Genomic DNA, 144,179 nt, shown 5'->3' on the forward strand with positions numbered 1-144,179 from the left:
TACACACGTGTGTGTGTGTGTGTGTGTGTGTGTGTGTGTGTATTTTCTTAATCCAACACACATACATACACACACAAGAGTATCTTCTTTCTAAAAGAATCATTTTTTAATTTTCTTCCAAGTGTCTGGATGTTGAATCTTATCTAGGGCAGATGGGTAACTGGTGTCTTCCTTTGATTAGTATAAAGCAGAGGTCCGCAAACTATAGATTGTGGGCCAAATCTGGACCACTGACTGTCTTTGTAAAAAAATGTTTTCTTGGAACACAGCCACTTCTACTTATTATGCGTTGCCGATGGCACTTTCCCACTACAACAGCAGAGTTGAGTAGTTATAACAGAGACCATATGGACTGCCTAAAATATTAACTATCTGTTTATAGTGAAAGTTTGCTGACCCCTGGTATAAAGCCCTACTTTAGGCTGTTCTCTTGTCTGGTACAGTTATGAACCATCCTCAGACAGCAACGAACCCTTTGTTCTGACGGTCAGAGATAAGCAACAAAACAAAGTTCTCTTATTCCAATTACCTTCCCCATTAAACTGATGGTTTTGCCACAATTCTGAAAACTCTATGTTGAGATGAAGATAAGCTTCCAGAAAGCATCTAATAAAACAGCCAGTATATCACCAGGTTGTACATATTTGATTAATATGATTCCACTAAACTAATTAATTAAGTGCTCTTAGTGAAATGCAGGCCTGAAGAAACAGAATACAGAAAAGGAAGTTGGTGTTGGAGGTTCAGGATTGTGAGCTAGTCAGTTCAAACTTCAACCAGTTCAGTCTGGGTTGGACGGACTTACCTGGGCCCTTAAAAAAAGAGATGGACACTGTTCCTGGTGGCTAACTTATGAGAAGGGTAAATGAAACGCAAGCACAATTTCTCCATGTCATAATGTTGCTAAGGACCAGACTTGATACTGCTTTCTCTCTTAGGTTGGGTCAGCTACAAAAATAAGTCCAGAAAGGCTCAGAATGATAAAAGAACACTTAAATCAGAGCAGTTAAATCAGGATGTCGGCACCTAGTTTATAGCTGTATGCCCATGTATTTTGATAGGTGAAACCTGACTCCATCAAGTTCATGCTGTAATTGAGGTTCCAGCTCTTTGGTGAGTCTGGCTAGCTCAGACAAGAAGTCAGTGGCCCCTAATTTTTTGCTTTCCTAATGAATCTTTGCCACTGGCATCTCCCTGGCCTTCTCCTTCTCATCTGTTATTGTGTATGCAGCATGGTTCTCTATTTAGATGCCTAAGTTCTTTCTGTAAATGGAAACCTTATTAATAAGACACAGGTGAAATCTCAGGAGTGTTTCCTCCTGGGAGGTGACTTTCAACTCAGTATGAAGCTAACAACATGGTAAATAAAGGTTATTTTTCAAGGTCTCAAGGGCTGGAAAACAGGCAAAAATGAGAGAAAGAAAAAAGTCTTGAGTTAACTCTTGCAGGGGCTGTTCAATGTGGATGTATAATTTATTAAATTCTCAAAGTCACCTTATGAGCAAGAATGGCTGTTCATGCTGTTTTATCTGTGGAGCTCAGTGAGTGTATTTTGAGGTTGTAATAATGATGCTGTCCGCCCATGCTTTCCAAATCAGCCAGAATTCTTTGACCTTAATCCTTGTTCTTCTTGTCAATGTCTTATTTCAAATGCTGTGATTCCCAGTTTTAGAAACAAAAGCACTGTAGAAAAATTCCCAAAGCATATGAGAGAATCTGCATAACCTATACCAGTGGAAACTTGTGGTTTCCAAGGAAATGAAATGCCAGGAAGTCACTAAACTTTCACGAATGCAACACTTAATCCAAATAATCCAAAAGCAATCTACTTGGCAATCTAATTATATTTCCTTAGGAAGAAACTGCAATAGTGTTTGTTTGCATTTAATTGCCTCCCTTTAATATGTTTGCATTGTACTAATTTCTGACTTCGTTCTCAATTTAATGGTCCCTTGTAATATTTGACTTAGCTTTCCAGACTAACCCGGAGGATTACACTTGGATTCATACAAAACAGGGCAAGCAAGCTCTTATTTTGAGTATATCAGAGCTGATGTTAGTTTCTCAAAACAATCACTTTCATTGGACAGGTAGACGGGGGAACTCTAGCTTTAAATGGACTCATCTGTTTTGTTCTACTTACGTATTGAAGCATTGGCAGCACGGAGAGAGAAAATTTTATGCCTCGCTTTCTCCTATTATGTGTTTAATGGTGAGGATGAAGGATACTAAGAAAATGACTCATCTTCAGCCATATGCAACAGAGCAATACCTGTTTAATGGTTAAAGTCTAATGTGAGTCCCATTACCTGATAGCAATGACGGTGCTGTTTATACTTCATTGAAAGCACCACATTTGCATATTATTCCTGATTTTTTTTTTCAGAAACCTCAGGAGAGTTCAGTAAAGGTTGAGGCCAAAAGTGACTTCTGACTTTTGGGGAAATCACACAGCAGTCTTGAATTCAAATAGTCTTGTTGACATGGAGAAATACAGACATTGCTTCCAATCCCAGGCAAGTATTTCTCTTCTATCGTGTGCTCCAGCTACGTGGAATTTCAGTCCTTATTCCACCTATTTTATCTTTGCAAATGATCTTCTTTGGCCTGGAATGTCCTCCCCAGGACAACTTCTTTTCTCCTCTTTTGTCTACTACAGTGATGCCCCTACCCTCAGCAAGAGAGAAGGCAGACTTCCCTTATTGCTAAAATCTTACTTGATAAAATCTTGGTTGGTATCATCTCTCTGAAGTTGATTTCAGTAACACTCCTGACTCTGGAACTATGACTTTTACAAAATTCTATTAAATTTGTTGGAGTGACATTGGTTAATACAATTATATAGGGGTTAAATGTACAATTCTATAATACATATCTGTATATTACGTTGTGTGTTCATTACCCAAAGTCAAATAACACCTCTGATAATGGGCTAATATCCAAAATATATAAATAACTCATATAACTCAACAACAACCAAAACAAACAATCCAATTTAAAAATGGGCAGAGGACCCGAACAGATACTTCTCCCAAGAAGACAAACAGACAACAGATATATGAAAATATGCTCAACTTCACGAGCTGTTAGGGAAATGCAAATCAGGACCATGACATTTTGACATCAACTAGTTTTAGTATGATATAATAAATGATACAGAACAATGGCCCTCGTCATACTGTGGGCTCTTCGTGAGCAGGGTCATACTTCTCTTTGTTTCTCCAGTTTCTAACAATATTGAACACACTATAAGTGCTCAATATTTGTTGAAAGAATGAATGAACATATGAATGAATGAATACCAATATTCTGATACGTAATGAAGAAACATATTGTGTCACACTCACTAAAGGAGAACATTGTACAAAGTGTATTCATTTTTAAAAAAAATTCCATGGCTCAGAAAAACAAAAGGCTATATAACAAAGGTTTCTCTTTGTTATACTCAACTAGGCATATTGATAAAATCTAGAGCTCCTGATAGCAATTAGGGTGCTTTGGGTGCCACCAAGCCAAATGAATCTTTTTTGTAAGAAGAAGACTCATTTGGGTTGAAGTTATCTGTTATCTTTAAAAGTTTTCCCTCTGGTGAATCCAACTCCAGCAAAAAGTAAATAAGAAAATAAGTACATAAACAAATGAATGAATAAATAAATAAAACAAAGAGAGCACTAATGAACATGCATAAAGCTAAAATGGTAGTGGCTAAAGTGTATAAGGCAATAATAAGAAATGCCAGTCCTTGCAAGGACAATTGAAGTTCAGCTTTGCACTGTGTCCTTGGGGTGCCAAATGAGCCTCTGCCAAAAGGAACACCAATAATTCTGGGAAAAGGGGCCTCTGTTTTCCTCTCCTTAGCCTCTGCCCCTGGTAAAATTCTTGGCCTCCAGGTTTGGCTAATTTGAAAGCCATGACTTGGTTAGATCAGATATGAATATGATAATTCTTAAAGGAGCTATTTTGAATTTAGAAAAGAATTTTTTCTCTTAGAGGAACACGGATCAATATATCAAACCAAAAGAATTATTTGATAGCAATTATCCTTCAGTATCCAGTTGAGATAGAAGATATATACATAATCACACCACTTAGTAGATATTCCAGCAGGGGAACAATGGTTGAGAGAGCAAAGATTTTGAATTAGAGTATGTTTTTCAAGATATGCTTTTATAATTTTTATGCATATATTCATTTATTTATTCATTCATTTACTCAACAAATGTTTATTGAACATCTATTAAATATTCTAGGAGTGGGATAAAACAGTTTCTGCTCTTATAGAACGTACGTTCTAATGGTCAGGGATGAATGGGCAATAAACAAACGAATTAGTTTATAATATGTCAGATGGTAAGAAGTGCTATGAAGCTATAAAACAAAGGGTGGGGATATGGACTGTTGGGAAGATCAATTTTAAATTGGTTGATCAGGGAACATCCCACTGACAAGGTGACTAAAATCCCCTGCTTAGTGGTATAGAAAGAAATTAGGTATCTTAATGCTCCATTCTTGACATTCCAACATTTGGAGATCATGAAGATAGGCCCTATGAAAATGAGAAATGGATGGCCAGTCAAGGAGGATGCTGAACTAACATGACTACGTACTTGGGTAAGACTGATTTGTACTGGCTCAATGACTGGGTTTGCCATGGGACCACTCCAACAGGATGTCTATGCCTAGCAGGGCTGTCAGGGGTCAGACTGTCATGGCCTGTATCTTCTGGGCACTGGAATCATGACAGCTATGTCAGTTTGGACTCAAAATTTTCCAGGTTCTTCTTCGCCATACCTGACTAGGCTCTTTCAATTTGGCACTCAAAACAGATAACAGAAATGATTCATAATGTCAGAATTTGAAGCATAGAATAAACTGTGTGACTTTAAAAAACAGTAAAATAAAAATGAAGTGTCTTCTGGGGTTACCATGTTTCCCCAAAAATAAGACCTAACAGGACAATCAGCTCTAATGTGGCTATTGGAGCAAAAATTAATATAAGACCTGGTCTTATTTTACTATAAGACCAGGCATAATATCATATCATCTCATATCTCATCTCATCTCATCTCATCTCATCTCATCTCATCTCATCTCATCTCATCTCATCTCAATTAATATAATAAATACCTGGTCTTAATTTTTGCTCCAAAAGACGCATTAGAGCTGATGGTCCAGCTAGGTCTTATTTTTGGGGAAACATGGTAACTACTAGCCTTCTTCTGTCATCCAAGAAGGTGAGGGTAGGGAAATTGTTCTATCGTGACTCTTTCTGTTTGGTCATCTTCCTCCTGCCTACATTGCTACTCTTTTTGTGTATCCTCCATTGTTTCATTTTCCCACAATGGCCTCTCCCAACTTACCGGGACCCAACATGCCACTGATGGGGAGGCATCTAGCTGGCACTGGCCCTGTTGCTCCTGTAGGTATCCCTTCAAGGAAACTGCCAGAGGAAGCTCTACAAACAGCTGGTCAAGAACTACAATTCCCTGGAGAGATCTGTGGCCAACGACTTGAGTTGACTCACCACCTACTTCTCCTTGAACCCCCTGCAAATCTTGGACTTTCTGCCTCTCTTGGAATGGTCCTTGTGCTGACTGGACGGAGTGCGATTCTTTTGATCCACTGTGACAATCTCTGTCTCTTAATAGACCATTGGCATTCAAAGTGATACCGATATAGTTGGATCTGCAATATTCATTACTCTTTTCTATTTGTTGCACTTGTTCTTTGTTCCTATTTTTGTTTTCCACTTGTTTTCTGCCTTTTGTGGTTTTAACTGAGCATTTTGTATGATTCCATTTTTTCTTCTTTCTTAGTATATCAGTTATGCTTCCTTTTTTTTTTTTTTACCTTTCAAGTGGTTGCCCTAGTGTTTGCATTATACACTTACAACTAATAGAAGTCCACTGTCAAATAACATTAGACCACTTCATGGATAGTGTGAGTACCATATAATAAAATAATCCTATTTTTCCTCTGTCCCTTGTATCATTATTGTCATTCATACATAAACATACATAGTTATATACACATATATGTGAATATATACAACCATCTATATTTATAGATATACATAAGATATATACTTTATTGCTATTATTATTTGGAACTGTTATGTTAGCTCAATTAAGAATCAGAAAAATGAAAGTTTTTATTTCACCTCCATTTATTCCTTCTTCAATGCTCCTCTTTCTGTGTGTGTAAATTTGAGTTTCCGATCGATATTATTTTCTTTCTGAGAACTTTTATTTTTTTAAACATTTCTTGCAAGGAAGGTTTACTGGCAACAAATTCCCTCAAATTTTGTTTTTCTAAGAAACTTTTTATTTCTACCTCACTTTTGAAGAATAATTTTGCAGAATACAAAATTTTAGGTTGGTGGTATTTCCCTCTCAGCACTTTAAATATTTGATTCCACTCTCTTCTTGCTTGCATTGCTTCTAAGGAGTAGTTGAATGTAATTATTTTCTTTGTTACTCTATAGGTAAGGGTTTTTTGTTTTGTTTTGTTTTTGTCCCTCTGGCTTCAATTAGGATTTTTTTCTTTAGATTTGATTTTCTGTAATTTGAAAACAATATGCTTTGGTATGGTATTTTTGACATTTATCCTGCTTAGTGTTCCCTGGGCTTCCTGGATCTGTGGTTTTGCATCTGACATTAATTTGGGGAAATTATCAAGAAATATTGTTTCAAATATTTCTTCTGTCCCTTTGTCTCTTTCTTCTCCACCTTGTAATCCCATTATACATATGTTACACCATTTATAATACAACTGTTGTCCCACGGTTCTTGGATATTATACTCTGTTTTTATCAATTTTTGCTCACTTTGCTTTTAGGTTTTGGAGGATATTATTGACATACCCTCTAGCTTAAAGATTCTTTTGTCAGTCATCTTCAGTTTAATAATAAGCCCATCAAAGCATTCTTTATTTCTTCTACAGATATGTATATATCTGTTTCCCCAAAAATAACACCTAGCTGGACAATCAGCCCTAATGTGTCTTTTGGAGCAAAAATTAACATAAGATCCAGTATTATATTATATTATATTATATTATATTATATTATATTATATTATATTATATTATATTATAATTATATACCTGTTCTTATATTATAGTAAAATAACACCAGGTCTTACATTAATTTTTGCTTCAAAAGATGCATTAGAGCTGATTGTCGGGCTAGGTCTCATTTTCGGGGAAACGGCGTGTATATATATAATTTCTTTTTAGTATTCTTTCTTAGGATTTCCAGCTCTCTGCTTACATTGTCCATCTGTTGTTTTATGCTGCCTATTGTATCCATTAGAGCTTTCAGCATGTTTACCATAATTGTTTTAAATTCCTAGTCTGATAATTTCAGCATTCCTGCCATGCCTGGTTCTCATGCTTGTTCTGTGTCTTTAAATTGTGGTTTTGCCTTTTGGTACGCCTTGTAATTTTTCTTGATTGCTGGACATAATATGCCATGTAAAAAGAACTGTTGTAAATGGACATTTAGTAATGTGGTGGTGACATGGCAGGGAGAGGGAGCATGCTCTAATCCTAGGATTAGGTCTCACTTTTTTAGTGAGCCTATGCATGTGAATGTCACACATGTTTCTCAGGTTGTTTTTTTTTTCCTCCCTTTAGATGGGACAGGAGAGCTAGAGTAAACTGGAGTTGGGTATTTCTCTTCTCCTGCATGGAAGGCTACTGCAGGCTGGCTTTGGGTATTTCCCTTCCCCAGATCAGTTAGGCTCTGATAATACCCCAGTAAGTCTGGCTCTGGTTAGCTAATTTCCTTGAGTGAAGGCCTTTTTAAGAAGAATACACTAAAACAGAACCATTTTGAAACATGTCAATAGTACTCTGACATGTTTCAAAATGGTTTCTTTTCTCCTCCCCCTGCCAGAAGCATGATGGGATTTTTCTCTTGTATTTACTGTGGGATTCTGGTTGAGCTCCTAAAGATATATCTTATAATATTGTGGGGACACCCCTTTATGACTGGGTCCCTCTGGAATTTTTAATTCCCACAGGTTCCACAATGAGGCTCCAGCAATTTGTCAATTACAGTTTAGGGTTTCCTACCATGGCGTTGGTTCCTGCTCCGTTTTCTGCTGGTGAATCTCTGTTTCAGTAAGATACAACTCCCTGTGTTTGCTTGTCTAGCTCTCTAATCTTGGGGGCAGTGGTTTGCCCTCTGTTCTTTCTTTCTTGTGGATCCAAGAGGAGTTGTGAATTTTTCAATATGTTCAGCTTTTTACTTTTTAGGACAGAGTGGTGACTTCCAAGCTCCTTACATTTGGAACCAGAAACCAGAAGTATTTTTATTCCTTTTTGAAGTATCATTTTCTTAGTAATGTAAAGAAATACTTTTAAAATTTGGAGTTGAGTTCTTCTACTCTGCTCTGTGTGGAATGTGTAACCACTCAGCAGGGAGACTGTAGGTGTCTGAAGCCTAGAACAACTGGGTCAATGCTACAGTCCACTTGCTCCCACGACTGGCATTCTACACTGCTGTGCTACCCTGAAAACTGAGGAGCCTTGACTCCTACAGTACTGCTCAGATGTTCAGCATGAATTACATAGAAGGTAGGCACTGAGAGACAAAGAAGCTTTTGATTTCCTCCATGTGAACGGCTGGATTTGTCAACTTAGATCTTTCTCATTGAAGGTTATAAAATAAATTCCAGGTGATGATTTTCTGTGTTAAAGATTTACATCTGTTTGTGTGGGGAATCTACCTCACACACAGGCTTTCTTTCCTATTTTGTCTGAATATCTGTACAGTAGTGATCGTGTTGGGAAGTCCTGACCACTTGAGCAAACATCAAGCTGTCAGAGTCATGGAAGCTCTAGAGAGCTTATCTGCAATTGCTTGATGGAGGTAGTGTTGAAAGAATTACGTGAGGACAGTGGGTCTGGGAAATTGCTCAACCCTCTGGCATTATCTTTATGCTTTTCAAAAGAGCTGGTGAACTCACCTAGCATTTGCTCATCTGATCTGTGTTGTCCAAAAATCACCATTTTCTCCACTTAGAGACAAAAGGTGTCTCCTTTTATAGCCCTTTTTGACAATTTCCTGTCAGACATTTGCAAAGCTAGTCAGACATGCAGACAGGAGCCACTGACAGAACAAGGGTGACATTTCAAAGAAAGAATGATGATAGCACGCCTAACAGTACACTCCAGAAATAAGCACCTTTGAAAGGTACAGTGAAAATTTCAGAGCATCAGCCTGGTATTTCACCATGTAGTGCTATCCACTGAGCCCTTTCATATAGCTCAACATGAATTAAATTATGTAGAAGCTGCAAATGCCAAATCACGGAAAGGTGAACTTAAAATTCTTATTTTACAGCTCCGAATTAGTGCGGACACCTCCCATCAAGAAGAACATTTGTTTCACTTGGATTCTTGGCACAAATATTGCTCTTTTATGAACAAATTGCAGCTGGAAAAAATGATGTTCCCCATAGGTAGAAGGAAGGTATGCTTTTACATTCTCAATAGCCAAATGAATATGTATTTTTGATAGCTTGCTTTAGAAATGTCTTCTTTGCAGTGTTAGAAACTATAGTTGCCATGATTTGAAACTGGGTCTTAAGTACCAAGAAATAGCTTGCCATTTCTATAACACAGAATTGATTAGGAAAGTAAGATACTGTTAGTGGCTTGATTGCCAGTTTGGGAGATATGCAATAGTGTGATTGAACTTGAGGGAAGAGCCAACCCTTTTGGATGTTTTCCTCACAACTAGAGTATAATTCTCAGAGAGGGGCTACCACATGATGTTAGCATATCCATTCTGAAAGGTCTTGGTTGCAGGAGCATTGTTAAACCTATCGCCTGCCTGCATTGATTTCACAAACAGCAGCGAACTGATGTCTCCTTGTTCGTTTCCTCTTCAATGAGGGCTTGGAAGTTTTGGTTTCAAACAGATTAAATCAAACACATACTCTGTGGAAATTTCTCATCTTTCCTGAGACTCACCTCTTTAACCAGCAAAATGGGGAAAAGTGATTTAATCTGCATGTCCCGTCATGTACCTCCCCTACTTCTATAACTGCCCTACTCAGAGCTAAAGGTAAAGGTAAGATAACTGCCCATAAAGCTCTCCAGGAGCAGGTCCCATGCTGTGCCTATTGTGCATATCTCCTACCACACTCTAACTCACTTCTTTTGCTGCAAACACATGTACTTTTCTGCTGTGCTTCAAATATGCCTGGCACATTCTCACCACAAGAATTTTGTTTTTGCTGTCCTCCCCTTTCTTGGCAGGCTCTTGTCCCAACTGTCCTTTTGCTCAGTTTTCAGCCTTTTCACCCTATTTAAAATTGCATCTCCCTTTCCTGAACTCTCCCTCTGCATTCCTTGCTTTATTTTCTCCATAGTACTTACACATCTGACATACTATGCACTGTATATTTTGCTATTTATCTACACACACACACACACACACACACACACACACACACCAGTATAAAAAAAATCACAGGCACAAATAGTTTTAATTTTATTATTCACTACTGTATCTCAGGGCCAATAGTGCTTGGCACACAATAGATGCTTCATAAATAGTTTTGAATAAATATATAGTCAAAATTTTCATGGGTTTTAGAGGTTCCTTACTCAATTATTACTCAACAAGGAGATCATTTTAATCCCCATTTTATAGGAAATGAAAATGAAGTTTAAAAGTGTTCAAATGTATATGACCTAAGACCCTACAACTGATGTGTGATCGGCTAGGACATAACCTCAGCCTCTTTTGAATCCAGATTTATTTTATTTTTGTTACATTATTCGGCCTCTTTCTACCTCAAGAGGCTGCTGTGAGAATTCAATTTAAAATTATTTGAAGCCTTTAAAAACTGTAATGCCCCATTTTTGTGCAAGGCATACTAAACATTATTTTTGTGGTTTTTTTTTTTTAATAAGAACAAGAGCCAGGCTGTTCATTAGAAGCAATTTATTTTTCCTTCATGTGGATTTCTGCAAGCATCAGCTCAAATATATCCCCCATGTCTACTAACTCTGAGAAGTAACAAACCCAAAATGTTATGAGAGAAGGGGAAGATTATGATGGATGGAAAGAGAAGGAAAGGAACCACATGACAATAACAGTGATGATTTCTTTTCTTAGTTTTTCTTCTTTAAGAAGTACCAGTTGTCATCCTCAGTACCTACTGGCACCTTAGTTGCATCAGCCTCTGGGTTTGTTGTTTATTTCTGCCTGAGTATCAATGACAGTAAGCATATACCATGATGCCCAACATTATCTGTGTTGAGAATCAGGTCTACTTTCTCTTAGGTTCAGTGTCTGAGTTGACCGCTTATGTTAGCTTGTGTCCTGCCTCACAATTCTGTCTCATGTCAGCACCAGCTATAACTCTGTGCACATGCCTTGATATTTCTCGGGTGGGAAAGAGAAATATTCAACAATCAATTCCTTGTTCTGTCAGTAGAGTACTGATTAATTATCTATGGGATGAGGGTGAGGGCCAAATATCATGCCAAACACTGGAGTGGCAAATAAAAGAGCACACCGTACCAGTAAGGAGCAGAATCTATTTGGGGGTATAGCTCAAAGTCAGAAACTCAGTCTGTGTCTAGCCCATGAGCAACTCAGACAAAAACTTGGTACCTCTTTGGTTTTCTCCAAAGAAATTCACTCGAACATCTGAGTAAGAAATGCTGACTCGGGGATTTCATAGAGGAAGTGGAGGAAGGGTTTACATTTCACAGCTTTTAGCAGACAATGTGAAGACCCACCATAGGCAATGTTGTTTGCCATAGTCTCTTTCTGATCCTACCACTACTGGAAGGGAGGCGAGGTTCTCTCTCCTGTACCCAACTCCGACACCTGACTGACTCCAGGTCTAGTGTACAGTAGATGCTTCATAATGTTTACCAATTGGCTGAATTATTTTTTGTAGTAAAATACACATAATATAAAATTACTATCTTAACCATTTTTAGGTGTACAGTTCAGTGGTGTTAAGTTCATTCATATTGTTATGCAACCATCACTACCATCCATTTCCAAAACTCTTTTTGTCTTGCAAACTGAACTCTGTACCCATTAAACAATAACTTCCCTCCCCCCAGCTCCTAGCAACCACCATCCTTTCTTTTCTCCCCCTCTTTTCCTCCACACCTCAGCTACTGTCACTGTTCTATTCTTTGTTACTACGAATTCAGCTTTTTCAAATTCCACATATAAGTGAGGTCATCCAACATATATCTTTCTGTCTCTGGTTTATTTCACTTAACATAATGTCCTCTAGGTTCATCCATGTTGTCACAAAGAGCAAAATTTCCTTTTTGTAGGGCTGAATAATATTCCATTTATTTATTTATTCATTCATATGTTGATGGATACGTAGGCTGTTTCCATGTCTTGGTTATTGTGAATTATGATGCAATGAACAGGAGAGTGCAGATATCTCTTCAATATAGTGATTTCATTTCCTATTTTTTATTTCTTTATACCCAGAAATTGGATTGTTGAATCATATAATAGTTCTATTTTTACTTTTTTGAGGAACCTACAAACTGTTTTCCATAATGGCTATACCAATTTGCAAATAAATAATTAAATGAGTAAATGAATAAATCAGCGATTTAAATATGAAAGTAATGTTTTAAGCAAATCAATTTTTCTAAATTTCTGAAACTCTATGAGTCATTGAAAAGATTTTTCTATATGCAAAATCTGAGTCCTTAAAAAGCTATGTAAGTAAAGCATTTTTAAATGACTGAAGGAATCCTATAATAAATTATTGAAAATTGAAAAACTAAGAATACTTTTGTAAATAAATCAATAAGTAATTAACACAGTTGGGGCACCTTAATCAGCTTTTGTAAACTTGGATTTCCTTATATTGGATTTATTCAAAGTTAATATGCATATGATTCAAGGTCTCACATCTCTTTTTCTTAATCTGGAAGTTCAGATTTACAAAGCAAGACTATATTTCCCTGTAAAAACCCAGGAAGTGAAAGCTGCCAATATCTAACTGAAATATTCAAGGGGGAAAACAGCCAAAATGTCACATGGGTGAGGAACAACTCTCAATGTCCTATCAAAGGAGCACTTCAAGTTATGTATTGATCCCAACACAAGGAAAATATGCCTAGAAATTTAATTTGACATTTACAGTCAATAGCACTCAGATGTCAGTGAAGCAGAGGGTGGAAAAAAAAGATGACTTTAAAATTACAGTCATGAATTCATAATTACAATAATGAATAGAAGTAATTTATTGAATTAATGTTTCTGGAGTTTAAAGTAAATCAGCCTGCCATAGCCTGCTGCTGAAGGAATGCAGAGGCAGGACCTTGGTTTTCCTAGACTAGCCTTCATGAAGTCATCTATGCCTACCTCTTTATCCTATTATTTGGGCCTTTGTGCTTCACTTTCTAAGGCATGTTCATTTTTGCCTACAAACTAATTATCGTACAATAAACTAATGCCAAGATCAAGCTATTAAGGAACACAACTATGATGAAAACGTAACTTTGCCTCTGTTCTTTATCTCATCGCTGTCCAAAAGTTTTAGAGAAAATACATTGTTTTGATGGCAGAATGCTTTGGTGGGAGAATACAGAACACTGCACATAGCAGACAGATACTTAAGGATCTGTACTGAATCAGCCAGGAGTCACTGGCATTAGTAGTGTCTATATAAAAGGGCATTCCATATAGTCTTAGGACACACAAACTGGAGGTAACAAATATGTTCTTAAAGCAGAGAGACTGTGATTGCACAGTTAATACTGCAATCGTATATACTTTGAGGTTTCTTCTTCAACATGTGAGTTCCTTTTTTTCTCCCTGGCACACGTCTCTGCTTTTTCTACACCATTTCCTTGGTGACTTATCTGGTCTCAGACCTTAAAATCCTGTACCCTTGTTGATGTACAGTGACATCTTTGGCCATAAACTGTACCTCGGACTTCAAATGCTTCTTTTCCTCCTCGCTATCGAACACATATATTTTTATGTTTAATAGGCTCCTCACACTTGACATGCCTTAAATCAAAGTTTGTGATTTCCACTTCTCCAAAGATGTTTCTTTCCCAGTCTTCTTTATCTCGCTAATGGCAATCCCATCCGTAAGACAGAACCATCCTGACTCCCCTCTTTTATTACAAGTCGCATGTAACCTACAACAAATCCTTAACATCAGAATATATACCTTATATAGAATCTGGCTATTTCTTACAATTTCCTGCCTAGTGCCCTGCCTCAAATCATCATCTTTCACTGGGATTATTGTAATAACTTCTTTACTGGTCTCCTTGATTCTGTCCTTCCCAATATGCTACTCTTACCCAGTCTATCTTGACACAGTAGGCAGAGTTGTCCTTTCAAAACACAGGCAAGGAGCATGTCCTTTATTTACTCTTGAATAGCTTCTGTGGTGTCCCCCCACCTCACTCAGAGTAAAAGCCAAACTTGTACAATGGCCTGTATGGGTCGAAGTGAGCTGACTCGCCTGCAACCTCACTTATCTAACCTCCTTCAATTCTCCCCCCTTTTCATTCTATTCTGGCCACACTACTCTCCTTAATGTTTCTTGAAAATGCTAAGCATATTCTCACCTGTGGATGTTTGACTGTACTATCTGTCTGCCAATAATTCTCCCCCTACAGATAATAATTCGACTTCATTGCTCAGTTCCTTCAATTTCTTGCTCCCGTGTCATTAAATCACTAATGCCTGACCTGACAAGTCTCCAGAAAATGGTAAAGGGTAATTGCAACCCTCCTTCCTCCTGTCACCTCTGCACTCCTTATACTTATTCTTTGCTTTTATTCATAGCTTTGAAAACCATCTGGTATAATCTTTATTGGCTGGTTTTATTTATTGCTTATATCTTCCCACTGGAATGTAAGTTCCACGAGGACAGAAACATTTTTGCTATTTGTCTTTGCAGCTCTATTCCCAGTGTGTAAGACAAGGCTTCAATAAATATTTTGGGTGAATTAAATTAATTATAGCTATCATGCATTACATAGCATTCCAAAGCAAACCTATATTTGCCATATGTGGGACCCTAATTCTCTGGATTACACATCACTGTCTTACAGATCATTTTGAACTGCAGGACAATTATGCTCTGGATTTTACCTTTGGATTTTCATTAACTATATGTTATCAAATAATTCAACATTTATTCATAGTTTCTGTAGAATATGCCATTAAATGATTATTAAGTGAGATAACACATGTTTGTACATGGATGATTTGGCACTTCACATTCTCAGAGGTAGATGCTATATTGGTTTAAGTTTGGTAAAACACCACTGTAGATATTAGATACTCTAGACAATATGCCCCCATTTGAAAAAGTGATTTTATGAAAGGCCTGTGACACTGTTGGTAAAGTTTCAGTGATAACTGGTAGCTATAGTTAGTATCTGCTTCCAGGAAAGCAGAAAGAAAGTTTAAAAATCTATGATGTCCTCTTCAGCTCAGTACTACATCCAGAACCATACCAACAATTTTACTGATGGATAGGTTCAAATGAGGGGATAACTGTCCCTTCTGGTCATAAGCCACTTTGGTTCTGCTCCATCCAGGATGGTAAAGGCACTGTGGACAATATTATATAAAGTCTTCCCCAATGATGAATGAAAACACACACACACACACACACACACACACACACACACACACACACATATATATGAGGAAGACAACTGTTTATGTGTACAGAATAAATTTCAGGGCATATTTCAACTCCTCAACCCCCTAAGAAGAAATCATTTAAGCATGGAAATATTTTTTTAGTTCCAAAACAGATATTTCTTAAGTTCCAGACCAAAGGCATATTCTCTGGAAAAGATCAGGATAGAACATGAATCAGATTCTTTTGAAAGAACACTGAATTAGAATCATAGAGTCTTGTCCCTTACTTGGGTGGCTTTACAGTTGGATTTCTCTTCCTATGTTTATATAAATAAAAAACAAACAAACAAAAAACAACCTTATTAGAAAAAACACAAATATGTGGAGACTAAACAACTTGCTACTAAACAACCAACTGATCAAAGAGGAAATCAAACAAGAAATCAAAAACTATCTTAAAACAAATGAAAATACACTTTTCAAAATTTATGGGATGCAGCAAAAACAGCTTTAAGAGGAAACTTCATAGGAACAAAGGCTCTACCTCAAGAAACAAGAAAGAAAAACCTCAAATAAATAATCTAACTCTACACCTAAAGGAATTAGAAGAAGAAAAACAAACCAAACCTAAAGCAAACAGAAAAAAAATAAAGTTAAGATCAGAGTGGAAAAAAATGAAATAGAAATTGAAAAAAAAAAAGAAAAAGAAAACATCAGTAAAACTAAGAGCTGATTCTTTCAAAAGATAAATAAAATAGATAAACCTTCAGCCAAACTCATCAAGAAGGGAGCCCAGATATAAAAAAATCATAAATGAAAGAGAAGTTATAACTGACACCACAGAAATACAAAGAATCATTAAATTATATTATGAACAATTATATGCTAACAAATACAACAATGTGAAAGAAAGGGATAAATTTGTAGAAGTAATAACCTTCTAAGACTGAACCGAGAAGACATGTAAAATCTAAACAGACCAATTACTAGCAATAAGTTGAAGCCATAATAATAATTAAAAAAACTCCCAATAAATAAAAGTCAAGGAGTAGATGGCTTCACAGGTGGATTCTGCCAAACATTCAAAAAATTAATGCCTATCCTTCTTAACCTATTTCAGAAAAAACTGAAGAGGAAGGAATGATTCCAAAATTATTTTATGAAGCCACCATTACCCTGATACCAAAGCCAGATACATAAATTCCAAAAAAAGAAATTACAAGCTAATATTCTTTATGAACATAGCTGTAAAAGTTCTCAATGAAATATTAACATACAAGATTCAACAATACAGTAAAAGGGATTATACACCATGACTAAGTGACATTCAGCCCAGGGGTGAAAGGATGGTTCAAATCCATAAATCAAACAATGCAATACATCACATTATCAAAATAAAGGATAAAAACCTTATGATCATCTTAGATGCAGAAAAAGCATTTGACAAAATTCAATATCCTTTTATGATAAAAACGCTCAATAAAGTGGTTATAAAAGGAACTTACCTCAACATAATAAAAGCCATATGTGACAAACTCAAAGCTAATATACTCAGTGGTGAAAAGCTGAAAGCCTTTCCTCTAAGACAGGAACAAGACAAAGATACCCACTATCACCACTTCTATTAAACATAGTATTGGAAGTCCTGGCCACAGCAATCAGACAAAACAAAGAAATAAAAGGCATCCCTATTGGAAAGGAAGAAATAAACTCTCATTATTTGCAGATGACATGATGCTATACATAAAAAATACCTAAAGATTCCACCAAAAATCTATTAGAACTAATAAATGACTTTAGTAAAGTTGCAAAATACAGAATCAATATATAGAAATCTGTTGCACTTCTATACACCAATAATGAACAATCAGAAGAAGAAATTAAGAAAATAATCTCATTTGCAATTGCATGAAAAACTATAAAATATCTAGGAATAAATTTAACCAGAGGTGAAACATCTGGATTCTGAAAACTATAAGATATTGAAGAAGGAAATTGAACAAAACATTAGCAAATGGAAACATATACCATACTCATAGATTGGAAGAATTAATATTGTTAAAATGTCTTTGCTAACTAAAGTAACATACAGATTTAATGCAATCCCTATCAAATTACTGAAGGCATTTTTCTCAGAATTAGAACAACTAATTTTAAAATTTATATGGAAACACAAAAGACCCAGAAGAGCCAAAGAAATCTTGAGAAAGAATGTTGGAGGTCTCAGGCTTCTGATATCAAACTATACTATAAAGATTCAATAATCAAAACAGTATGGTACTGGCATATATATATATATATATATATATATATATATATATATATATATATATATACTAGAACAGAATGCCCAGAAATAAATTCACACTTATATGGTCAATTAATCTATAAGGAAGGAAGAAAGGCTATACAGGGTAAAGACAATCTATTCAATAAATGGTGCTGGTAAAACTGGACAGATAGATGCATAATTGAAACTGGACCACTTTTTTATACCATATAAAAAATAAACTCAAAATGAATTAAAGACATAAGTGTTAGACTTGAAACCATAAAACCCCTAGAAGAAAACATAGGTAGTAAACTCTCTGACTTTTATTCTTCATAGTGATATTTTTTTCTGATATATCTCCTTGGGAAGGGAAATAAAAGAAAAAAAAAACATAAACAAATGAGACTACATTAAAAAAAAATGCACATTAAAAGATACCATCAACAAAGCAAAAAGACATCCTACTGAATGGGAGAAGATATTTGCCAATGATACATCTGATAAAGGGTTAATATCTAATACATATTTATAAAGAATTCATACAACTAAACACCAAAAAAAAAAAATCAAATTACAAAATGGGAGGACTTGAATAGACATTTCTCCCAAGAGGACATAACAGATGGCCCACAGACATCTGATAAGATGCTCAACATAACTAATCATAGGGGAAATACAAATCAAAACCACAATGACAATGGAGTATTACTCTGCCATAAAAAAGAATAAAATCTTACCATTTGCAACAACACATTACATATTTTGCAACAAAATATTATATATAGTATACATATAGTATATATATGTATATACATATAATATATACTATATAATATAATATATATACTATATACTATATTTTATATATATATATATATATATATATATATATATATATATATATATTAATGCAGCCACTATGGTTAACAGTCATGGGAATATAGTCAATGGTATAGGGATAGCTGTGTATAGATAGTAGACTTATTGGGGTTATCGTTTTATGAGGGGTGTAAATGTCTAATCATTATGTTGCTTTGTACACCTGAAAGTAAAAAACAGAAAACAAAAAACGATACCCCACAATGAGATATCACCTTACAGCTGTCAGAATGGCTATCATCAGTAAATCAACAAATAACAAGTGCTGGTGAGGATGTGTAGAAAAGGGAACCCTTGTACACGGTTGGTGGAGTTATAAATCAGTGCAGCCACTGTGGAAAACAGTGTGGAGATTTCTCAAAACATTAAAAATAGAGCTGCCATGAGATCCAGCAATCCCACTTCTGGGATTTATTAGCAATTAATTCATTTGGAAAGATACATACACCCCTATGTTCATTGCAACATTACTAATAATAGCCAAGATATGGAAGCAACCTAAATCTCCACCAATAGATGACTGGTTAAAGAAGAAGTGGCACATATATGTAGTGGAGTATTACTCAGCCATAAAAAAGAATGTAATCTTGCCATTTGCAATAACATGGATGAACCTAGAGGGTATTGTGCTACGTTAAATAAGTCAGACAAAGACAAATACCTTATGACCTCACTTATATGTAGAATTTAAAAAACAACAACAACAACAAAAAAAACAAAGACAAACTGAATAAAACAAAACAAACAAACAAACAAACCAAAAACCTCATTAGTCTCTGCTCCAGCTATAATGGACCAGGAAAATCTAACCGGTCTACACCTTCCTGTCTGTGACTTCATTGCTGGTTTCTTATAGTCTCTTTACCCAAAATGCCCTTTTTATACAACTCCAAATGCTAAAGTATTTTCATATATTTAAATATAACTCAAATACTCTCTTTACCATAAAGCTTTCCCTATTACCCTAAAAGGAAAATTAAATTAGTCTTTTGGTCCCCTAGACTCCCATAACACAGGTATTATATATTATTAATATATATGGTTATTTAGATATAGAGAGATAGAGATAGATAGATATAATTTCACATACATAAATTCATATCTGGATTTGCAAGACTGTGGACATTAGGGACCATTCACTCTTTCAACTTCCCACTCAGTGGGCAAGTCCATTCCTGGTGTCCCTGAACAACGAGTCTGGGCTTTAATCACCCTTATCACAGTGGTGCTACTGCCTCCCAAGGCAGCCTGCTCTTTGTCACAGGTTTGACTCATTACTGACAGCCTGACCAGGCAAAATGTTTTTTTCTACAGTAACTGAGCTTTAACAGGGCTTTTGTTTAGGTTGATTTGTTTAAAAAAAAAAAAAAAAAAAGAAAAAGAAAAGAAAATCCTAGTCTAACAATAGAACAGTGATGGCCTACAAAAGGATTTTTCATTGACAATTGAGGGAGAAAATGCTATAATTACTAGCAGCTCCAGGGAAGGATTAGATGGTTGAGATGGTATTTCAGGCAATTAAGGGGTTTTTAAAAATCATCTTTTCTTTTTCAGGATTTGGAACAGCTTAACTGCAGTAAGCAGGTTTTCTGTAGTAGTTTCTTGGCAAATGGCTATTGGGGCTTAGATCCCAAATGCTATTTTTTAGGTGAATGTCCCTGCTCTGCAGTGTTCCCATTGACCTGGGATACACTTTCTCCTAACACTTACCCTACTTTGCTGTAATTACTTGTCCCTACATGTATTTACAATGCCAGACTGTGAACCTGGAGAGATCTAGCAATCAAGGTTTTCTAGTCAATCACTCTATTCCCAGAGCCAGCAATTACATGCAGAATGGATAAATGGCTGTGTGGTGACAGTATGAAGTGGGTTAGCTGAAACTTTGGGAATTGTTTGTGTTCATTTAAAAATGGCTGCTCACCAAGATACATGGTTCTGGAGTAAAATTTTTATCAAAATTAGTCTCCCTCCTCCTCTACAAAATGGACATTTAAAATGCTATAACCTAAAAACTTGTTTTATGACTTCCATGGGTATTGGAATGGACAAAATAATTTACCTAAAATAATGTCCAAAATTGAAATCATAGCGAATGGAAGCTAGGACATAGGATGTAGTGAGCAGTGTGAATGGGGGAAATTATATAAACACTTAACTAGACATTAATTAATTATTATTAGCACTCTCCCAAAAACTATGAGTGTATACTATGTACACATATATAAAATACTGATATGAGTCACATGCTTGGAAAACTCAATAATGTAGTAAATTACTGACTGATAGAGTGAATTGCTTGGAATAACAGCAAACAGGTAAATACTGATGAAGTAAATATGTGGGAATATTGCTTGCAATGGTGTGAATTGACTAAGCAAATATTGATTGAGTGCTTATTTGGTTGACCATAATAATAAATTCTTTACATTAATTAATTGATTTGATTGTCTCAGACATCTCATTAAGTGTTTTTATTTTCATTTTACAGGTGAAGAAATTAAAGGTCAGTTATGTTGGGTAATTTGTGAGAGATTAGATAGCCAGTGATTGGCAGACCTGGAGTTTGAACTGAGTTATGATTTATCCAAAACCTAAGTGGTTTTTATCATACTACAATCAAAAGGGAAGAGAGAAGAGCCAGTACATGTGTAGAGACCTATGTGTAGAGGCCTATGTGAGGAATAGAAAGGTATTTGATGTAGTAAATACTGATGTGAGAGGGTGGTCATGGTTGCTGAGGTTAGTAAAGGAAGTTTGAAGCCATATCTGAAAGCTTCTATATGGGATGTATTGCATTATAAATTGAGAAGGGAGGTTCTTTGCATTGCTTTGTACACAGGTGACTCTGGCTGCAGTGTGGAGACCAGGAGACTGGGAAGAAGTCTTGGGCAGTGCTGGATAAGCCCCTCAAAATCACCTTATCTAGATGGAGACAGACAGAATACACTACTGACTTGAAGAATTCCCCTGGAAGAATCATGGGTCTTGATAAACTATGTGTAATTTTATTATCTTCCTCAATTCAAAGATTATGACTTGAGAGAGAGAGAGAGAGAGGGAGAGGGAGCGAGAGAGAGACTAGAATAAGGGGAATTGTATAACTTTGCATATAAATCAGCTTGAAAAGTGAGTAATCATTTTTCAAACAATAATTAATATATTAATAGATATATTCTTGGCAAGGAAAAGAATCCTTTCAAAATTACCCAATTAATATAAGAATACAGTTTTTGTTGTACAAAGTATACAGGACAAATTAAAATGTCCCTTACTGCCTCCCTAGAGATAAAGAGGATCAATGGCTTTTGTTTTTCATCTTCTAGTTCCCTTTCTTAGCAATTCTATGCATATGTATATATATGAAATATATTTTTAATAATTGCAAAGCATCCCATAGAAAACCTGTATTATAATTCAATTAACCTTTTCTTTTTTGAAGGATGAGGTTACTTCTATTTTGTTGCTATTATGAATAGTGCTGCAATAAATATCATTGTGCCCCCATCTATGTATTCACATATTGATATATGTATACACCAACATTTTTTTGATGAATTCCCACATGTGTATTTCTTGAGTAAAAAGGTATGTTCACTTTAAATTTTGACAGATAGAGACCCCTTGCCTTCCAAATTGGCTTCAACTATACATACTATTAACTACAGTATATAAAATGACTCTATCCTCCTTCCTTTCCATATACTTTTTTGTTATCTTTTAAAATATAAACATGCCAAATAATTTAATAATTAAAACATTTTTCATACGAAACATAGCATCAATTGTGTGCTTTTTCCCTGGTCTACCTTCCTGCTTTCTTTAACAAAAGTGATGAAACACTAAATTTTGTGTTTATTAGTCCCTTGCCTTCCAATCTCCTGGTCTTTTTAACCTAGTAAAGGGTTCTGCCTGTTTTTAAATACCATGTCTCCCCAAAAATAAGACCTAGCTGGACCATCAGCTCTAAAGCATCTTTTGGAACAAAAATTAATATAAGACCCAGTATTATATTATATTATATTATATTATATTATATTATATTATATTATATTAATTATTATTATATTAAAGACTTGGTCTTATAGTAAAATAAGACCGGGTCTTATATTAATTTTTGCTCCAAAAGACACATTAGAGCTGATTGTCTGGCTAGGTTTTATTTTCAGGGAAACATAGTATATGAAGAGACTCATACTATGTAGCCTTCTGAGGGACTTTTTATTTTTTTAATTCAATTTTGTTTCTAAGGTTTATCCACATAGATGGTTACATCATTTTCACTACCTTATAACACTCCACTGTGTAAATATAACAGAATTTACCTATCTCTCCATGGACTACTGAGTTGTTGCTGGTTTTCTGTTCTTTGGATAGTATTTCTATTGGCGTTCTCAACATGTCTCCGGGCCTGTGACATCTTGGTTGTAGATCTCAGAAAGGAATTGCCAGATTCAATGCATACAAATGTGCAATGTTAGAAGATAATGACACTTTTCTCCAAAGTGATTGGCCAATTTATGGTCCTGCCAGGCAAGTTTTTGGAAGGATTTTTGCTCTTTTGTGCTGTGTATCTGAAACACTACTCCTCCAGATATATGAGTGGTTCAATCCTTCATCTCCATATGTCTTGGCTCAAATGTCCCCTTTTACTAAGGCTTCTCAGACCAGCTGATACATAATTGTAAACCTACTCCCACCCTTGCATTCTGCACATAGAAGGCAATCAACAAATATAAGTTGAAAGAATTATTGGATAATTAAATGAAAAGATTCAGATACAATCCAAGGAAAATATACATGTGCATATGTGTGTATAAAATGTACTGGATTCCATGAACCTCAAGACAGAAAAATATTAGTAAACATTGGGTGGAGAAGAAAGATGTGTGTGTATGTGTGTGTGTGTGTGTGTGTGTGTGTGTGTGTGTGTGTGTGTTTGTGTGTGTGTGTGTGTGTGTGTGTGTGAAATTATATGAATAGGAAAAGTCAGAGAGAGGAAATATACATTTTCTTAATATGTATCAGAAAACTATCTTTGGCAGGTTGTCAATAGGACTGATGAATGTAACTATCTGGACATCCACTTGACATATTCTTTGGGTTTATTCATTAAACAAAGATTTACAACTATATGAAAGACTTACAAAGAGGTATTGCCCTGAAGGAGAATCATGAAACATGTAATTTATTAAAAAAAAAAAAATTGTCTACAAATTATGTTTTTTATGATAGAAGAGATAGGCTCATAGAGATTTATAGACTATATTTCGATCTGGAACTACACTCGGTAAATACTGAAACTAAAAGAATATGGAGGAAATTAGCCACATAATCTTAGATTCTATTATAATAAGGACACAGAAATATATATGAAATTATTTATAATAGTGTTTACAAAGACACATTTTGAGAACAAACACAAGAGTATAATCAAATATTTATCTTGTAAGAGGCAAGATATAAATATTGATACATTTTGCTTGCTTGGGGTAGATTAGAAAGATAGTAGATCTTAAGGAAAAGTCTAATATCATAACATACAATCTTTAAAAGAAAATGATATATCCAATGAAAGCAAATGACAATGTGAAACTTTGGAAATATTAAAGAAAATTAAGAAATATTTAGAATGAATGACAATAAATGCATTAAAATTCAAATGTGTGGGACAGAGCTAAAGCCATACTTAAAGGGGAATATAGAGCTATCAATCCACTTATTATGTAAAAGAAAGATGGAAGATTAGTGAAGTTAGCACTCAATTCAGGAGGTTAGGGAGAAAAAAAATTAAACCCAAAAAGACAAGAAGTAAGAAAAAAAATAGAGATAAGAGAATATTCAATGAAATTTAGACAATAAAAGAACAACACAGAAGATTAACACATGGAAAACTGATTTTTCCAAAAGATTATTAAAATAAACTTCTGTCATGACTAACCAAGAAAAAAGAGGGAGACAATGCAAATAAACAAAATGATGATTGAGAAAATGGAAGTAGCTACCAAATAGAAATTAAAAAGGAGGAAATAACTACACAGATTTTTAAATGTATTATTGTCATAAGTAATAACTATGAAATTTATAAATTTCTTTAAAAATACACATAAGATTTTTTAAAAATAACTAAGAAAAAGTAGGTTGTATTTGTTCTCTGGAAAAGTGTGAGAGAGTGAATGAGCCTTTGTATTTTCCTATTGCAACAGAGATTCTAATTAGTTTGTTGACTAAGGTAAGGTGAACGACTGATGCTCAGATGGCCTCCTGTGACGCTGAAACACAGTGGCTATTGTGGAGGACTGCTTTGATGTTGAAAATGTGTCGGAAGGCACTCAAGATGGCTGAGATTGGGATGGACTAGAAAAGGGGATGGGAACATGCTAGGAGGATTGATGTGGGGAGTAGGGATGACAAATGGCTCCAAGATTTAAGAACTTTTTAAAAATAGACTTTGAGAAGAGGAAAGTGTTCATGCAAACAAAATTTTTCCCTTTTTGTGAACTGTTTTGATTTGGGGATAACCAAAGCAGGCTTTTTTCTTTTGCCTTTTCAGGTACTGCAACCTAAAGCCGATTTTCATGATCCTAAAAGAACAGAATTACTGAGAGCAAGGCAGGTTCTTCTGGGTAACATTGAAAAGCCTGAGGGAAATCTGAATAAATGAAAAATGGGAGATAAGTAAGGCTATTTTTTTTTCTTCCCATTGCTGAATGGCAATTGGATCTGTATGTGCACGTGAGCTTGGAAAAAGAAAGACACTGTTGTGGCAATGTATTTCGGGAACATGTTTAATAGGTTTAATATAATAAATTTCAGATCAAATGAAAAGAAAACAGGTTAGTGGCATGGTAATGGTGTTAATAAGGACATTTTCCATCAGTGCCATTTCAAGCAGCTTGACTCAAGTCAGGAAACGTGGCATACCCACTAGGCATGGGTCCCTATGTCTGTGCCTGTTCCTGGGGTGCACAGCTGGCTTAGAGCACTGAGAAGCCGCACATGTGCCAAAGAGCATAATTTTTGTAAGGAAAATAGAGATTCTCCTCATCCCAGATGTTTGGGTTTTGTAGACTTTCCTTTGGTTGTTAGTGTATTTATGCAATAAACCAGGAAAAGAGAGACCAAAATGGGTCTAAGGTTGGGTTGACTCCTTGCTCCCGCTGTTTCGTTGCTAACTTTGTCTCCACAGCTGTCTCTCTTTTCTCTCCCATAACCAAAATGCTCTTCAAAGGGATATTTTTTTTAATTCCCTGGCTTCACAGGAGTCTTGGAATTCAATTCTGTTCTCTTTAGCATCTCTGCCCTTTCCCCCCGACTTCTCTCTAGACATGAGATTTTAAAATATCTGTTTGGATTTCCTTAATATTTATGGCTTCAGAGGAGAGATATGTGAGGTTAAAGGCTATAGGTTGGAAAAGAAAGGATTTAAGATATCAAAGATGGTCTAATCCTTAATTCACAAAAGATAAACTGCTGCTTTACACTCTGCATCTGGTCTCTCAGCCATGACTGACCTTGTTTTTCTAGGAAAATTAACACACTCAGTCTGGGCAGCTTTCTTTACTGAGTGTTACTTCCTCTTGATCCTGTAAAATCCTGAGCCATTTACACTCCACTTGAACTCTATTCAGGCAAATCCTTAGTTCACTTTGCTTTAGTTTTCACAACTGGGCCAAATTTGACCACATTCTATTCCTGGAGGAAGGTATTTTTCTACCTTACCTTAGAATTAGATTTATTCTTTTGCCTTTACAGCCTCTAATATTGTTGACATTAGGTTAAACATGCTTTCTAAAATCTGCAGCTATGATAAGTATTTAAAGCAAACATAATAAACAGTTACATACTTAATATATAAAAACTACACACAAATTGATGAGACAATCACTAAGACCAAAAGGAGAAATTATAATATACAAGGGGTATGAAATACAAAAGAGATAATGCAAATATCTGAAATATTTATTGCTCTCTAGTAATCATAGAAATGCAACTGAAAACATTGAGATTAACTTCCTGCTTATAAGTGAACAAAGAATAAAATAAATGTTGTTAATGTTGGAGGGTGCTATGAAATCATTACTCTTATAGACTATGTGAATATAAATCACATAAAAATATTAGAAAGCTATTTAGTAGTAAGTCTTGGTATCATTAAAAACATTTATCCCTTTTAAAGTAGCTTTTCCCCTTCTAAGAGTTCGTACTAAGGAAATAGTCACAAATGTTGAAAAATACTAATATATAAGCATATTTATTTATAGAAGAAAAAATAATTTAAAAAAATAAATGTTAACGAGCAATAAAATGGTTAAATTAATTATGATCCCTCCATAGAAAAGGGAATATTATTCAACAATTGAATATATATTTACAAAGACTTTTTAATGATGTGAAAAAGTACTTGTAATAATAAGTGAAAAGGCAGAAGAGAATGATATCTACAGTAAAGTCTCAAATGTATCTGTTCTATGTCTCTGTGGCTTCTATCTATCTTGTATTTCCTCTGTGGAGCTCATTCATTATCTCTGCCTCTGCTTAAATCTGGAGACTTAATTTGTTCCTCTATTAAAAACACAAGTTTAGTTTAATCCCTCTTCCTAATTTCTGAAGTATGAACACAAGGTCTCAGTGGTACAGGTTTTTAATAGCAGGGCTTCAATATCAGCCCGTCATCATTCAGGTACTCAACAAATGTTTACTGATCACAAGCAATGTGTGTCAAATTCAAATATTATTTAGGTGCCAGTGATTCAGCAGTGAAGAGACAGAAGGAGAAAGAGAGGGATTGGGGAAATCCTGCTTGAAGGAATTTATGGAGGTATCTGTACTACGTGTGTGATGAAGGGGGCAGGGAGACAATATAAATAAGAGAATGTTGAGAACCAAGCAGTCATGTGCAGCAGATAGAATACAACAATAACACTGAGGCAGAGGTGGGAGTGGGCGAGTGACTCTTTTAGCTAAGTTGACTGGGAAAGGCCTCTTTGAGCAAGTGACATTAAATTTGAAATCTGAATAATCAGCAAAAGAAAGAACAAATGCAAAGTCCTTGGAATGGCATATTAGACAGACAGAAAGAAGGTTACTATGGTTAACTAACTAGTGAAGGGTTAGTGAAGACAGGATTGGAGAACTGGACAAGGGCAAGTTCATATACCTTAATAAATAGGGTGTTTTTTTTTTGTGTGTGTGTGTGTGTGTGTTTTGTTTTTTTTTTTGTATAACTGGAGGTTATTTAAGGGTTAATAGCAGTGGAGAGATATGGCCTGACTAATCTTTTGATTACCCAAAGTGCTAAGTGATTCTTAAGAGAAGTCTGAAGATAGTATGGGAAATGGACTGCAGACGGCAAGAACAGAGACAGGAAGACCTCATAGGAGACTGTAGCAGTTCACGCTAGAGATAACAGGTATTTGAATTAAAACCATGACACTGGAGATAGTGAAATGAAGTCAGATTCAGAATGTATTCTGAAGTCCACCATATGGGACTTGGGCCTCAATGATGAATTAGATGTAGAGGATGATGAAAAGAAAGGAATCCAGACTTCTTGCCTGAGAAACTAAGTAGGTTATTACTGCACTGCATAGATGTAGTTGAGACAGATTTAGGAATTTTGGTAGAATCCAATAAAGAGGGAGAAATTGATTGAGGAGGGAAGGGGGTGATTCCAGAAGTGAAGTCGATTGTCTAAACTATTAATAAGTACACCTTTTCATTGAAAGAGTTTCCCATGGAAATGGTTAAGTACTAGAATAAGTGAGTTGAAAGGATAGGACGTGATTGACTTTTAAACTAAGATTTTAGTGGGATGAAGTCATTGATGATTGCTATAGGGGTAGGTATCATAGATGATGGTAGTATACAATTTAACATTAATAAGGTTAAGAACCAATAGATCATCTAGATTTATTTTAAAGTCACTGAGAATTAATATTGAAAGTGTGGCTGATAGGGAGACAGTGAACAAGATACTGAAATTATAAATTAAGGAGAGGGTGTGACTCAGATATCTGTCAATGAAAGTAAAAAGAATGGTAAGAGATGGTAAAATTTGATGACACATACAGGATTGAGTTTTGAAGGAGAAAGTAGGAAGGCAGTTTGAAAGTGTCTATGTGAAGCAAGGGGGACTCCTACCCCAATCCTAGGTCTCGAGCTATGTGAATCGTGGAAGGAAAAAAAAAATCTACACCTGGGATGCTGCAGGTAAAATGGTGTTGGATCAAGTCAGTTTCAGTCAGAACAAGAAGGTAAAAGGGACATTTAGAGGATGTGTTTTGATAATGCATGTGGAGTTGCGGGGGCTTGAAAAAAAATTCTGAGTCACAGAGGGTGCAGTTTAAGAGCTTGGGAAGACAAGGAAGGATGAAAGGTTGGGCGTAGTACAGAGAAGAATGAGGATGTGCACATGTGGGATCACATGAGAGTCTTGAATTCCACTGGTGCCTGAGGTAAATAGGAGATAAGGATGATCCAATTGGTCCTACGTGCCAGGGTGCTCAGCAACTGAAGATCAGCCTGTACGATTATAGCACATACGAGATATGACAATTAAGTTTGTGAACTCATTGCAATGATGTTGATATCATTCTTTTGATATCAGAGGGATTATTCATTATGAATTTGTACCAAGTGGACAAATAGTTAACCAAGTTTACTATTTGGAAGTGCTGAAAAGGCTGCATGAAAAAGTTAGACGACCTGAACTTTTCACCAACTATTCATGGCTCTTGCATCACGACAATGCACCAGCTCACACGGCGCTGCCTGTGAGGGAGTTTTTAGCCAGTCAACCGATAACTGTATTGGGACACCCTCCTTACTCACCTGATCTGGCCCCCAATGACTTCTTTCTTTACCCAAAGAGAAAGGAATTTTTTTTTCAAAGATTTTGTTGGGGAAGGGGTACAGGACTTTATTGGGGAACAGTGTGTACTTCCAAGCCTTTTTTCCAACTCAAGTCATTTCCTTTCAATCTTAGTTGTGGAGGGTGACGTTCAGCTTCAAGTTGTTGTCCTTTCAGTCTTAGTTGTGGAGGGTGCAGCTCAGCTCCAGGTCCAGTTGCCGTTGCTAGTTACAGGGGGCACAGCCCACCATCCCTTGCGGGAATCGAACTGGCAACCTTGTGGTTGAGAGGACATGCTCCAACCAACTGAGCCATCCATGAACTCAGCGGCAGTTCAGCTCAAGGTGCCTGTTCAATCTTAGTTGCAGGGGGCGGAGCCCACCATCCCTTGCGGGACTTGAGGAATCGAACTGGCAACCTTGTGGTTGAATGCCCACTGGCCCATGTGGGAATTGAACCAGCAGCCTTTGGAGTTAGGAACACAGAGCTCTAACTGCCTGAGCCACCAGGCCGGCCCCGAGAAAGAAAATTTTGAAAGGAAGACATTTTGATGACATTCAGGACATCAACGGTAATATGATGACAGCTCTGATGGCCGTTCCAGAAAAAGAGTTCCAAAACTGCTTTGAAGGGTGGACTAGGTGCTGGCATCAGAGCACAGCTTCCCAAGGGAATTACTTCCAAGGTGACCGTAGTGATATTCCGCAATGAGGTATGCAGCACTTTTTCTAGGATGAGTTCATGAACTTAATTGTTTGAACTCATAGTACTTTCAATACGTACAGGTTTAAATCAAAATAACTGTCCTCAGGATGTTCTTTTCCTACAACATTACTTGCTTTTCTACTGGCATGGTGAGAGGGAGTCAGTGGAACCTGGCCAGGGCATCAGGAATGCCGAGGCAAGTCATCACGAACGAAGAAAACGACAGTCAGAGTAGGGTTATTACATTGGGATCTGAAAGTATCAACATCGACAAGGTTTAAACAGCAAACAAGGAGCACAAGCAGGAAAACCAAAGTGAGGTCCCTAATAATAATAATAGCTAATATTTATTGGGAAGTTAGTATGGACAGTATTTTATTTGTGTTAATTCTTTTACTCTTCACACAAGCTTCTAAGGTAGATATATTTAACAACATTTCAAGATTGGAAAACTGAAGCACAGAATGGTGAAAATTGGTAAAAGGCACCAGCTAGGAAGTACCAAAGTCAGGAAGTACACACAGAGCCTGGCTCCAGAGCCCAGCGCCTGTACCATCCCTCTGAGCTACAACTCAAGCTGTGCCCAAGTATATGTTGCCCAAGCCAGGACCTGGACAATTATCCCAAATTGCAAGTTTTTCCCCACTGAATTAGTCGCCAATTGGTGCAATGGGTTCTGACTTCTAAATAGCTCTTACTCTAGTCAGCTTTTCCATCCACACTGCTACTACCCTGCTTCAAGCCCCTTTCAGCAGGATTACAGCAATTACTTCCTAAAAGGTCTCCTTCTGTCTTGCCTTGGCCTCTCCAAGCTAAGCTCCTTAGTGGGGTTAGAGAGATCATTCAAAAGCACAACTTTATTATATCACTTTTCTGCTTAAAACTTTCCTATTGCTTCCCCTTGCCCTTGGGATACAATCAACTGCACAATGTACTTTGAGAGGTTCTTCAAGATTTCATCCCTGCTGTCTTCTCCAGCTTTCTTTCTTTCCCCTCTCTACTGCACAATATGTACTTTACCCATACGACACTTGTTTCAGTTCTTCAAAACGTGTATTTTCTCACAATCCTGGCTTTTTCACAAATGTGTCTTCTGCCTGTAACAGGTTATTATGCCCTTCTCTCCCTCCCACGTGCTAAAATGTTTTCAGTTTTCAGTAACTGGAAATCCAGCTGACAATGTCTACAAGTATGAGATATGTGTAGTATCCCAATACAAATCCCTAAACTAGATGTTTCTAGGATTCAAAGAACTAGCCTCTTTATAGTTTCTATTCTGACATTTTCAAAGTGTTGGCTGTTACATTAAGTTTATCACTTCAGCGTCCAAAGTATAGGTGGATTATGAAGGATACTGTGATAAACCACCCAAATCCCCTTTGATGAGAGAACCTGATGACCCAGTTTTGGGGAGTGCTGTTAGATAACTGTTAGCTGCAAGTTCCTTCAGGAATTGCTTCAGCTGCAGAGAGGCAAACTCTACAAGTTACAGGCCTTCCTGGGGTGGCCTGTATACAGTATAGTGTATGGTGTACAAAAGCCTGGCCATCTAGTCCCAATGTGAATGATTCTCAAGAGCCTTTCTAGTGTCAGAGTTGGCTAAGGCAGTACAGTCAACTTCTTACTCTATTAAATCCAGCTTCTTCTTCCTTTCTTTTACAGGTGTGATCCCAAGGGCATTCCCAAACATCTTGCATGCTAAACTCTGTCTAATATACTTCTAAATGGCAATAGTTGATACCCAGGTTGTCAGGAACAGCAAACAATCAGATGGCATTTTTGAGCTGGGTCACTTGCTGCCAGGCTAGCAAGGGGGGTCCCATTAGTGGTGGGAAGTGAATCGTAAATAGTCTCTACAAAAACTGGTGATCCAAATGCTGAACTTTGACCAACGGTGAATTGGGTTGGTATATTAATGGAAAAGAACGCACTAGCTTGTGAAATTTATGAGGGTTTGAGAAATATGAAATAGTAACTATAAGTACAATGGAACTAGGTAGCTAAATTGAGCTCTGGAAAAAGTGAATAAAAAGTTGAGGACAGTTTATAGCCATTTGAAAACTAGGGGTGAAAGCCAGAGGATTTTGTTGGTCACATGCAAAGAATATTGCATCTCCTCCAAAGGTAGGGCAGAGAAAGCTGGGACCAGGCTCAGGATCTAATCTTCAGAGTAACAGGGCTACAAAACACTTAAACCTGAAACGAAAGCAGGTCTCTTTAAGACTTCTCAAATTGATAGGACTCAAATTCTAAACTTTGTATCTCTTGCATTGGGCAGTAGCTGAAATATTTTGCAAAGATTTTTCAGCTGAAAATCTGTTGCTTTTTAGTGGGCATCTTGTAATCTTCCCAGAAAATGTGCAGTTGAAGGGTCAGCCTAGTTTTTGAGATCTTATAAACAGGTTTGGGGCAGCCTCCCTGGAGATCACAGGACTAAATGAAGGATACCCCCCATTTGATTCCCTACCACCTCTAACATAAGACCGAGGTCTTCTGCTTGGGATCTAACTTTCCAGCACCATGTGCTCTCAGGACAATATCTGTAAAATCACAGACCTCACCCAGTGAGGTTTCCCTCTTTCAGGAGTGAATCTTCTCAAGTTTTTTTCTGCCTTTGTCTTCTCCTAGTGACTTCAAAAACTGCTTTTTATATGTTGTCCCTAGCTTGAAACTGCTTTCTGTGGGAGGCTGTTTTTCATAAAGCTAGTCCGGAATTACTAAAATAAGAATCCTTAATATGAGGTCTTTTGAATAACAGAGAAGTAGAAGACGACTGCCATGCTATCTGCCCACGCTCAGATAACAACACTTTGCTTTATTAACTCCTTCTACATTTTTAGATTTTAGCTTAAACATCTCCATCTACAAATGATCTGTCTTCCTTAGCCTTTTGGAGGAGGTTAGGTATACTCATCTCTAATGTCTATTCCCATAGCACCGTATTTCCCCACTATCGTAACATTCATCACAGTTTATTGAAATGACATGGTTAATGTCTACTTCTCTAAATAAGCTATAAATTCTTTGAGGACAACAATCGTGCATCTCATATTAATTACTATATTCCAGGGCCTATCACATGGTAAAAAAATGAAAAATATAAATGAATAAAAGACTGAATAACTTCAGATGGGTAGGAAAAATTACATACGACAGTTGAGGATTGCAACATGAACAGAAAAGTTTCTGAAAATCACAAATTCTAATTGATGCTGCTTCCATCAAATGAATGCAGCGCAGTGGTCAATTCTTGAGTCTCTGTCCCCTCTTTTTACCCACAAGATCCTCACAGGATCCTGTGACAAAGCCCACCCAGGTTGAAACCAGGGTTAAGAAAGTGCAGGTGCAAGTGTCACTGAGAATGGTTCTGTATTTTCTTAGAGGAATCTAGACCTTCTAATTTGCAAGAGAGAAACCAGACATCTTGAGAAGAGACTGTCCACAGGCCTTCGATGCTAGGTTGCTTTATCAATTATCCTCCTGTGCTGGTAGGCAAGTCAACGCAATCAGCCTGCCATAACCTGAAGCTCTAAACAGATACTGGATTTGTTATGCTGTGAATACTCTGGCGCACGCATTTTGTGTTTCACTTGTCATTCAGAGTTGGGGGTTGTTAAATATGTATGTTTTGCATTACATTTTAAAACATTAAAAAACTCAGTATTGAGAAACACAAAAATTAAAAAAAAAACCACTTCAGTCAGCATCTATAATCTTTTAAGGCAATTAATCAAACACATACTTCGTCAACTTCCACTTGTTCTGTTATGTTTTATGACTATATTATTATTTCATCAACACAATAAAAGGAATTAATCTTCATTGCATGGAAAATGTTTGGGACACAGAGAAAAGGGACTTAGCTGCCAGTGTCTACCCTGTGGTTCAAATCAATCATCCAGACAGACTCAATTATTTTTAACTGTGATGCATTCATTAGGCTTTATTGAAAACATTTTAATGCATTTTAGGTTTCCCTAGTGTATCAGAATACAGATTGTCCCTTGGAATGAACTTGTTCCATAACTCAGTTGCCCCTGCATTAGCTACCTTCTCAAATTGAATATGAAAAAATTCAGAAATCGATAGTAGAATAGCAGTTACATCTTCACACACAAACTTTTAAGTGCCTTGAGATTAAAAGGCACAAATGTAAACACAGAAGTTTTAAATCTGCAAATAATTCATTAATACTAGAGAGGATGTCAGTGTGGATGAAAAAGCAGTCACACACTAAACCTGACAAGCTCAGGGGAGGCATGCATGGCGGGGCCTATGAACTCAGAGACTGACAGTAACAACATAGGACGGTCTGAACATAAGAATTCCTAACTAAAAGCAGGTCATGGTGGAAAGTCACATCCTTGGCCTGTAGCTTCCTTGACAAAGGTCAATCTTTACCTTAAGTGAGCCTGCGTATTGTCTTTTTGCATCTAATGTAACATACCCTTGGAATGTCAGAATAATCCCTTCTTCTGGACCACTCAGGGGACAAACCTACCACACGAGAGCAGGTGACTACAGAATGATTCATTGTATCTTGTTCCCTGAGTACCATCTCTATGTGCTGTTAATGTTAATGATTAACTATCATTACCCACCATGTAAAAGAAGTATGTGTCTCTCCATTTTACTTTTTATCCAATCCCACAGATTTCCCCGCTTTGCTTTCTCCCACCCCCTTAATCTACCACCAATGATTTCATGTAACCCTCCTTAGATCTCCTCCTTTGAATTTAATGTGTAAAATAAACTGCAAAACTGCCATTCTCTGGAGCATTTTCTCAATCTGTTGAGATTTTGCTTTCCAGCAATTGTCATCAGTTTGGCTGAAATAAACTCATTAAAGTTCTCTTTAGGTTTGGACATTTTTACATTGACACAAGGTTTCCCCGGAAACCTTTGTACATAAATGGGTTCATTTGTTTCTCGAACTGAAGGCTCCCCAGATAAGTGGGTTATTTTTCTATATCCAGTGTAATTCAGGGTCAGAAGCAGAATAGTCATAAACACTCATGAAAATAAGCACTCCTTAGTGGATGAACGTGTACGTATGGCACATGTATCACGGCACAAATAATAAATTAGGGACTGTGGGGTTAGAAGAATTAAAATGTGTTGTCCCTATTGATGATGTTCTTTAGTTGGGGAGATTCTTACAGAAATAAAGTGTAAGTTAATTGTTTAAGGCAGTATATGAAAAAGTTCAGCAGAATGGTGTGAACATATGTGTCATTTATCAAGTGCAGAAGGGGACAAGTTGAAATACAATGTGGGCTTGAGGGATCCTACAGATCCAGCAGGCAGGTTAAATGTGTCACATGTGCCTAGGAGTTAAGAGGAAAACCAATGCAGTCTTAATGAGAATCTTAACAGAAATGTTTACAAGTGGCATCACACATTTTCTTCTCTCTAATATGATTAAGTGTCAAACTTGAAAATTCTGCCAGGATAAACCTACTTGAAAATTTTATCGTGAAAACACGTGCTACTTCCTTTAAATTTCCTCTTCAAAATGACTCTATTTTGTGCTGGGAAAAGCCCTGAACCATCCACTAGGTCCCTGCATAACTGTGGTCCAATTATTTTACCTCTCTGAGCCTCAGTTTTCTCATCTGAATAAGAAAGCACAGAGCTAGATAATCTTTATGATCCCTTGTTATTTGTGTATAGTTTTATGAAGAGTTCTTTCATTTTCTTTGGGTAGAAAACAGGAATCATAAAACACAGCTGACTTCCTCCTCGCTCTGATTTGTTGATTCACCTCTGCCTTTCCAGTCTGTGCCCTTGCCCAATTTAGCTTTGCACTGGCAATTCCTCCATGCCGCTGAGGGAGGGTAAGGAAGTGAAGGGACATAGCCTGTTCCATTCTAGTTAGTTATTCAATTGTAAATTATTAATGCCGTTCCTGTTCTCCTATCACCTTGAAGTTGTTGGATGCCATGGGGTATTAATAAAGGATAAGTTTCATGAGGTCAATAGGAAAGACTGCAAAACATAGCCCATGGTCAGCCAAGCAGACGGTTGGGAGAGAAGGCGTTAGGAGAAATGAAGGCGTGACAGGAAATACATGTTTCATCTAATCTCAGAATTCTCAAGTATGTAAGGAAAGATATTATAATTGAGAATTCTCCACACAGAATTAAGCCGATGATAAATTAATATCTTTGAGGAACAATCAATAACAACAAGGTCTGCATTGAGCTGAAAAGCTCATTATAAAATAGAAACATTTGAGCTTGTTTGTTTTGTTTCCCTTAAAATTAATCCTGTGCAGAAAAGAGCAATTTGAAAGAGGCAGAAAGCACAAATCACATCTAATGAGGAGCCTCTTCTATAAATTACCTCTAGAAAGTCCAGAGCCGACGTCTATGATCCAAAATATGAAAATGCACTGATGACCCATGGTAGAGCAAGCAATTTTCAAAATTAAGAGCATGCAGCATCTCCCCAAGAATGCAGTCTGTGAAGGGCTCATTGACACAATTGAGTCTAGCTATCTGATACATGTTCTAGATCAGGAGAGAATGCCACTAAACACATACAGTCAGACCAACGGAGGCTGGTAGTGTGTCTACAAGATGCCAAACAAATAAACAAACAAAATTTTAAAGGTCATCCTTAGCAAATTGTTTATGTATTTCTAAATGAAACTGATTACCAACTATGCTGAATTTCACCAAAGTCAATGTTTCTTGGAATGTGATATGTATGCAAAGTAGTGTCTGTAAACACCTTTGAGTCTCTGGAAATGGAATATTCTTTCACTCCAGAAGTTGTAAATGATATCTATAGATCAATAGAGGCAAATTTCTAACATTAATCAAACACTAATTACATGTCAGACACTGTGTTAAGTACTTTACATATATTATTATATTAATAATAAATCCTTACAACCTCATGATATTGTTACAATTATTATCTTCATTTCAGAATGAGAAATTTAAGACTCAGAAAAGCTAAGTTACCTTGCTCAAGGTCGGATACTTAATAGGACAGTAGAACCCATCTCTGCCTGATCACAGGCCCTAACCTCTTAAACACCATCATATATTGCTACACTGTGTATGTTAATAACAATAATGGTTAACAATGAAGTTTCACATATATTACTTCAATTAACCCTCACAAATGTTTGAGACATATGTTGTTACTCTTTCTAATTCACTGAGCCTTTAAACGTTGAGGAGACAAAGTCACATGCCAGTGCAAGTGAGACAGGACAGGCCCCTGGACTCATGTCCTTCCCAGCAAGCTCCATACTTCAGAAGGCAGTTCATTTGTTTACATTCTCTAGCAAGGAAATGAGACACCGAGTGTTGGCATAGAGATGTTTGACAGTGCGATACTGAAGTATGAATAAACAAATTGACCAGAGAATAGATTGTCAGTACATGTGGAAGTACATGTCAGTACATGTGGAAATTTGGTATATGACAAATGTAGCATCTCCAATTACTGGGAAAACAACAGACATTTTCATAAATAGTTCTGAGATGACTGGGCAACCATTTGTAAGCTCAAAAAAGCAAATAAAATAGTTGTGAATTTAATAAAGTACAGCACTTGTGTGCAGAAAACTATGAATTGCTGAGGAAAGAAATAAAAGATCTAAATATGTAAACATCCTGTGTTTATAAATTGGAAGACTCAACATAGTAAAGATGTCAATTCTACTCAGATTGATATACAAATTTACCATAACTCTTAATCAAAACACTAGCAAGGTATTTAGTAGATATAAACAAGATTATTCTAAAATTTATAAGGAACATCAAAGGAACTAAAAATGGATAAAATTAATTTGAAAAAGAAAAAACAGGAAGGATTCAGTCTACAGAGTATAGAGCTATAGTCATCATGACTATGGATGTTGGTGAAGGAAGAGACACATAGAATAATGGAATAAAATGGAGAACTCAGAAATGGTAAAAATGCTTAGGTTATTTTTGAAAAAGCTGCAAAAGCAATTCAATGGAGGCAAAATAGCTTTTTCTCCAAATGGTACTTGAGCAAGTGGGCATTCCTAGACAAAAAAAAGAAAAAGACTCATCTAGGTCTTACATCTTAGACAAAAATTAACCCAATAGATTATGGACTTAAATAAACAACATAAAACTCTAAAACTTTTGGAAAAATATATGAGAAAATCTTTAGGATCTAAGGCTAAGCAAAGAATTCTTAGTTTTAATGCAAAAAGCATGATCCATAAAAGGAAGAACTGATAAATTGGGCTTCAAAAAAAAACAAACAAAAAACTTTTGCTCTGTAAAAGACCCTGTTCAGAGGATGAAAAGACAAGTTACAATCTGGGATAACATATTTGTACACCGCATATCAACAATGGACTATCTAGGATATGTAAATAATCTAGAATATGTAAAGTAGAATATGTGTTTAGAATATGTAAAGAACTCTCAAAACATAACAGAAAAACAAACACATAATCTTATTAGAACATGGGCAAAATACATGAACAGACATTTCACCAAAGAGGATCTGTTCAGGGCAAATAAGCATAAGAAAAGATGTTAAACATTATTAGCCGTGAGTGAAATACAAAGTGAATCACAGTAAGATACCACTACACACTTATCAACATGAATAAAATAAAAATTGTGACAATACCAAATGCTGGTGAAGTTGCAGAAAAACTAGATCACTCATAAATTGTGGATGAGCATATAAAATGGTACAGCAAATTTGGGAAGTGGTTTGGCAGTTCCTTAAAAAGTTTAATATGCATCTACCATACAACCCAGCAATTGCACTGTGAGGTATTCAGATTAGAAAACTTGTTTGTATGAAGATCTGTCCAGAAATGTTTATGACAGTTTAATAATAACCCCAAACTAAATGTCCGTCATTTAAAGAAACCTAAATGTCCATCAAGGAGTGAACAGTTAGACTGTGATACGAGTACATCCATACTATGAAATACTACTCAACAATAAAAAGAAACAAACTACTGACATACACAACAACCTGGATGACTCTGCAGAGAATTATGCTGAATGGAAAAAAGCCAGGCCCAAAAGGTTACATAATGTGTGATTCCATTTATAAACCATTCTTGAAATGACAAAGTTATAAAAATGGAGAATATAATAATGATTGCCAAGGTTAAGAAGAGGAGGGAAGTGTGTGTGGCTATAAAAGGGCAAAATAAGGGATCTTTGTGTTGATGGAAACATTCTGTATCGTGACTATCAATGTCAATATCCTGGGCAGGATATTGCGTTCTGATTTTGGAAGCTGTTGACATTGGAGTAAAGTAGGTAAATGAAAGTTATTTGTATGATTTTCTTCAACTGCATGTAAATTTCCAATTATCTCAAAATAAAAACTTAATTGAAAAAAACACACACAACTTCACCAGTACTGTCAGATACCTCCTGATAAGATATGGTACAAAAGACATAGTTTTATTTCTATGGTATTTTGGCCTCCCCCAAATGCATGATCTGAATTTAATATTGAGGAACATTTCAAGGAAACACAAATTGAGACATTTTACAAACAATCAGACATTAGTTTTCAAAAGCACCAGAACGTTAAAGGCCAAAAAAAAGAAAAAAAAAAAGAAAAGGTAAGATTGTCCCAGACAAGGTAGACTAAGGACAACTTCATACAATGTGGGATCCTGGATTTGATCTTGGACTGGAAAAATATATATCTTCATGGAAATACTGGTGAAATTTGCAGTTTTGTAGATTACATAATACTATTGTTTCAATGTTAACTTCCTGATTTTGATAATTGCACTGTGATTTGGGGGGATCTGGGTGAAGGTTATATAAATATTTTTATATAATTTTTTTTCAATTTTATTGTAAATTTCGAATTATTCAAAAAACAAAAGCATAAAAAGTTTTAAATATCTTTAAATTATAAATTGATGTTGGATAAATAGATGAGAAAAAAAGACATGGCATTTGTGTAGTACATTCTAATTCCTAAAACATCTCAAATATTCACCCTCCCCCTCCCCCTCCCCCAGTGTGGCAACCAAATATCTCTCACCAGCCCAGACAGGGTGAGTCACCATGGAGGGTTCAACTGGTGCATTGCAGGATGCGCATTTCAAAATAGGGACTGGCGTATTATTTTTTTCCATGACAAAGAATCATATGCTTTAGAAGAACTGAGTTATTCTGGCTTAGAAAATAAATTTTTAAGGCTGAGAATGATTCTAATTTGTATCTTATCAGACCTATTTAAGTTTTTTTCTTTTCTTTCAAAGGAAAACTTCCAGCTCTGAGTGGGCTGCTGTTGTGACATGAGCAGGCAATGGCTGTTTAATACTTCTTAGCCTGACAGTGGGAGAAACAGGTCCCCTCATCCTGTCATCTCCATCCTTTGGTTTCATTTATTTCCCACTCTGCCTCTCTGTTCTCAGGTAATTGCAGCAAAGGCATGCAGTCTCTGGCAGCAGTCAAAGCAGCATAAATATTAGTGATAATTGTATGGTACAGTAATTGCAAATAGCGGTGATTAATTCTTACAATAATAGCCGTCCTGAGAATAATTGATTTCCCTTCCAGTCATGCCCAACTTTCCCAAGAGAAAGCTTTAAGATGGTTATTATTAGTAGTTTAAGCTTTGGGGAGAGACAAGAAGATGAAAAGAATGGGAATTACTTTGGATCTGTCAGCACTGATTCTTCATTAGTGTGCAGAGCAAGGGCATGGATGGCACTGAAGGTAGAAGTACTGTCCTACCTGGCAAGAAATTCAACCTGCCTGAAAGCAGGGAGAACCACAACTCACTGGATGTGGATCACACAGTCACAGCCAAGAATGTCCTTACAACTAGGATGGCACAGCATAGGAAACGAAAAGACAAATTCTTACTCAGGTAATAACTCTTCCTTGCATAAGTCTTATTCATCACTGCGTGATTTATTTTCAAAATGTTCCTGATAAAGCTGTCTAAGTATTATTATCTCCATTTAGTGTATGCTCATAGATAGAAATGTGAGGCAGTAAATTGCTTCTTTCAAACCACTGAAGAAGTCAATGATGGACGTGGAATTTAATATGAAACAGCCATGGTTCTCATTTTTATGACCAAATTAGAAGTTATACCCAAATTTCAGGGCTAGTTTCCCTCACTGACTGCCTCCCACCCCCACCCACCCCCACCCTTTTTCTTCTTTTTAAGCCCACATGTAAATTAAGACCAGAAAAATTTATCACCATATGTTCAGTACATTCAAGTAACACTAATCATTCTATAGTAGATTGATATCCAACTTTCTCTAATGATAAACATCACAGTATTATTTTGGTTACTTTCCAAACTGGGGAAAACAATTCCTAAATTTATTAACTAGAGTCCAGTTTTCTTATTTGTTGTCCAAATGAATCATTTGATTTTTTGAGTTACTCACATGCATAAATTAAATAGTAGCAATAAGAGTTTTAATGTTCACAATATAATTGACATATTATGGTCCTACATCCACTTTCACATACTTGTCCTTTCAAATAGACATGCATTCAGAAACTGATTAGTAATTTTCCTGGTTTTCCCAGTTTTTACCAGACTCTGTACTTCATGAAGACAAGTGCTCATCCTTCTATCCTCAGCTCATTCCTATGCCCTCAACACCAGAATAGAGTCTAATTGCATGGAATATTGTAGGTGATCAAGAAATACTTGTTGAATGAAGTGGATTATGTTGCAATTGTCTCCATTTATTTCAGAGATCCTGGTACTGACTTTTTGGGGCACAATATTAATTTTTGTCTGACTACATTCCTCCAGGAGGCAGGAGTTTTGAGTGTATCAGTTAGCTCTTGCTGCAGAACAAATTTCCCCAAAACTTATCACTTTAAAACAACAGACATTTGATATCTCACACTGTTTCTGTGGGTTATGAATCTGGGTAGTCCAGGCTCAGAGTTTCAGATTCAGTTTCAGTCAAGCTGTTGACCAAGATTAGAGACATCTCAAGGCTCAACTGGACCTAGAGAATCCACTTCTGAGATCACTCATGTGATTGTTAGTAAATCTTAGTACCTTGTTTATGGTTGCCCAGAGACTTCAGCTCCTTGCCAGGTGGGCCACCTCCTGGGGATATTTACACCATAGCTGACGACATGACTTCCCCCAGAATAAGTAATCTGAAATAGAGCGGCAGACCAGGTAAGCAATAAGACATACAAAAAGGAAATAGCAATCTTTTATTGACTAATCTTAGAATGACTAACTGTCATTTACTGGTCACGGAAACCAATCCTGGTTCAATGCCATACAAGAGTGTGGATATCCGGAAGCAGGGATCACCAGGCACCCACTTAGAGTTTTCTATCATAACTATACAACATTTTACACATAGTCCTCCATTTCAAGCTGTGTAGCATGTTAGTAATTAATAAACTAGTTTAGATGCGGAGAATAATTCTTTAAAGATGACAGAAACATCTAGGATTTGAGAACCTCTGTAGTCGGAATTATGTTGAGTTTATCTCACAAGATTTTAACACTCATCCAAAATGTAAAAGCATGAGAGATAAAGTTGGAGTGGGAGGCCAGGGAGGAAAAAGAACACAACTAAATGAGGGAAAAAGCACATGTCCATTTGCACGCCTCTTGCGGGAGCAATAATAGATACTCATCAGTTTCCCAAATTTTAACCTCTCATGAGCAGGGAAATCCAGCATCTCTACCAAAAGTTGAAAGGGTGAGCTTAGTAGTGTGTAACAGGTAGTGGGGACAGTTGATAAATTAGTAGGAAGACTGTATAATTTATTGTTTAAACCAAGACACTATTAGAGTGAAAAGGAGTGCTATTAATAACTATGCCAAGGCAGCAGGCATAAATTGAGACTGTCCAGGACAATCTTGGACACATGTTCACCCTGTAAATTAGAGCCATTTATTTTGGGCCAATTTTACTGTGAGAAGCCTAGAATAGTGAGTTTGGTAAACAGTTCCTTGAAGCTTGCCTTTTGTACTTTCCACATGAATACCTCACCCCCCAAAAAAAAAGACTGGGAGAGAAGCAGGCAGGGCAGTCGACCCTTTCTTGACAAAGGACAGCCGCTTGAGGAAGGATTGATTTGTAAGGATGTTGTCTAATGATTCAGGCCCCTCTCAAGGAAATTACAAGTCATTAGGGATTTGAGCAAATCTTTTACTGCAGTTTTCCTCATATCAGTTGTAAATAGAGAGTCTGTTTAATTTTGTAAAATTTCTTTTCATATGCATCTAATTAAAGTATCTGTTGAGTCCATCATGTTGTGTTCAAGTTAATTGAATAGAAAAAAATTGTCAACGGTCCTCTATTAGATTTTCCTGGTTAATGTCACAGGCATCTATTGATTTTTTTTTAATTAGAGATTTTTGTTAATGGATTTGCACAAATTAAAATCTGTCTAATAATTAATGCTCCTCTGGCAGTTCCCAGGACACTTGCTGGGATTTTGGCAAGCCCCTTGATGGAATTTTGGGGAGTCTGACGTTTCAATGACAGATTCTATAGAATTCTAAAATGAGATTAGAATTCCTGCTGATTGACTTCATTACTTCATGGATTTTTTTTTTTTCCTCCTCTTAAAAATAAGATTTTTAGAGAGGCTCTTAGGGGGACAAAGGTATAAATAGTAACACTCATTTACAGCCAAACACAGAGTATCAAGACTAATGCACTAGAGCCCAGTGGAATTGTTGGAACTCTGGGTAGAGAGTTGTGCTCTTGATTTTTGGGCTCCACCATAATGATAGGAGAATCACTCCAGGGCTAGCTTGGATTTTTAGCATGGCTATAAATAGAAGAATTAGTTGTATCGAGGCCATCAAATGATAATCCGCTCCCCAGTTACTTCTCCTTTTGCATCCCCAAAACACAAATAAGAGAAGCTGCGACAATTGTCTGGAGGCCTTGGGTTAATCTTAGAAACAGTCTTTCTTTCTTTATATTTTTATTTATTTATTTATTTATTTATTTATCCCTAGGAGTAACATTCAGTTCTATACTTGATGCATCACAGTTCTGTTCTTGATGGTTTAAGAGCGTTTAAGGTCAGAAAGGGGTTACACAATATTCTTACTGTAACTTGTTTCTTCCTAACAAATCACTTAAAATTCATTATGGACTTGGGTCTGCTGTAAGATAAAAAGAAGCCTGAAGGAAACTCAAGGGTGACATAGAATATCTTCAGGGTCAGCATCTGGTCTGGGAGAAAGGTAACGATGAGGTAACAGAACAAGAAAAAGAAAGCCTTCACCTATACAGACGGGTGGGCTTTGGAGTTGTTCAGAGCATGCCAGTTCCCTCTACTATTATTCCTTTTAAAAATGGAAGAAGAAAGGTGCTCTGATAAACTTCATCTTCACAGAACCAGATTATGGGAGAACTATCCCAGGTAGCACCCAAACAACCACTCTATCGTTTGCCACATACTCAAGTCTACACAGACTCAACTCAATCTCTGCCATGCAAGGGGGAATGCATTTTTTGTTTTTATTCTTTTGAACCATTTCCAAGGAATAAAATCAGAAGTCACCAAAGACAATAATAAAGCCCACTTAGTTTCTATTTCCTATAACAATAAAAATCCTTCCATTTATACCTTTCAGGCTCCGCACTCCCCATCTGTTCACCCCCATCCTATCCATCCTTTCATTCTCTAGACCACCATAAAAACTCCCTGAACACTACCACTAAAACTTATCTCACCTCTCCTGTCTGAATATTGGCAGTGCATACAACATGCAGAATAAAATTTAATGCTAAATGATGTGTAGTCTTCCATTATCTTTTAATGGTTTCATATCAGTATAAGGGAGATCATATTTTGAAAACATATTTATGCAATTTGCTCTTACATTTCCTGATATTGACCTCCCCACCAACTCCATATCCTCACAGCAAACCTTCCTTTTTCCTTTCAAGGAATATTTATTAGGATTCTTCTAAGAGAAATTCACATAATAAAAGTCAACATTTTTATACTGCTTGTTATGTGCTGGTCACTGCTCTAAACACTTTATATATGCAAATTCATAGACTCTGCACAGCAATCCTGTGAAGCAGATAATACTATTATCATTTTTTCTTTATCAGATAAAGAACCTGAGGCACAGAGATATTTCATAACTTATCCAAGACCACAAATCTGGGTGATAGAGTGGAGATCCAAATTCAGAGTGTTGTTTCAGAGTGTAGTCTTAATCTCTCTACCATACAAAAATAAAGAGTTTAAATTAAACGCCTGATATCCAAATTGTATTTTGCAGCAAGCTAAACATCTGACATTCAGCTTACCTTAATAGATGAACTCCCGTTTAGCAGACAATGAACCAAGTCTAAAGGATCCCACCACAAGGTGTTTTTCATAGTGGGGAGGGGACAGCCATTTTGCCAATAATGGCTTGTGTGTGAGGCTTATTTTCCTAAGGAGAAGAAGGAGCTGATTTAGAGAAAGGTAGAATTCTGAGTCTTTCCCTTTCAACCAGAGAAGTGATGGGGAGAAGAAACAAAATGAAGAGTAAAGGAGTCAGATACAATTGACCTTGTTCCTATCTAAACTCAATCAATAGCAACGGAAACTTTAGCAAATCTATAATGTTTTGGGAAAACAAGGCTAATGACTCACAACCCTGGATGTATGTTGGGGTTTTTTTCAATGTCACAAATATAAAAGCCTTTAGCTCAGAATCGTAACCCGTAATATGGGAATGATGATAAGGGGGTAGGTGAAGTTGGGAAATAGCTGGGATTAAAACCACATTTGGGGCTCCCCACGGACTGGGCATGGCAAACAGTGAATTAGAAAGCCCTGTGTATTTTGAGAGGAGATGCAGAGAGGTTGAGGGCAGTGGTGGATAGGAAAAGACCGCATTCATGAAAGGAGACAGCTTCAGGCTGAGACTTGAAGATAGAGGCTGCTTTTGGTAGAACCAGCTGACCCTGAAGGCCAGATGAAACCATTCACCCCTCACTGGGACTGGACTCAAAAGGAGAACAACAGGGCCACTCCACATGGGGATCCAGGCATGATATAGAGGAACCGAGGCAGAGCAAGGACTCTTCTTCTCCCAAACTTCCATAAAAATGCATTAAGCTCCCCCTCACAACCAGATAGCATTTTGCAGTAAGAGAGGAGGGGAGTGAAACCTAAAAGACTGAGCCTGCCGAGACTGAGTCATCCAAAACCACTATTATACCAGCTGTGCTTGGGAGGAGGACTTTGTATCGAATAAAGCTATAAGCTGGAGGGAGACTGTTTAGATCAGAAAAGACTGCAAAATTTTTATCTGGCAAGGTTCAGTTGCCACCACTACCCCGTGGGGTGGGCTTTGTCACAAAAATCAGATGAGTTAGAGCAAATATCAAGATCATTTTTTTTTTTTTGTATGAGTATATCTAAGTTGTACTTTGAGCAAACGCAAAACCTCACTTTATAGCTACGTGATTTGATATTTTCACCTCTCCAAGCGAACCACTTTCCTATTAGGGAGCAGTGGATCCTTCTTTGTATTTCCTGCTGGCTCAGCTCACAAGTGGCCACAGCAGGTGCCCAAGAATATTTGTTGCTACACTGCCCTGAGTTCCAGTGAAGGGAATGAATCTCTCTAGTGCATTTTTCCCAGCCAATTAAGGGAAAGAAAATAATATACTTATGTAATTCTTTTTGGAACAATTTTCTTTCCTCACATCTGTCTTCTTGGTAAGTATTGGTTTGGGAATGAAACCTGGCCTTACTACAGCCTCCTCTGACTGTGTTATAACTCAGGGAGTAGCTCCAAAACCAGACAGGCCAATTAGTAGTGCATCTAATTTTTGTAATTTCCAAAACTCTCCATCACAATGAGGCTATTATAGGGAAATTAACCTCTAGCAGTTGAAATTACTTGGTGCGGCGTTTATCCAGGAACAGGTAACAAAGTTGACTTACGTAGAAAGAAAGCATGGGGATTTTCCTTTCAAATGACTATGTGAAAAGTCAGCCAAAATGTGGAAACCTTGTTATTCCATTGACTTTTACATTTGTCTGGCAACCAGACAGTTGATGGCAGGTTTAAGTGAGTGAAGCAGCAGAGTGGAATCAGTTTGGAAGGGTTGGTTTTCACCCAACAGCTTTGAGTGAATGAGCATGAAGAACAGAAAACAGAATAGAGAACCTGAAAAAGGAAGAAAGAAAACAGCTCTAAAGCAATGTCTGGCACACAGGGGACAATTAGTTTAATGCTTTAATGGATGAATGAACATTTGAAGTGGATGTGTCAGGTAATATCAGAGATGTATGGAGTTGAGGGTGAACAGATTTTTAAAAATAAATCATATTTTGTGTTAAATGCTGTTAGTGAAATACACCAGGAATTGTTTTTTTATGTTTTAATAAGGGGAAAATAGCTTTTAATAAATCTGTTTTGCAAATCTGTGATTTTATTTATTTGTTTGTTTGTTTGTTTGTTTATTTTTAAACTCAGTCCATTAAGTGAACTGATCTCTCAGGCAATGAAACCCAATGAGGAGCTGCACACGCTTCATACACTGGACCAAGGCAGTAAAACACCCCTGACGATTCCTTCCTTGAGACTGATGTACAGGAGGCTTTTGCATCCCTTGCTAGTACTCTACAACTAATCTGCATTAGCGTTTCAGGGAGTTGCCTTGCCTACCAACATAAGCTGAAGTTTTGAATTGTATTTCTTCAGCAAGTAAACCTGGTTAGAAAAATCCTTTACTTTAAGAGAATTTATTAGGGTGGTACAAAAGTAATTGCGATTTTTTGCATTTTCTTTTCTTTCTTTTAACCACAATTACTTTTGCACCAACCTAATAGCAGAAAGCTCCACTTTTTTCTGGGTTGATGAAACAAAACTTCCATCTTTTTGGTATTAAAGGTACCCAGAGGTTGTTAAAGTTCTTACTGGCTCTGTCTGATCTTCTCTCCAGAAAATAGACTTATTATCATGTACAGAAACCTGGTCAATAAGGCTTATGAGGTTACCACTGTTTCTCTTGACAATAGCCAATAATTCATGAGAATCCTTGTAAAAGCCAGAATGAAAAGATCTCTGGAAGGACACACACTTACGTACCCAGTCGACAGTCATATGTGGACAGAGCAGCTAAAGCCATTCAGAGAATTCAGCTCCTCTGTAGAACTCATCAGACAGACTATTAAAGAAGGTGCTTTCTAAACTTCAATGGGAATACGAATCACCTGAAGATTGTATTAAAGACGCAGATTCTCACTCTCAAAATCTGGGATGGAGCCAGGATTATGCGTTTCTAACAAGCTACAACGTAAAGCTGATGCTGCTGGCCCAGGGGCCACATTTTGAAAAGCAAGGCTCAAGATAACCTGACACTTATTTGAAATCCAAAATAAAACTTGTAGAGTTGTCTCTTTGCTAGATTTTTTTTTTCTCATTACTATCTGTGTAAGCAGCATAAATGTCAACTAAAGAGCACTTAGGCTGCAAACAGTTATGCTTATTGAGGAGTGGGGGATGGGAGTAAAAATGGAACTTTTTTCTTTTCTTTTCTTTTTTTGTATCAAGTAAACATGATGCTTCACCTGTGACCAAATGAGGCAGAACTCTGTGCTCTTACTTTTGGGCTACTTCAACTGAAGGTGTGATGTTCAAGGAAGTAACTTAACCTTTACAAAGCCACTGGGAAAGTGCTGCTGAGATGGCCATTAATCAGAAAGCTGCAGGAGAGTAATCTTAAATGACTTCCTTTAAAAAACAATAACAAATAATCAGTAATTTTCATTTTGCCCTTATTTAAAGGCTCTCAAACCACTTTGCATATTTAATGCTAGGAAATCTCATGTTACTAAAATAATAAATGGAAGACAAATATTTCAGTGTTATCAAGGTATAGACATACCCTATATCTATGTTATGAAATAGGAACATAAATGGGCAAAAAGACCAGCCCACCCATTAATGTCAATAGCCAAGCTATGAATGAACAACAAAGGTCTGAATTTCACAGCATCAGGCGTAGAAATTCCTTTCCTAAAGCCATTATAGTACAAAAACTTTTTATGAAAAGCGTAATCCTTAGGAATGTGTAAACTGGAGAGTAGATTTAGATAGGTCTTATACTTAACACATTGCCTTTTCTATAGAAAAGACAAAACCAGGAAAAGCCCCAGAAGGGTGTACGCTATGAGTTATAGTTTGTTATTTACTCTTTCTGGTGATAATTAGTTTTGTTTAAGGATAAAAAACAATCTGAAGAAAAAGTAGATTGAACTCAGGAATTTCGAGAAATAAACTCCATTCCACATGGAAAAATATTTTGTATTAAATTTAGATAACCCAGCCTTATGTGTGCAAATTTACCTTAAATAAAACACAACAAAACACCAGAAGCATGGTGAGGGCAGGAATACATCTTTGAAATCTACAGCTCTAAATCTGAGAAGAGAATTCTAACAGCAACTAGAAGACGAGGAGTAAACCACAGCAGGGCTGTATATATGTTTTCGTGTTTAGTGACTAGGAAAGTGATGGGGAAAAAAATCCAAACATAATCAGTAAAAAATTTGCAACATAAAAAATGAAAAATAAAGCAAACTGTAGATAATTAATATACAAGGTCGGTCAATTAAGTTCACAAACTAATCCTAGAAAATGTGCTACATAGCTCATTGCTGAATATCATTATGGTCACCTTTGAAGTACTCCCCTTGGGAAGCTATGCACTGACGCCCGTGTCTAGTCCACCCTTCAAAGCAATTTTGGAAATCTTTTTCTGGACTGGTCATCAGAGCTGTCGTCATAATTACCCTTGATGTCCTGAATATCATCAAAATGTCTTCCTTTCAATGTTTCCTTTATCTTCAGGTAAAGAAAGAAGTCACTGGGGGCCAGAACAGGTGAGTAGGGAGGGTGTTCCAATACAGTTATTTGTTTATTGGCTAAAAACTCCCTCACAGACAGTGTCGTGTGAGCTGGTGCATTGTTGTGATGCAAGAGCCATGACTTGTTAGTGAAAAGTTCAGGACATCTAACTTTTTCACACAGCCTTTTCAGCACTTCCAAATACTAAATTGGTTAACTTTGTCCAGTTGGTATAAATTTATAATTAACAATCCCTCTGATATCAAAAAAGGTTAGCAACATCATTGCAACAAGTTCGTGAACTTAATTGTCTGACCTCATACAAGCTCTGTTCTGGTTATTTTTGTTGCAGAAAAAAAGAAAAATTCATAACTTAAAATAATAACTATTTTATTATGCTCACAGTTTCTGTGGGTCATGTGTTTGGAAAGAGCTCAGTGAGAATGACGTGAAAGATAAAAATGAACCTGACAATTAAATATATGATTTTATGCAGACTTTTGTAATAGGAAAAAAAAATATTCATTAATGAGGACCATTACAGAGAAAAAAAGGGGGTCTGGAGTTTGATAAGGGCAAGTAAACAGGGGAGTCATCCATGCGTCTTATGGGTGTCACGAGAAAGGATGGAGAAGATCTTATCTTGGAAAATGTGATGGCAGAACCGGGGCAAGATGGTGAAGTATATATATGTTGTGTCTGCAGGACACAATAAAGATGTCCTAAGAAGGAAATTCATATCATACAGGCCTAACTCAAAAAGTAAGAACAATTTCAAAGAAACAATCTAACATTACACTTAAATGAACTAGAAAAACAAAAGCAAACAAAGACCAAAGTGAGCAGCAGGAAGGAAATAATAAAAATCAGTGGAAATAAACAAATTCTAATAAAACAATACAAAAGATCAATAAAACCAACAGTGGTTCTTTGAAAAAATAAACAAAATTGATAAACCTTTAACCAGACTCATCAAGTAAAAAAGAGGACCCAAATAGATACAATCAAAATTGAAAGAGACGTGGCAACTGACATCGCATAAACACAAACAATTATAAGAAAATATTATACAAAATTATATGCCAACAAGTTGGACAATCTGGAATAAATGAATAAATTCCTAGAAACATATAATCTTCCAAGACCAAATCAAGAAGAAACAGAAAATCTGAACAGATCGATTACTGCTAATGAAATCGAATCAGTAATCAACAAGCTCTCAAATAAAAGTCGTGGAACAGATGGCTTCACAGGAAAATTTTACTGAACATTCAAAGAAGAACTAACACCTATTCTTCTGAAAGTATTCCAAAAAATTCAAGGGGAGATGGAGCGCCCAAGCTGATTTTATCATGCCACTGTTACCTTGATCCCCAAACCAGGCAAAGACATTACAAAAAAAAAAAAAAAAAAAGGAAAGAAAGCAAGAAAAGCAAGAAACAAAGAAACAATGAAAGAAAGAAAAAAGAAAGGAAAGAAAATTACAGGCCAATAGCCCTGATGAATAGAGATGTCAAAATCTTCAACAAAATATTAGCAAACCAAATTCAGCAGTACATTAAATACAGATCATGTATATGATCAAATGAGATTTAGTCTTGTGATGTGTGTGGGTTCAACATCTGCAAATCAATTAACATGACATACCACATAAACAAAATGAAATACCAGTATTTCATATCAATAGATGCAGAAAAAGCATTTGACAAAATCCAGCATGCATTTATGATAATACCTCATACCTCATTGTAATAAAAGACATAACTCAATATAATAAAAAACATACTGTGTTTCCCCAAAAATAAGACCTAGCCAGATAATCAGCCCTAATGCGCGTTTTGGAGCAAAAATTAATATAAGACCCGGTATTATATTATAGTAAAAGAAGACCAGTCTTATATTAATGTTTGCTCCAAAAGATGCATTAGAGCTGATTGTCTGGCTAGGTCTTATTTTCGGGGAAACACAGTATACTTCAAACCCACAGCTAATATCATGCTCAAGAAGGAAAAACTAAAACCATTCTCCTTAAAATAAGGAACAAGACAAGGTGCCGATTTTCACCACTTTTATTCAACATATTATTGGAAGTCCTAGCCACAGCAATCAGACTAGCAAAAGAAATAAAATGCATCCAAATTGGAAAGGAAGAAGTAAACCTGTCATTATTTGCAGATGACATGATACTATATATAGAGAACCCCAAAGATTCCACCAAAATCTATTAGAACTGATAAATGAATTCAGTAAAGTAGCAGGATACAAAATTAATATTCAGAAATTGGTTGCATTCTTACAAACCAATCCTGAACTATCAGAAATATAAATTAAGAGAACAATTCCATTTGCAATTGCATATATATACCAGGGGTACCAAAAAAATGTATACAGTAGACACTTTGGTCAATGTTGCTCAAGCAGTAGTTCACCATAATCAGAAGTGTCTGGACGCTGATCGTAACCACTTTGAGCACCTCTTGCAATTGCAGAAGTCAAACGTGACTTGTATTCATCATTTGTTATCAGTACATATTGAGTATTACAATTTTAATACAGTTTTCCTTTCTTAAAATGTGTATACATTTGTTGGTTCCCTCTGTGTGTGTGTGTGTGTGTGTGTGTGTGTGTGTGTGTGTGTATGAATAAATTAACCAAGGAAGTAAAAGACCTGCATTTGGAAAACTGTAAGACACTGAAGCAAGAAATTGAAGAAGACACAAATAAATGAAAGCATATACAGTGCTCATGGATAGGAAGAATTAACGTTGTTAAAAATGTCCATACTACACAAAGCATTTTATATATTCAATGCAATCCCTATCAAAATACCAATGGAACTTTTCACAGAACTACAACAAATAATCTTAAAATTTATATGCAACCACAAAAGACACCAAATAGTCAAATAAATCTTGGAAAGAAGAACAAAATTGTGGTACAATGAATGCAACTGATACCGACTATGCTACAAGGTCATAGTAATCAAAACAGCATGGTACTGGCATGAAAACAGACACATACTGTGTTCCCGAAAATAAGACCTAGCCGGACAACCAGCTCTAATACATCTTTTGGAGCAAAAATTAATACAAGACCCGGTCTTATTTTACTATAATATAAGACCAGGTATAATATAATATAATATAATATAATATAATATAATATAATATAATATAATATAATATAATATAATATAATATAACATAATACCTGGTCTTATATTAATTTTTGCTCCAAAAGATGCATTACAGTTGCTTGTCCGGCTAGGTCTTATTTTCAGGAAAGTACAGTAGATAAATGGAACAAAATAGAACCTAGAAATAAACTCACCCTATGTGGATATTTAATCGATTACAAAGGAGGCAAGAATATACAGTGGGGTAAGACACTCTATTCAATAAATGGTGCTGGAAAAACTGGATAGATACATGCAAAAAATGAATCAGGACCACTCCATATACTAAAATAAATTCAAAATGGATTAAAGACTTAAATGTAAGGCCTGAAACCATAAGACTCCTAAAAGAAAACATAGGCAGTAAACTCGCTGACATTGCTCTTAGTGAGATATATATATATATATATATATATATATATATATATATATATATATGTATATATACACATACATTTTTTCTTTCTTTTTTTTTTTCTTTTCTGATCCATCTTCCTGGGCAAAGGAAACAAGAAAAAAATAAACAAATGAGACTATATCAAACTGAAGAGTTTTTGCACAGCAAAAAACCATCAACAAAACAAAAAGACAGCCTACTAAATAGGAGAAGATATTTGCCAATGATACATCTGATAAGGGCTTAATATCCAAAATTTATAAAGAATTCATAAAACTGAAAACCAAAAAACCCAAACAATCCAATTAAAAAATGGGTAGAGGACCTGAACAGACATTTCTCCAAAGAGAATATACACATGGCCAACACACATGAAAAGATGCTCGATGTCAATAATTATTATAGAGAAATGCAATAAAACCACAGTGATCTATCACCTCACACCCGTCATTATCAATAAATCAACAAACAACAATGTTGGCAAGGATGTGGAGAAAAGGGAACCCTCCTGCACTGTTGGTGGGATTGCAAATTGGTGCAGCTGCTATGGAGAACAGTTTGGAGGTTCCTCCAAAAACTAAAAATAGAACTACTTGATGACCCAGCAATTCTACTTCTGGGTTCTTATCTGAAGAAATCCAAAACATTAATTCAAAAAGATATATCCTCCACTATGTTCACCACAACACTACATATAATAGCCAAGATATGGAAGCAATGCAAGTGCCCATCAATAGATAATTGGACAAAAAAGATGTGGTACATATATACATACATACAATGGAATATCCCTCAGCCATAAAAAAGAATGAAATCTTACCATCTGCAACAACATGGATGGACCTAAAGGGTATTATGCTAAGTTAAATAAGTCAGACTGAGAAAGACAAATAACATATGATCTCATTTATATGTGGAATCTAAAGAACACAATAAATAAGCAAACAAAATAGAAATAGACTCCTAGATACAGAGAACAAATCGATGGTTGAGGAGGGGAGGGAAGTTGGATGAAAAAGTTGAAGGGATTAAGAAACACAAATTGCTAGTTTCAAAATAGTCATGGGGATGTAAAGTATAGCATAGGGAGTGGAGTCGATGACATTGCAACAACTATGTATAGTGCCAGCTGGGTACTAGACTAATAGGGAGGAATCACCGCATAATTATATAAATTTCTAACCACTATGCTGTACACCTAAAACTAATATAAAATTATATTGACTACCAACTGTAACTAAAAATATAAAAAAATAAAAATTAAAAAAAATAAAAGAAAATGTGATGGCAGGATGGTCCTTTTCATTTAGTTGTTTCCTGGCATACCAAGGGAGGAAGGATTTATTGACCAGCACTGCTTTCTGGGACGATAGGGTCTCTGATAAAGTTCCGTGCTGTCAATGGATTGTCTCTGTCCCACAGCATCTGGGAATTTAGCTAGGAATGTATGATGGCTGAAAATGCCTTGTGGCTGGAATCATCTGCAGATTTCTCTATTCACACATCTGGTGCCTTGGCAGAAATATCCTGAGGGCTGGGAGTGGCAAATGGAAGTGTGGCCTCTCTTGGATCTTGGCTTCCTCACAGCATGGTAACCTCAGGATGGTTGGAGTTCCTCTGTAGTAGTTCAGGGCTCCAAGTGTGCACTTTCCAAGCAAATTAGACCAAAATTTCAATTCCTTTTTTGTCCCAGTCTTAGTAGTCATATAGCTTACCATACTCCAGTGGTCTGAGCAGTAACAAACCTGACAGGATTCCAGGTGAGAGATAATAGAGTATCAAGTCTGAATTCTGTAGGGTAGGCTGACATGTGGGAGACCCACAGAAGAGTTAATAATGAGCTCAAATCAAAGTGAGTCTGAGGTCAGAATTCTTTCTTTTTAGGAGGTCCTGGTCTTTTCTTTTAAGACCTTCAACTGATTGGATGAGGCCTAACCACATTATGGAGGGTAATCTACTTTACTCAAAGTCTACTGATTTACATGTTAATCACATCTAAAAATAAATACCTTCACAGCAACATCTAGACTGGTGTTGGACCAAACACTAGACACCATGGGTTAGCCAAGTTGACACAAAAAATTAACTACCACATTGTTCTTTCCGACTCTTGGCTCCACCCTCTGAGTCATTCTTCCTTTTCAAAGGAAAATTGAGTTTGCAAATGAATAGTATTCTCATGCTGATAGTCCAAAGGACTCTGTATATTTTGTGTTTTGTAGAATTTGTACTGTCTCTGTCTCTTTTGGGGGAAGTTTTGTCTCCTCTTGTTCTTCCTTCTCATTGTATAAAAACTAACTCTCAAAAGTATGCCCTGTGTTGTTCTAGGCATGCTACATGAATTAACTCATTTAACCCTTACAACAGCCCTGTGAAATAGTTGTAAGTGTTGCTTCTTCTGCTCAGGGCAGAAAATGAAGCAGATGGAGAGTAACTCGTACAACCTTACTCAATAGAGCTGAGATTCTAACCAAGTATTTTGTCTACACACTTGCAGTTATTACACAATATTGCCGCATGTAAGTAAATGGTTCCTTTACTGGACTAACCTTCTCTCAATCAATAGTGACAGTGTACTAATATTTTCAAATAACTTGCAAAAATGTAATAAACATGGTGGAGGCAATTGTCTTGGTTACAAAACACAGACATCTGTCAACTCCAGTTAGAGCTTAAGAGAATGTCACGAAAGAGCAAACCTAGTGAATTAGTAGAGTGTCTTTATAAGGTGAAGTGAGGGAGGTGGGGAGCAGAAATGGCCCAGGGAGTTTGGTCCTAAATAGTCTAAAGACTACTGTGGAGAGCCTGCTCCAGAAGCAGAGCAGGATCTTCCCATTTTATTATTTCTCTGTTCTTTGGAGAGAAAAGAAAAGATGCTGGGAGGCTGCAGCAGCAGTCATATGTTGTTTAATTGCTATGCTTCTAACATCCAAATAATTGGCCAGTCTCCTGAATTTTCAATAAGTTGTCCCCCCCCCAAAAAAAAAAAAAAAGTAATATTACAGAGCAGGAAGAAGTAAATAATGGGGCACAACTTAAACAGGGTTTCTAACTTGGGATCTTGCTTTCTTTCTCCTCCCCACTCTTTTTGATTCCTCTGTTGTGCTTTTTCCTATTCTCTTTACGTTTCTTAAAAAATAAAAACAACTCTGTATTCATGTTTTCCTCCCTTTCTTTTTCAACAAGTTGGCACTTGAACACCAATAAGTGAAAAGTGAAAAGAAGAAAAGACAAGCATAGGAAGTTCAAATGAGGTAACTATTTTGTAGTGGAAAGTCATGGAGGTCTCCAAAAACTGTCCGGGATTCCAGAGGGCATTCTCTCTGGATGCTCCCTGCCCTGCCTGAAATCCAAGCAGATGCCTCTGCCGGCCAGCCATCTGTTTGGACATGTGCAGGGGCATCCTACGGTTTTTGTGTGAGATCTATTTGCCTGCTTCAACAGTGTGGCAGATTGGGTAGATGAAAGTCTACTGTTCAATAGGGATCTGTCGTCACCCACTGATCTCCTGCACATTCTTTTTCCTTTTCCCAAAGTCTGTTTTTAAACAGAGGGTGCACACGCTATGTAATTACTTCACACCTAAAAGTCAGCCTCTGGAATAAGGGGCTGTAGAAGCCAGAAAGCTAGAAAGATATGTTAGATCAAAGATGCCAGAAAGACAGCACCACTTTTAACCAGGTTCAACTCTGGGCCAGGGACCCACAAAGCAATAACCCTTCCCTGGAGGCACCTGGGAATATCCCTAACATCTCCCCTTTTCCTTAGCATTTCTCATTTCTGGTCCCCTTACTTGAACTAGATATTGAGCCAGAATAGGGCTAGTGACATTCACTATGGACCACTCTCTCTAGGCCCCGCATCTCAAAACATGGAGAAGGAGCGGTCCAGAAACACTTGGTAAAGAGCAATTAAATGCCAGCATGCATGCTTGTGCCTAATTATCTCATTAGGGACACACTGCAGCTCATTGCATCTAAATGCAAATTTTCATATTTGAGATTTTTATTGAATTTGGTAAGTCAAATGATTGGTACCTCATCTGGAAAGAGGTTGGGGCTCATTAACCACAGGAGCCCACATGAGCAACAATGAGACACATGTTTCCTTGATTGATTAAGAATAGACTCCCCTTCCCCTTGTGTTTCCTTTCCAGAAAGTTGACTTCTCTTCATGTGCTGCTGGGCTCATTGTCCTGATGAAGGAGATGAAGGTACAGACCACTTTAAGGAGTGGACTCCAGCAAGACGGTGACATGGCAGGACTGGACCACTTGCCCCAAGACTGGTGCTTATCGAGTCTACGTGCTCACCAGTACATCATTGATTTTCAAACTTTGGGCCATATTTTATAGCATAACACACACACACACACACACATAACCACACACACACACACACACACACCATATTTCATTAATCTACACTTTGCTTTATTTTATTCTGCTTCGTTGTAATTTTTAATGTTTAAATGCTGGTCACAACCCAGTTAAAAGATTTTATAACCCAATAAGGAATCTTGATCTTCAGTTAAAAACATAACATGAAAGGAAGAATAAAGAGAAAGGAAATTGCATTAGATGTTGCTCTTGCTCGTGTATTTCTAAGCTTTATTAAGTCCCAAAATGAATGATGGAAACAGGGTTCCTAAATAATACTGCCAGCCCAAAGTGCTAATTATATAAGGTCAGCCTAAAATCAGATAAAGCAGCAGGATTGAGAACAGCAGTACAAGTGTACAGTGGAATTTGCTGAAGACGGCATGCTTGGCAGCAGAAAGTATCCCCTGGCGTGTTGGCATTATGTCTAAAATGATGCCAGCTTCCAAGAGCATTTTACATTCACAAATGTAAGTGCTAGCTGTGTTCGAATGTTTCTTGGGCACTACTCCCTCTCTCTATCAACTCTGCTCAGGCTGTTAGACCACAAGGGGTCTTGGGAGGTGCGATGACCTCATGTTCAATGTCAGCCATGGCTGTTATTTTCCTCACTACCTTCCCGACTGAGTTTGGTGTCATTCCTTACCTTTTATGATATTCTTTTATGGTAGACAGGGATATTTTACAGATAGTTCTGACTTGTCGATCAATATACTCCTATATCAAGAGTAGCCCTCAATCTAGAGCTCAAGATATTAATGCCAAACATAGGGGGATTATAAACTTCTGTAAAGAAGGAAAGGAATGAGAGAAAGCAGAAGAAGGAAGAGTGGAAAAATATTGATTGTTTGCCTTTTCTCTGAGACACAATACCAGATATATTATTTTATTTAATACTAATAACCCCATCAAAATAATGGTAATTAATCCTATTTATTTCAAAATGATTTTCAGGAAGGCTGAGACAAATTTTCCAATGTTATATAGCTAGTAGGTGGTATGGATTAAAATATAGGTCTGCTCATTGGTCACAATAGCCAAGATATGGAAATAACCTAAGAATCTAGTAATGAATGAATGGATAAGAAGATGTGATATAGATAGAGATAGACATACACATAGATAGGTAATAGAGTATATCTATGGTCTATATCTATATTTATACACATAATGGAATATTGTTCAGCCATGAGAAGGAAGGAAATCCTGCCTTTTGCAAAAACTTGGGTAGCCCTTGAGGGCATTATGCTAACTGAAGCAAGTCAGACAGAGAAAGACAAATACTCTATGATATCACTTAATATTGAGAATCTAGAAAGAACAAACTCAGAGAAACAGAGTGGTGGTTACCAGGGGTTGGAGGGTGGGGAACATGGGAAGATATTGCTCAAAAGATACAAACTCCCATTTATAAGATTAACAAGTTTGGGAAGCTAATGTACAGCGTGGTGATTATAACTAACAATACTGTATCGTGTACCTGACATTTCTAAGAGAGAAGATTTTAAATGTTCTCAAGACAAAAGATAAATGGTAAGTATGTGATGGGATAGAGGTGGTAGCTAACACTATGGTGGCCATCATCTTGCACTTTATAAATGTATCAAATGAACACATTGTACAACTTAAGCATACACATGTTCTGTGTCAATTATAGTCAATAAACCTGGAAAAAAAGAAATCAAAATATCTTCCCCAGCCCTTAAATAACAGGTGTGCCTGGATCCCCAGAGTATGCCCTTCCTAATACTCATAGGGCTTTTATATTCTCACTTTGAACTTCAGAGAACATCAACTGGAACTTTCAACAAAGAAAATTCACTCTTGACATCGTACTTCCTCATTCAAAATTTCCCTACACATCTAAAAACTCTAAAGCAACATTTGAGATGGAATGAAAGCTGAGATCAGGAGATTGAGTTCCTAGATCACTTGATGGGTCAGGCAAGATATTTCCTTTAGGACTTGAGTGAAGAAGATAAAAAGAGGGAAGAGAAGGGAAGGGAAGTAGGGCGTGAGGGAGAAATTTAATTCGATACACCACTTGACAAGAAAAAAATGTGATAGGTACTTTCAGATAACAGGAGTTATAATGGAAAAGGTTTGATTCAAAACCAAGCATTAGCTTTACTTTTTTCCTTTCTCTGTAATCTTGATTCACTTTGCAGTTTTGGACTTGGTTCCAGATTGTTTTAGTCATGAACTCTTTGCAGAGGCCTAACCTTTGAAAGCTTTCCAGCAAATAAATTGTATTTATGATTGTTACTTAATGTTTTTGTGTAAGGAAGTTACCTATTTATAATTGAAAACAAGGAGAAACAGTTTTATTGTGGTTTGGGAAATAATCCCTAGAAGAGGAGCTCTCTGCCAGGTGTTAATTACATTCCGATTGTATTTTGGCTTCATGCTTCCCACACCAGGGAGAGGATGATTTGGGGGGGTGGGGAGTGCGGGGAGGGTGGTGGTGGTGGAAGATAATTGAACAAGGTGAAAATGAATGCCCATTAAATTCCAGAATATAGGAGAATTCATTTCATATGATAGGGCTGTAAATATGACTTTTAATGAAGTTATGACATGGTTACCAATAAAAGTCATTTACTCTGCAGTATTACTGTTAATTATACACAGCTGGAGCCATTTATGGCATGTCCCATGTTAACTTTGCCTTCACTGCATATTAACCCTTTCAGCACAGATCAACCAGGAGCCAGGCAGTTTTAAACCCAAAGAAAACATTAAATAAATGTCCCCTATGACTCAGGGTAATGATCAATAGCTGTAGTATACACACTCCTGCCCCTCCCCTCAGAGCACCCTCCCCTCCAAGAGCACCTTGGAGGAGGGGTGCAGCTAGAGAAGGGAAAAGGAGAAAGAGATGTATACCTTATTTTCCTTTTCCCTTTTTGGGAAAAAAAGAAAAATAGATACTCTCCTTGATTTGTGGGACATTTTATAAACATACCATTTTATTACTAGCTTTAGGAGCATTTTGAATACGTTTTACATTTACTGATAGCAGTGTAACAAAAATACTAGAATAAAACAATCATGAAATAAGTGAAACCAACACATTGCCTTTAGCAGCCTAACCTTGTTGACAAAGAGCCTGTTCCAGCATGGCTGGAAGAGATTTCTGTTTCTGACAATCTTACATTCTGAGGTAGGTTGCTAATTGCAGGAACCCATAGAATAATAGCAGTTGCAAATAACTAAGGCCCCCCACTTGGTTATATCAGAGTCAGAATGGCAGCACATCCTAAAATGCCTGTTTTCTGGATATGCTTGAACAACAGAAGATCCTATTTTTTATTTATTAAAATGGTTTCAACAATAGATGCAGCTAACTTTCAAAACATTTTTTTTTAGCTATCTATCTTTATTGCCTAGCGGTTCTAAAAGCAAAGGCACTGCGTTGTGTTGTTGTTTATTATGGGGTGGGAGGGAAGCCTTATTCAGTGACCAAATTTTTTGTGTGTTTTGGTTTTGACAGGTGTCAATGGTTTTCTATCTATGAGGATTCAGCTATTCGAGTCACCAAACATGGCACTTTGTCAAAGGTGTCTTCCTCAGGCTCATTCTTCTTGGCTCCCACAATGAGTCGCCATGGACTGTATTGGCAGACACTTGCTGAGTCTGTTTCTGGATGATTTCTGGTTCATGACTGAGCTAAAGTATTTCTGTCATTAATTAATGACTATCTGGTTTCTGTCCACCAGTGTTAAGTGCTAAGAGATTGATTCTGTGTTGTGTGTCTGCAGGATTTCGTGAAATTTCCAATGACTCAAGCGTTCCCCAGTTTCCCACAATAGGTTCAAGGGAGCAACTCCTTTAAGGGACCACAGACCAAACTCTACTTTGAGAAAAATATACACTATTGATCATTTTTTTGGGGAAGAGAGCAAAATATACACTATTGATCATTTTTTTGGGCAACATAGAAAGAATCCTCATGTTGCTTTGTCTGTGTCTGTCTTCCCTGAAGGGGTTGCTTGCATACAATCTCCATTATATTTGTTTTTGCATAATGGCTGGATTTTCTAATGCTATGAGTTTTCTGTGTGTGTGCCTATGAGAAAATCCTCTTTATAGATGGAAGAGAATGACAAGATCTTCTTATAATTATAGCCCTTGCCATCTGTAGTCAGATTATTTTAGGGGGCATACTTGGACACATGTTAATCATGAGAATCTGCCCTACTTCCATACTATATGAATATCAAAGATAAACACACACACCTACCATTAAAGAAGAGAAAGCACATGCAGAAAGAAACTGAATCAGTTTGGCATGACTTGGAGAGCAGAGAGCTAGATGGCTTATAAATCAGTTGTGTGAGTGACCCTGAGGAATGATGAAAAGGGGATGCTGATGGAATTGACATGGCTTTTCTGGAGCCTGTAGACCTCTCATTAATGAGCAGCTGACTTCCCAAGAAGTTGAATGGCTTTTGTATAATCTAGCCTATTCTTATTTTTACATCGAAAAGTACCATGAGTAATACCTTCTGAGGATAAACTGCAAAATGCCTACCTTAGTAGCTTGGTCCTCAGACAAAGAGTCCTACCTAGGTCTCAAACACAGGAAAAAGGGTTTCTTCCCTCCAGAGAAAGAACACACCAAATTTTCCCAACTTGCACAAAACTTTGACAAGATTCTTTGGATGTACAATTTCCAAACATAGCTCTGATATTCTTTTGTCTAACTCTGGAGGAGACTAACAAATTAAATTTAAGAGAGAGAAGGAAGAGAATTCCAATCAAGACAGCATAGTAGGTAAATGCTGTGCTTACCTTCTCTCACGACCACATCAAAATACAAGTAAACTACAAAACAACCATCATAGAGAATTGCTTGATATCTTGCTGAACAAAAGCCCTACAACTAAGGACATACAGAAGAAGCCACCTCAAGACTGGTACGAGGGACAGAGATGTGGAACAGGCTATTCCAACACTCAAGTGTGACCATTAAAAATTGGGAGGGATAGCTTGGCTGTGCAGGTCCCCCACAAAGGAGCAAGGGATCCCAGAGCAACACAAAGCTACCCCAGTCAAGGGTTCCAGTGCCAGGGAGAGAAGTCCCCATAATTTCTGCTTGTGAAAATCAGTCAAGATTGTGGCTGAGTGAAACAGAGGGTGACTAGAGTTCCAGACGCTCCTATTAAAGGGACCGTGCATGGATGTGCTCACTAATGGAATCACTGGCTCTGAACTCTAGCACTAGGACAACAGCTGGAGAGCCATCTGGGACATATGGGGCGGAGGGGAGGTGGGGGGTGGAATTGAATTGTCTGGTTTCAGGACAAAGACTGACGGTAGAGATTTCTCCCAGATGAAGGATCTGGAGGAAGCCATTGTGTTTTTGTTGAGCCCCACCCCCCTTCCTGGCATGCAGATGCAGACAGACGTCATACTATCTGCATCTCCATCAAGCTGGCTGACACCATTCATTTGCCTCAATCGTGAAATTCTGCCCCACCCAACTTTCAGTCACACCCAAGCTACTTCCAGTGGCTTTTTTGTATAAACTGACAGCCTTGGATCATGCTGCAGACTCTCCTAGGGTCTCTTATAGGCGGATGGAACCCAGACAAGCAGCATCTTGCTTGAGCATATCCCACAACTCTTGCTGAGCAGCCCTAAGCTCCACACTAGCAGCAGCTGGCCTTGATTTGTGGCTTGGCCTCTCAAGCACCTCCAAGCATAGTGCAGATGGTGGCCATCTGCGGATTTCTTTGTGGCTCCTGCCAGGTGGCCTCAGGTGGGGCACAGGCTGTGGCTGAACTTGACCTGTAGTGGGTCCCCCGCAAGGTGGCCCTGAGGCTAGCACCCCCAGTGGCCAGCTTCAAAACAAGCTGGAGCATCACCCAGCCACCTCTAAATATGAAATATCCAAGGGGCAAATTGGGCAGGCATCAGAATCCTGCTGAGGCAGATCCTGCTCTGTAGGGTCAGCCCTTGAACCATAACACCTCCACTGTAATCACAGCCAGTCCTCACAACCAGTAAACCCAAGGGTCAGTCCCTCCCATTGACATGCAAACAGAAACCAAGTCTCAACTACAACAGATGGGCACACACAACCCACGCAATGGACACACCTGGAGTGCATGGCTCAGGTGACCAGGAAGACTGTGCCACTGAGCCCCACAGCACACCTACTACATAAGGCCACTCTACTAAGACCAGGAGACATAGCAGCCCTACCTAATGCATAGAAACAAACACAGGGAGGCAGCCAAAATGGGGAGACAAAGAAACATGTTCCAAATAAAAGAACAGAGCAAAGAACTACAGAAAATAACTAAATAAAATGGAGACAAGCAATCTACCAGACACAGAGTTCTAAACACTAGTTCTAAGAATGCTCAATGATCTCAGGGAGAACTTCAACACAGAGATAAGGAACATAAAATTGGAGATAGAAAGCATACAAAAGAACTAGTCAGAAATAAAGACTACAATAACTGAAATGAAGACTATATTACAGGGAATCAACAGAAGATTAGATGAACTAGAAGATCAAATCAGTGATTTAGAAGATAAGGTAGCATAAAAGACACTAAAAGAACAGCAAAAAGAAAAAAAATAATAAAAAAAAATTAAAAATGAGGAGAGTTTAAGGGGCTTCTGGGACAACATTAAGTAACCAACATTTGCACTATAGGGTTACCAGAATGAGAAGAGAGAGAACAAGGAATTGAAAACCTATTTGAAGAAATAATGACAGAAAACTTCCCTAACCTGGCAAAGAAAATAGATATACAAGCCCAGTAAGCACAGAGCATCCCAGACATGATGAACCCAAATTGGCCGACACCAAGACACATAATAATTAAAATGCCAAAAGTTGAAGACAAAGAGATAATCTTAAAGTAGCAAGAGAAAAGTAGTAAGTTACCTACAAGAGAGCTCCCATAACATTGTCAGCTGATTTCTCAACAGAAACTTTGCAGACCAGAAGGGATTGGCATTAAATATTCAAAGTGATGAAAAGCAAGGGACTACAACCAAGATTACTCTACCCAGCAAGGCTGTCATTTAGAATCGAAGGACAGACAAAGAGCTTCTCAGACAAGAAAAAGCTAAAGGAGTTCATCACCACCAAAGTAGTATTATAAGGAAACTTAGAGGGACTTCTTTAAGACAAAAACAATAAAAAAAATTAAAAAAAAGTAAAATAAAATACGAAATATAAATAATAAAATGGTAATAACTACACACTTATCAACAATTACTTTCAATGGAAATGGATTAAATGCTCCAGTCAAAAGATGGTGGGGATGAATGGATAAGAAAACCAGACCCTTACATATGCTGCCTATAATAAACTCACTTCAGATTCAAAGATACACACAAACTGAAAGTAAAGGGATGGAAAAAGATATTTCATGGAAATGGAAACAAACAAACAAACAAAAATCTGGAGTAGCAATACTTATACCACACAAAAATAGACTTTAGAACAAAGGCTATATCAACAGACAAAGAAGGACCCAGTAATCCCACTTCAGAGTATTTATCTGAAGAAATGCAAATACTAGTTCGGGGGGACAAGTGAATCCACATTTTTATTGCAGCATTATTTACAATAGCCAAGATATGAACGCAGCCTGCATGTCCCTGAATGGATGAATGGATAAAGAGAAGATGGTACATATATACAATGGAATATTACTCAGCTGTATAAAAGAATGAATTTTTTCCACCTGTGACAACATGGATGGACCTAGAAGGTATTGTGCCAAGTGTAGTAAGTCAGACAGTGAAAGATAAATGTCATATGATTTTACCTATAAGTGGACTTTAAAGAACAACATAAACAAACAAACAAAACAAAAACAAATTCATAGATACAGAGAACATTTTGATGGTTGCCAGATGGGAGGAGAGTTGGGTGTGGATGAAAAAGGGGAAGGGACTAAGTACAAATGTGTTGTTACACAGTTGTCATGGGAATGTAGGGTATAGCATAAGAAATATAGTCAATCATATTGTAATAACTATGTACGGTGTCAGATGGGTACTAGATCTATCAGAGTGGTAGATGAGAGGGGGTTGGAGGGCAGGATGAAAAAGGTGAAGGAATTAAGAAATACAAATTGGTAGCTATAAAATAGTCATTGGAATGTAAAGTAAAACATAGAGAATATAATCAATAATACAGTAATAACTATGTATAGTTCCAGGTGGGTACTAATCAGGGAGATCACTTTGTAAATTATATGAATGTCTAACCACTATGCTGGTTAATATAAAATAATATTGAATGTCAACTGTAATTGGAAAATTAGGAAAGGAGGGAAAAAATAAAGGGGAATAATAGTTTCAAAGTTCCAGTTATAAAACAAATAAATCTTGGGGATGTAATATACAGCATAGGAAATACAGTGAATAATAGTGTGATAGCATGCTATGGTGTCAGATGGTTTCTGGACTTATCATGGTGATCAGTTCTTTAGCATAGGGAATATAATCAATAATATGGTAATAACTACGTATAGGGCCAGGTAGGTGTTGTTGAATAACTATGATGTATACCTGAAACTAATATAATACTGTATGTTAGCTATATTTTAATAAAAATAAATAAATATAAATAAACAAGTAAATAAATAAAATAAAAGAGAGAAGGAATAAATCAAATATTTAATGCTTTACGTGTTCTGGCCTTTTAAGAAAAAATACCAGCTCAGACAGCCAATCTGTCTTGGCAATGGCAAATGATATCAGCTAGCAACAAATAGTCATAAAAATGAACTAATAAAATATTCTGATACATTTTTAATACATTGTAAATAAACGCAGATTTATTATAAGATACTAGTTTATGTAATATGCGTATTAATCAAGGTAAATCCCTTGATAAATTAGATGGGTTTGATAATTTTGGTTTAAAATTTAGCAAGGCCTTCTTAAATTTTATCACGATGGGGTATAAAATATAAATTTAATACTTATATAAGATTGAATTATATTAAATTTGTGTTTTATGAAAAGTCATTTTATTTTGCACATCCAAAATTTCCAAGGGTGTTTTGGGGTCAGATAGTTTATCATTGTTCCCACATTTTATTTAAGGTTATGAGAATGTACGCATATATATTTAACTAAATGAATTATAATAATTAATGTCTTTTTACAGATTGATTTTTGTGAACTTTAGATAATGCTGCAAATCATCTTGGATTGTTTCCTCTACTTGCACTGAATAAATGTCACTTCTCTGATGAAATATCCTTGTCTATATACAACAAATTAGCTCTTTTTAAAGCTCCAATTAACATAGTGAGTTCAATGGGGTAGAGCCATTCTCTGATTCGGTTAATATACATTGAGACTAGAGTTAATGGCTTTAAATACATCATATAAATATACATGTATATTTGTGTAAAGGCATAATGAAATTATTAAACAAAGAAAGTTTATAAATGATAAACCACTTGAGAATTGGTATTAGAGTATTCAGCCAGATATTAATTAACACTAGGTAGGAAAGTTCTATTTACTTTCTGTGTGATCTGCCCAGAGAAACCTCCTCCCAGGGAACTCTCATTGAAGAGCCCTATAGTATGTATGTTTTTTGATGACTTTTATCAGGCTCAAGATTTTTTTTAAAATTGTATTGAAGTACAATTTACATATGTTAAAAAATGAACCAATTTTAAGTGTATAGTTTGATGAGTTCTGATACACCTATTCACCTGTATAACCACCACCATAATAGAGATGTGGAACATTTCCACCATTCCCAAAGATTCCTGGTGCCCCTTTGCAGAGTTTCCCCACTACCTTGGTTCTAGGTAACTCCTGCTTGGCTTCTATCGCTAGAAGTTTGATTAGTCTTCTTTAGAATTTCATATCTTGTACTTGAATTTATATAGTATGTAGTGTTTTGTGTTTGGCTACTTGCACTGTGAAATGGTTTTCAGAATCATCTGCACTTTTAGGTATAGCAGTTTCTTTTTATTATTATTGCTGAGTAATATTCTATCTTATGGAAAAATAACAATGTATCCATTCATTTGTTGATGGGCTTTTAGATTGCTGAAATTGTGGGAGTATTTTGAAAACAGTTGCTATGGATGTTTATATGCAAGTCTTTTGTTGAATATATATGTTTATTTCTCTAGCAATGGGATTCTGGGTTCTAAGGTATGGGTTTGTTTAAATTGATAAGAAACTGCTCAACTCATCATCAAATTGATTTGTGAACCATTTTTAAAAATAAAAGTTCCTCATTTCCAAATAAACTAAAGTTGCTTATAATTGATAGGATAACTTCTAGATACATTATTAAAATACCATCTTTTTAATTAATAAATTAACACAGTAATGATTTCTTATCTTTAGGTTATCTATAACATATTACCATTTTTGGAGGTAATGATAATTGTCCTCTGACAACTCTTTTTCATATTGCTTTTACCAAATTTAGGTCCAAAATGAATACCAAAACCATTAAGGTACTTTTTTAATGTAAACTATCACTTGCTGAAAGACCTCTGGGTACCTCCATGTTTTTGAGGGTACCCCCACCTCAAAAGAGAATGGATGCTAGGAATAATTAGGCTGGTTTATATTCACTATATTTTTAATTAGCTCAACACTTTATTGAGAGTTGTACTGTTTTATCAAGATCAAGATAGGGGAAGAGCTATCTAATCAAAAATAGAAACTGATCTTACCTAGGTGAATTATCCATAGGTTAAATGTTATTAATATAAATATGTCTCAACCACTGATATTGTACATGATAAATAGAAGCCTAATCCTTCCTGTTCACGTGCAAAGATGGGCACAAGAACTGCAAGTTGAATTTTAAGAAGTTTTATTTCTAGATCTGAGAAATCCATAATAATTAGTGATAATTATAACATTCACTTTACTGATGCATTGGATCGACCTGGGGATATACCCTTATGTTCTTCCCATTAGGATATCATTGTGTGTGATATCATGAGACAGTTATGTGTTAGTCTCCAACAAGAGACACCACCTTCTCCCTCATTTTGATATTGTCGGTTACTAAAAAAATCGAACCAAAATTGTTTCATCTAAGTATTGGTAGGCAGTCCCTATCTTTTCTGTCACAGTTGCCTAAAGGGCTCTGCTATCAATTTCAGGCCAGAAATGGAATCTTAAGGAAAAAACATCAAAAGAATCATAGCTATGCTCATCTGTGTGTATGATTCTTGCCAGCTGACGGAATGGACATAGAAATCAAGACATTAGACTTACGAACTTAGTAGCTGCAGTCCCCTCTCAACAACTGTCACTCTGCAGTTACAGCAAACAGTGGTAACTTTATTTAGTAATTCATGGTCTCTTTCCCAGACAGAACTCTTCAGGTCCTTCCATGATACAGTCCTGGTCTCCTCCCTGTCTTCACTGAGATGTTCAGAAGAAATGAAAAGATACCTAGTTATTTAACTTCGAAGATGGATCATTTTCACAGATCTGCACAGTGCAGAAAGCGCAGAACTTAACACTTTATTCGATAAACAAAAAAGGAAAGAAGTCTTACTGACTCTGACTTTGGGAAAAGGGAATTCTGTGCAGGCACCTGCAACGGAAGCCATCAGCACTCTGACCATAACCCTTCAATGCCCTTTACCATTTTTGTGCTTTCACTCCCCAAAGATAGCAAGCATCTGTGTCTGTTTGTTGGCGAGCTGTTTAGGCTGTCAAAACCCACTTGCACATCCAGAGAGCCAAAGTGCCTGGGGATGTATGTTCCCCAGGGGCAGCCCTTCATCAGTGACCCTATAACTCCTCCACTTCCCCTGGGCCTGAACAGGGCAGTTCTAAGGTATGACCTCCTCTGTCCCAAGAGCTCACCTACAGGGTTGGCCCATGCTCAATGTGAGGCTTTGGTTGATATTTCTCGCTTGCTTTGTCTTCTTCCTTTCCTGCCCCCTGTTTTTCATTCCCCTATCCAGTTTTTCCTAAGAACACTTCTTAATAAATCACTTTCACACTACTTCTTGCCTCAGGTTTTGTGTGGATAACCCATCCTAAGGCAACACTGCCCTCTCCCAGCTTTACCTCTGTCTTCTCGGTGTCATAATAGCTTCTTTCAAAGCCTCATCTTCAAGTCCCGCAATCCAAACTCCACTTTTCACATGAGGAAACTGTTCAGCTTCTCTGCAGTCAGGCAAAAAAGGCTGCAATTGGATGCACATGGAAGGTCTCCTCTACCCAGGTTTTGCCAGTTTCAGGTGATGAAAGATGAGCTGTGGACCAGGGTGTGGGAGGTAGGGTCTTCCAAGTCCAGTTCAGGCTCTGCACCTGCTGGAGTTGTAGTAGATGACGAAATCAGTCCAGCAGTTGTTTGAAAAGTCAACCCATATCAGTAAAGCAAGTCCTCTTTCCTTCTTCCTCTTCTCTTTCTTAGTTTTCTTATTCTTTTATTTGGTTAACAGAGGACGGACAGTCTAGTTTTATATGAGAAAACGGTTTCATTTAAAACATGTGTTTGATCTTGTTCCTGGGAGAAAAAACAAAGCAAAACATGGAATTACTGACCTAAGCATTCCTAACTTTTACCGAAGCTCAGCTTTATTATATGAATCACCACTTTGACTGTGAATGGCTCTATCTTACCAGCACCTGTTAAATTCTTTCTGATGCCCAGATCTTCCTCAAGTAGAAGACTGGGGTACATATGGAGTCAACTCCACTTACCCTGAACGTAAGAAGAAAATATAGACCCTACAATCTATTATGAGCATGACTTGTAGGTATGTGAGTTTCTTCATGGAAAAACAAAGAAACAAGTCCTCTTTGGGATACCACGTCACAAATGTAAAAATCTTTACTATATGAATTGTTTAATGGTTTATTGAGAGTATTATGAAAACTCACATTAGATAGTATCGCATCCTAAGAATAACGTAAAATTTTATTTTTTGATCTGAGATTTTCAGCAGTCTAAGCGAGAGGGTAAGATAACCATCAGTCTGTGTACCAGTTTTCATGGCATAATACTGGTGATGTGGATTAGCCAGTGTGAGAGACTGGGTTGCAGTATTAACCTTAACATTTAATCTGAAAATTTTAGCTTTACTCCAACCTTAAAAACAATTTATTTTATTATCAAAAGCCCCCTCTCAGCTCCCAACATTGTCCACAAATAGCTCTTATTAAGACAATCAGGCTAAGATTTTTCTATCTTTTCAGAATTGGAGTCTATTATCTACCTTTAAAGCTAGGAAGAGAGGGACTATTAGCTCTAATATTTATTTCCCCTTAATCTTTAGTACCACACCGATAATTTGGGAGAGGGGCCATTAATGAACCCCATTTTTAAAAATTAATTTCTCAGCCTCCATAGAAGCTAGACCTGGCCAAGGGACAAACTTCTGTCCCAAGGGATGCAAGTGGGAATCATTAGATGTAACTTTCAAGAAAGCTTACATAGTGTCCCTTTGAACTTCACCCATTCTATCTTCATGCCTAGAACATGGACACAGGTTTGGAGCACCCATTGTGAAACCATAAGGTGACCGTGAGGAGAAGGTCAGTAGATTTTCAGGAACCTCAAACTTGAGTTATGATTTGCTGATCTGGTGCTTGCTAGCTGATTTTGTGTGTGTGTATGTGTGAGGGGGAGGTCAGGAGGGGGACTAGTTTGTGTAAGCCACTTTTTGTTATTGATTTGTGTTGACTTTTGTTATTCACAACTGAACATAAACCTCTTGTTCATACAGTAAGGAGATAGTTGTCCAAGCTTTGACCTGAGAACCCAAAGTATAAAAATTATACAACCTTGCTCTACCTCTGTCCAGTTTTCAGGTGTATCATTGACTTCTCTTATTTTATGTTATAAAAAAGACTGGACATTGACATCATCTCTGCTAAGTTGAAAAACTAGGATGCTACCCATGCAGTGTGACAGCAGAGCCTTTAAACTCCTTTGGCCACCACCTCCCACACCCATCAGCAAATTGATTTTTACGTTTCACCAAATTCTTCTGTAACAATGGCATCATGTAAGAGGAGAGTAATAGGATTTTCTGTATAAGCCATTATTCCTTTGTGTAAAAACAGCTTTGTTCTAATGGGGTTATGATGGGAAGAAAGGAAAGAGCACAACCAGGAACATAAAGGTGAAGCAGTAGTCAGCAGAGTCAAGAATGCTTTGAGGAAAGTGTTATCCTACTACACATTTTTCTTTCCTTCATTTCTATTTTTTCCCCAAATGCCTGATGCCAAGGCAACCATTTGTCAAGTCCATCCACTTTACCTCTCCTGTTCATTTTTGCTTGTATTTGTAGACTTCGTTCCTTAGGATGTTCTCTGGTGTCTGGCAGACGGGTGGTGCTGGAGCCCCCAAGGACCAGGCAAGGACACATCTTTCCAACAGTGGTTGCTAATGGGGCCAATGGAAAGACTGATTGTTTAAAGTTCTGCGAGGGTTCATTCTGAGGCAGAATTTGAATAAATTATTCTGTGGCTGCAGCACTCTGCAGGAGAGCCAGTTCCTCGTGTGGGGAGTTTGATATGCCGTCTGCTCTGAGGAGCGTGGATTAGTCCATCTGTTTCTGGTTTTCAGAAACCTGAGGTGAAGAAAATAAATAACAGGAAAAACAAAAATGAAAAATGTCCCTGGTTCCTGAATCTCAATACGTCTGCATGTGCTCCTAAATCACCCATTCCATCCAGATGCTGGACTTCCTGGGTAGAAAAAGAAGCATCCAGATTTCGCTTTTGAGGATTTTTAAATCTTTAGAAGGATGGCCCATTCATTACATAAAAATGTGACATTTCCAATTATTTTGGCAAAGAAATAAAGATAGCACTCAATTTATGAAACTGTATTCTCCCTATCATTTCCTTTTAAAAGGTGACTCACATGTTTTCAACTGAGGCTGATTTGAGCCTCCATTTTTCATAAGCAGGAAGATACAGCCAAGGAATCAGACATATTTGCATGAAGATGACACACTGACAGCCTCCAAATGTTTAGAGTTAACTGAAAGAAGATTTGTGTTCAGTGGCCTTAGCTCCAGAAGGCAAAATTAAGACCAATAGGTAGAAATTATTGGGAGGGTCTCAAAGCTCAGAGAACGTTCTAATCAATGACCTGTTAAATTTTAAGTGAACTACTCTGGATGACAGTAGGGATCCATACCTGCTAGAGATCAAACTGGAAAGAGGACCATGAATACGGGTTGCTGCATAGAAGATGCATGAATGTGTAAAGATTGAATTTGGTGGTTTCTACTTTGTTCACTCACTCTACAACTCACTGCAATTTCTTTTCTTTTCTCAGACCTCTCTGAAACTAATATTGGCCTATGGTCATGGATTATCAGGGCAGATACTACCTATTTTTATAGTTATTATTATTATTATTTTACTCATCCCTTTACCGGTGGGTGAGAACAATATTCTGCCTATCAGAGATTCTTGCTAATATTGACATGTTTGATATGTTTTTCTAGAAGAATATGAGGTTGCAATACATGTCACAGCTCTATAAGCCAATCAACCCCAAATAGTTATAATCTTTAGAACATCATTACAGAAAGGGATTTTAGAGTACAGTGAGTTAATTTTGACTTTTTCTATAATTCTCAGATTTGTTTCCAGGTCAGCTTTTCTCTATTGAAGCTACTACCTGGGTCATTTTAAGTCTCTATAAAGTCTACTTTACTTATAACTGCCTTGTCTAGGCAAAGTCACATGTCTGAATTTATTTCCCTTGTTATCTAATTTGCATGTCCTCTAGCTCTTAACTTGAAAAGAACCTGTTTATTTTCTCTGCAATTTTAAAATTCTGATCTGCTCCAGGAGAAAGCAATGTTTTAGTCAAAAATCTGTCTTCTGGTGAAGTCTAAACTTGAGAAGAAATGCAATGCTGTGGAAAGGACAACAGCAGGATGGATATTAAAGAGATAAGAATTTGATTCCTCTCCTTCCGCTTACTATTTAGAGGAGCTCAGATGGGCCATTTAATCGTACTGGATTTTAATTTCCTGATGCGTGAAAGTAAGGGATTAGACTAAACCACCTCAAGGTCACTACTACTCTGGAAGGGGGAATCAGAGAATTTCAGATGCACTACGTTTTGCTTTGGAGAAACAATCCTCTATTTTAAAGAACTGAAGTACAAGGTGATCTCTCCTTGATCAGAGCTGAAATCCTCTCTCTGCTCCAGTACACATTTCTGTTGTGGCAAATGTGTCTTTCTATCATTTCAAGAGATACCTGAAAAAAGTTAAGGTCTTAATTCTTTTATGATCAGTCTCTACCTACTCCCCAACTCATCTCCCTGTCACCCCCAAACACACCTATGCTCCAGTCTTGGTGAAATGCTCAGAGGATTCCCAGGTGTAGGGTGTTGGGCATTTTGGAGGACAATGGTAATACCATCTATAAGAAGTCAATCTCAAATGGCTTCCTGATCAAGAAAGTCAACCAAGAAGGCACAGCAGAAAAAAATAGGATTCTCAGAAATTCTGGATGTGAAGGTTTTCTTTGTGGGAGTCAGAGTTTTGACATTATATGGGTGGTGAGAACTATCAAGTGAAATTTGAGTTTTTTCATAATAATATCCCTTAGGAATCTTGGGGAAACTTCAGGTTACTTTAATAACAGAACTGTCAACAAATCCAGGACACAGCTCAAACTTACTTGGATAAATTATGCTGTAGTAGACCGGAAGGTCTTTTGAATTTACCTTTTCCTAATTTAACCCTCACCCCCCACAAGCCCTCTACCATGAACAGCTCAGATTCTGAGGCATAACAAGGGTTCAAAATCTACATTGAATAAGCCTTACTCATAGATTGAAATCACAAAGTAAATTTAATTAGCTAGCCCTTCAGTGATCATTTGGATTTAGTCAAGAGGGCAATCCCCTTCTCCCCCTATGGAAAGACGTATAGTCCCATGACATTTTTGTTGCTACACAGGAAATACAGTCTGAAATCCACATTCTCAAATCACAGAGTCACTCTGTCTAAAAGCCAAGCTTTTGGCTGCTTTGGGGATTAGGCTGCTCACTCCCATACAACATTCAACAATTCAACCCATCCAAATGTAGAACTTCTACCCTCGTCCACTGAGGGTCTGTTCCAGGCAAAGGTCCGTAGCCAGGAAAGGGAGGTAAGGAGAAAACTCTCTCTTACTTACTCAGTTCTCACACACATGAGCTGCTGTTTCCCACTAGAGCTGAAATGGAGGGTGGAAGGAGAGCCAGGACTAGTCTTTTAGATTGTCTCTACCACCTACAATGTTTCAGTTCTACAGTGTGGTGTGTCTCACTATCCACTTTGGTACCTGATAGTTGCACCAAAAAATCTTAAACAAAGCAATCATTTTAATAATGCGTTGCAGAAAACCAGAGGAAGTTCGTAGAGGATAAAACAACAATGATACTTACAGATTTCAGTCTCAGGAAATACCAGCTGACCCAAGAATAGAAATCCCTGAATCCTTTGAAAACTATTTCTTGACTAAAAAGAATGGTTACCTTTGCTCTTTTCCAGTCTTTCTCCCTTTTTTCAATCTTATTTTCATATGCATCTAAATTGAATTTTAACTTAATTATTTTTATTGCTGCAACCAAATATATCTGGTTTAATCTAAGAAAAAGTTTGCTTTAAGAACAAACGGACAAAAAGTCCCAAAGTACCCATTACTGGGCAGGGCATAGGACCCCTGAGTGTTGGAAGCACAGGGCTTCTCTGTTCTGAACAACCTCAGGGATTTGCTCTGTATCTTGGGAACTTGCAAACATGGAGACTTTTATAGTGGCAATAAAGAGCCTGAAACTACCTCATAAGCCTCTCTGTCAGACAGTAAGTCCCCTAGCACTTCTCCTAATTAACTTCTAACCCGCTGGCCATGGGGATTTTTTTCTACTTTAACTGCTAATGAAGTCTAGAATCTCAAAGTCTCCCTTGATTTTACTAGAGCCTTCTAGTAGTTAATTATGAGCCCTGTGTTTTTCTGACTCACTTGGACTTTATAAGGTGCACCTCGGTGGGGATGTAACTTTTTTTTTTTTTTTCCTATTTAGAGTCAACTCAACTTTCTTCAGGTTTCTTTTGCTTGCCTCTGCAGGATCAATAGAAACTCAGGAAAAACAACAACAAGATAAGAAAATGGATAAATCGATTTTCGGATGTGGGGCCATTTGAGGGAGAAGTTTGAGGATGTAATAATCTTGTTTCTCAGAGAAATACGAGCTGTACCTCACTGAGAATTGTTGGTTTGAGCATGCAGAAGAGAAAGTCCAAGGAAGTAAAAGAATAACAATGAATTCAAATTAGAAGAGAATATGTAATTGGATCAATCACTTATTTATTCTATTTGACCAACATTAATTAGCCAGCTTTTGTGAGCCAGACACTTTTCTAGACACTGGGGATGAAGAAACGAGCAGGCCTTCCTGGAAGATATTATCTCAGTGGGGATCTCAAACTCTCTTTTCCTGAAAGATCACATAGTGCTTCAGAGGTCAGCTGCAGAGTGCTCAATCCGATTTTGGAGCCAAAGAACTCATAATCTTTGGAAAAGGTGAAGGAAAACCCTGCTCCACTGTATGTGTCATATGGACATTTCTCTGCTTTAAAAAAAATAAAAATAAAAAAACAGAAAACATGTTGCTGCCATATTTCTCTACTAAAGGAGGAGTACATGATAAGGGCATAAATGACAGGATAAATTTTTCCCCAAGTTTATGAATTATATCTGAATTTAAAATAAACTCCTGCAACAAATACAAACTCAAATGACCACTTAATAGCTTAGCATTTAATTCAGAGATTCTTTAATCCTAGCTGTGTGCAAGAATTGGCGAGGAAACTTTTAAAAAATTGAGAAGTCTAATAGTTAACATGGTTATATGATATATAGGTATCTCCCACTTTTTGAAAGTTTCCATTATGCCACTTCGTTTTACAGAAGACCTACATTAGTACCGGTTTTCACTACCTGAAAGAAATCTGAAGAGGAATTTTTAAAAGGTGAAAATGGCATTCAGCATTTGTTTTTCAGCAAGCCCTCACAGAGGCAGCATGGATCTGAGCGGGCAGAATGGCACCATGAAGCTCCTTCTCTGGGAACCACACTCAGCATCTCAGCATAAAGCCCTGTAACTCTGAACTGTATCTGTAAGTGTGTGCTTTATGTCAGTTTATGTTAGGAAGATGTATCCTAAGGTGTTAAGAAAAGCCTAAGAGGCCTTGTAACAGTGTTATGCTTAGCACAAAACAGGATGTAATTAAGCGTTTCAATTGTGGTGAATGAAATAAAGACACTGGGCACGGGCTGAACTTGCCTGAGTCCACCAGTCATGCTAGTTACATGCAGAGAGAAAGAATCTTGAGAGCTGCTGAAGTTACTATGGGTTCTACTGGTAGCACAGTGGTTTCTTTAAGTGGGTATCCAATAATGGATACAATGGCAAGTTTATTACTTGAGTGGATTGATGGTATACAAAGTATGGTATGTATTTGTTATTGTATCCCTGCTTTAACTATATGTTTGTGTTAGTTTAGGTTCTATGTGTTATTTGGTATGATTTGGTAGGGTATTTTTGGGGTCTGTGAACACAAAAAATTTTCCATATAAATCAGTGGTAATTGCTTCTTCACTTTACACCATCTTGGCTTACGAAAAGTTTCAGAGGAAACTTTGTGTACTCTGTGATAGCAGGGGAAACCTGTATAGGAAAATTGTAGAGAGTGGAGAGAGCCTAAGAGCTTTCATCACAAGAAGAAATTTGTGTTTCTTTTTTTCATTTTATCTATATGAGATGATGGACATTAACTAAACCGACTGTGGTGATCATTTCACAATATATGTAAATACAACCATCATGTTGTACACACTAAACTTATACAGTGACACGTTGATTATTTCACAATAAAACTGGACAAAAATTAGAGAAGTCTAGGCAGGCCCTACACATGAAGATGCTGATGCTTTAAATATGAGGTGGGGCTTAAGAAATGAGCAGTTTTATTTTTAAATTCCATAAATAATTTTGATGGGCTATCAGAAGCCAAGAGCCACTGATAAAAATCTTCACTTATGACCTCCCCCCAAAAAAATGGGTGTAGAAAGAGATTATATTTCACTTAGTAGAAAGCAGAAAAGTAGTTGCTTAGATTTCTGATCCTAAATGAAGATTTTTTTTGGTGAATCCCATGTAGAAAAAATATTAACTACTAGTGAAGATGTTTAGTTTTCTTCTTTGTGTCATTTTATTGGAGATGAAAGTGCTTCCTAACATTGCCAGATTTTGACAACCAGATAAGTCACATGCCAACCATGTTTGAGTGTCCTTCCTCTCAAATGACTACTGCATTTATCTTCATACTCTGAGACATTAAAAGAGTTTCCCTCAGAAAAGAGACTCTAAGACTTGTCATCTTTCTGTTCTCTTTGACATTTTCCTAATTGGCACATTTTACTTCTAATATCTGTTGAGATATCCCAAAGAAACTCAGGTAACACACATACACACACACACACACACACACACACACACACACACACACTCACTCACACCAGCATTTCCAATTAGAATGATTGACCAACTTACTTTTTTTTCTTTTTTTTTTTTCTCAATTTACTTTTGATTGCTTTGGTTGTTTTTCATTTTTGGAATTTGGATTTGTTCTGGGATTCAGAAAGCTTTACATTCTTAGACTGTAGATTTATCCAAGATCACTTCCTCTAATGAGGCCAGATATTCTTTTATTTCAATTCTGTTGGTATCTTTGGATGAGATAAGCCAGTGTGCCATGGATACGACTTTGTCTTTATGTATAAGACAAAAAAATAATTTATTAAAGTGTAATTTTTTTAAGGGAGAAAAGAAATCTATCCAACATGATCACCACAAAGTATTTTTAGCCACAATACTTGCAAATTAAAGAAATATCCTGGTTTGTCCTCACCTTCTCATGAATGGTGTGAGATGCATCAGTGGCTTTTTAAATTCAAGCATAATTTTCAAAAATTTGGAAGTATGACTCTCATGTAATTATAATATGGACCTGATTCAAGGTGTTTATTCAACTCATTAATTAATGAGGAAACCAGTAATAAGGCAAAAGATGATTCAACTAGCATTTTGAGGATTTGTATTTTTACAGGCATTTTGAAACAATGATAGAACAGAATAATAGGTTGAATCCAAACCTGACTGGTGTTCCACAGACAACCATGCATAGGGGTTATCTTTCTACCTGACAGAAACTATTTGCATTTATCAGACCAAAACCTGCAAGTGAACACATATTTTACTCAGTCTTTATTCAATAATAAACTGTGAGTCAAATCAAGTATATTCTTCTAGAATAGATGATCCTTGAGTGTGCCTGTTAAACAAAGCCTCAGTATAAAATTGAAAGAACATGCTGCATACCTTTTTACCCAATTCCCATGCTTTTAATAATTTTTCTTACTATAATTAAGTGGTAATAACAATTTCAAAGCCTCATGCCCTGAGATAGCTCTGAGGACAGCTTTCACGTAATGGTAACGAGTCCATGTTTCCTCCTTCCCAATGTCATTCCTTTGTACATGTATACAAGTGTACAGGTGCGTGCAAGAAACATGGCAGCTCTGGCATTGCATATGCAATGTGAAAACCTTTTTAATCTCCTTTAAAAAACTGAATTTGCTCCTCAGACAACTTAAACTACCCTGTTCCTTAGAACCAGCCTTACCAATTTTCTTTTCCTACTATCCTCTTCACCTCAGCTCTCTGTGTAATTTCCTCAAGAAGTAGCAACATTCCAATCAGAGCAGAATTGCTCTTTGGGGCAATTCATAGAATGCATTTTATTGTCCTTCCCAAGGGACTTTTACACAGGTGCTTAGAAATCTAGACAATGAGGTGTGGCCTTTCCCAGATGTATATCAATGGGTGGAGCTTTCTTTAAGAACTTTGCAAATTTTTTTTATTTTTAAGTATAGAGTTCCGTTTATTGATGCCAGTATGTTCCCTGAGAGGGTTTATGGAACATAAAAGGAAACCTAGCTTTCATATTTTCTACCATCTTGAAAAAGGGAATATTAAATTAACTCTTTCATTTGCGTTTTGTTTCCTTGCTTTCATCTTGAACATTTCCTGATAGAAAAGTCCTTCTTGTGCTGAGAGAACCACAATGATGTCAGGATGACCTTGACTAAATGCAAATGTCCGGAAATTTTGGAAACATTTTGAAGAGACACCACAGGCTTAGAATCTATTTAGAATCTATTTTCTCCTACAGAATATTCAGAATAAAGAGTCAAACCGTTTGGACATGGGTCAAATATGATCCTTAATGCTGCCAGTCTGTGGGCATGTTATAACATCTTATGGTGGCATTGTAATTTTCTCCAGTTTGCTAACGAAGACTAATTATCCAAATAATTCAGGCTGGCTATCTGCTCTTGACCACTGCAAATCTCCCTGCTGTTCCTCAAAGCTCTGTTTGTTCCCCATTTCTTCTCTTGTTTTAAACCCCTCACTGTTCTGAGTGCCTTTTATTTAAAGAGAAATTGGATACCTACTGTGTAAATTTCTGCAGGGAGTCCTTTAATGTAGACTGTTGCAATTTTCTCCAGGAATATGCTAATAATTACACCGGTTAGGGACCAGGACTTCCTTATCTACAGAGGAGGAACTGTGTGAGAAAAAAGAAAAAAAATCTCAACTCTCTACACCACTGAAAAGAGAACAAAAAAAGAACAAAATAATAAAAGAGAAAGAAAACAAAGTTATTTGTTAAAATGCAGGCTGGAAATTGATGCTTAGAAGTAGCAACTGTGGCCACTGGTCTTTGTACATACAGCCTCTTAAGAAAAGCCACGCATGAAGGGAGAATGGTGAACTTTGGTCTCACAGGGCAGCAGGCTGAGTTCTGGCCTCCAGTAGTCATGGCAACAGAATATCCCCTAGTGCTCCTGGGGAACTACTGGAGTCCTCTGTTGCCTCTGTCCGAGGTATGGGTGAATGGCAACTTCATAATCCTGAATTGCTGGTTAAAACTGGTTTAAGGGAGCGCTGGCTTTTTGTTTTTGTTTAGAAAACAATGGTTTGAAATCAATTGCATTTTTGTGCTTCAGAGGAAAGTCTCTGGGAAATAAATATCTTAGAACTCAATATGTGTTGACGTGATGTTGCAGTCACACAGAGTTTGATCAACAGCACGGTCCTATCCTAAGGTTATTTGTGAAGTGGATTATTTAATGTGACCTGGGGTCTTCTACTGTGACACGAGGCACCTTTCAGTGGTCACAAACTGACTCTGGCTGACCCTTTATCACAAAATTCTGAGCACACAGTCACTCTGTAAGTTTTTTTCAACCAAGGTAAAGTTTTGGAAAAAAGAGGTTTCTTTTTAGAATTTTTATACTCCTTTGAGCAATGAAGTAAAATAATTATTTCCACATACTGATGTGAAAATTGAAGCATTGGAAATGAGGAGAAATTTGTCCACAATGGACACAAAATCAAGTCCTGGCAGGACACAGGATGCCAAAATTCTTTGCTTATTTTTATTGGTCAGACTTCTGAAACTCTGGTTTTGGTGATTGTTTTAAGGGTTGCTCCTTGGGAAAAGGTATTAAGAAAGTCTGCAAACCAATACCAATACCCAGCTGTACTTTTTGTAATTTCACAGAAGGGGAGGTTATCAAAAGCAACCAAGAAATGATAATAATGGTAATATTATTGCTAATATAACCGACATGTATCAAGCTCTATACATGTATATAAGTTCTAAGTACTTTATAAGAATTGTCTCATTTATTTATTTCTACCTTATTGATGCGGAAACAGGGTTTAACGATCTTCCAAAGTCACAAAACTAGTAACTGGTAGAGCCAGAATTTAAACCTAAGACATCTGACACGAGTGTCTGAGTTTCTATTCACTCCACCGCATTCTAGTATGCTGCTATGCTATAATTTTACACACACACACACACACACACACACACACACACGATTTACATATTATGAAATACTTATTAGTTATTTAAAAATGTACTAACTATATCACTGCATAGGCAGAACTACTAACCACCACCCTTTGCTGAGGTTCCTACTATGTGTCAGGTACGTCTCTTGGCACTGTGCATATATTATCTCCATTCTTTACTAGAAACCTGCAATAAGAGAAATATTATCCCCATTTTATATATGAAGAAATGAAGCCGAGAAATTTTTAAATAACTTGCCTGTGTTATATCTAAACAACAATCTGAGAAAGTGTGAATGATTGCAAAACATCTGTTTTTTTCCATTCGTGCCATGCTGTTTTCTCAAGTTGGTTTTGAGGTGTAGCTTTAGTTTTATTAAAAACGACTAGGGACCAGATCACTCTTCTTAGTCCCTGACCTTACTTTTCTACTAACGTTATTAATAAGATTGAAATTATTAGAAGTATTGTCTACAGAAAACCTATACAAATTAAATATACAGAATAAAATATACAAATTACCTGAAGGGAAGATGGTGGTCTATCTTTCTAACGTAGGTTACTATCATTAGTTGATTAGTTTGATTCTCATTCTTTAATGTTTGAGTGAATGAAAAATGAATGGATGAATTAGTTGGCAAATGAGACAACCTAACATCTATTGAATGCCTTGTAGGAGTAAGCACTGTACAAAGTGATTTCATATTCTAATTTTATGTCCTTTCCACAAAAGTTCTGCAGTTAAGTGGCTGTTTTTATTACCACTATATTTAAGGGCGAGGGATCTAAGTCTTAGATAGTTTAAGTGAATTGCTCAGTTTCAGCTAGTGAATGAGACAGTTAGAAATAGAACCCAAGAGCCTTTGCCTCCAAAGTTCAAGCTGTTCTATCCATATTTACATTTCTCTTTAAAAATTTTTTAGAAGTGTTTAGACACTAAAGAACATTTTAGATATATGAGTAAGAAATACAGAAGAACCACAAAAGTAGCACCCAAATATTCATGCCCCAGATTCATAAATAAAATATTATCTTAAACTTTAAATTTCCCTGAGTGCTCTTCACATCCTATCCCTGCCTATCTTAGAGGGTTTCTTTGTAGTTTCATATTTATTTATATTCCTAAATAATGCATTATTTAGATATGTGTGCTTTTGTACTTAAAATCAGTTGAGTCTAACTGTATGTGTTTCTGTCTTGCTGTTTTTGCTTGACATTTTTCCTGAGATTCATGCATGGCATTGAACAAAATTGTATTTAATTTATTTTCACTGTTGTATAATATTCCACTATAAAACTGCCATGATTTGTTTTTTCACTCTACTTTTGATGACTATTTAAGTGTGTTTTTTATTTTTTATTTTTTTGCTATCACAAATGGGGCTGACAAGAACATGTGATACACATCTCTTGGAGTACATCTTAGATTGTCATAGATTTATAAGATTTACACATTTTTAGTCTGTTGGATAGTATCATATTGTTTTACCAAGATGATGGAGCAATTTATACTCCAGCTTATTCTGAATGACATTGCATAATTTTCAGCTTCCCCTATATCCTCACCAATATTCAATATTGTTACACTTTAGTTTTTACTAATATGATTGGTTTGAAATGGTATCTTATTGTAATTTTTCTTATTTATAAGGTTGAGCACCTTTTAATGTATTTTTTGACAGTTCCCCATTTGTAAAGTATCAGTTTATTTTTCACTTTTGCCCACTTTTTCAATTGGGTAATTTCCCTTTTTCTTATCCATTTGTCGGCCTTTTTATATATTCTGGATGTTAAATATTGTCATTTAATCTATTGCAAATAATGTCTTCCAGCTTACATAGTACTTTCATTTACTTATGGGGACTTTTGATGTATGGAAGTTCTTAATTCTAATATATTCATATTTGTCAATCTGTCTCTTTATGCTTTGTACAAAAGGCAATCTTCCTAATCCAAAGTAATGAAAAGATATTGCTTAAAGTTTTATAGTTTTTCCTTTTGCATTTATATATTTAATCCAGCTGGAGTTGACTTTTGCTTATGGTGCTATATAGGAGTCCAATTAACTCATATTTTTCTTTGTAGATAACCAGTTGTTCCAGCCTTATTTATTCTCATCCATTTTTTTTCTCAAGACTCTGCAATGCAAATTTTGTATAAATCTAGTTTCCATATATGTGTGGATGGGCTCTTTATTCTATTGTTCCAGTTAGTCCATTTTTATGATAGTACTATACTACTGTCTTAATTTTTACATTTATTGTAAAAGTTGATATCTGGTAAGGAAAATCCAATTACTTTGCTCATCTGAAGCAATGTTTTACTCTTCTTGTAACTTTGATCTTCCTCATAAATTTTAAAATCAGCTTGTCAAATTCCCTCAAAATCTGTTGGTATTTTGACTAGACTTGAATCACATCACTAGAGCAATTTGGTGAGAATTTACATCCTTAGGCTATTGCCTTTTTCTTATTAATTTGCAGACCATGCCTTTGGTATGGTTTGTTATTTAAGTCTTTGAAAAAATTTTCTTCAGTATAATTTTCTCTATACGAATTTTGTACATGTATTGCTTAATTTCTTGATACACTTTCATTTTATTTGAAGCCGATATAGAAGCTATTTTTTAATAATTACCTTTATAATTTTTTTGAGCTTGTATCAAATTGCAACTGATTTATTATCCTTTTAAAGTAAGCTTTATGTGAGAACAGCTTTAGTTTACAGAAAGCTGGGACAATAGTACAGAAAGTTCCTGTAAATCTTGTACCTAGTTTCCACTATTATTAATTCCTTATGTTAGTATATTTGTTATAATTAAATAACCAACACTAATACATTATTATTAACTACAGTATATATTTTATTCACATTGCTTTATTTCTTACCTATTGTCCTTTGTCTGTTCCAGGATGTAACTAGGATACCACGTTATATTTAGTCACCATCGCTCCTTAGGCTCCAATTGGCTCTGCAAGTTTCTAAGGCTTTCCTTGATTTGATGACCTTGACATTATTGAAGAGTACTGGTTAGGTATGCTGTAGAATCCTTTATTGGAATTTGTCTTATTCTTTCCTCATGATTATAGGTTTTTAGGAAGAAGACCACAGAAGTGAAGTGCCATTTTTACTCCATTTTATCAAGAGTACATAGACCATGAAGTGGTCTCCCTAATAAGACAAGTGTTCATCGGATACCCTACAAAATCTTTACATTATTGATTATATTCCCCAAACTGTTTTCGTAACCCCATGGCAATCTTGTGCTTACCAATTTGTGCTGAGAGGTGTAAATGTCTAACTATTAATATTACATTGTTTTATTATGTCTAACTATTAATATTACACCTGAAACTAAAAAAAAAAAAAAAAAAGATTACATAGTGTGGAGGTTGACCTTGATTGCCCAGCTGAGGTAGTGTTTGTCAGATGTCCCCTGTAAAATTACTCTCGTATCCTGTTACCATACTGTACTCCTCAGAGAGAAGTCACTATGCCCAGCCCAAGCCTAAGGTGTGTGTGGGGGGGTCATGGTCCACCTTCTTGAGGGTGAATATCTTCATAAATTATTTTGAATTCATCTGTACAGATTGTCTCTTCTCCCTCATTTATTTATTGCATAATTTATTCATATCAACATGGACTCATGGATATTCAATTTTACTTTGGGTTATAATCTGATACTACTTGTTACTAAAATTCTTCCATCTTTGGTCATTGGGAGCTCTTTCAGTTGTCTATGTGTCCCTTTGACATACACCGCCACTGTGAACTTTTTTCCTCTGAGCATTGCCTATACAATTGATTTTCTTATATATTGATTTTATATCCAGCTATCTTGCTAAAGTCTTTTAAATTCAAATAATTTGCTTTTTGAAACAAACATGTTATCTGCAAATAATGACAGCTGTTTTTTTTCTTTTAAATTATTACTATTCTTATACATTTTACTTATTTCTTTTGCCTTGTTGCACTTAATTAGACCTTTAGTATGATGCTGAATTGAAACTGTGATAGAGAACATGCTTGACTTCTTTTGAATGGTACAGGGAATACATTTAACGTTTCATCATTGAAAGTAGGATGTTTCCTGTGTTTTTTTCTTGTTTTTACTTACTTATTTTTTTAAATCAAGTCAAAGAAGTTTCCTTCCATCCCTAGCTTGCTGGCTTTGTTTGCCCCCCAAACAGACTTTGAAACAATGATTTAAATGCAGTAATTTATTTGGGAAGTAATCTCAGGAAACACCATAAAGTAAGTGTTCAGTGAATTAGAGAAGAGAAGAAAACCAATAAAAGGTGTAAATTACTACTGGAAGTCAATGTAAAATCCATTCCTTAGAGTTACACCAACTGAGAGATGAGGGAGCTAGGAATCCTTGGGTGAGGGCTGCTTGGGAGGGAGTAGGAGCCTAATTCTCTGGCACTTCTGGCCTGATTTATGGGCTAAAAAGCAAGATAAAGATTTTAGGTAGATGCTGGCAGGTGGAAGTCTGAGTGTGCTGAAGTGCGTGCAAGGGCACTGTGGCACCAACAGCATCTGCCATTCTTGCACGGATGTTTGCATTTCATTGCCTTGTTGCAAATGGAAGTTAGAGGTATCCAACATTGTACTTATTCATGGTCATTTGATTTTTCTGCTCTAACCTAATTTATTAATTAAAAATTAAATAATTATTATTTTATATTATGTTATTATTCATTGGCTTTTGAACGTTAAATGACCTTGAATTCTTGGGATAAATCTAACTTGCCAATGTGTTCTTTAAAATTTTTGCATCTCAGATAAGACTGGCCTGTAAATATATTTTTTTATATTATATATATATATATATATATATACATATATATAATTATTCTAGGGAAAAAAACACATTTTACAAGGATAGTACTACAAGTTACGACATAGGGCAACATATTACACACACATTTTGTTTGACTTTACAGTCATAATTATCTTATTCAATTTATTATATTTTCAAATTAAGTACTATAAATGGACTTTGTTTTAGATCCCATTCTTACCTAAACCAGACTAAAAAATGACCTTGATAAAAATGAGTGCTTTTTGAAGTGAAATATAGAGACTTTTTTGCCACCTATTTTTCTGCTTAAGCATGCTATAGATCTGAGTCTCTGAGATGGACTCCCAGCCTCTGACCCCCAGATTCACCTGGACTGCTGAGTCTCCTCTTCTTACTGAGGAGTCCTGCATGGCCCAGGGGCCCATGTGATTGTTTTCTTTAGTCATGCCTGTATTAATTTTCTTTCTTCAACTCTTTTCTTCTCATCTAATTTTACCAAGTTATCTCATGCCCCATATACAGGATCGCCCTGGACACATTTATGAAAATGCCAAAGCTTGAATTTACTCTCCTTTTTATTTGTTTTCTTCCTTCAGCTTATTTCTTGTTTCTTCCCTTTCCTGATTATCAATTTCCTGTGCCTTCAGATTGAGTTCTCTTCCTCTCCGACCATCACATTTTGCAGTCTTAAGGAATTTTTCATAAATGACTATTTACTTCACTCTCACATCATCCTCTCCCTGCGTTTGAAATTTACAAAAAGAAAAAAAAAAATCAAAGTTTTAAGCTGAAGTTATGCAGATAAGTGTGTATTCTATCGTGTAACTTAAGGTTCTTGAAGTATGTATCTTCTGTTCCCATGTGGTTGCATCGTAGTTTATTATCCATTTGGCTCCTCTGCCCAAGACTGCACGTGCAAGGGTCCTTAAAACCCCAAATGCTCATGACAGACTCAACCAGAGCTCTGAATTTCACTAACTATAGGATGCTATTCAATGGCAAACTATCTTATAACCAGATCAACATTTTGTTATTTTGGATGCTTGAAAGAAAATTTTCTTCCTGCTAATATTTCTAATTTAAAAACCAAGATCCAGACCAAAGAGAAATCAAAAGGTATCACATGGTTCAGGCTCAATGTCTCATAGAAATAAGGGCACCTATTTTTACCTGGCAGCCTTATTGAGACTCTCAGGCTCACAGAGAGAGGTTTTTCAAATTTTCGTGCATATAAGAATTGACTCAAGAGCTTATTTAAAATGTTAATTTCTGCTCCTCTCTCCATCTTCCCTTAAGATTCAGCAATTCTTGGTTGGGTCTCGAATCTTTCCAGCAAGTACCCTGGGTGATTGTGGTGCAGGTGGTCCACCCAGCAGAGTTAGAGAAACCCCTGTGATGGTGAGAAAATGAGAAGGAAAGAGGCTCTCAGAAAATTGTCTGATGACTTATGGGCAGTGTGATTCATAGTAAAACTCTGGGTAGAAATGAGGTCCACATAAGTATGACAGCCCCAACAGCACTGATTATTAGGAATAAGAGAACACTATATTTAATGACGTTCAGAGCTCTGGTTGAGTCTGTCATAGCAAACAAGACTTTATCCTGATTTCATTCAGCTTTTAGCTGTTCTGGGCTGGCAGCACAGAATAAATGGGCATGAGCCTCTGGGCATTGCTCTCCTAAGAATGCCCTGGCTTGGCTGCAGAGATGAGAGGGAGCTTGAGGAAGAAGTTAGCCAAATCTCATTGTAACATCGTCCCGTTTCAACCCCAACTGGCGCACATAACAATCCACTTCTGAGGCCAATCCCTCAGAGTCAGTGCAGACCCCATAAGAGAAGGGCTCAGTCCTCCACAGAACTACCCTCACTGATACCCTAATGTCTGATACCAGCCACAAGTGCAGCTCCCAGCCCATCAGCACTTCTGACAAACAGAATATAAACTCAAGGATTCCCACAATCACCTGAGGTTTGATAATTCCCTAGAATAACTCATGCTATATTTACTATTACAGTTTTATTATAAAGGATGGACATAGGGTAAGGTCTGGAAGCACCCAGGACATAGACATTTTGTGGTATTGTGATTTTATAATAAAAAATATATACTTGGTCTTCATCCCATTTATGGCAGGGGGCTCCTAAAACCATTGGAATTTCCTGTGCTGAGAGCAATCAAGATGTCTTTTCTTCTTCTAATGAGGTGACTTTTGAGAGGCACCTAAGGATGGGGGCTGGTTACCAGGATACCCAACTGTGTGTTTAAAGGGTTGGAAATTTAAGTCCCATCCTCCACATCTGGGGAGAGGAGAGGGGCTGGAGGTTGAATCAATTGCCAATGATCCATAATATAATCAATGAAGACTATGTAATGAAGTCTCTATAAAAACCCAAAAGGAGTAGGTTTGGTGAACATGTGGAGATTTGGGGAGAGTGGTGTACTTGGAGAGCGCATGGAGGAATCCTGCGCCCCTTCCCACACAGCTTGTCCTATGCAACTCTTCCATCTGGCTATTCCTGATTTATATCTTTTTATAATAAATGTGACCTAGTAAGTAAAATGGTTTCCTGAGCTCTATGAGATGATCTAGCAAATTAATTAAGACCTGTGCTTTATTGCCAGTTAGTCAGAAGCACAGGAAACAAACTGGACTTGCTTGCAATTGGCATCTGGAGAGCAGTATGGTGGGACTGAGCCCTTCACCTGTGGAATCTGATGCTATCTCGGGATAGATAGTGTCAGAATTAAGTTGAATTGTAGTACACCCAGCAGGTATTAGAGAATTCCTTGAAAGCCCACACATTGGAACTGGAATCAGAATGGTTACCTTCTATGACCTCTCCCTGTGGAATCAAAGCATGTCATTCTTCCAATACATCAGTGTGTTCACCAATCAGAAAGCGCCACTGAGCCTCAGTGTCCAGAGATTTTATTAGGGTTTCATTGTATAGGCATGAATGATTAAATCATTGACTATGTGACTGAACTCAGTTTTAGCCCTCTTCCTCCTTTCTGATGGTGGGACTGGCCCAAAATTCCAATCCTTTAATCAAGTGGTTGGTCTTTCAGGTGACCAGCCCCCATATTAAAGCTATCTAGACCTACCCCCCACCACAAGTCACCATTAGCGTAACAAAGATACTCTTAGCATTCTGGAAATTCCAGGGGTTATGAAACTGTGTATCAGGAACTGGGGACAGAGACCAGATATATTCTTCATTAAACCACAGCTATGAAAGGCAATGATGTGTGCCTGTGGTATTCATCTCAGTGAATCTATACATCCTGCTGGAATCTGAAAACACAGAAACAAGAGTGATGAAAAGGGGTCTGGAGCATCCTCTCAGGTGCAATGCACCTAAGGTGTAGTCTGAGAGCTCCTTGACAGGCATTCTAATAAATAGACCCTTTCACCTTGAGAAAGTTTTGCAGAATTCCTGCAAGCAAACTTCTCCTGCTTCCTATTTTCCTCTTCATTTCCTTTTTTACTTTTTTTCCCATTTTGGCTTTTTCTTCAGTACCATAATTGGTTGAAACAGACTGAAAAATTGTATGAGTCCATTAGGACCTTAATCACCTGTTAAAGATGAGAGCATCCAGTGAGGGACAACAGCATTTAATCCTTTGAGGGGAACTAATTGAAATTTCTTTTTTGAATCCATGCTCGAATAGGTTCTGTGAGTCCGTCAAAGCCAGACTCAGACATCAGCAATACTAATGGGCTTAGGGATAAGGTAGGAGACAAAGAGCCTGCCCAGCGATGGGAATGAAAAGCTCAAGTCCAGTTCAGTGTTTTTCTTTTTTCCTGAGCAGAGGCCTGTGTACTATGCATTTTTAGAATGAAAAGAACTATATAAAGGCAGAGAAGCATTATCATAATTACTTTTGGCATAGAAATATTTTTAGCTAATGTTATTTTAATAAGAGCTGCTGTCAAGGGGGAAAAGGCAAATCATTTAAAGCAGAAGTTTGTTCTGATGTTCTCTGATTTAATGCACCCCTTCCTGTTCTGCTGGAGATTTCATAGCCTCTGAAGCAGCCTGTTAGGGTAGCAAGCCTATTATTCCATCCCAGGGATAAAATTGGGCAACACACTCTGCCAGATATTGTCCTTAATATTGTAGGAAATAGGGGAATATAGGATAGTCTCTGTCCTCAAGGAGCTTACAGTCTTTAGGGGTGTGGAGATCCAGGCACCTGGGGAATTAACAAAATACTAGGCAGAATGATATTTGGGTGCAAGTAAATTATGCAGGGGCAAAAAGCAGAGCTGAGATCATTTCAAAGAGAGATATACAAACTCCTTCCTTGGAACGTACACTTGAGCAGGTGCTAACAAGGATGTGTAGAACTGCCACAGGGTTACACACGTAGGAAAGGATATTTGAGGCCTAAGAAAGAGCCTGAACAAAGGTAAGCCATCATGAAAATGTATAAAATAAAACATGTAAATGTCACGAAGTTTTGCCACATAAGTCAACCGGATAAAATTACATACTTTAAAGAAATCTGCAGAGAAATTTTCTGAGTTGGAAATGCTTTCTTTTCACCTTTTAAAATTTTTAAAAAATAACAATGATTCTCAAAATGTGGTCCATAGGTCATCAGCATCAGTATCAACTTGTAACATTTTAGTTATGTGAATTCTCAGACCCAATTGCTGTCCTATATGCTAGACTCTCTGGGAGCGGGTCTAGCAAACTGTTTTGACAATCTCTCCACGGGATTCTGACGAATGTTATGGTTTGAGAGCACATGACACAACTCAGGAATTGTTTTCCTTCTTTTTGGTTAAGTCCTCTTTTCCCTGATTGCATGGCTATTAACATTTTTCCTCCTCTTCTTAAGTTTTCTATCTATTTCCACCATTCTTTCAAACAATAACTTATGTGCAGAGGGATACAAATGTTCTCAGGAAGGAAACTTTCAGCTTTTCTCACAATCCACAATTGTATGATCTTCTTCACCTCCTTTTCCTTATGTTTCATAAGAAGGAGGGCTCTTCCTTCTCTACAGGTCTAATGAATTCTTTCCTTGTGTCTTGGAGTTCATTCCTTCCACAAAGGCTCCCAGACTTTGCTGTACCACTCATCCTCTCTCTCATGCATCTTCCAGTATTACATCTCTCCTTTCTTTCTGGCCTAATTCTCTTTGCTTATAAATGAGGTCAATCTCAAATAGTAAATAAATAAACAAATAAATAAACAAACTCACCAATTACAAAAATCTTCCCTTGACTCTACCTTCCTTAAAAACTGTCACTGTCTCCTTTTTCATGGTCTCTCTTTTGATTGTCATACTCCTTGAACTCAGGAAAATAAAATTGATGCCTGGATTCAATGATAAATATTTAATACTAATTCTACTTGAGTTTTGTATAGTTATTTTTGTTTGTTTGTTTATTTTGTTTTGAATACTTTCTGCATTTTAGTTTGTTCCTCCATGATTTCTAGACTCTTCCTGACTCCTGAATCTCACACATGTCTGACTCTTCTCTGTTTATTATCCTATTCTTCTGGCTCTTGCTTCTCTGCCCTTTAATCTCTGTTTCACCTGTTTTAAATGGCTCCCTGGCTAATACTGGCAAGTTAGATGAGCTCCACTATTGACTACGTCTTATTTACTATAGTTAAATCTCTAACCTATCCTGAAGTGAAACCCCATTACAGTTGTCAGTTGAACATTTGCATATCAAAACTGGACTCTTTATTCCCCTTAGGTCATTTTTTAAAAAATCTTAATTCATGGAAACTACTTAATATGTCAAGTAAAAAACTCAAGAGCCATTTCACTAATTTTATATATTATAAACTCCACATTTATTTTGTTCCCAAAGCTCATAAATTTTACCTCATAAATTAATATTAATTGTATCTTATTCAGTAGCATGATAGTATGCTGAACAACCTTCCTGCTGTTAAAAAACAACAACACAAAAAACCTTGTGCTATAAAAATACTAGCGCGCGCGCACACACACACACACACACACACACAAACACACAGACCACTATGATGAAAAGTCAGAATAAACCAGACTTCAGATATTGAACTTATTAAACACAGAATATTTAAAATATATATGTATTATGAAATATATATTTAACATATTTAAAGACATAAAAGAGCGGATTAAAATATGAATAAAAGCAAAAGACTGTAAAAGTACCAAGTAGATTTAAAAAGAACCAAATGGAATGTCTATAAATTAAACATATAATTGGAATTAAAACCTCAATAGAAGGGTAAAACAGGAGATGAGGCAGTGCTAAAGAGAGAATTAGAAAAATTAGAAAACGGTTCTAAAGAAATTCTCAAGACTGAAGCCCAGAGAAAAATAAAGAAAAAAATATGATGAAGAGATTAAGAGGTTTAAGATAGAGAGGTCTATTACGTGTCTAACTGGTCTCCAGAAGAAAAGAGATATAATGGAGTTTATGCAATATTCCAAGAGAGAAAAAGCAGGAATATTGAAGAATTGCTTAAAACTTCTAATCCTTAGATTTGGAGAACTTAAAAATCATAAGGAGGAGAGGCAGGAATCCTACACCTACATATCATGATATACTAAACAGAAAGACAAAGACATGATCTTAAGAGTAGTCAAAAGGAAAGATAAATTAAGAGGAAGAATTATAGTGACGTGATTCTCAGTAAAAACAAGCCGAAGTTCATATATGGATTCATATATATGAAACAAACAAACCCAAATCTCCTCAGACCAATTAAATAAACAGGCCTGGCTGAGAGAAGGTGCACTTCCCACTCCTGAAATAAAAGGGGAGCCAGCAAGCAAGGGCACCATGAGAGCCCCTCAGGACACCATCCCTAAGAGGCCTGGAATGGGGGGAATCTATGCTACCCGGGCCAGAAGGGTTAGCAGACAGAATATTTGAAGATCATGGCCGGAAATTCCCCAGATTTGATGAAAAACATGAATATTAACATTTAAGAAACTCAACAAATTCCAATAAGGATGAATTCAAAGCCATCTACCCCAAGACAAATAAAAGACAAAAACTCAAATTATAAACAAATTCATAGCTGAAGTATAATTTCAGCTCCTGGCCTACAAACAGTTTTACCTCTGATGGAGCTAACGTTATTATCACTGCCTTATAGTCCCTCTACATACCAATTATAACAGTTGGGGAAGCATACACATCACAATAACCATATTACCTCATTCTTCCACTCCTCCAGCTTCACTGATCCCTTCATCATTTCTCACCCGATTTATTGTGCATACCTCCAGCCCCTCACCTTCCTTCTTTACATCCATTGCATTCCACCTTGCTGCCCATTATATCATTCCCACACCCTTAACGTCTCTGTTGTTTCCCTATTATAAATACAATTAGCTGTGAATTGTTTACTTTAGCATTCAAGGTCCTTTCCAAACCATTCCAGTTACCTTTTCTCTTTTTATAGTTTCCTTCAGTTCCCCTGGGCTCCTAGGAGCCTCACTGAACTTCTCACCACACTCTGAACTCACAGGCTCTTTCATGCCTTTGAAAATGTTGTCATTTCTACAAGGTCTCTCCTCCACATCTTCTAAGCCTACACTTCTTTCTTTGCTTGTTAGCCTCTGTATTAGTTTGCTTGGGCTGCCATAACAAGTAAAAAGTATAAAACCACAGACTGAGTGGCTTAAACAACAGAAGTTTATTACAGTTCTGGAGGCTAGAAGTCCAAGATCAAGGTCTCAGCAGCACTGATTGCTAAGGTGTCTCTCATTGGTTTGTAGATGGCTGCCATCCTGCTGTGTCCTTCCATGCCTCCCGCTCTTCGCCGCCCCCCCAACCCCGCACATATGCACTCACGTGTCTCTTCCTCCTCTTACAAGGACACCAGTCCTACTGGATTACAGTCCCACTTTCATGACCTCATTTAACTTTAATTACCTCCTTAAAGGCCCTATCTCTGGGGTGGGGGTCAGAGGGAGACACGATTCTGTCCACAATAACCTCCCCTTATCTTTTAGGATACAATTTCTCTGAAATAGCCTTTGAATTCTTTCCTGAAGACCCTCAGCACTGTCCCATCCTTCCCTGTAGGCTCACAGAAAAATTCCCATGACAGTGAGCGGTAGTGTATGTACATGGACCTCAGGAACCGTGAGCCATTTGGAGACAGGCATCATATTCCCTTTCGATTGGAATCCACAGAATCTAGAATGCCTGTTGTATACAATTACTCAATAAAAGTGAAAGTAATAGATAAAAAAAGACATTTAAGATCCTAAAGTATTAATTTTATCTATTGGAGTGGTGTTTGTAGTTTAAAGTAGCACTCACTCTCCTTTAAGCAAAATAACTCTATCAATATATGCTACCTCTGTGAAAGTGATTAAAATTTACCGTCCATGTACACACACCTACTAAATTTCTGGTTCCCATGGCAACTGGACAACCTTTACATTAGGTAAGTAGACACTGTTCTAAAGGGGAGGGGGTGTTGGTGAGTTGAAGTAACTCCTGTAGGCAACATATTCTTTGTTTCTCATGCATAATGTATGGAGATTATGAAGGATTTTCTCCCTTAGGATGAGGTAACTACAGGTAGTTACAGTGGCCTTTCAGGATGTGTTTGCCTCTAATATAACTCAAGTAGCCTTTCAAAGTAGCTTTTCTTCTTGTATATGCCCTTCTTCCATCCTGTTATCCCTCAGTTTTTTTCTTGTTTAAAGGATGGCAGATCAGAATAAAGGAAATTTGGGGATCATTGGTATTTTACTTCTTTAGGAGATTCTACAAAGATGTAAATTAGCTTTTGGAGCAGAGTTTTTGAAAGTTTGTTCTATTAGAAAGGATTCTTTTATATGTAGAGAGACAGGGAAGACTAAGATCTCCCACATTCCCATTGTCACTTGTGACAAATATGAAATTTAAAAAAGGCTACAATATCCTGTTTTAAAATATAGATTTTATACTAGACTTATAGGGATGATCACTTTGTAAGTTGAATAAATGTCTAATCACTATATTGTATATCTGAAACTAATATAATATTGTATGTCAATTAAAAAAAATAATAAAATACATGTTTTATTATTATTCAAGCATGGTGAGGCCAACAGATCAGCAGATGATTGCTATTGGAAATATAGTTTGTAATTCACAGTTCCCAAGAGAAGGGGGCATGCCACAGAAGGAAGTGCCAAGTTGTATCAGGAGACAGAGGAAATGGGGAAAAAATCTGGATGAGAAACTTTATTATCATTTCTGTGAGAAGAAATAGGTGTGGTGGGATTTGCAGGCTTAGACTGGGCTAGTTCAAATAGTTTCAGCAGGCTCAGGGCGTAGGGGCTATCCCTGGTTGTCTAGTATGTGGCCCTGGGGTGGATAAGGCAGTCGGTAGAGGCCCTGAGTGTCAGAGTCTGATGGAGGAAGTTGTTGGGGGTGTGGACTCTGGATTGGTTGGTTTGTACATGAAAGGTGGGCTCACAGGCAAGCCATTTACTATCTGTAGGAATTGGCCAGCCTTGGGAGGTCCATCCAGGGTTGGCAAGGCCCCAGATATCAAAGCATGAGAATAAAAAGACATGCTTAATACACAACCCATGAAACTCAAACACAAATTCATTTAAGAAGTTTTTGACCTTTGTCAGAGAAAAATGAAAGATAAAGGAAATTGGCAGCATGAGGCATAGTGGGGTGGGCAATAAACTAAACAAACATTCCTTACAAAAAACGTTGTGTTCTATTTTCAAAAAAGGGATTAGTAAAAGAGGTCCCTATGGGGAGAAACTCAGTGGATACATCTGCTACAAACACAACAGCACCCTCACTCCATGAACCCAGCTGATGCCATCAGTTATGACACCATCTTCTGTGAGTGATCTCCTTTAATTTTATAGGAAAATAGTTGCTATACTACCTTGCAGCTTTTGCTTCTCTGAACATGAAAATGAGAAACCCTGATTTCTTTTCTTTCTTTCTTTCTTTTTTGTATTAAACAATAAACTGAAACACCGAAAGTTAATGTCCTGGTGGGAGTTTAGTACAGTAATGAATGAGTCGATAAAGCTCACCTTGGCCCATCACTTGACTTGATGAGGGTGATTTTTCTCATTTCATGCCGTCCTTTCTGGGCTGGTCCCTTTCTTCTCTGCCGTATGTCCCTTTGGCACCCTGTGAAGGAAGCGCTTATCGGATGCTTTCTGCACACTCGTTGTTGCTGAGAAAATGCACTACACATTCTGCCTTGCATGTGCTACCTTGAATTATCTTGGCATTTTACCACTTGCTGGAAAAACTGCGTCTCAGCAGTGCCCCAACTCCCCTGGGAAAGACATCCATCAACACAGACCTGTTTTCCCCTTAGGTGCCTGTCCATGTTGGTGCCTCTTATTAAGCCTTGTAGGTTCCTATTCATCAAAATCATGCCAAGGAAGCCTTGCATTCTTTCTGAGGTGCATATTCAGCAGAATGCCAAGGAAGAGCAGAGACACACAGAGAGAGCATTGAAAGAATGTGCAAATTAGGCTACCTATTTCATTCAAAAGACCCCAACACGCAAAGGCATGGATTGGAGTTTTAAATAAAACCCATTCCTGAATTATTAGAAGCTCCTTGCCTACCCTTCTTTGTCATTAACTGTTCAAGGAAGCAGAGAAGTTACTGACTAAAATATAAGATTAAGAATAGCCTAAGGATTGTGATTCTGCACAAAAGGAGGCATGGACTTTTGTTTATCTCTCCATCTGCCTAGCTCCACAGAATACCTAACATGCTTGGGATACACGTGAGTGGGAAAATGTCACTCGTCATGTTAAAAGAACGTTAGAAGAAAAAGGTGCTGAGATGGGAAGTGTGACCTGAATCCACCTAAGAAATCACTTTGAATTTGAGTATATGTCCAATGTAATAGATTACCTAGGAATTGGGCTGTAATTAGGTTTGGGAAGATGTTAATGACTACACTATTTTTAGAAGAAATAATTACCTGGCAATGAGGACATGTAGCTGCAACTTCATAGTGGCTGGAGGGGGTTGTGGTCATTGATGGGAAGCCAGCAAACAGGGTGCTCCTCCTGCAGGGACAAGTAATAAATACACTTGGCCTGTTAAAGAACAAGGGTATGGAGTCACCTGTTAGGAGCTATGGGCATGCGTGTGTGTATTTAATCTCTTTGCAAAATCTTCTGGCCTTGATTAAAAGCTCAAATCAAGTGGGGAAGCAGAAAGTTATGTGCCAGGACAGGTAAAACTCATTAAGTTAGTAATCATATGCAAAGTTCAAAAGTCACTGGGCTTAGTCTTTGACATAAGGAATGTGTTTTGCCTAAAGTGGAAAAGAGCCATCAGACCACTGGCCAGAAAGGCTACGGTTCCCCAGGGAACAAAGAAACACAGAGAGGAAGATAGTTTCAAGTGGAAGAAAAGGGTGGGTATAATCTTGGCTCTCTCACAAAGTTTTAAAATTGCTTTCTACACCTAATACTCTCTTTGTCCACAGAATGTTACCTTGATAAATGAGGTGACATGAATTGGCAGTCGTGCCCAGACTTCCCTTTGACCAAGTAAGAGAAGCAGAGAGAATGTACCTGGAGTCCATATTGCTGGTTCTCCAGGGAGATTAGTTGGCACAAACGAGAAGAAAATCTCTCCTCTCTCCTCTCTCTCTCTCTCTCTCTCTCTCTCTCTCTCTCTCTCCCTCTCCCTCTCCCTCTCCCTCTCCCTCCCTCCCTCCCTCCCTCCCTCCCTCCCTCCCTCCCTCCCTCTATATCTACATCTACATCTATATATATCTTGACGTAGCCTGATTTTTCTAGAATTCATTTTCTGGCTGTGTGGTTTTGAGATGCTCTCTCCATTACGTTCTTATAAACAGCATTGGATATTGGCAGCTGAAGAAAGTAGTTCCCACCCTCAGAGACTCATTGAAGGTGGCCTCTGCCTCGATCCACCTATTTTCCTCAGTTCAGCTATGGATTATACTTCCTGGAAATATATATGCTGCAATTATTTAGGTTATTCTGAAGTGAACGTAGTGTTCGTAAATAAAGGGGCTGTGAGATGAAATTTGAAATTCTAAAATGGAGTCATATAGGAAAAGGTTGAAAGGCATTGTTTGGTTGATTATATTCATGTAGGTTAAAGATTAATGTTAGAATGTGTACCTGTATTCTCCCTATCCAGAACATAGTCTGTGCTCCAACATTGTTTTGCTGAGTTGTACAGATATTTGTGCATTTAAAATCTCTAAACTTGTGTCATATTCCACCAGATAAAATGGGTAATAATAAAAGGGGAAGAAAAAGAAAAACAAACAAACAAACAAACATTGACAGAAGGACTTGAAAACTAGGGAAATGGTCCCTTGGATAAACTTTCTTTTTATTTCCTTCAATTTATGCTAGTGGGAAGTTATCTTAGAAACATGGCACCTGAGGAAGCTGTGGGTGGAAGGGGGTGTCAAAGGATCTCTGATTCAATTCAGGTGTACATTCAAATTTCCCCTTCACTTGTCTCCTCACTAACATCACTGAATATTCAACAAAAATCTTGTAATTAGTGAGTTTCAAAATAAGGCAAACATGAGCGTAAGCTTGGATCTCCCTTTGGGCAAAGTTTGCAGATTGCTTTCTTTACCTAATACCCTCTTCGTTTCTAGAATTTCCCTTCATAAATAAGGCAGTGTTCTTCTGTACGCCAAGTGAAAACAAAGTTTGCTATCTGGGGATCAAAGTTTGAGAACCGGAGATCATTCTGCTTTCTGGCATTTTCCTTATGCCCATCAAATGGATTCTTGTTTTGAACAGTTAGTTCTACTATCAGCCACGTGAGCAGACAGGAAGTCATGAAGCTGGTTTGCTCCTGCACCATAACTAACCAGGTGCAGGAAGCTGCCTTCTCAGAGCATGTATGTGCCTCCTCATCTCTTCAGTGTGGAGGTTTACGGCTTAAGTTTCTCATGTTGGGTGTTCTCTCAGAGAAGAAGGGATGAAAATTAAAGAGTAATCATCGAACACTTACTTTTTAGATGGAGTCACTTTCATACAGGGGATTATATTATAATAGAAATTTGCCATTTCAGTCCACAGAATTCATAAAAAAGGCTGAGAAAGGATTTCGTGTTCCCAGTCTTTTCAACTATGTGTTTTTCGGGGGAAGCAAGGTCTTCTGCAAGCAAATGGGTCCTCAAAGCAGGTCCATAGAACCTTATTTTAAGACAACTTTGAGGTTGTAGCTCACTGGAAGAGACATGAAGCTTTCTTTTTCTATGTGAATTTGTTGCTTTGATGTGTGTGTGTGTGTGTGTGTGTGTGTGTGTGTGTGTGTGTGTTTAATCCATTTGCAGATGGAGTCATTGAGTCATTTAAGATACTGCTGCTTATCTAAGTGATTATCTCTTTGTGGGATTTGCAAAGCTTGGAAACCAAGGACTAGCTTTTCAAATAGGTGTTTCATAAAAAGGTTGACTGAGGCATAGAGGTTTGCTACAAAGGTTTGCTACAAATCCTGTCAGTTGCTTTCCGCAAGTTACCGTGCACATTCACATACACACATGCAGACTCCAGAGGGAATCCTGCTTCCAGTGGTCAGAATTAATTTCGAGAATGCTGTTTTTTAATTTGTCATTCAGTATGCAGCCCAGCTATTGAATGAATATCTGGGCAGGAGGGTCGCACCACCTTCCCAGCCCCTGCTGGTTGGCAACACACTAGAAGCAATGAGGAAAATGAATCCAAAAGAAAGAGAAGGAGCAGCAGGGGGTTCTGGATTTTTAAATTCACTCAGGCTTCAAGATCCATGTTTTGATAAAGAGCATCAGGAAACTAATAGATGCTGTATTTTCAGTCCTATTTGTCAGATTTTTCTGTTTGCTTCCTTCGGTTTTTTTGTTTTGTGTTTTGGTTTTTCATGTAGACATTTTTGCTCTTGTCTAAGAAAACTAAGGCTTAATGCTTCTAAGAACTTAACACTGAGGCTTGAGATCAAGTGAAAGGGCAGAAATTTAGCAGGCAATCCACAGGTCTAAAAATATAATTTTGACTTAGAAAAATGTAAGTTAGGAAAATATTTCATAAGAGGAAATGTTTTGCTTGTTTTTCTCCTGAATTACCTCATATATAATCCTCTCATTTGAAAATGTTTTGCTTTTTATTTAAATCATTGTTTGTCTATATTAAATTATACATGCATGTAGTTCAAGGATTGAAATTAGTACTTTCTATAAGGCTTGTTACAAAAAACAACATTCTGGCTTTCTTCCCTTTTTTTATTTCCCCTAAGCACCAACTTTCAACTCTTCAACTGATGTTGTTTGAATTTACCTACATATCTCAAAAGAACATACATATATTTCTGCTTCTTGATTTTTTCAGTTATAGATACATTATCAATTAACGCCATCCCCATGAAAGATTAGCTTTCTTTTATTGCCTCCTCATACGTACATTATAATCTTTCTGTGCACACATTCTCCCATTACATTTGTATTATACATTTGGTCATAGCAGCATTCAGAATTTATAATATTAAGGGTAAACAGTCTACAGCTGAACCATGATTACTCTTATTTTCCTCCACATCATGTTTTCCTTCCCTGAAGTTAATAGTTATCTTTCTTTTGTTTAGTTTCTTGTTTTGTTTCATTTTTAATTAAAAATTAAACTTGAGCCTTTCATCCAATGTTAAATCTCTACACAACATGTTCAGTACATTCTATCAATTTCATACTTGGAAGAAGCTTCTTGAATTCTCTTATTTGCTCTTATGTGATTGGAATACAGCTGTCATCTTGATATTTCTCTCATTGTGTTCCTCTTTTGTTTTTCTTTGTATTGGATCGCCCATTTTCCTGGATCTCATGTGTTCCTTTCTAAAAAATTATTATTTGTTTAATATGCTTAATGAAACATATTTTCTGGTAGCTTCTAGAGAAAGAATGCATTGGAGGTAGATTGGTTTTGGGGACCAATTTTGTATATGCCTGGAAATACCCTCACATTTAGTTGCTAACTTGGCTGAGTATAGAATTTTAAATTGAGAATCATACGATAAAAAAATTAGGAATTAATCTTTTTAAAAAGAAGAATAACCACATGTAATAGTCAGTTTGTGCTAAGCTTTGCTGCAACAACAAACACCACAAAAACTTCTTCATTTACAACAATGACAGTTTATTTCTGACTCATAGCTGACTCATGCTGTCAGCTATGAGTCACCTGTAATTAGGCTCCATGTGCCTTCTCCCCTCAAGATCTAAGAGGGGGCAGCCAGTTGGCTCAGTGGTTGGAACAAAGTGCTCATAACACCAAGGTCGCCAGTTCAATTCCCCCATGGGCCAATAAGCTGCGCCCTCCACAACTAGATTGAAAACAAAAATTTGACATGGAGCTGATGGGTCCTGGAAAAATGCACTGTTCCCCTATATTCCCCAATTTAAAAACAAAAGAAAAAACAATCTAAGAGGAAGTACTACTTCATGTCTGAGCCATGCCATTCTTATGGTAAGAAAAAAGTAAAAGGGTTGTCAGTATCACATGACCTTTTTGCTCAAATATTACTGGGTAAAGAATGTCCGTGTTGAGCCTGGCAGTGGAGAGGAGAATTACATTTCTAATACAGGAAGATATTGCAAGTTATATGGCAACTGGAAGGAATTTATTATCCCCTTACAGGAAGGGAAGTAAATAATTAAAAACCATATTACAACCAAACAGATAAAATTGATGTTAGGGAGCATTCATATTTGTCTTCATAGAGGACTTCTTATTGCCTGTTTTTCTAAGACCTTTTCAAAGAGTAATAAAATGGGTGAGTCATACCACATATTTAACAGCCTCCATTTATTCACCTGCATTTCATTCTTTCACTGTTGTGGATATGGTTAGAACAACATGCTGATGTTTGTTACCACTCAGTTGTAAAAATACGTTAGAAAGGACTGCAGGGGCTATTTGGCATAAACCATTTATTACATACAAATAACTAGATTGGAAGCTCTGGTTATGTCACTTAAAATCTTGAAATTACATGTTAGAGTTTAGATTAGTGATATGTAAAACAAAGATACTAATACTTGATTCACCAGACTGTTTTGAGAATTAAATTAAAAACCAAAATATATTTAAAGAAACATAGCCAAGTGTCCAACTTATATTGGGTACTCTTTTCAGATTAGTTAAATGTGAATTTATCTGGATTATAAATCAATAGAAGCTCAATATTATATACAGAGTAAGAACTAAGTATACATTAGTTTCAAACCTCACTTATTAGAGACAATATTCATTATCATTATCAGTAGGCTAAAATAATGCATTATTACTTATAGTCAGCATGTTCATTGTTAACTTTTATAAGCACAGATTACCAGTAACGTTGCATCAAAGGTTGATTTAAAAGAAAGCAAAAAAATGCTACATCATTTTTAACCTGCTTCTTATTTCTATTTATGTACATGGTTCCCACCAATTGTTTATAAACATTTGACACATGACCCTGTACATATATTCATGGCTGTCTTATCATTGGGAATAAATGATGAAAATTACCACTATCTCATGCCCCCCGCCACTTTTTTTCTGGGATCCCGCCTATTATAAGTATGGTCCTACTGGACAATTTAAGGGTGCTCCTAGGGCTACAGAGACAAAGTTTACCTAAATCATTCTGAGATGCAAGATGGTAATTTTCAAACGAGCCCCATCATAGAATTAAGTTAGATTTTATTCTTGACGTCTATAGATGTCAGAGGAACTTTACAACTTTTGTGGGAATTTTTCCTGCAACAACTTTGGTTTTAGAGAACTCAAGTTTTGACCTCTGAACGTACTTCGGGCTTATTGGAAAAAAAGCCCCTAGCTTAGTGCATATTGCCATCTTGGTAATACCAAAGGTAAATCATGTCTGATAGCACACTAATGGCTATTGCTGCCCCTCAGTACCTTCCCCAAGAGAACAGTATTTCCTGAGTAGAAATGACGAAGCTGTTATTTACAGTTCATAATCTCCATAAGGTGCTATCAACAGATCTAAACTCTATTTCTTGATACATAGGTACCACTCTTTTTCTCTCTTTCTCTCTGACACTTTTTTTTTCCTTAAGGAATTCATATTGGTCTCTATCTTCCGACATTTGTCTCTATGTTTGAAATGACGGTAAATAATACAGACCTTAACAGCTGCATAAATACCATATTCAAGTCAGGATCAAAAATCCCTTACCCTCAACATTTTTCTTTCTAATAGAAACCTAGACTTATAGTTCTTGGGGGGGAAATTATGTTGGTGAAAGCTAAAAATATATTAGCTCTTGATAAATTAATCTCCAAAGTGTAGGATGTTTATTATTACTTAATCTAAAATGCTGACGATGAATATTTGTTTCTCTGGGTGGGAATGGAAGGGTGTTAAATTGGCCCCCAAAGACTGTGGATTTTAGTTTTTGTGTTAGTTTCCTAGGGCTGATATAACAAATGACCACAAACTGGGCAGCTTAAAACAACAGAAATTTGTTCTGTCATAGTTTTGGAGGCCAGAAGTCTGAACTCGAGGTGTCAGCAGGGCTGAGCTCCCTCTGGAGGCTCAAGGGGAGAATCCTGCATTGTCTCTTCCAGCTTCTGGTAGCTATTGGTGTTTCTTGGCTTGTAGCTGCATCTCTCTCTGCTCCATCGTCGCATTGCCTTCTCTTCTGTCCCTCTCAAAATCCCCTCTGCCTCTCTTTTATGATAAATGATACATGCGACTGCATTTAGGGGTCATCCAAATAATTCAGATAGCTCCTTCTCTCCAGATCTGTAGCTTCATCACGTCTTTTGTCACATGCCCTGGACAGTAAGTGCAGAACTAGACTTAGTTTTCTGAGTCCCTTTCTGCCCTGGACTTGGTTTAGGGCTGCCGGTTATTTTCCTGAGGATAACCCCATCGGCAGCTTACTCAAGTCATGATAGTTTTCTGCTTATTCCCCCTCTGCTCCCTCTTGCCAAACTCAGTCCATCTTTACTCCAAACCACAGAATGAATTGTTTGTGCCCTGACCCATTGCTAGGAATAGGCCTGACAGGGATTTGAAATGAAATGACTAAAACACAGGTGTACTCTGGTGGATTTGCTTTGAAATGGAGCAGGGTTGAGAAAGTAAAGTGCTGAGCAAAGTTCAACGCCCAGGTGGGTAGCTGTATGTACTAACTCCTGTGTCCTTCTGTTTCCTCTATTTTTTCATGCCTTGGTCACAGGGGGCCTGATAGAGTGTATTTGGATGAATTATAAGATATCTTAAAAACTTCATTCAATTTTCATGCCTTATGTATAGCCCATCACTAACGTCTTTTACCAGCAGCGATCTCCTCCCCCACCCCCATCACAAGGCAAAAAAGCCTTGGGTTGCTTGTAGCTGATATATTCAAAGTCCTCCGATAAAAGCTTATTGACAGGAAAACAATAAAAAAAAAAAATACAAAAACAACATAGCACTCCAAATGAGGGTATTAGTTTCCTAGGGCTGCCATAATAAATTACCACACACTGGGTAGCTTAAGACAACAGAAACTTATTCTCTCACTTTCTGGAGGCTGAAGTCTGTAATCAAGATGTCGGCATGGCTGTGCTCTCTCTGGAGGTTCTAGGAGAGAATCCTTTCTGGCCTCTTCCAGCTTCTAAAGGCTGCTGGTCTTCCATGGCTGTGGCAGCTTCATTCCAATCTGCCTTCATCTTCACATGGCTTTCTTCTCTGTGTTTGTGTCTTCTTTCCTTTTATTCTATAAATTCACTGGATTTGGACCTACTCTAATCCAAGATGATCTCACGGGCAAGAGTCTTAATTATATTTGCAATGACCCATTTTCCAAATAAGGTCACATTCACAGGTCCCAGATAGACCTTTTTTTTTGCATGTGTGTTTGGGGGGGGGGGTGCGGGGGGTAATCACCAGTCAACACACTACAATGAGTATTGATTGGCTCTGATTCCTCATGACCCACATTGTTTTTCCTAAACTTTTAATTTGTGTTATTAAACCCCAGGCACTGGACTGTTAAAGAAATGAGTTGAAAATGTATCATGTAATAAGGAAGTACATATCTGTCTCACAATGTGTTGCTGTGAGTTAGATTCAATCATGATGGGTGACAGTAAAAGACAATATAAGAACAAATGATAATATGAAAAGTTTATTCCCTTTGGATTTTAATGTTGAAGTTTCAGCATTTTATATTTCTCCAGCCATATAACCCATTCTTGTCCCATGTGCTTTTCTTCTGATGTCAAAGGTGGTAGTTCTTTTGTGGACTTTAATATCGTTAACGTGAACACAGTTTTGTGAGAACATTTTCTCCGCAAATATGTTACTGGACTGACAGGTGGTGCTTCACCACATCCCTTCCTGTAAACTTCAATTATATGGAAATGTTGTTTCTAGCACTACAAATAAGCCTTTAGCTAGTTTACATTTTAGATAATACTTAAAATTCCCTTAGGCAACACACTGAGTGGCCATAGTATTACTTTATGGGAACTACTTTTACATTTTGTTCCTTAACAAATATAATCTTACTTTGACATAATCTCTGTGAAAGAGCATAAGGATTGGATTTATAGTCTTCTTGGTTGTGTAAATAAATTCCCCATTGGAAAAATGCCAGCTGCTCTTCTACAAAATGAATAATTTTATTTGACCATCAGCTTTGGGATTAATTAAAAAATATGACAGTATCTTATCCCAAAGACAAAATTATTGTTCCCCTTTTAAACCTTGTCAGACCTAACAGATCCCTCCTCATCATGTATTTCAGGGGTTCAGTTTATCTTCACACAGGACATTTGTACAGTGCTTCTCATATTTTAGTGTGCATACAAATCAACGGGGGATCTTATTAAAATGCAGATTCTTATTTAATGAGCCTGACATGAAGTCTGAGACTTTGCATTTCTAATAAGCTCCCAGGTGATGCCCATGTTGCTGGTTGGAGGACCACACTTTTACTAGCAAACTTTTAGGACACACCACATAGTAAAAGCAATAAAAACATGGCGTTTAGGGAAACAAATGCTTGGTTTGGGAAATAGTTAACTTTAGCTCTAGAACCTTGGAAAATTGAGCATAGAGCTTATGGTTTGCTTGGGGAACTTGAACCCTGTAATTATGAAAATTACTTTTGCCATGTGATCTCTTGCTTTTGACTGCTCTGCATTCATATTTGCTTTAAGAAACTTTTCCTATTCCATTTCATGCATTCCCAGAGAGAATGATAATTACAGGTTGACTACCTATCCAATCACCGTTACCACTTTTTTTAAACTCTGGGGTAGTGCAACCCCCCGGGATGACTATACATACCTCTCTGGATGAATATATGAGTGTTAGAGAGGGAAATCCCTTTTATGATGAGAATATTAAACTGGAGGGATGTGATTCTGGGCCTATTGTTAAAAAGGAAGCCAACAGATAGAAATAGCATAACCAACAATAATTTATACTTGGATCAGCCATGACTGAATCCAGCTTTTCTTTTTACATAAGCTTATAAATTTCCTAAGATATTTTCATTTGTGCTCTTTTATCCACTTATAGCTGAAGCATTTTGATTAAAACATTAGCAGAGATTTAAGTCAATTGGTTCACTGAACAGCAGTGTCTTTACTTGGGTTTCCCAGAAAGCAAGACCTGAGGCAAAATCTTTTGTACTGTTACTTTATTAGGAAACTCAATCCAGGGAAGAAGGGGTGAGGAAACAGGAAAGGGAGGCACTGAAAAAGAATCAATGTGAAGGTGTATTACTGAGCTGACAATGTCTTGGTATCTAGCTCATGGGGACTGCTAAATCCTGTAGGATCCCCTGCTGAGGGGCTGTAAGAACTCTGTCTCTCAGAAAAGTCTGTTAGGTGTAAAGGAAGGCAGAAGACTTTATTTGCTGTTCTTTCTCCCTTTGGGCAAAAGTGTGCCCCATGGTGTTTTAATTCACCTCTTCTTTCAGATTGTGTATGTGTGGACACCTTGTCCCTTGGCATTTCAAGCCTCCACAACAACAGAGCCTCAAGGCAGGAGGTGAAAAGGTTGCTCCTGTCCTGAGGAGAAGCCTTCTTAGTGTGTCCCTACCTGAAGCTGACTGGTCATAATGTCCTATTCAAAAATGAGAGTAGAAACTGTATTGAAATATAAAAAATATTGACAGGATACTTCTTGAGATGCAAATCAAATGGATAAGGCAAGGTTTGAGACATTCAATGCAGATCTTTTCCAGAGACCAGTCTTGCAATATTATGTTTTGCTCTATATTATAGTCTGGTATCAATTGTTAAATTCCTGTTGAGTGAGTGAATAAATAAATATAGGCCCTTTTATTACACACCTCAACTCTGCTTAGTGAGGTCTGAAATTCTCTGAACTGGAGTTTTAGCTGCTCTTTCATTAGAAATCAGGCTGAAAAATCTTGGGAAATATTCCACAGTAGCTTCAATTCACCCTAAGATGCAAATGACACATTAAAATCTTTTCTGAAAGTATGTGCTAATTGTTGGGTGGTGTGGAGGCCCATGAGGGATCTTGAGAGAATAAAGAAAGCAGAAACTACTTTAAAAGATGCATATTTATACTGAAGAATTTACATCTAAGGCCTAACTTCAAACACACCTATCCTTCAAGAATGGAGTTGTAGCTTAATTTTCTATCAGCGTATAACTTATAACATTGTTATCTAACCACCTTGAAATAAACAAAGAAAGTTGAATTCTTAGGACTTATGAACCAAAGCTCAATGATAGAATAAGACAAAAAAAGTGATTTAATCATGGTGTTTGGTCTTTTAACCTTCACAACCCACAAATCACAATATTACAATAGAGTTTAAACTCTTTTTTGAGTAAATGCTGTTGCCACCATTGCCTACATTCTATGCTGGTTTGATAGTTTCTACTTAAGCAAAATGACTTAGTAGTTAGGAGTAGCCACCATGAATGTAGAACTTAGGGCAGGATTGCCTGATACAATACTTTAACTTGGTGACTTTCATCCAATTAACTAAATATATTCAAACATTATTGATCACAAGAGGTATTTATTTTTTTGAGGACAGTGAGGAAGAGAGACTAGAAAAATCAGGATCAGAGAAATCTTTCTTAACTCAAAAGACTTTGCCATTAGATCTGTAATTGGTATTATTATTGGATATCATAATTATTGAGAGTATAACCTCAATGTCACTTGGGTACCACTAACTCACGTCTCCTAGAGAAGTTTACTTTTAGAGTTTTTTTTTTGTTTTGTTTTTTTTTAAATCAAGTGCATCAATATGCCCCACCTATTTAATGACAGACCCTAGCTATTCCCCTCATGAGAGTCTCTGAGTTCCCAAACAAGGGCTGTTATTGTACTAATGCCTGTCCCACTCCGTACTGCCCTGGTCACATCCATTGATCTACCCACCCCGATCTTCACTGACATCTGCTGTACCTGTTCTCCCAGTTCCTGCTGCTTCAAGAACTCCAAGAGTTCATCTGCATTCAAATCACCAGGGCTTGGTCTTTTAGGTGGCACCTGCCTTCTCTCTCTCTCTCTCTCTCTCTCTCTCTCTCTCTGCCTCTCTTTGGGAAATAATAGAAAAATATTACATATATAAATTTTCAGCACAAAAAAAATGATCACAAACTTTGGTGTATATATGTATCACGAGATGGCTTTGTTTAATATATAGAATTTTGTCCTTGCCTCAAACCATTCTGGTTCATTTGGTCTGGGGTCCAGTGCCAGAATTTTCATAGATCATCCTGATGTAGAAATGTGCTATTTTGTTCAATACGTTGAGACATGAAGTTGCTTTTCTTCTTTCTTGTTTCCCTCCCTTACTCTTTTTCTTCACCACCTTAGTCGATACTCCCTTCTCTTTCAGTTTCCTCAAGGAGGTATATGGCAGTGTAGGAAGCAGAAAAGAGTTACTTTTCTCACTGATGTTTGTTTCTAAAAGGCTTATTTCCTATTTGATGTTATGATTCTCTTTTGTGGTCACCCACTGAGTATCAGGTGAGAACCAAGGAAGAAATCCCTGCAGGAAGCATCTAGGCTGATGGAGACACATAGAAAGTTTTACCAAGAATTTCCAAATCTGTTGGTATGGAGAGAAACCAGTAGAGTCACTGGATCTGGATGGTCCCTGTGTGCTGGGATGAGTGATATGTCCACTCAGCTTGAGAGAATAGTGGCCAAGCATCAGCTGCCCCTCAACTCCAATGCCTTAGTACTTCACAAGACCCCAGTGTTCTGTGACACAACAGGAGGCTCGTTCATTATCATTCCGTGGGAATGATAATAACTAACAGCAACATCACACATTTATGTTCCAGGTATTGTTCTCAGAGCTTTAAATAAAGTAACTATTTTATTCCTTGCAACAACCCTATGAGAAATATATTAGCTTCCCTTTACAGATGAGGAAACCAAGGCAGAGTTGTTAAATAACTTGTCTGAAGTCACACAGCAAGTGGCCAAGCTAAGATTCAAATACTAGAGGTATGGGACCTAGGGCTGCTATAACAAAACACCACAGGTTGTGTGGCTTAAACACAAGATAATTATTTCTCACAGTTCTCGAGGCAAAGAAGTCTAAGATCAAGGTGCTAGCTGATTCAGTTGCTTGTGAGAGTTCTCTTCATGGAGTATAGACAGTTGGCTTCTTGCTGTGTCTTCATGTGGCAGAAAGAGAAAGCTCTGGTACTTCTTGTTCTTCTTATAAGGTCACTAATCTCGTCATTGGGGCTTCACTCTCATGATCCCATCTAACTCTAATTAACCCCAAAGGCCCTATCTCTTAACACCATCACTTTAGGAGTTAAGTCTTCAATATATAAATGGGGCGAGGGGGACACAAACATTAAGTCTATAATAAAACCAGAGTATAAGATCTGAATCAAAAGACTGTAGTTTAAAACAAATATATATATACAATTCTGAGACACATGAGTTTATGGACTGAAACTCACTTCTTTCACTAGAAATTAGTTACGAACACAGTGCCACGTAGTGCCACCATACAATGTGCCACAGCTAAATTGCATGCACTGTACACATTGCATGGTCAGCAACTGTCACCCAGCAGCTGAGGAGCAACACTTCCTTTGTTCCAGGGAAGTTTCCCTTATGGAAATCTGGACTCTGTCCTATTCACCATTAGTTTTGGATTGATCACCACGGGCTAGAATGCACAAGGAAGGGCAGATTACTCAGAAGCTACTTTGCCACGTTAAAAACTGGAGGGTGGAGACTGGGGGGTGGAGACATGAAATGAAGAGCTGGAAAAGGAGAATGTCTCTGCACTGTGGAACTGTAAAGAATGAGCTGGTATGGAAGGGAAGTGGGCACTAATGCCATCAGATGCTTTGCACCCAGGCAGCTTTAAGCCAAATGAAACTGAATGAACCTCTTTAATCTTAGGTGTTGCTTATTACAAAACATTATTTTTACCTTTACATCCCAGCAAGGGCTTCTCTCTGCATCTGTTCTCCCTCCAGAGCCCAGAGCTGTCTGACTGGGGTAAGCAGAGATCAAAGCTGGCACTCAGAGGAAAGGAAATGAAGCCTTGCAGCAGGGAGCAAGCTGGGGACATGGCCGAGGTCTTGGCAGCATGCTTGGGGTCACGTGGATTTACAGCAAGGAATAGTAAGCAATTCCTTGCTACTTATGAAGTACTATAGTTTGCAAATTATTTACCTCAAACATGTAAACAAATTAGAGTAGATTCAAGGTGATCTCCATAGTAAGACATCTCTCACTTATGTTGTGCTCCTTGAAAACAGGGGAAAAAAGTATTAACTTACAGTGATTTGGTACCTCTCACTCTTATCCCCACCCTATACCTGAATCCCATCCCTAGATCGCACCCCGACCCAAGAGAAGTCTGTTGTTGATTTCTTGCCTTCCTCTTAGGCTCCATAAAAAGGATTTTTCCTGACTCCATTGATTGTTTCTTTGTTTCTAAATAAAAATAGAGCATATAATTTGGAGAAAGACTACAAAGGATGGCTACTTGGAAATTTTTTTTTTTTTTAAACAGCAGAGAACTACAGTTGGGAATATTTTTTGGTAAGCAAAGGAAAGGAAAGAGGTATGAATGGGGGAAAGAAAAATGATCACAGAACCCATATAGTCAAAGACATAAATGGATTTGGGCATTTGCAGAATAGGACAGGGCGTTGCCTTCTGCTTCTGAGAGATATAAACAAAAGAACTGGCTGAATGATGAAAGAGTATTTTAAGTAGCAGTGGCTTATGTAGGAGACCCTCCTTTAGAGGTTTCAGAAATATTTCATTATAGATTTGATTTGCTTTTCAGTTAATTCTTTCAACTCCAAGCTGTAGGGATCCCACCCTGTACAGAGCTCCTTTAAAGCAGCAGGGGACTAGCCTGAGTTTGTGGGATGCAGCTGAAGGAGACAGAAAGGTGAAGTTAAACCTGGACAGGATCTGAAATCCTGTATGAACTCTGGGCTGTTTTATTCATGCAGCGGCCTGGAACAGATCCCACGGGCCCACGTCACACCAACAATCCTCTTTAGCTAGTGTGTCAAGGCTGCTAGCAAGTGGAGAGGCTCTCTTCAAGGGCACACTGCCTTATGATTGATGGACCAGGGGAGGAGGGAACGAGGGGAATCCAGCTTCTCCTCATCGCCAGGTCTTCTCCCCATCGCTGCTGCCTTTTTCCCATCTTTCCATGGAGGGAGTAAGGCCAAGTTCTTCCAGTGGAGCCTGTATCCTCCCACTTCCTGAGAATTATGAATCTGCTTGGTGCTGGGCTGTGTGGAGAGGCTTGTTTACACCAGCATCCGGATAGCTTGGTTTTGTTTTAATGGCATCTTTGTCATCCTCAATCGAGAAGTCTGTCATAACAGCCTCCTATAAATTACTGCCAGGGCTCCGTTTCATCACCTCCAGCCTTTCAGCTGTGATATAGGGCCCATAAATCTTTTTCAGGACCCCTCTCACCACACTGGGTGCTTCAGCTGCCTGGCCATGCTCTTCTGCCTTTTGCATTCCTTCCACCTCTCCTGATTCTGAGTGGCTCAACCGAAATGGAAGTGGGGCTGCAGTGGAGTTTAATCAGACTCTGTGGGGGTCATGAAGATGAATGGGATTTGGGACCAAAGGTTAAGGGGTGGGGGGAGAAGGAGAAACAGGTCAGCAGCAGTTAGATCTCATAGGATCCAAATATTTCACAATCTGGTATTGGCTAGAGATAGTTACATGGGTGTGTGTGTGTGTGTGTGTGAGAGAGAGAGAGAGAGAGAGAGAGGAAACTTTGTGCTGATAGATATACAAAACTCAGCAGGTTCCAGTAGCTCAAAGGATAAGACTTGTTCATTATTGATTTTCCTCCATGTTTGATTAGAACTAGGAATGGAGGAAGGAGAGAGAGAGAGTAACTCTAAGCTGTGGGCATACTTTGATGTTTGCAATAAATCAGGATCTTAATAGTTTTCTTAAAAGGGGGGTATATATTTAAGCTTTTCCTCCTATATCAACTCAGGGTGCATTCTTCATCTTTTTCTCACTAAGAAAAATGTGTACCAGACCTGAGAACACATGAAATCCCACCTGATTCAAAACAAAATAAATAAGGGCGTTAATAAATAATATGTAATGAAAAATAAAGAAAAAACAGCTGCTTCCTCTGGAGGACATTTACAGCTCAAAGCTGCCCTCGGATCCCTCTCTGGCCTGGCTTCTCTTCCCTGGTTAGCTAAGGCCAAGAGACCAAAGAAATTACACATTTCCTTCTTCTTGCTCTAGTTTTCCAGAGGAAACATGATCTCTCCACCTTGACTTTACTGATTCTTTGCAACAAAGGAGAGGCAGAGAGAATAGGAAAGCTAATTAATTCACCTTCCTATGAATTGTGTGGGGCCTTTGCAAGTTTTATTAACCATCAGCCAAAGTTAAAATGGGAAAAAAGGAGACAGGAAAAATGTGGGAGGTGAGATTAGAAAAGTTTAGGAAAGTGTGTTCCTTTCCTCTGCCAAATGTCTTGTGTGAGTGCCACACACCCATTGACTTTATTTCTCTTGGACAACACAGTTTTAATTGGATTTGCTCCCTTTCAGTCTCTCTCTTTATCAAACCGAATCCTAAAACCTTCCCCCAAAAAGCTTTCCCTATAAAGGCCATCGTCAATTCCTTCAAGCTTTCTTTTTTCCCCCATTCCACTCTTGCTTCCATTCCAGATGCTCTTACTGTTGCCAATTTCATTCCCCTGGCTTCTCTTTCTCTTTTTAGGTACTCACTAGGTTTTTACAAAAGCTCAGTCTGCAGTGCTCCGATACTTTTTGAACACCTCTGTAAATTCTATACTCATCACCTCAGAGAATCCCTTCCCTTGTGACTCGATTATCACAAATATTCAGATGACTTATACATCTCCTTCTTCACCCTATTAATTACCTCAGCTCTGGTGCTATCTTTCTACCTCTTTCCTGGGTATTGGCACTTAGATGTCCTATGACCAATAAAACTCAGCCCACTTCTGTTAACAACAGCAACAATACCTTTAGCTGAAACTCTCAGAGCTTTGATTCTCCTTTCACTTATATCTTTACAACACACACACATACACAACAACAACAACAACAACAAACAACAAATTTAGGCTGTAATAAAGAAGACAAAGCATTTATTTGAGCAAAAAGGAAAAAAAGAAGGATTGCAATCAGGGAGGCACAGAGTCAGGTAGCACAGGGAAAGAAACCAGGGTATATGAAGGCGCGAACTACAAGCTCTATTTTCATTTAGGTCTTCCCTGCAAATGAAGGATGTCAACTAGGTCGGCAGGGATTTGTGAGGCCCATTGTACACATGGAGGACACTAGCTCTTGAAATGGTGACCACATCTTTTATAGGCAAACCAACTAATCATAGGAGCTCATAGCCAAAACCACCTCCTTTATTGGCTCTTAGCACACTGGACCACTATTCCCCAGACCTAATCTCAGTAAAACAATGGCATACTCATATATCGCCAAAGATTAGGAAATAACAGCCACAAAATTTGGACCAGAAAAGGTGGGATCCAACGCTCTCTCCACCACCTTCCAGTTTTGATGGTCTTTTTTCTCTGCTTCTCTACACGAGTCTGCCCCTGTATCACTTTCTCCCTGATTACAGGCTTTCTTTGATTAAATGCAGCATTCCCATGGTCCCAAATGGCTGCCCAACCTGACCCAATTTGATCTTTCAGTTCAAATACCATGATGTAAGTCAGTGCTTAATAAACTCCAGCCCATGGGCCAAATAATGCCTGGCACCTGTTTATGTAAATAAAGCTTTCCTGTACCACAGCCATTTCCATTCATTTATGTATTATCTATGACTGCATGCATACTGCAATGACAGAGTAGTGATGACAGAGAGCAAATGGCTTGCAAAAGCAAAATGTTTACTATCTGGCCCTTTACAGAAAATATTTGCTAACCACTGCACTGATCTAACTGATTAAATCTCTCTGCTTCCCAACTTAAAACTATAGGTAAAACTGTATGCAGATAGATTCAGCTCTGATTAGATTTCTACCCCTGGTCCAATCACCTAAGAAAAAGTAGATGTGATACTATGTTATTCATGGGAATTAAGGTACAGGTCTCTAAAAAAAGAAAGTGAAAGGAAAAAGAATAAATTGATTATCACTGCTATGTCAAGCATTAAATCATTACTTTTATCTTTACTACATTGTTAAGACCATATGATAGCTCCTCATTTCTCATTAAAATAAAAACGAACTATTGCTGCATAGCTTTTGAAGTGATTCCCATTTTGTCAATCAGATTTTAAATGAAAGTATAAGCTCATTTTCCTCCTGTCTACTATGAAAAGTCAAGAGCAGACATCAGGCACTTGGGGCGCAGCAAACATAATGATAAAGAGAGAGGATGGGTGGTGAGGTTGCAGGCAGGAGAATGGACTCCCCTTGAAAGCAGCGAAATGATCTAGGACTCAGTGCTCAAAAATATAGGGTGACTGGTGTCTGGTTTGGGAAGGAGTAAATATCTGAGAAATTATAAGAAAAGTCTGAGCAGGCTATTGAAGAGAAAAACCAAGTATTACCTGTTTGTCTCCTGAAATGATCCAAATCACTGAACTCAAAGAGGCCAGAGCATATGTGCAAAGCAGGATCCTACCCCTCACAAAACAAAGCCAGCAATTGCTAAGCAGCCCGGCGTGTTCAGGTTCATGGAGAGGGCAGTAAGAAACTAGAGTCCTGCAGAGAAACTAAGGGGAAAAAACCCTAAATTTGTGGAAAAGAGAAGTGAAGGGAATTTGTAAAAGACTATTTGGTAGGTGAGCCTGTGCCCGGTCATTACTCTACCTCTAGTTATCGGGATGCCTGGTTGGAAAGAGGCAAGGCTAATACCCAGTTCTGATAGCCAGTTGTTCTGAGGTCTCGCCCTTAGCCCCAATCAGGTTTGGCTGTGAAATGGAATGTTGCAGAACCTGCAGATGACAGGAATCAATGGCTCTAGCTGAGATGGGCTGGAAAAGGTAAAGTATCATATTATATACTTATTTTCTACCATTCCACAGTATGAGCTTTCCCTTGCACAAACACAAGTCTCTTTCTTATCAATGTAAGCCGTCATGTTCATTCCAACCTAAGAAGCTAAACTTCTGCTATTTCACTTGCCTCTAGTGCTCACTTCTTTATTGTTACCATAAAACAAAGCAAATATTGAGAGTCTACTATGTACAGGATATTATTCAAGGGGTTAGGGAACACAGAAGTATGAGGCATTAGGTATTAGCTAAAGAATGTCCCAAAGTGACCATATTTTTTTTCATAATATGGAGTCTTTCTAATAAAGGTTATCTTACCTGAAGTCTTTTAGAAATGCTAATTATCCAGTAGTTTGTATTAGAGTTGTTTCTTTTGTAAGTAATAGAAACCCAAATTAAATAGACAAGTAAAATAAAAAAATATATAAATATGTAAATAATAGAAAATAAAACAAGTAACTGATTTAACTGAACAGTCCATGGATAAAGCTCAGGCATGAGCTATTTTCAAGCATGGCTGTTCTCAAGTGCTCAAACCATATTGTGTTTTGTTCTCTTTCTTTCTCTCTTTCCCTCTCTGTTTCCAACTCTTGGCTCTACTTCCTTTTACATTGGCTTATCTCTTAAACAGTTTCCTCTGAACTTGTGACAAAGATGAATACATACAGCTCCAGGCTTATATCCCACTGGCTTTGCAATCCCAATGAGAAGTGTTCCAGAAGTCCCAACAAAGTGCTCAGAATGATTTTAATTGGCCCAGCTAGGGTCATGTTCCCAACTCTGAGTCTATTATAAGACAGAGTGTAGTTTTTCCCAGGAAGAGAATTTTCATGAAGGTGAGCATGCCCTGTTACTTTGGTTTTGGGGTGAAGTTTAGGCATCTAGTGATATTACCTCTTCAAATATAAACAATAGATATGTGATAGACCCAATTTATATTCTTATCAAGGGACTCAGAACTAGAGACCAGTGATCATGACTTCAAGGGCTTTATATAATTTCAAAAACTTCACAATATCCCATATTTAATAATATGTTTCTTTATGGTACTCAGTGCCATTAAGGCCCTTGAAACAAAATGAGCTGTGTTCTATCTAGTCTTTTTGGGAAGCATGGAAGGAGGCTCAGGTGTGGGGCATACAATAACAAGCAGCAATATGGGGCTGTAGGAGAGGATACAGCACAGACAGGCAGGGTGGTCTGAACAACAATGAGGTCATTGATCTCAAGTCACATGGGTCCAACTATTAGCAGGAAATGCCACGATGGGGTGATCCCCTACTGTTTATTATGAAATGCCAAGCCTCTGAGCTGTGAGTATCCATTAGAGGTATTCATCCAGAGTTCTGCTTTCTGGGACTAAGTGAAGGATTAGGTACTGAACAAAAACCTCTACCATAGGACCTCCTACCTCAGAGACTACAAATGCACAGTACCTATAAAGGTTTTTGTGTCATGTCTCCCCATTCTATTGATAATATCATTGCTGACCTTGTCATGATACTTTGGAGCAGACACTACACTAAGGAGATGGAATTTACAGGATCTCTCCTTTCTCAGGTGTGAGGAGATATTGGACAGTTATAAATAGGAACAAAGTCCTATCTGAGAAACTGGGAGTGCGAGACATCAAGGACAGTAAGTCAGGGTATAGGCTGAGAGGAAGATGAGGGTGGCAGGGAATGGAGGGATTTGTATTGGGTGCTGACCTGTGGCACAGAAGCAGACCTATAGGTTTACAGATTTGGCTTTCTCCCAAATATTCCTGTTCTCAAGTCTTCTGCACCAACCAAATGGAACCACTTGCTTTTCCATTCACAGGCCAGATTATTTCATCTTTGCTCTTGTTAATTCTTCCAAACAGAATTTCTTTCTCATTCTGCCACAATTTCATATATCCAAATTCTACCTATCCTTCAGATGATAGAGAGATCCCTTACAGATCATGGAAATATTGTAGCACTTAAACTGGGTCTTAAGAGCCCATGGCACCTTATCTGTACTACTATTGTGGATACCTTTCCTGGAATGCCTGGTTTTGTAGTTTCCTACAAAATAAGGCCCACACATGATATCTTCTGGCAGATTAACAACTCATGGAAGAAAGAATCCATGGCTAATTCGTATTTCTTCCTTCCAAGAACACTCCCATATTCAAAGTATGCAGATTCGTTTGTTGAATCAACAAATGAATTAAAATTTTGATTTTAGGTTCCTTCTGATAATGATTTTCTTCTTTTAAACTTCTTCATCAAACCCATCTTCCTACACACCTCAATCCTCTCCTTAGGTGACTGTCTTTCTGAGTTTTCTTGTTTCCATGCACTTTGCTATTTTTCTTCTCCCAGATTTTCAGACGGAGGTCAAGCTCAGCACTGAGGCATGCTGAGAGCCTCAACACAATGTGGGCAAAGGTTGGAGAGATACGCTGGTTGTCATGGAGTCCTACTCATGAGTATCATCAGGTAAACTGACCAGAGAGGCTGGCCCAGGCACATTCTCTCTGAACGGCAAGGCCCAGATTCGACACAGTTTTGCAAGCTCAGGTGAGGTTCAGCTGTCGTCCAATCTTATAGACAAGACATGGAGTTGAAAGAGTCTAAACTGAGGTGTGCACATTGGAAAAAAAGAATAACTTCATTTACTTTGTGACTTGTGCTGGTGGTTAGTTAGTGTAGAGGAGGAAGAAGAATTCCTTATTAGTGATTGCACAATATTTCAACTGTAAATTGTTTAACACGTTTGCCTTGTATCTAACATGAATTATGACCAGTGAGAGGACAGATGCATGTGCTCAGACTCCCATGCCTGTATGCGCACTGCCAGCCCACTCCTAAACCCACTGCATGCCATTGAACTGGGTATCGAGCAGTCGACTGGATGAATAATTGAAATGTTTTTCTCTTGCCAGATTCCGTTCAGGTATCCAGCATGGTGTTGGCAATAGGCCTGCCAGGGAGTACATACTGATTTTGTTTTTGTTCTAATTATGAAACCCTAAGCCAATTGCTTAATAATTAGTATTGCTGTTTTCTCATGTGTAAAACGGGGGTTAATAAATGCCATGGATGTTTTTGTGAGGATTAAATAATGAAATAATATATGCCAGCTGGCACTATAATGTACAATTCTAAAGAACTGTGGCACAGTTCCTGGCTCAGAGAAAATGTTTAATAAATGGTCAGCCATTATTATTTAGTCTGCATTTTGACATTATTTGGAACTGTTTAACTTTGGCAACGATCAGTGCCCTTTCAATGCGTGAGTTATGAATCAAAACGATCAATTTAGCATTTATAGAGAAATCAGTGCATCTACATTAGCAAGAATAGAAATCCCTAAAGGCAGAATTTACTTGTGTCATACAGATTTCTGACTTTCGTAATTTATAGAGATCTGAGAAACAATAAAGCAGTTTCAACTGGGGTGTTCACTCTTCCCTATCAAAATTCTGAAGTATTAATTCCTTTTGCTCTTCTGTTTTAAAACTTTTGTGTTGTTTGCTATGTGCCTCTTACAATTCCTTCTTTTTTGATTAAAAAACATCACTGGTGGGAGAAGCAAAGCTTCTCATGTGTGTTCCTTCACGAATATGTCCCTGTCACACGTGTCTCAAAGGACATTTACATCAAATAAGACACAGTGAACATAAAGATAGCATATTGCTAACCATCCTCATCACTCTACGCTGTGCTCTGCATCGTTATGTGTAAAGCAGTTTGTGTTCCTCCCCGCCTCTGATGTCACCCTAGCCCAGCAATCCATCTGAAATATTGTCTTTTATTGAGCCATTCTCCCAGTATGCATAGTGTTATGAATCAAGGTTATTTCTCAGAGACTTTTGCTTTTTAGTGGTAGTCACAGCTGTGATTTAAAAAAACAAATGGCTGATTTATTCTTAATTTTTGTTATATTTTCCCTTTGGAGTCAATTCAATAGAAAAGGGGAAGTACAAACTCCACGAATCCCTGCAGTGTGAACTTCATCAGAGCACGATGCTATCTCCAGGGAGCATCAATTTCTCTAAAGGGAACGTTCTGCTCGATGTATTTGATCTCCACAACCGGGAAGACTGTAGAGTTGGACACCAACCTACCAGGCAGTGTCTATCTGATGGGTTTAGTGTAACTGCGGCCCAGAGACCTCTAAGAACAAAACACCTGCCAATTTGTCTCAGGGTCAGAAATTCCAATTCTTGAGCATTCCTTTCTGTTAAGCAGTTGAAAGGAAGGCACAAAAGACTTCTGCTCTCCTTCCATAAGGTGGCCTTCCATGTCATGTAGAAACCTCATTGGCTGGGCACCTGGAAGAGCACCCTCTCTGCTTTTCTTCATTTTCTACCTCTTTGCCCTCTCCCAGCTCCCAGTTCTATCCAGTCAGCACCCTGTATAGTCAGACAGAGAGAGCCATTAATGGTTCCATTCTAGAGGCAGACAGTGAATCTTAACTCTTCAGAATGGAGCATCAACAAAACAAATATACTTCCCATTTGATAATGTTTGTCACTTTTCACAGTATGACTTCAATGCATTTTTATGTTAAAACGCCCCTTGTCCAACATGAGGAGGATTGAAAAATGAAATAATGTATGGCTCTTGGCACCATAATGTATAATTTCCTAGCATAGTTCCTGATGCAGAGAAAATGTTTAAAAATGATTCAATATTTTAATTAACTCTGCATTTTGACATTTTTGGAGCTATTTAAGTTTGGCAGTGATCAGTGTCTTTTCATTGTATGAGCTTTGAATCTGAAAAACCAGTTCAGCAGTTATTGGTATTTATTGGAAAAAAGAGAGAATATTTATTCCTACCACATACTTTTTCAGCAGCTTACAGAGTGCTTACACCTGGATGTGCTATAAGCGTTCAATCTCGATACAGGAAAAACAATGATTTTACTCCTTTCCCAAACCTGGCCCTCCTTGCCTAAAATTGGTCATTGCCATTACCCAGAGTAGAGGTCACCTTTATTCTATTCCCAATCTCCATCATTCCCATATCTAACCAGTCACCAATTCCTTTATATGTCCAAAATATACTTCAAATCTTACCTCTCCCACTACTATTGACTTAATTCTGCTCTCTAAAAGAGCTGACAATTGCTTAGCATAGATTCAATATTCCACAAATATTAGTTTTGTGCTAAGTGTTTTATGTTCATTATCTAATCTTATCTTCACAAAGAAGCTATCAAGTATGTACTATCACCCCCTGTCATGCGGGAGACCCTGCTCGCTGCGCCATTTGTAATGCAGGGCGGCCTGCGTGGTCTCTGCTCCTGCTCCCCACATAAGAACACAGGACATGGTGAGGCCAAAAAGGAACGCCCATGGAGCCATAGATGGGGGAGTCATACCACTATATTCTCACTGGCGGCTGGGTTGGAGAAACAGGAAACAGGAACCATACAATTCTCAACCCTCATTGCTCCGCTTGCAGGCTCAGCCACCATCTTCTTGCTAGCCCCCATTTTTCTCCTCTTCTCTTTCTGCTAGCGTAGCCACGGCAGTTATATTAGTGGCCAATGTCTCACTGGTTACAGCTGACGGCCAACTAGCCACAGCTGATGGCCATCCCATCACAGTTGATGGCCATTTACTACCTGAGCCAGCACCTGTCTATGTGAGGCTGAGAGCCTGGAAACTACTTTCTGAGGCTCTGCCCCCACACCCCCTTTTTACAAATGAGCAAACTGGGGCTAAGAGAGCTAGTTAAGTCCAGGATCTCTCAGCTAAGAGGTGCTAAACCACTATTTGAACCTAGGCCTGCTCTGTCTGGTTCAAAGCTCACCTTAATTTCTACATTATGCATCCTCTCTTGCCACGGTAACTCCTACTTTCTCTCTCTCTTCCCCACCTTGTTCTCTTGATACATGCCTATGTACTCTTTAAGACTCAAATAAAATGGTCACTATGTATGAGACTCTTTCCTTGCCACCTTCATTTGCCCACTGCCATGGGAGCTTTCTCTGTTTTCTCACAGCACCTCATACCTACACAGGTTAAAATATTTATTGTATAGTATTCTAATTTTGGAATACTATCTATGTTGTTTTTACCCTTGTTTTCTATTGTGTTCCTTCTTCTTCCTTCTTTTGTTAACAAGTCTTCATTCAATGCCTCAGGGAAGGGATGATGTCGTGCGGGGAAGCCTGCGGGGTCTCTGCTCCCGCTCCCCACACAAGAACGCAGGATATGGTGAGGCCAAAAAGGAACACCCACGGAGCCATAGGTAGGGGAGTCATACCACTACGGTCTCACTGGAGGCTGGGTTCACTGGACGTGCGACCTGCTGTCCGTTTTGTCTGTAACCCACCGACGACTCTCTTTCACTCTCCTCCGTAGCCGCAGCAGTTATATTAGCGGCTAATTGGCTAACTGGCTACAGCTGACGGCCAATCAGCCACAGCTGATGGCCATCCACTACCCGAGCCAGCACTCCTCCACGTGAGGCCGAGAGCCTGTAAACAACTTTCTGGGGCTCTGTCCCCACAGATGACAAACAGAATACACAGGAAGGAATGAATCAAATTCTGGGTTTTGACTTTCAAAAACCCAGCCCTCTAGAGGAAAAGGAAAAGACATGGGGTTTGGACAAGAAAGTTGGGAACCACCTGAAGAGCAATATCTATGTTTTCCTTCCCTCAACTGGGTAAACATTCCTGGATATTGATAAGGAAAGTCTTTGGAGAGGATGATAAATTGACTTATGAAATCTGGATAAGGGAGGATAGAGGCAGCTCTTTGCTCCACACCACACAAGATGGAACCCTGAGAGTAGAAAAGCAGAATCCCCACCATGTTTAGAGAATTAGAGAGCAAGGGAACTGTATTCAGTCTATTCTACCTATTGAGTGTCTACCTCATGCCAGAAACTAATCTAGGTGCTGGATACACAACAATAAGCAAAAGAGAAAAAAAAAAAAAATCCTGTTCTTATTTTAATGAGCTTTAAACAGTTTCACCAAGCATTCCTGTATTCTGGTTTGGTACAAGCACAGCAGAATGGCCCCAGCGAGGGTCATAAATAAATGATAATGTGCTGGACCTTCACAAGACTTGTACCTGGAACAGCACTGAGCTCCACAAACAAATAGTTGAGGAAAAGATCAGAAAAAAGGATATCCCAGGAGATGGCAGTATACCTAGACAAAGACCCAGAAGGGATGGGTGGTCAATCCAGCATACCACAGCACAGATGAGCCACACTTCGCCTGTCTTCTGCACCTACCCGCCATTGCAAGAAAGATTGCAAGAAAACCTTGGATTACCTACAATTAAATTTCTTCTATCTTGGTGGCATGGAGCTCAACTATAAGTTTAAGTGAATTCTAGAAAAGTATTTCCTGACCTCCTAAATCAGTGGTCTGAGATTTTTAACTGCTGTACATGTCTTTTTCTTTACTACAAGACTGTGAGTTCTCTGAAAGCCCCTGACTGATTGATCAGGGTCAGCTATGATTGGTAGACATGTGAATTACTGTACATACATTCATTCATTCACTCAATTGTTTTTCACATTTATTGATTCTTATTTTTGAGCACTGTGCTAGGTGGTGCATATACAGAACATGAAAACAAAAACAAAAATAAAACAAAACAAAAAACAAGATCCCACCACTCAGAGAAACAAAACCTCAGCCATGGGTTATGCTTTAAGCAGAAAGTTTTGTCAGACAGTAGGCATAGAAGAAGGAATGTGATCTTCACCCTCCCTTTCTCAGAGGGTAATAATTTTTTTATTGATTTTTGGCTTTTTTGTTTGTTGACATATTTCTAAGTTACAAATTCTCTAAAAGCTCTAAGATATTCTATCAACAACCCTCCTTACCCTCACACCACCAAACAGTCTCCTGGGTATTACGTTTTCTAGGCTTTGTTGTCTTTTTTTAACTAATGATGGAATATTTATACCAATGCTATTTTCGTTTTACACAGGCCCTCCATTAGAAAGTCTTAAACCACAAAGACTTGAAAAAGATAAGAGTCATTAGTGGCTACACGTAAACATTAAATTGGTGTAAATCACATAACGGGTTCCCTGTTCCTTTTAAAGGCTGCTAATCCTTAAAGTTAATGTGAAAGAGAAATAGCGTTGCGCTAGGAATCAGGTCCTATCAGCTCGGAGATATGCAGCTGATTCTTAAAAATACATTTTTTTGATATCCTAAGTATTTGTGTGAGTTTGAATTAAGGAAGAAAGAGATCTCGTTGTGTTTATCAGCACAGCCAGCTCTTAACATTCCACATGGAACCAGGGAAATGCTATTTTGAGAAGTAGAAGGCTAATTTTTATTGGGCATGACTTAATTCAAGCAGAACATCCCTGCTTTGTTTTGTTTTTTCTTTTTAAGAATAATCACTTCAAAATAATTAATAAGGAGAGGGGGAGGTCCAAGATGGCAGATTATGATCACACAAAAATTAGAAATACATTATAGATCAACTAAAGATAAAAAGAAGAGGCCACATTGAGAATGGTAAGGGCAGAGACATGAAACAGGCTGACCCCAAATACACAGATAGTGGCTGAACACCAGGAGGGACACCTCAGTGACGGAGGTCCCTGTGAAACAGGGAGCAGTCCCAGCCCCACACTGGGCTCCCTAGCCCCCAGATACTGTGCCAGGAAGAGGAATTCCCACAAAATCTGGCAGTGAAAACCATGTAGACTCTGTCTGCCTGCCCCAGTAAGATGGAAGGCAGCTAGAAACCCAGATGCCCTCTTAAAGAGGCTCATTTGCTTGCAAACACTCACATGGTCTCCCGTGGAGGTGCAGAAACCCAAGAAGCACCAGAGACACATGGAGGAAGACTGAATTGTATGGCTGCAAAGCAAGGCTGGAGAGACAGCAGCCATTATCCCTGTATTGAGTCTGCTTCACGTGTGTCCTACAGGAGGGTGCCATCTTTTCTATGTTGAAACCTTCTGCAAAAGGTCAAATTTGAGATCACATTAATCTGGTAAAATCCACACATGTGCACCATTTTGGTGACACACTGGGTTCTCTCCCCCCACATATATTACTGCATCACCAGGTGCAGTCTTAACTACTAAGTGTCCAGCCCTGCCTCACAAGCTACGCAAGTCTTTTACAGCAGAGGATAGTTTGCAGTGGCCCAGGGAAATTTTGGTGGTGGGAGGTGAACCGCAACCTGTGTTGCAGCCCCTTCTGGGCATCTCCCAGGGATCTGTGGGCCTATGGTGAGTGGTGGCTGGCTGCGGTGTTCTCAGGGCATTCTTGCAAGAACTGAAACTGCATTAACTTTGTAAAAACCACCACCCATACCCCGTAGCTCCCTGAAACCCAGCCCCACCCATCTAGTGCTGTATCACCGGAGGCACTCTCAACCCTGGGACAACCAGCCTGAACTACACAGATAAGGGAGGTTCTTTCAATGGCTAACTGAGATTTATGGGAAGCCAGTAGGTGGCAACAGGCCTAGGGGCCCTGGGCCTTTTGCTAAGCTGCCCAGGCACAATACTGGTGACAGCCAGTGTCAGTTTACAGTGAGGCTACCCCCACATGCCTGTGTTTAGCACAGGCACTAAACAACAACATATAGCTGTGTAGCTCCTCCCATGTGAACCTGGGGCAGGCATAGGCAAGGCTGAATTTGGCTGGCATGGCTCCCAAAAGACACCAGAAACAACACACCCAGGAGAGCTTAAGATCACACCAGAGCACTATCTGAACACCCTACAAGCAGAACACCCAAAGGGTGGTCTCAACAGGCACAAGAGCCCATAGGGACAAATCCCCCTCTGACGTGTCCACCTCCACATAGCAGCTCATACACAGTGGGTGTAGCTAATCCTCACAGTCAATCAGACTGGGAGTCAATCCCACCCACTCATGTGCCAAAAGAAATCAAGGCTCAACTAAAACAGGAGAACACATACAACATACTCAAGGGACACTCCTGGAACACACGCAGGAGATCAAGGAGACTGCACCACTGAACCACACAGAACACACACTATTTAAGGCCACCCAGCAAAGACTGAGAGACATAGGCTACTTACCTAATACATAGAAGCAACACAGAGAGGCAGTCAGAATGAGGAAACAAAGAAACATGTCCCTAATAAATGAACAGGAGAAACCTCCAGAAATTGAACTAAATGAAATAATGGCAGCCAACTTATCAGAGTCAGAGTTAGAAACACTGGTTATAAGAATGCTTAAGGAATTTAGTGAGAATTTCAACAGATAGTGAACATAAAGAAGAAAACAGACATAAGAACCAGTCAGAAATAAAGAATATAACTGAAATGAAGAACACACTAGAAGAAATTAACAGCCTATTAGATGAAGCAGAGGATTAAATCAGTGACTGAAAACAAAAGGTAGCAGAAAGCACCTAATTGGAAAAACAAACAGAAAAAAATATTAAAAAAAAAAAAGACAGTTTAAGGGACCTGTGGGACAACATCAAGTATAACAACATTCACATCATAAGAGTGCCAGAAGAAGAGAGAGAGCAAGGGATTGAGAACCTATTTGAAGAATAATGACTGAAAACTTCCCTAACCTGGCAAAGGAAATAGACGTACAAGCCCAGGCAGCACAGAGTTCCAAACAAGATGACCAAAACAGGCCCACACCAAGACACATCATAATTAAAATGGCAAAGATTAAATGCAAATTAAGAATTCTGAAAGCAGCAAGAGAAAGAAAACAACTTACTTACACGGGAACTCCTCTATGTTGTTGGCTGATTTCTCAACAGAAACTGCAGGCCAGAAACAAGTGGCAGGAAATATTCAAAGTAATGAAAAACAAGGGCGTACAGCCAAGACTACTCTACCCAATAAGGCTATCATTGAAAATTGAAGGAGAAATAAAGAGCTTTCCAGACAAGGAAATGCTACCACCAAGACAGTATTACAAGAAATGTTAAACGGACTTCTTTAAGTAGAAGAAGGAGGAAAACAAACAAACAAAAGATCAAAAATATGAAAAATAAAATGGCAATAACTATGTTCTTATCAATAATCACTTTAAATGTAAATGACTTAATGCTCCAATTAAAAGACACAGGGTAGCTGAATGGATAAGAAAACAAGACTCATGCATATGCTGTCTACAGAAGACCCACCTCAGACCGAAAGAAATACATAGACTGAAAGTAAAGGGATAGGGAAAGATATTGCACACAAATGAAAATGAGAAAAAAGCTAGCATAGTAATACTTATATCAGACAAAATAGACTTTAACATGAAGACTATAATAAGAGACAAAGGACACTATATAATCATAAAAGGATCAATCCAACAAGCGGACATAATTCCGGTAAACATTTATGCACCCAACATAAAAAACAAATATAGACCAACATAAAGGCAGAATTCAACAGTAACACAATCATAGTAGAGGACTTCAACACCCTACTGACACCAATGGACAGATCTTCCAGACAAAAAAAACAAAACAAAACAAAAAAAGGAGCCTTAAATGACACACTAGACCAGATAGATTAAAGTGATATTTTTAGAGAACTTTACCTCACAGCAGCAGAATATACATTCTTTTCAAGTGCACATGGAACATTTTCCAAGACAGACCACACAAAAGGCCACAAAACAACTCTCAATAAATTTAAGAAGACTGAAATCATATCAAGTATCTTCTTTGACAACAATGGTATGAAACTAGACATCAATTACAAGCAAAACAACCTGAAAAACACACAAACATATAGAGGCTGAATGACATGCTAGTAAATAATGAATGGGTAACAATGAGATCGAGGAAGAAATCAAAAGGTACTTGGGGACAACCAAAAATGAAAACACAACGACCCAAATCTATGGGACACAGCAAAAGCAGCCCTAGAAGAGAAATTAATAGCAATGAAAGTCTACCTAAAGAAACAAGAAAAGTCTCAAATAAAATCCTAACTTTACAATTAAGGGAACTGGAAAAATAACAGCCAACAAAGCCCAAAGTGAGAAGAAGGAAGGAAATAATAAAATCAGAGTGGAAGTAAATGAAATAGAGGGTAAAAAAAACATCAAAAAATCAATGAACTCAAGAGCTGGTTTTTTTTAAAAGATAAAATTGATAAACTTTTAACCAGACTTATCAAGAAAAGAAGAGAGAGGACACAAATAAATAAATCATAAATGAAAGAGAATTGACACCAGACACCACAGAAATACAAAAAAATTAAGAAAATACTATGAGCAACTATACGCCAAAAAATTGGCCATTCTGGAAGAAATGCATACATTCCTAGAAGCATACAATCTTCCTAGGCTGAATCAAGAAGAAACAGAAAATCAGAACTGGCTGATTGCTACTAATGAAATGGAATCAGTAATCTACAAGCTCCCAAAACCCAAAGTCCTTGACCAGATGGCTTCAAAGGAGAATTTTACCAAACGTTTAAAAGAATTCACACCTATTCATCTCAAACTATTCCAAAAATTCCAAGAGGAGGGAAGGCTCCCAAGCTCATTTTACGAGGCCACCATTATCCTGATTCCAAAACCAGAAAAAGACATCCCCCCACTGCTTCCAAAACAAAACAAAACAAAAACAAGAAACAAAAAAACAACTGCAGGCCAACATCCCTAATGAACATAGATGCAAAAATCCTCAACAAAATATTAGCAAACCAAATTCAGCAAATGGGATTCATCCCTGGTATGCAAAGTTGTTTCAATAACCACAAATCAATTAATGTGATACACCACATAAACAAAATGAAAAATAAAAATCATATGGTAATATTAACAGATGCAGAAAAAGTCTTTGACAAAATGTAGCAACCATTTATGATAAAAACTCTCAGCAAAGTGGGAATAGAGGGAACATATCTCAACATAATAGAGGCCATATATGACAAACCCACAACTAATATCATACTCAATGGGGAAAAGCTAAAAGCATACCCCTTAAGATCAGGAACAGGACAATGAGGCCCACTTTCACCCCTTTTATTCAACATAGTACTGGAAGTTCTAGCCACAGCAATCAGACAAGAAAAAGAAATAAAAGGCATCTAAATGGGAAAGAAAGAAAGAAGTAAAACTCATTATTTGCAGATGACATGAGACTATATATTAGAGAACCCCTAAGATTCCACCAAAAAACTATTAGAACTGATAAATGAATTTAGTAGAACTGATAAATGAATTTAATACTCAGAATTGGTTGCATTTTTATACACCAATAACAAACAGTCAGTAAATGAAGCTAAAAAAATACCATTTACAATTACATCAAAAATAAAAATAAAATAAAGTACCTAGGAATAAATGTAACTAAGGAAGTAAAAGACCTGTACTCAGAAAATTATACGACATTGAAGAGAGAAATTAAATAATATCCAAATAAATGGAAACATACACCATGCTCATGGATAGGAAGAATTAATATAGTTAAAATGGCCATACTACCCAAAGCAATCTATAGATTAAATACAATCCCTATCAAAATACCAATGGCATTTTTCACAGAACTAGAATAAGTAATCCTAAAATTTATATGGAACCATAGAAACCACAAATAGCCATGACAATCTTGAGAAAGAAGAACAAAGCTGGAGGTATTGTGCTACCAGATGTCAAATTATCGTACAAAGCCATAATAACCAAAATAGTATGCTACTGGTATAAAAACAGACACACAGAAAAATGGAAGAGAATAGAAAATCCAGAAATAAATCCACGTCTCTATGGTCATTTAATCTATGACAAAGGAAGCAAGAATATATATTGGAGTAAAGATGGTCTATTCAGTAAATGATGTTGTGAAAACTTAACAGATACATGCAAAAAATGAAACTGGACCACCTTCTTACACCATATACAAGAATAAAATCAAACTGCATCAAAGAGTTAAATGTAAGACCCCAAACCATAAAACTCGTAGAAGAAAATATAGGAATTAAACTCTCATGCACTACCTTTAGTAATAGTTTTACTGATATATCTCCTCAGGCAAAGAGAATAAAAGAAAAAATAAACAAATAGGACTACATCAAACCAAAAAGTGCACAACAAAGGAAACCATCAACAAAACAAAAAGACATCCTACTGAATGGAAGAAGATTTTGCCAATGATATATCTAATAAGGGGTTAATATCCAAAATGTGTAAAAAACAAAAACAAAACAAATCAAAACAAACAAAAAAAACCAAACAAACTCATGGAACTCAATACCAAAAAACCAAACAATCCAATTAACAAATATGCAGAGGACATTTCTCCAAAGAGGACATACGGATGGCCAATAGACATATGAAAAGATGTTCAACGTCATTAATCATCAGAGAAATACAAATAAAACCCACAATGAGATACCACCTCACTCCTGTCAAAATGGCTATCATCAATAAATCAACAACCAAGTGTTGGCAAGGATGTGGAGAAAAGGGAACCCTTGTGCACTGTTGGTCGGATTGCAAATTAGGGCAGCCACTATGGAAAACAATAGGGAGGTTCCACAAAAAATTAAAATCAGAACTGCCTATGACTTAGCAATTCCACTTCTGGGGACATATCCAAAGAAATCCAAAACACTAATTAAAAAAGAATATGCACCTCTATGTTCACTGCAGCACTGTTCATAATAGCCAAGATATGGAAATAACACAAATGACCATCAATAGACAATTAGATAAATAAATTGTGGTACATTTATACAATGGAGTATTACTCTGCCACAAAAGAAAAGAATGAAATCTTACCATTTGCAACCATATGGATGGACTTGGAGGATATTGTGCTAAGTGAAATAAGTCAGACTGAGAAAAATAAATACCATATTTTCTCATTTATATGTGGAATCTAAAGAACAGAATAAACGAAAAACAAAACAGAAATAGAGAGCAAATTGATGGTTGGTGGATGGGAGGGGGGTTGGGTTGATAGGTGAGAAAGGTGAAGGGATTAGGAAGTACAAATTGGTAATTACAAAATAGTCATGGGGATGTGAAATACAGTATGGGGAATACAGTCGACAATGTTGTAAAAATTATGTATGATGTCAGATGGGTACTAGACTTAATGGGGGAATCACTTCATAAATTATATAAATGCCTAGCCACTCTACTGTACACCTGAAATTAATATAAAATAATATTGAATGTCAGTTATAAATATATATATATATATATATATATATATATATATATATATATACACATATATATAGTTATATATAGTTATACAAAGTTATATATAGTTATATAGTCACGAGTTACATAGTGAATATATAGTCAGTGGTATTTTAACAGCTATGTATGGTGTCAGATGGGTAGTAGACTTGATGGGGTTATCACTTTGTGAGGTGTGTAAATGTCTAATCATTATGTTGTTTTGTACAACTGAAACTGCTAATAAAAAAATACATTTTCACTTGATTTAAATAGTTTGCTGTTTAATGTTGCTTTCTCTGTAAGGAGCTCAAACATGCTGCCACGAAAGTAAACCTGAGCAGGCTGAGACAACTAGTGAGGAAGACAGATCTTTAGAATATTTAATTAAAGCAAACCAAATATAAATTCTCCCCATACCCTTCCTTCCAAAAAGAAAAGGAATAGAGAAAGTGGAAAGATCTATGTTTGGCTCTTCTGCTGCTTCTCACTCCTGCCTCACTAGGGAACGCACTTGCCACCTTATTCCACATTATTGTAACACCATCCTAATTGCTTTTATGTCTCTGATCCAGCACCTTCAAGTCTGCTTTACTCATTGTATGTTATCCAACTCATCTTCTTAAATTACTTCATACATTTTTCATCTCTATTTCCTCCTGTTGCTCTCCTTTTCAAAGGACCCAGGGATTAGGTGGGCATCCGTAAGGGGTCATTATTCTGCTTACCACAGTCTGCCTTCTGACCCCAAAGGATTCACCTCTATCCCACATGTAAAATCCATTTACCCCATCTCAATATCCCTGAAAGTCTCAACCTGTTAAGCATCAACTCAAAGTTCAAAATCTTATCAGCTCAAAGGCCCCAAATCTCATCAATTAAAACAGAAATAAATGAGGCTCTGGCTATGATGCAACCTGGGGCAAATTTCTTTTCCATCTATAGACCTGTGAAATTCAAGATTCTCCCAAACTTAAATAGTATGGGGGTTCTGGGATGGGATAACCGTTATAGACATTCTCATTCCAAAAGGGATACAATGCAAAGAACAAAGAACTGCCAGTCCCAAGCAATTTCAAAATATATTCAGACAAACTCGATTCGATTTGGTTCATGGCTCTGTCCTCTAGAATTATGGCTCTGTCCTGATTCATCCTTCCTTTTTCATGAAAGGTAGCACATGTTTACAACTGAGTAATTTTATCAGCCTCTTTTTTGCCTGTAGAAATTTGGAGGTCTAACAGCCTTCTTTCATTTTATACTCTCGCTTCCCTTTCATTCCAAGCTGGCAACGTATCTGCTGGTTTAAAATTCTCAAAAACCTTGTGGGGCTCTTGTGTATGTCACAGAGATTAACTCCATTAGACAAGTGGCTCTTCCCACCTATTCCTAAATTTTTCTGAGTTAGCTAAGGAAATCCATAAGTCACATACCTAATCTCTTCAGTTAGTCTTCCTCTGTGACTGAATACTCTTATCTTTCAATCTTTCAAGATACTAGTCAAATGTTGTCCAGTCACACCCTTGGCTTTGGTTTTCTCTCCAGAACATGCTAATTTTAGCTTTTTTTTTTCTTTTTTTTTCAATGTTGACAGATTGAGAATTTCCCAAATCATCAAGTCTTGGTTCCTTTTTACTTAACAGTTCTTCTGGCAAACTGTATCTTTTCTCTCACATCTTCTTATAAGCATCAAGAAGAGAACTGACTACAACTTCGACATTTGGAAAGCTCCTCAGCAAAACGTACATTCTCATAGTTTACAATTTCTCCCTTCTATATAACTTTTACTCAACTGAATTTTCTGACATCATATTACAAGGACCTTCTTTCCTCTAATTTCCAGTAACAAATTCTTTATTTTGTTCTGAGCTCTCACTGACAGGTTCTTTAATATCTAGATTTCTACTTATAGTTTATACAAGGCAACCTAGGCTGTTTTAAAAATCATGTTTCTTATCATTCTTCCAGCCTTTGGCCTTTGCCAAATTCCAAAGCCACTTCTACATTTTTAGGTATTTGGTAAAGAAGCACTCCACTTCCGATATAAAGTTTCTATCAGTTTCCTATTGCTGCCTTTACAAATTACTACAAATTTATTCAGTGGCTTAAAATAACACATACTCACTATCTTAGAGTTCTGGATTTCAGAATTATGAAATGATTTTCACTGGGCTAAGATCAAGGTACCCATTGGGCTGTGTGCCTTTTTGGAGTCTCTATGGGAGAATCTGTTTTCATAACTTCTCCAATTCTTTTATGTTGTCCCCATCTGTTGGCTCATGGAACCTTCCATTATCAAAGCTGGAAATTGCAGGCCAGTCTTTCTTACATCACATAACTCTGAAATGTCCCCTTCTATCATTTATAAGGATTCTTATGAACATATTAGACCCACTTGGATAATTTAGTATAATCTCTTAATTTTAAGGCCAGCTAATTAAAACCTTTACTTCCTGCTTCCTTCTAAATAACATATTCACAGGTTGTAGAGATTAGGGCATGGACATCTTTGAGGGTTCATTATTCTGGCTACAAAAATAAGTTTTATCCCTCAATCTGATTTCCAACAAAAGTTTACATATTTCATTTGGTTTTAATGTCTCTTCATTTTTAAAAAAATATAGAACAGTTCCTTAACCACCCTTTCAAAAAACATACTTTTTGTTTTAAGACAGTGAGTATTATGAACAAACTAGATCAGAGGTCTTGAAGAGTATCCCATATTCTGTCTATGTGTAATTGTTTTTTCATTAGATTTAGGTTAAACATTTTTGACAAGAATACATCATTTTATATATTACATACACTTTAGTACATCATATCACCCTATTATTAGTGCTAAATTTGATTATGTGGTTCCAGTGAACTGCCAACACTCTGCCATAATAGTAGTTTTTCTTGAATTAGTAATTTGGAGAGTAACACCTTGAGATTGTGTCAATATCTGTTTTCTCCACAATATTGTGCACAATGGTTGTAACTTCTATTGATGATCCTTTCATGAATTAACTCATTATTTTGGTAACTGAAAATGGTGATTTCTAACTCTGTTACTTCTTCTGTCATTATTACTGGACATTCTTCTATAAGGACATTTACTCTTCTTTTTTCCATTCAACTATTATTATGGTCTTGAGTATTTGATGAAGGTGATGATGATGATGATGATGATGATGATGATGAAATGTGTTCTAATCCATTACTGCTGGTATGTTTTAAAAAAATTCTCAAATTACCCCCAAAGTAAGCTCCTTCAGGTCAGCTCCTGTGTTCTCTTGACACAGTTCAATTGGCTTTGGATACCTCCTTGCTTTCTTGCACAAGATGTCTAGAGTGTCTCTTGAAATTTTATGTAGAATCAATTATTTTTCCAAGAAGCCCTGGATCATTTTAGATGAAGTTGTTTTTTAGAAACAGAGACCTGATCACTAGAGGAACTCATCACTACTATGGGAGCCACTCAAATATTTTTTAGCTTTCTATTGCTGCTCAGTTTTAGTCTCAAAATTGACTGATGAACAAATCAATTAACAATTGACAATATTAATCTTATCACTAAATAAGCAGAGCAAACCAACATGCCTTGAAGATGTAAGTCATGATTCAAATAGTAGGTATTTTAAGGTCTTGTGGGAAAAAATGATAAAGCAAGGGAGAATAAGAAGGAAGAAAATATTTTTTAAAAGTTATTAAGGGGATAGAGAAGGTGAGAGAGCAAATATTTTGATAGCTTTATGAGGCCAGGAGACTTGGTTTTGGCTATGGATTCCAAGTATGGCTGTGAAAGAATTGGAATTATTACTGTAGATATATCTGTGTTAACTTTTTCACAAGATACCTGAGCCCTTCATCAGCTGAGCCATCTGAAAGGGTGATGGTAAAAAAAGATAAAGGAAAGCATTGCAGAATCCTGGTACTTTGATGAGGTGAGCCCTCAGGCTTAGGTAATGAGAAGGCTTCCAGAATGAGCCTAATGGAACATGTACATATCAGCTCTACCTCACTGTGAGCTTTCCTTACATTTCACCTTTTGAGCTGCTGTTTTCCTATTCTGTTCACTTCTGAGCAGTTGCTCCTTATTGGAAATGCCATCTTGAAACAAAGTGAGACATTATTTAACTTCCCGTGAAAGTCACTAGTGCTTTGTTTCTCAATACATGAAGGTGCTACTGGAAATATTGCCATTAGAGGAATTTCCCAGTGGAGAGTCAATTTATAGAAAATGGAAGATATTGCCCAATCAACTGAGATTTATTGGTGGATAGCCCTGTACTAAGGAGCATCAATTTTCTCTCTTCTAAAATACAATTACAAAGAAATGTCACTATAATTCATTTTTAAAGAGAACTTATTCTTATCAGTTTGACAAAATAAAATAAAATAAATAAAGAAATACTAAACAGACATATTTAAGATGACTCTGGCTTAAATAAATCTACTTATGTTCATTATAGCACCCTAAACACCAGAAGGAACATTTCAATTAAGTAAAATTAAATTTTATAAAGGCAATTTGGGACTGTGTCCAGGGCAAAATAGAGAATGAATTAGTACAATATATTTCTCAGAAAAACCTCATGTTTTTGGAAAGAGCACTGTAGACTGTCCACTGAAGACCCTGCTGACTTCCCAGGGTCAGGGGAATTCATAGATCTACCAAGTAAAGAGCTTTCAAATGACAGAACCTATGTTTTATTTATTTTTGTATTTCCATTTTCCTCTACAAGGGTTGGCATGGCACCCAGAAGATGCTCAATTCATATTTTTGAATGAATAAATAAATTTGTAAATGTATTAAATGAAAGCATTGATAATATGGAAATAATTTTCTAAACTCAACTAATTATGTTAGAATCCATATTGCACATTAGCTGTAATAGAAAACCATTTTTAATTGTTCAGACTTTTATCTTCTTTTTAAAGCAGAACAAAGCATGTCTTCGTTTCAGTAATTAATTTCACAAATATAATAACTCAGATGTTTCAGTGAGTTTGATGACACAGAGGAACAACCCAGCTTGACTTCTGTAGTGAAAAAGTGAACAACTTTCCATTGAAAAGAAACTTTACACTGACTATGGCCCTGAGAGGAAAGAAAACCATTCTGATAGAAAACACTAAAAACACTGCGTTTAAATATTGAATAACTTGGTACTTCATTTTGATGGCTAAATCTCTACCTAAGCTGTGTGAACATATGGCAGCCTCCTAATACAAAGTTCTCCAGGATAGCTAAAGAACTAGGATGAACCTGATTAAGCAGCAGTCAGAAGAAACTAAGCCCTAATTAATTAAAAGATTCAGTAAGCTAAGTGTATCATGGGTTTTCAAGTGCTATCTCAATATGCTCAGGGACTTAGTCATCAGTGGGCATCTGCAATTAAGAGCAACCTCACCTTCTGATGCTATACTTATATGATGCAAAAACAGCTAATGGATGTAATTAACTTGAATTCTGGACAGTCTAGTTTGGACTACACCGGTTACAACAAGGACCTGGGCACATGCTTTATGTGCACATTGTTAATGTCTGGGTTTCTCCTTAGTTTGAAAGGTCAGAGTGAGTTGGAGCCATCTCATATGTGTACATGTATGTGTGTGCATGGGTATGAATAAAAGGAAAGGGATTAAGTACACAGCAGCAAGAGGCACTGAGAGAACCACAGGGGGATTTGGCTGCTCTGTTCTGGAAGGTAGATGTCAGTGATGGTAAAGAGCTAAGGATGCAGGTTTCCCCTTCCTTCCTCCAATAGGCACAGCACATTGTTAATTTGGCTACAACTCCAAAGGTTTTTACATTTCATTGATCATTGTGTTTACATGGTACTGTTAATTCTAGAGTTATTTATCATCAGGAGTGCTCCTGTTTGTGGGCGGAGCAAGCGATACTCAAATAATTGGTGCCAGTCCTTCGGATCTGTTACGAGAGCTGGCAGGAGGTGGGTACAAGATATCTTCTAACTAAAAACCCGGAAGATTACAACATCATCCATATTAGTATTTCTAAACAGGACCATCCTTTTTGATTTCCATTTCCTATAAATGAGGAACAACATGCCAATGACAGGCTAACTGATGTTTCTCTGAGTGCTGCAGACAGTGTTTGCTTTTTTGGGGAGAGCAGTCAGCAGATCTGGCAAACACTGGCCTCAGTTTTAACCCAACGGAGAGAGAATGTTTTTATGATGAGGCCTGAAGCAGAGCCAGCAGGTCTTGTGATTAAGTTAAAAAACATTTTTAAGCAAAGAAAAGCAGCATTTGTCTTGTGGAGGAACACATTATCGACTCATCCCTGATTGGGATGGAGAGAGGGTGTGTAGAAAAATTATAAAGTTTAATTTGTTCTTACCTTTACTTGTAAATGTGCTGGAATTATGACAAGGTTTCGTAATTGTGTTCTCTGGATTTTTCCCTTCTGTGGGCTCATTCTGAGACTCCAGCTCTGGATCAAAGTGATACAAAGACATAATTACACAAAGCAGGGAAATCTCCAGTCAAATTCTCTTTTATTTTTCATTGAATTGGTTTCAAAAGCTTGTTATTTCTTTCTGGCCTTGTGACTTAGAATGAGTCAGCTAGGCTGGACAATGTCAAGCCTTTAAGTATCTGGAATTTACCCAAGAGCCATTTTCTATCTTTAGATGAACCACACCTACACCTTTCATTCCACTTCTACTTCACGATTTTCATGAAGGTAATGTGAAATATAAAGGTGAGGTCTGGATGTGTGGTATGAGCAGTTCCTTCTCATCCTTCAGGGCTCAGCTTAGGTCATCACTGCCTGTTCCATCACTATTTTTGTAATTTATTTATTTAGTTTACTATGGTCTATATCCACAACAGTAATGGAAGTGCTGTAACGTAAGGTGCTAAAACGCCTCAAGATGGCTCCCCAATAATCCCTGCCTCCTTGTATTCACGCCCTGTGTAGATCCCTTTCACAGGGCTGGTCTCTATGGCCAATAGGATACAGAAATGATGGTATGTCATGTTGTCGCCACGCAACAGCTTAACCGTTTTGTTTCCTTCTACCTGTCCCCAAAGAAAGGAGAGTCTGTAAGAGGGATCCTTTCAGGGACTTTGCTAAACCTTTGTGTTTGCACCTTATGCCTCCCTGTTTGGTCCCAGAAAGATGACTGGACAGTCAATGACGAATAAGATTCCTCATGGAAGGAACAACTCAAGCCAGACACAGTTGCGTGGGGACCAACAGGAGAACCCACGGGGTTCACAGAGGTGGGCACAGCTCCCCACCTCCCTCAGGCTAAGGAAAGCCTCAGCCTCTGTGGCTGCATTCCTTCCCAAAACCTGCAAGGGAAGTGATTCAATGAGGTGCTCTCCATCTATTCGTGTGCATATAGGTTTTGTCCCTTGGGGAAGTTGAGACTTACGGTCCAGCTGCCTGCAGGCAAGGGAGATTGACTTAAATCAGTTTCCTATTATGATGTATGGGATTCACAGATCTTGAGATTGACAAGCTTTATCTCCTTTGCTTCCCCACCGAACTAATAAAAGCTGATGCGAGGCCCGATGCTGCGGGGCTTCCAGTCCTTGAGGTTGGGGGTTCCTTGGTCTGCTTAAACTTTATTCCTGACTACTGTCTTTTCTTAACCCTGAGCCACCTGCCTCGCTCCCCACAGCGACATCATGTCTCTTCCAACATTAAGTTAGGAAAGATTGGTTTCTGACTTGGGTTTGCCCTCCCCTTTCCTCCTGACCTCTTCTCTCTCTTTCTCTCACCAGTTGCACTAGGGGAGCCCGCTGCCCTGCACTGAGCAGCCCTATGGGAAAGGCCCACATAGCAAAGAACTGAAGCTACCTGCCATCAGCCATGGGAGCGTGCTGGAAGCCAATGCTCTGACCCTCCAGGTGACTGCAGCCCCAGCCAACAACTTAATTGCAGCCTCATGAGAAGCCTGAATCAGAATGACTTAAATAAGCTGCTCTTGGATTCCTTACTCTCAGAAACTGTTTCAGATAATAAATGTCTATTTCAAATTGCTAAGTTTTGGGGTAATGTGATCCACATCAATAGATAACTAATACAGGGAATATCAGTGTTTGATTACATGTTCCAACTCTTAGCACAGCGTGGCACATATAGCTCAATCAATTGGCTGAATAAATACCTGTTGAACAAACAAATGAACCCAGCCAGCTATAAATTTTCTCCAGGCACACTCTGTAAGAAATGCTTTGTATTTGCTTAGGTATAAGCAGCAACCTTTTGACTGAAGTTGTTGGGTAGGGAAATCTATTTGTCAATAACCCAGGAAGGGCCCTTTATCTCGAGACCTAAAAATAATAATATGAAGGTTAGATAATAATATCGGAGGCTATACTACAGTATGATGGATATACATTGTATTACACAGGTGACATAAACAGACACTTATAAAATGTAGTATTAAATTCATAAGGTATGATTTTGTGTTAACTTTCAATTCTTTCTCCTTGCAGGCTGATTAGGCAAGTATGATGAAGGGAAGTGTCTTTCCTGACTTAATCTGTTTTAGTGGTCTGGAGTCTCTGTTTTTGCTCTGGTTTTGCATCATCTACTGAGCCTCTCATTGCACATATTTCCATCCCATTCAGGCTGTATGGGAATGGACACTTCCCCATTCATACTAATTACTAAAAAATTCTGATACCCTCTGAATTCTATTGTTCAAATTTTAAAAAGGAAACTATTAAAAGTTTGCAAATTTACTTTCATTCATAGCTTATTATCTGAATAGTGCTTGTTTATCTGTTCCCTAGGAGTGGCGGCTTCTTCTTCTAGCTCCATCTCCATCTCCATCTCCATCTCCAGCTCCAGCTCCAGCTCCATCTCTCTCTTTTCTACTCTGACTTGCCTGTGTCCTCCAGAGTAGAGGAAGTACTTTGGTGACCCCTGCCTATTGGCAGTCAGGGAACAATCTCCAGCCTGAATAGAACCTGGAAAAAACTCCTTAGTGTGCAAAAATGTGTTTACCAGTTGTTTGTCATATCCACCACATAAAGCCTTCAGGTGTAGAAGTTTTCTGTGAAAATTTCATAGTAGCTTCTGTATCACAATCCAGTTAAAGTAGCCCTATGAAGAAAAAGTGGACAGATCCAAGTACTCAAATAAGAGGACTGACCCAGCCTTTTAGCCTATCACAAAGTAAAGAAGACCAAGGCAAAGAAGTGTAATGATAGAAAAAGGACATAAATGAAATTGTCAATATGGCACAATTTCACTATCTTTTAATTTTTTTAGTCTGGAGAGCAGTAGACATTTCTCTGTTTTTTGTAGAGCATCTGGAAGTTTTACTATTCCTGTACACTGATTAAAATTGCCATGGTCATATCTAGCTTTGAAGATCTAACCATATTTCTAACCATGCTGTTACATATCTTCTACTGGAATAATTCTTCTTTTGTATTAACACCCAGTGAAATATCTTGTATTCAGGTTTTAGTAAATATTTTTAAAACTTTAATTGAATCATTACTATACCCAGCTTGTGGTTGTTCTGTTTATAAATACTCTCCCTCTCCCTCAATCCTACCCACACACATACACACATATAAACCATACTCATTTTCACAACACCACTGTTTCCAAAACCAGGGAATATGTTCAATATCTACCAATCAATCTTGTATTTCATTCAAAATTCACTTGAAGACTTTACTAAACTTTCATCAACTACAATGATTGTCTCCTCCATTATTTATTGGTTTGTAAGTAAACTCAAATATCTGTTCACACCATCTCTTTATTATTTGGTTTCTAAGTACAAGTCTTCTCTCTGCATTTGATTTATAAGTTTCTTTTGAGAAGGCATCATACTTTAAGCCTCTTTGACATTCTTTATAGCACCTGACCCACTGCCAGGCATGGCATTTTAATGTATACTGTCATCAATCGAATACACTGAATATGATCTTCAAATAGGAAAAGAGACACAGGAAAAAAACGTATTGTAATAAAAACCATAAATAGTGGCAACTCGGCTAACACGAGTAGGAAAAACAATAAGGGTCTATTGCCTATTTATTCCTGAATGTCATACCTCAACTTCTCAGGCTTGACTTCTTATATTTTTCATAAGACCTGGGGACTGAGCTTGTGTTCTTTCCTTTGAAAAAGAAGCCCTGACTACTCTGTTTCTCTAGATTCCTCCCCTAAAATCTAACTTTGAGAAAAAATTTTTTCTTTGCTGTTGCCTTAATATATCATGTATTGACCTTTTTATTGAAAAAAAAAATCTCTAATCTTTAAGAGCAAGTAGAGAAAGAAAGGCAGTAATAAACATACTACCTATACCAAGGATTTTTTTTTTTTTTTTCTCACAAAATGTCTTAGGCCCTTTGTTCGTGATCTACTGTTCCTTATTTCCCAGGATAAATGGCATCTGGAAGCCAGGTGCATTTCTGTACTTCTAAGGGAGGAGCTCATCAAACCTTTTGCTCCCCAGTCTTCAGAAGACTTTAATCCTCTAGGCTTTCAAACACCGCTACACAAAGACCCCTTTTCCTAGAGGATAGGTCTAAAAGTATGGATATTATTTCCCTTCGAAACTCTGCTTCTCTCAGTCTGCAGTTTATACATTTGAGAATGTCTTCATAAGTAAATTCTGACTTCAGTTAATGTCCTTGCCTATATAGGAATGATTGCTTTGTTGTGCATGGCTCCTATCTACTGAAAATTTTCAGCCCCTGACCTACAACCTCCCAACCAAGGATTAATTTCTTCTGTGGATAATGTAGTACATTACTTGAATCACTGTTTTTGTCAGAATGATCAAATTCATGTTTCTTTATCCTTTTATTGCATTTGCCCTACCAACCCCACTTTTAGACCAACCTATCCATCTACCTTCTCTGCTCCTCATAGATGGCCTATGATACAGGAAGAAAGCAATAACACTATTGCACGCACTAGAGTCCTTATATTTTAAAATCTAACCTATGGCTGCACCCTCAGCTGGGCTCTCAGCCTTACTTGAAAATCCTATTATGTATCCTTGAATAGATCCCACTCCCATTTTTTACAGTGGTTATTCAAAACATGTTTTTATTTTACCTAGCTTGTCTCCGTTTTCTTTAATCCTACCTCTCTAATAGTTTAAATGTTTTTGTAAGGAAGAAATAAGAAATTGTATGTGAAGAACTTAGCATGGTGCTTAATATACAGCAAATATTTAATAAAGGTTAACCATTTATTAAATAGTATTAAATAATTAGAAAATGCGGAAAGTGTGAAGTAAAATTACAGCAAATCCCACCACATATATTTACTGTTCAGCTGTTCTTATTTTACCAGACACAATAATTTAGATGAATGTTATTTCCTTAAAAACATAAGTATTAATGTATCAATCATTTCTCTAAAGTTAAACAGAATGCTTACTAAAAAATTGAACAGCAATGTAACTAATATATTTAAATTTCATTTTTCTTAATTGAGGTTATGTTTTATAACTGTTAATAAAACTTAATACAATATCATAAAAATAAAAGCCTGAAAATATGCTATTTTTCCAACTTTTTTATTATAAAAGAATGTAAACATGGACAAAAGTTGAAAGAATAATCCAATAAACACCCACATACCAAGTAGATTCAACCAATATTGATATTTTATAGTTCTTTACTTCTCACTTTATGTGTATGTGTTTACTGAAGGTTTTAAAATAATTTGCAAATATGACACTTCTAAATATTTCAATATGCAACTCCTAAAAATAAGATTATTTTCACACATAATCATTATTTCATTATCACAACAAAGAAACTTGAAACAGATCAACTAATATATAGTCCTTCTTCAATTTTCCCTAATTTTCCCAAACATATCTTCTATAGCTGTTTTTGTTTGTTACTTTGAACAAGACCCAGTCAAGGTCTCTGTATTGCTTTTTGTTACTCTATGTCTTCAGTCACTTTTATTCTATAGCAATCCCCCAATACACCCCTCTACTGACATTGACTTTTTGAAGAGGACAGATTAGTTGACTTACAAAATCCATCATATTCTTTTTAGGTCTAATTGTTTACTTATGGTGGTACTTAACCTGTTTATCTTACCCTTGAATATCCTATATGTTGGAAGTTAGGTCTAAAGATATAGATGCAGGTTAAATATTTTTTTTTGGGGGGCAAGAATCCTTCACATATGATGCTGTGTACCTCATACTATACTACATTAGAAGGTGCATACAATGTTTCCCTGAAAATAAGACCTAGCCAGACCATCAGCTCTAATGCGTCTTTTGGAGAAAAAATTAATATAAGACCCGGTCTTATATAAGACCGGGTTTTAATATAATATGATATGATATGATATGCTATGATATGATATAATATATATAATATAATATCGGGACTTACATTAATTTTTGCTTCAAAAGATGCATTAGAGCTGATGGTCCAGTTAGGTCTTATTTTTGGGGAAACACGGTACTTTAACGTTTCCCCACTATTTATTTTTTTAATTTATTTTTTATTAGTTTCAGATGTACAAAACAATGTAATATTTAGACATTTATCATTTTTATCCCTCACACAGTGATAACCCCCCTCGCCCCATCTACTACCCCTCTGACATCGCATACAGCCATTACCTTTCCACTCTCTATTCCTAATGCTGTGCTCCACTTCTTGTAACCATATATATATATATATATATATATATATATATATATATATATATATATAAATTATAGTTGACACTTATATTATAGTTGACACTTATGCTCAGTTACAGTG

At 37.4% G+C, this 144,179-nt stretch overlaps 1 long non-coding RNA gene across 1 annotated transcript; it reads right to left on the bottom strand.

The window, feature by feature from the left end:
• Positions 1-42,385: 42,385 nt before the first annotated feature.
• On the bottom strand, positions 42,386-80,752 carry LOC141571300 (uncharacterized). Its single transcript, XR_012496062.1, has 5 exons — positions 80,638-80,752; positions 72,359-72,671; positions 70,159-70,600; positions 69,352-69,501; positions 42,386-42,467 (listed from the first exon to the last, which is right to left on the bottom strand). It is a non-coding gene; the product is annotated as an uncharacterized LOC141571300 (long non-coding RNA).
• Between the last annotated feature and the right edge of the window lie 63,427 nt (positions 80,753-144,179).

Source organism: Rhinolophus sinicus, linkage group LG04, assembly GCF_036562045.2.
Source record: "Rhinolophus sinicus isolate RSC01 linkage group LG04, ASM3656204v1, whole genome shotgun sequence".
Taxonomy (NCBI): domain Eukaryota; kingdom Metazoa; phylum Chordata; class Mammalia; order Chiroptera; family Rhinolophidae; genus Rhinolophus; species Rhinolophus sinicus.